Raw genomic sequence first — 138983 nt, 5'->3', positions numbered from 1 at the left:
GGATCAAATTTAGTCCAGTTTTTAAGAATACGTCCCAAAGGTGACTCAGCAGGAATAAAGGGTGTTAGACCCATATCGGATCTTAACCAGGCACAGCGTCTGCCCAAAAGATGTCCCTAGAGGGAGATGGGCCTCTGTAGTGTCTGCAGGGGACCTGAGGTTGCGCTCTAGACTGGGGCGCCGCACCCCCCAGAATAGAGGACCTCTGGAGGCGTGCTCTGTCTGACAGAGGCCTCCTGACACCCAGCCAACAGGTGTTGGGCCTTGGGTGAACAGCCCAAGAGGAGGGAGTGGAAAGTGGTCTCGGGCCAGCCAGGAAGGGAAACTCACTGGTTTTGTGGTTACTCGACTCGTTTGAAGTACCTGGAGATGTTGGTGGATCAGGATGGGTGGTCCTCAAGGGAGAATGGAAAGGAAAAGGGGATCTCACAGCCTGCCTGGATTCGCCCCAGACGAGCTGCCACTGCCGACTGCACCAGGCGTCGGAAGTGAGCAGTCCCAAGGCTAGGGCCAAAGGGCACTGCCACCTGATCGGGCAGGGACTGTCGATCCGTATGGGGCCAGGTTTTACGTCTGAACAGTCTCCTTGGCCAGGGTGCGCCATCCCGGGTCTCCAGGGACCTCAGACCATCCGCGGTGTTGAAGAGAAGAAGAGACCGTACCCTTTAGGGAGACAGCACGTCAGAGTCCCGACCCGGAGGGCTTCCGGTCTCGCTGAGGAGTTGCCCCGATTCAGTAGGCCCAGTAGGCCGATCACTACGTGTTGGAAGACGATCAGAAAAGGCACAGAGAGGAGAGAGAGGCACTCCCCGTAGGGGCCACCAAGACGCCACAGGGTGCAGTGAGGGGGCCGGCAACAAGGGTGGTGAAAGAATTGATTGAGTCAGAAACGAGGGTAGAAAGCGAGGTTTACTGGATACACTGCAGGGGGCGGCGGGTGAGACCAAGAGAGGGTCTGCACCGGGGGGAAAGAATCTGCGCTTCTTCTGTGGTCCCTTCTGGTCCCCCTTGAGTTAATGTTCCATCCATATGGTGGTTAGGGCTGGGCATGTCTAGCAATGTAGACAATCTGGGCAGTCTTCTTGGAATGCCCACTGCCTTCTTTTTTTGTTGTTTTGTTTTGGTTTTGGTTTTATTTATTTATTTATTTAATGGCTGCGTTGGGTCTTCGTTGCTGCGCACGGGCTTTCTCTATTTGCGGCGAGCGGGGGCTACTCTTTGTTGCGGTGCGCGGTCTTCTCATTGCGGTGGCTCCTCTTGCTGCGAAGCACGGGCTCTAGGCGTGTGGGCTTCGGTAATTATGGCTTGTGGGCTCTAGAGCGCGGGCTCAGCAGTTGTGGCGCACTGGGCTTAGTTGCTCTGTGGCATGTGAGATCTTCCCGGGCCAGGGCTCGAACCCATGTCCCCTGCACTGGCAGGCAGATTCTTAACCAGTGTGCCACGAGGGAAGTCCCAATATCTAGGTAATATCTTTGTATGGTGATATATCATAACTAGTCTTATCATGGTGATCATTTTGAAATGTATAGAAATATTGAATAAGTATGTCGTTGTGTAATAGGAACTAGCATAGTGTTGTTGTAGGTCAACTACTTCAAAAAGAAACTCACTTATAGAAAAAGAGATCAGATGTGTGGTTACTGGGGCAGGTGGGAATTGGATGAAAGCAGTCAAAGCGTTCAAACTTCCATTTATAAGATAAATAAGTACTAGGGATGTGATGTACAACATGAGAAATAACACTGCTGTAAGTTATATATGAAAGTTAAAGTAAATCCTGAGTTCTCATCACAAGGAAAAATACTTCTTATTTCTTTAATTTTGTATCTATACAAGATGATGCATGTTCACTAAACTTACTGTGTTAATCATTTCATGATGTATGTAAGTCAAATCATTATGCTATCTACCTTAAATTTATCCAGTTCTATATGTCAGTTTTATCTCAATAAAACTGGAAGAAAAAAAAATAATGGAACGGCTCAAACCAATCCCAAACTTTCTTTTCCCAGTGCCTGCTGTCCGGTCAATTCCTGGCTTCTCCAACCATTCCTTTATATGTTTCATTCATTTCACAAAAATATGAATGCCTACTGTGTTGTTACAAGAGCAGTTGTATCACCTAATCAGCCTGACCCATAAGTTCAGAGGTCTTTTTGAGTGCCAACCTCAGTGTTCTGGGAAAACGGAAGAAGTGATGCAAGTGGTGAACCTAGGTTAGGTGTTTGTGTGTGTGTCTCATTCCAGTGGTCAAGGGCCCCACCCTTCATGACTGTGGGACCAGATTAGAAGACAGAGATGCTTGGTGGAAGCTTGATAGTCTATCAGCCCTCCCCACAACCTGGACCTTATCTTTGTCTGAAATATATGGCATGGTTGTTTGACAGGCATCTTTTTAGTAAAAAGTTATGAACCTCTTGTTAGTTGGGATTATTTTTGCTTTTGATCAAAGAGAAAGGAAGCAGTAAATACTAATTCTAGAATCTAATGCTTTAACAACAAAGCAGGAGTTAGCAGAGGTGGCCCATGCTGCAGAGATCCAACTAAGGGCCGTGAATGGATATAGGTGACCTATATGTATATGGATGTAGGTCAGGGAAGGGAGGAGACTCAGGAATGGGACAAGGGATAGAGTTCAGGTCACAGATGGGTCAAAGGTACCATGACTTAGTGACATAAAAAGGTGAAATTCACAAACAGCTGTAAGGGAAACTAGTGGGACAATTGAGGAATTGCAAATATGGGCAACATATTAGGTAAGAGTAGCCTCTCAGTTGTTAAATTTCTTGACTGATAATCATATCATGACTGTGTAAGAGAACGTCCTTAATCTTAAGAAATACCGTGTAAATATTTAGGCATGTGGGAATATTGAAGTGTAAAGTATCATGATGATACAACTTACTCCCAAATGGTTCAAGGTATAGAAAAAGCATGTGTGACAAAATATCAATATTTGATTAAGTGAAAGGCACATGGGTGTCTGTTGTACTGCTATTCTGTTAACTTTCTATGGATATGAAAAAAATTTTTAATGTGAAATGTCCTTCTTCTTGGCCCCAGTCACTTGGGGTTGGTGGAGTTTCCCAACCTTTTATCCAGATTGTCTGTCCCCCAGACAACAGACACTGCTCTCGAAAGCCCTTATGCCCTTATATCTCCCCACTATCCCTACCCCCTCACGGACCCAACAGCTCTCCTCCAGGGCTCTCACTGTGCTCTATAATCACAGAACAAGTTCACTTCATGGCATTCTTCTATTTAGCTTCCTGTTCCCCAGGAGCCTGAGATGTCCTTGGAGACAGTGACTGGGTAGTTCTCCTTTGCGTTCCTTCTAGCATTCGGCATCATGTGTGGCCTACAGGAAGTACATTACAGGTGTAGGGCGTGTTGTGGAAGTAGTGAGTGAGTGAATGGCTCGTTGGAGGCAGAGAGAAACAGAGATGGTTCGTGGAGTTGTGACAAATGAAGGCAAGTAACCTCCAGGCTGGTTGACAGGGACTGAAATGATCAACATGTAAATGGGTGCAGATTCTTGGTGTTTAAGACTCAAAAATGCGGCCTAAGGGACTTCCCTGGTGGCCCAGTGGTTAAGACTGTGCTTCCACTGCAGGGAGCACAGGTTTGATCCCTGGTCAGGGAGCTAAGACCCTGCATACCGCGGGGTGCAGCCAAAAAAAAAAAAAAAAAGTGTGGCTTGAGTGATGTGTCACCACATGGGAGCTAGAGAAACAATGAAGAGGGTGGACTGAGAGGGGTCAGAGAGGTGAAGAAATCGCGGCAAGACTGAGTTATCAAATTGGGAAACATCAGAGCAGCATGAGATTAAGGAGACCAAGTATAATCACACAGGACTGAAAGCGGGCAGCTTCCTCTTGAACTCTGGATCACACACAGGATCCGTTTACTTACCGTTTACTAACGACTCCTCCAGGCCCAGCGTTTGCCAGGAAGCACAGGGAGAAAAGAACACATAGCACCCGAGCCCTATGCAGGAGGTGCTGCAGATGAGTGTTTAGGGAAGTCCCCTGGGCAGGTTGCAGCATCCTTGGCGTCCGAAAGCAGCTCTCCACCTGGGCCCTGGGCAGGTAGAGACCCGAAACGGGGAGAGTGAACCAGGCACGTGGACTGGAGATCAGTGTGACCCTGGGGAGACAGAGGCCCGGGAGGTGGCCCCCGTGGGCGCCACAGGATCTGTGCCCTGAGAGCCGCCCCTGGAAGGGTCTCCTTGGCTCGCAGGGGGCAGGGGCAGCGCAGCCCCAGGGGCCCTACAGCCCCAGCCCCTGCTTTGTTGTTGCCTTCAGCCTTTTCAGAGGGCGAGGGCTGGGACAGGCGCTGTGTGAGAAGAACGCAGGGTGACCTCAGCCTGACAGGATGAACTCTGCGGAACCTTCTACAAACACGCCCGTCAGCTGGGGAGCTGGCTCCCGCAGAGCTATCAGGTTGTGGGCGGGGCTTGCTTGTTTCGCCCTTTCAGCTCGGGAAGGGACTGAGGGGAACCTCGGTTATCTGTGCTTGTGACACCTGCCAGGTCCCTGCAGGGATTCCTCCTCAGTGACCCATTCACTTGTTCATTCATCTGGTGGTGACTGAGCCCCTGCCTCAAACCAGGAATTTGGGACTTGGCAATACTGCAGTGGACAGACCACAACAAAAGGGTCTCTGCTCTGATGGTGCTTTACGTTCTGCTAGGAGGCGACAGCTCCAAATAAACTCATACTAAATCGCATATGTCAGGTGGTGCTAAGTGCTACAAAGTGGAGCACGGGGGGAAGCAGGGGAAGGGCTTGATGATGGCAGGTGGGGACAGGAGGGGGTGATTTTATTTTCTCTTTAATTTTTTGGCCGTGCCACGCGGCATGTGGGATCTTAGTTCCCCAACCACAGATCAAACCCTTGCCCCCTGCAGTGGAAGCGCATAGTCGTACCCACCGGACCGCCAGAGGAGTCCCAGGAGAGGTGATTTTAGATGGGATGTCCATAGCCCCTGTGAAAACGTCAGCTCTCTGCCTCTGTTAGTGGTGACCAGAGCCTGAGACCTGCCTGGGGAGCTCTGCCTGTCCCTGGAGGCTGTGACAGGAACCATATGCAAGGCTGAGCAGCTGGCCCTCCGCAGCAGACAGAAAGCGCGCAGAGAACGCGCCAGGAGCAGAGCCTGCCCGTGGCCAATGCCCTCACTACCCATCTTCTCCCCTCTCCTTCCTGTGCAGAATCTTGCTCTCCCCCTTTTCTCGCCTTCCGACTCCCCCACTGAGTTCTGCCCCCACCACCCTTCTGAGACTGCTCTGCCCAAACCCACTGATCACTGACAAATCCCATGGACATTTCTCGGCAGCACTGATGCTTTCCCCCTCCCGTTTGAAGCTCTTCTCTCGTTTTCTGGGACATCAACCTCTCCAAGCTCCCTTCCCTCTTCTTTAAAGGCTCCTCTTGCCCTTCAAATGTTAGTGTTTTCTGCGTTCCATACACAGCCTACTTTTTTCGCTCAAATCGTATTCCTGGGGTGACTTGCCCCTCCCAAATCTCTCTGCAGCCCCGATCCCTCTCCCGAGCGCCAGACCCCACCTGTCCAGCTGCCTGCTCTCCTAGAGGAACTGCTCAGAGTGTTCTAACTATTGCCAGGTTGTGAATCCCTTTAGAGAAGGATCTCAAATAATGTATTATTTATTTCCGCAATGCCTGCTGCCCTGCTTGTACCCCATAAGCACTCAAGACACCCCAAATTACTTCAGTCTTGGCCATAGGCCCTGCCATTTGGGGGATTATCTCTAGTTTCTAGCTAGCTATCCTCTCAAAGCCCCATCTCTGGGGGAGTGTAAGCGATGACACTGACACATGGTACTGAGGGATGGCAGAAGACTCATCTGCTTCCTGGGAAAAAGTGGAAAGACTTCGAGACTGTCCCCAGGCAAGGCCCAGCCAGCCTTTGTCAAGAGTCCCCAAAACTGAAGCATTCACGGACACCAGAGAGCAGGCCAAAGGGCACTCTTAGACAGCCGGACAGCCCGACCTGCGCATCCCTGCCCATGGCCACTGCCCAAAGTCACGCTTCAACATCCTCCACCTACACCAGTGTTCATTTCCTCTCTGACCCCTCAGGCTCCTGCTCTCCTCCACGGGCTGCCAAAGCTGATGGAACATAGAACTTGTCGCTTCCCTCCTCCAGGTTAAACGTTAAAGGAATCCCTGCCACCTAGAGAAAAGCCCAAACTCCTGGGCAGAGCTTTCAAGGCCCCCCACTAACCCATCCACCCACATCCCCACGCCCCCTTTGATCACCTGCTCCAGGCTCTCCTAAGCCCGCACCCATCTCTGAATCCCCCTCTTTCTGCTAAGCCACAACTTCCTATATGATGCAATTGCTTGAGAAGCCCAAAGACAGAATGATATTCTGACCCCTATGAAATTCTACCATGCAACTTTTTTAAAACTCCTTGTCAGACAATTCCAAATACATGCTAGCCTTCCGACTTTGTGTCCCATGAAAATTTAGTACACAGCTAAGCTCTCCATCCACGTTACTTAGAGGAATTTTGAGCAAGGTCTGGGACACAGGCCAAGAAATCTCCAGGATGACCCTGATCGATTGTCCTTTGGGTATGATTATTAACTGCTTGAATAATTTAACTCTCCTAATATGTGGCCACCATTCTCTACACTGGCCACAAGCATACTGGGAGACTGATGAAGAACTTGCTGAAGTCAAGCACTCTCCCCATTTCCTGGGCTATCGATCCAGAAACCCAGAAGGGCTAGTCTGATAGGCCCTCTTCTGAATTGTGAACCCATTCTGGTTCCTACCAGTTATTTTGATCAAGCTCAAACGCACTTTAGTAACCTACTCTTCCTACCAGATACTGGAACATATCATAAAGCCACAATCAATAAGTGTGCACAGGCAGATCAATGGAGTAGAACACAAGGTCAAGAAATAGACCCAAATATACACATACAGGAATTTAGAGTGTAGCAAAGGTGGCATTTCAAATCAGGGAAAGGTGGGTTGTTTAATAAATGACATTTGGACAAAACAGTAAAGCCAGATCTGTACCTCATGCCTTACACTATGATAAATTCCAAATGGATGAAGGATTTAAATAGAAAAACTAAAATCATAAAAGAATTAATATTATAAAAGGATGGGATCTTAAAAATACTAGAAAAAGAAGTGAGAATCTTCTAACAATCTCAGAATGGTGAGGGCTTTTTAAAAGTATGACTCAAAAACATAGGAGCTTTAAAAGGCTTATTGATAAATGCAATTAATAAAAATAAAAATGTTCAACTTGGCAAAAACCACTATAAGCAGTCAAAAGACACCCTATTACCTCTGACCTCATCTCCTCTTTTTCAGGCTCCCTGGTCTCCCTGCTTTCCTTCAACACCCCAAGAATGCTCCCACTTCAGGACCTTCTAATTGCTGTGCCCTTGGCCTGGAAAACTCTTCCCCCAGAACCCCATGGTCTTTCTCCCCCCACCAACTCCTTTGGGTCTTTTCTTTTTTTGGGCACAAGACTCGAGGGATCTTAGTTCCCCAACCAGGGATCAAACCCATGCCCTCAGCAGTGAAAGCGCCAAGTCCTAACCACTGGACTCCTTCGGGTCTTTATTTCACTATCACATTCTCAGCAAGACCTTCCTTGACCACCGTACTTAAAATCCGCATGTGCCCGCGCGCGCATGCGCACACACACACACGCAGTAACATGTAGATATATGGGTATTCTCAGTATAATTTTTTCAACTTTTCTTAATGTCTGAAAATTTTCATAATAAAATGTTGAAAAACACCCACACAAACCTATTCCTTTTCCTTGTTTTCCCACTGGACACGTCACCACCACCTAACATACATTTTACGTATTTATCTACCCCACCCCGCTTAAGGGCTGTTCACTGCTCCATCTCCAGTTTGTAAAACAGGTGCCTGTTGCTATACCAATATTAAATTCCTGGTTTTAATATTGTACTATAAACATGTAAGGCTGGGAAAAATGGGGAAGGGGGCTTCGTCACTCCTCTCCCCTCTAGACTTTGCAACCTCCTGTGAATCTATAATTATTTCAAAATATATGTATTGAGAGAGCAGTACCTAGTACATAATTGGTATTCAGTATTTGTCAAATGAATCAACCCCATGACTTACTGAAATTATATGATTTAAGTGATAAAACACTACTACTTGTGTGAAAAAGGGAAGGATTTTCATATTTGCTTGTGTATGCATACATTATCTCTGGAAGAAAATATAAAACTGCTAATACTTGCTGCTCAGGTAAAAAAAGTCTGGGTGACTAGAACGGGGGCAAGAAGACTTTTCAACAAACCTTTTGTACCTCTTGAGTTTTGAACCAAGTGACTATATTATCCATTCAGAATAAAATTTAAATTAGAAAATTTTCTGTTCTGGCATCTTCCTCAGAGTCAATGTCAACTTTACCTATCTACAGCTTCCAGGATTCAGGTTCTTTGCATTTTTGAAAAATCACTATTGCGGGAGTTTTCACACCTATGCACCTTTGTCCTTGTGATCCTTAAGCCCCCTCCACCTAAAAAACAAACAGCTATAAAAGACATTTTTTAAAAAAATAAGGAAATTTGAATACCACACTGCAGCTGACCCTTGAACAATGAGGATTTCAACTGCATGGGTCCACTTATACACCTTTTTTTTCCAGTTCTAAGTCCTACAGTAATACGTGATCTGAGGTTGGTTGAATCCTCAGATGCAGAACCTCGGATGCAGAGGGCCAACTCTGTTTTGACTGCTTAGAGGGTTGGCATCCCTAACCCCCCACGTTGTCCAAGGGTCAACTGTATATAGTTGGTACTATTGAATTACTGTTGCTTTTCTTAGGTTTGTTAGTGGTATTGTGATTATGTAGAAAATGTCCTTCATCTTCATCTTAGCATCGAAATGCTGAAGAGTTTAGAGGTGAGGGGCCATGCTGTCTGAAACTTTTATGTGATCCAACAACAAAAAAATGTGTACAGATATAAATGTATTGATTACAGAGACATATATGCATGTGTAAATACACGTCTAAACGTAGATACAGACATAGTTACAGAGAAAAACTCACATGGCAAAGGTTAATTGGTCAATTCATGGAAGGGTTATTATATACTGTACTGTTCTTTCAACTTTTCTGCAGGTTTAAAATTTTTCAAAATAACAAGTTGAGGGGAAAATTTTTTGACAATTTAAATTTGTACTTTATCTTTGCATAAATGGTATAACCATCCATAATAATTATCTTTTAATTAAATTTTTATTTTATATTGAGGTGTAGTTGATTTACAATGTTGTGTTAGTTTCAGGTATAGAGCAGAGTGGTTCAGTTATATATATATATATATATATATCCATTCTTTTTCAGATTCTTTTCCCATATAGGTTATTACAGAATATTGAGTAGAGTTCCCTGTGCTATACAGTAGGTCCTTGTTGGTTATCTATTTTATATATAGTAGTGTGTGTATGTTAATCCCAACGTCCTAATTTATTCTTCCCCCAGCCACCACCTTTCCCCTTTGGTAACCAAAATCTTGGTTTCGAAGTCTGTGAGTCTGTTTCTCTTTTGTAAATAAGTTCATTTGTATCATCTTCCTAAACTCCACGTGTAAGTGATATATATTTGTCTTTCTCTGTCTGACTTCACTTAGAATGATAATCTCTGGGTCCATCCATGTTGTTGCAAATGGCATTATTTCATTTCTTTTTATGGCTGAGTAATATTCCATTGTATATATGTACCACATCTTCTTTATCCACTCCTCTGTCAATGGACATTTAGGTTGCTTCCATGTCTGGCTATTGTAAATACTGCTGCAGTGAACATTGGAGTGCATGTATCTTTTTTTTTTTTCAATTTTTTGGCAGCACTGGGTCTTTGTTTTGTGCGTGGACTTTCTCTAGGTGTAGCAAACTGGGGCTACTCTTCGTTGCGGTGCACGGGCTTCTCATTGTGGTGGCTTCTCTTCTTGTGGAGCATGGGCTCCAGGTGTGTGGGCTACAGTAGTTGCAGCAAGCGGACTCAGTAGTTGTGGCTCGCAGTCTCTAGAGTGCAGGCTCAGTGGTTGTGGCGCACGGGTTTAGCTGCTCCACAGCATGTGGGATCTTCCCAGACCAGGGATCAAACCCATGTCTCTTGAATTGGCAGGCGGATTCTTAGCCACTGCACCACCAGGGAAGTCCCACATGTATCCTTTTGAATTATGGTTTTCTCCAGATACGTGCCCAAGAGTGGGAATGCTGGATAATATTGTAGTTCTATTTTTAGTTTTTTAAGGAACCCCTCCATACTGTTCTCCATAGTTGTTGTACCAATTTACATTCCCACCAATAGTGTAGGAGGGTTCCCTTTTCTCTGTACCCTCTCCAGCATTTATTGTTTGTAGATTTTTAAAAATTTATTTATTTATTCGGCTGCACCAGGTCTTAGTTGCAGCATGCAGGATCTTCACTGCCGCATGTGGGATCTTTTTAGTTGTGACATGTGAGATCTTTAGTTGTGGCATGTGGGATCTCTTAGTTGCGGCATGTGGGATCTAGTTCCCAAAACCCGAGCCCCCTGCATTGGGAGCATGGACTCTTAACCACTGGACCACCAGGGAAGTCCCTGTTTGTAGATTTTTTGATGATGGCCATTCTGACCGGTGTGAGGTGATGCCTCATTGTAGTTTTGATTTGCATTTCTCTAATAATTAGTGATGTTGAGCATCTTTTCATGTGCCTCTTGGCCATCTGTATGTCTTCTTTGGAAAAACGTCTATTTAGATCCTCTGCCCATTTTTTTTTTTTTTTTTTTTTTTTGGTGGTATGCGGGCCTCTCACTTTTGTGGCCTCTCCCATTGCAGAGCACAGGCTCCGGACACGCAGGCTCAGCGGCCATGGCTCACGGGCGCTGCCGCTCCGTGGCATGTGGGATCCTCCCAGACCGGGGCATGAACCCGTGTCCCCTGCATCAGCAAGCGTACTCTCAACCACTGCGCCACCAGGGAAGCCCCCTCTGCCCATTTTTTGATTGGGTTGTTTGTTTTGTTGTTTTTGTTGTTGTTGTTCTTTTTTATTTTTTCTGATATTGAGCTGCATGAGCTGTTTGAATATTGTGGAGATTAATCTTTTGTTGGTTGCTTTGTTTGCAAATATTTTCTCCCATTCTGTGGGTTGTCTTTTCATTTTGTTTATGGTTTCCTTTGCTGAGCAATAGCTTTTAAGTTTCATTAGCTCCCATTTGTTTATTTTTGTTTTTATTTTCATTACTCTATGAGGTAGATCCAAAAAGATCTTGCTGTGATTCATGTCAAAGAGTGTTCTGCCTCTGTTTTCCTCTAAGGGTTTTACAGTATCTCGTGTTACATTTAGGTCTTTAATCCATTTTGAGTTTATTTTTGTGTATGGTGTTAGAGAATGTTCTAATTTCATTCTTTTACATGTACCTGTCCAGTTTTCCCAGCACCATTTACTGAAGAGACCATCTTTTCTCCATTGTATATTCTTTCCTCCTTTGTCATAGGTTAATTGACCATAGGTGTGTGGGTTTATTTCTGGGCTCTCTATCCTGTTTCATTGATCTATATTTCTGTTTTTGTGCCAGCATCATACTGTCTTGATTACTGTAGTTTTGTAGTATAGTTCGAAGTCAGGGAGCCTGATTTCTCCAGCTCCGTTTTTCTTTCTCAGAATTGCTTTGGCTATTCAAGGTCTTTTGTGTTTCCATACAAATTTTAAAATTTTTGTTCTAGTTCTGTGGAAAATGCCATTGGTAATTTGATAGGGATTGCATTGACTCTGTAGATTGCCTTGGGTGGTATAGTCATTTTGATAATATTGATTCTTCCAATCCAGGAACATAGTATATCCTTCCATCTGTTTGTGTCATCTTTGATTTCTTTCATCAGCATCTTATAGTTTTCAGAGTACAGGTCTTTTGCCTCCTTAGGTAGGTTTATTCCTAGGGATTTTATTCTTTTGGGTGTGATAGTAAATGGGATTGTTTCCTTAATTTCTCTTTCTGATCTTTGATTGCTAGTATATAGAAATGCAACAGATTTCTGTGTATTAATTTTGTATTCTGTAACCTTACCAAATTCATTGATGAGCTCTAGTAGTTTTCTGGTAGCATCTTTAGGATTTTCTATGGATAGTATCATGTCATCTGCAAACAGTGACAGTTTTACTTCTTTTTTTCCAATTTGGATTCCTTTTATCTCTTTATTTCTCCCTGACTGCCATGGCTAGGACTTCCAAAACTATGCTGAATAGAAGTGGCAAGAGTGGACATCCTTGTCTTGTTCCTGATCTTAGAGGAAATGCTTTCAGCTTTTCACCATTGAGTATGATGTTAGCTGTGAGTTTGTCATATATGGCCTTTATTATGTTGAGGTAGGTTCCCTCTATGTCCACTTTCTGGAGAGTTTTTTTTTTTTTTTATCATAAATGGGTGCTGAATTTTGTCAAAAGCTCTTTCTGTATCTACTGAGATGATCGTATGGTTTTTATTCTTCAATTTGTTAATGTGGTGTATCACACTGATTGATTTGTGAATACTGAAAAATCATTGCATCCCTGGGATAAATGCCACTTGATTGTGGTGTATGATCCTTTTAATGTATTGTTGGATTCAGTTTGCCAGTATTTTGTTGAGAATTTTTGCGTCTATGTTCATCAGTGTTATTGGCCTGTACTTTTCTTTTTTTGTGGTATCTTTGGTTTTGGTATCAGGGTGATGGTGGCCTCAGAAAATGAGTTTGGGAGTGTTCATCAGCAATTTTTTGGAATAGTTGCAGAAGGATAGGTGTTAACTCGTCTCTAAATGTTTGATGGAATTCGCCTGTGAAGTCATCTGGTCCTGGACTTTTGCTTGTTGGAAGTTTTTAAATCACAGTTTCAATTTCAGTACATGTGATTGGTCTGTTCATATCTTCTATTTCTTCTTGGTTCAGTCTTGGAAGATTGTACCTTTCTAAGAATTTGTCCATTTCTTCTAGGTTGTCCATTTTACTGGCATATAGTTGCTTGTAGTAGTCTCTTGTGATCCTTTGTATTTCTGTGGTGTCAGTTGTAATTTCTTTTTCATTTCTAATTTTACCGATTTGAGCCCTTTCCCTTTTTTTCTTGATGAGGCTGGGTGAAGGTTTATCAATTTTGTGTATCTTTTCAAAGAACATGTTTTAGTTCCATTGATCTTTTCTATTGTTTTCTTCATCTCTATTTCATTTATTTCTTCTCTGATCTTTATGATTTCTTTCCTTCTACTAACTTTGGGTTTTGTTCTTCTTCCTCTAGTTGCTTTAGGGGTAAGGTTAGGTTGTTTATTTGAGATTTTTCTTGTTTCCTGAGGTAAGATTGTATTGCTATAAACTTCCTTCTTAGAACTGCTTTTGCTATGTTCCAAAGGTTTTGGATCGTTGTGTTTTCGTTTTCATTTGTCTTTAGGTATTTAATTTCCTCTTTGACTTCTGTGGTGATCCACTGGTTGTTTGGTAACATATTGTTCAGCCTCCAAGTGTTTGTGGTTTTTTTGCAGTTTTTTTCTTATAGTTGATTTCTAATCTCATAGCTTTGTGGTCGAAAAGATGCCTGATACAATTTCAATTTTCTTTTATAAGTTTATTTTTGGCTGCGTTGGGTCTTTGTTGCTGCATGCAGGCTTTCTCTAGTTGCGGCAAGCGGGGGCTACTCTTCGTTGTTGTGCACAGGCTTCTCACTGCGGTGGCTTCTCTTGTTGCGGAGCACAGGCTCTAGGCATGCGGGCTTCAGTAGTTGTGGCACGCGGGCTCAGTAGTTGTGGCTTGTGGGCTCCAGAGTGCAGGCTCAGTAGTTGTGGTGCACGGGCTTAGTTGCTCCGTGGCATGTGGGATCTTCCCCGACTAGGGCTCAAACCCGTGTCCCCTGCATTGGCAGGCGGATTCTTAACCACTACACCACCAGGGAAGTCCTATTTCAATTTTCTTAAATGTACTGCAGTTTGCCCTGTGGCCAGCATGTGATCAATCCCAGAGAATGTTCCATGTGCAGTTGAGAAGAATACGTATTCTGCTGCTTTCAGATGGAATGTTCTATAAATATCAATTAAGTCCATCTGGTCTAATGTGTCATTTAAGACCTGTGTTTCCTTATTGATTTTCTGTCTGGATGGTCTGTCCATTGATGTAAGTGGGGTGTTAAAGTCCCCCACTATTACTGTTACTGTCAATTTCTCCTTTTATGGATGTTAGCATTTGCCTTATATATTGAGGTGCTGCTATATTGGGTGCATGTATATTTATGATTGTTATATCTTCTTCTTGGATTGATCCCTTGATCATTATGTAGTGTTCTTCTTTGTCTCTTGTAACAGTCTTTATTTTAAAGTCTATTTTGTCTGATATGAGTATTGCTGCTCAAGCTTTTGACTTCCATTTGCATGAAATATCTTTTTCCATCCCCTCACTTTCAGTCTGTATGTGTCCCTAGATCTGAAGTGGGCCTCTTGTAGACAGCATATACGGGTCTTGTTTTTCTTAATCCATTCAGCCAGTCTATGTCCTTTGGTTGGAGCATTTAATCCATTTACATTTGAGGTAATTATCGATATGTATGTTCTTATTGCCATTTTGTTAATTGTTAGGATTTGGTTTCTAAGTCTTTTTTCTTCCCTTCCTCTTCCATTCTCTTCTCTTGGTATTCGATGACTATCTTTAGAGTTGTGTTTGGATTGCTTTTTCTTTTTTGTGTGTGTTATCTATTGTAGATTTTTTATTTGCAGTTACCATGAGGTTTTGATACAGAAGTCTGTATATATACAGGATTGTTTGAAGTTACCGGTCTCTTAATTTCAAATGCATATCCAGTATCCTGCATTTGTGCTCTCCTCTTTTCAAAATTGCTGTTTTTGATATCATATTTGTGTGTGGATGATTTCCTACCTTTACTATACTCTTGACTTTATGATTTGTAATTTTGTTTCTGATTATGACTTTTCCTTCTCCACCTAGAGAAGTTCCTTTAGCATTTGTTGTAAAGCTGGTTTGGTGGTGCTGAATTCTCTTAGTGTTTGCTTGTCTGTAAAGCTTTTGATTTCTCTGTTGAAACTGAATGAGAGCCTTGCTGGGTCAAGTATTCCTGGTTGTAGGTTTTTCCCTTTCATCGCTAAATATATTGTGCTGTTTCCTTATGGCCTGCAGGGTTTGTGCTGAAAAGTCAGCTGATAACCATATGGGGATTCCCTTGTATGTTATTTGCTGCTTTTTCTTTATTGCTTTTAATATTTTCTCTGTCTTTAGTTTTCGTCAGTTTGATTAATATGCGTCTTGGCATGTTCCTCCTTAGGTTTATTCTGTATGGAACTCTCTGCGCTTCCTGGACGTGAGTGTTTCCTTTCCCATGTTAGGGAAGTTTTCAGCTATCTCTTCAAATATTTTCTCAGGCCCTTTCTCTCTTCTCCTTCTGGGACCCCTATAATGTAAATGTTGGTGCATTTAATGTTGTCCCAGAGGCCTCTTAGACTGTCCTCGTTTCTTTTCATTCTTTTTTCTTTATTCTGTTCTGCAGCAGTGATTTCCACCAATGTCTTCCAACTCACATATTTGTTCTGCCTCATTTATTCTGCTATTGATTCCCTCTAGTGTATTTTTCATTTCAGTTATTGTATTGTTCATCTGTTCTTTAAATCTTCTAGCTCCTTGTTCTTTAAATCTTCTAGCTCCTTGTTAAACATTTCTTGTATCTTCTTGGTCTGTGCTTCCATTCTTTTTCTGAGTTCTTGCATCATCTTTACTCTCATTCTCTGAATTCTTTTTCAGGCAGATTGCCTATCTCCACTTCACTTAGGTGTTCTTCTGGGGTTTTATTTTGTTCCTTCATCTGGAACATATTTCTCTGCTGTCTCATTTTGTCTTTCTGTGTCTGTGATCTCTGTTTCAGGCTGCAGACTTGAAGTTCCTTATCCTTCTGGTGTCTGCCCCTGATGGGTGAGGTTGGTCCAGGGGCTTGTGTAGGATTCCTGGTGGGAGGGACTGGTGCCTGCCCACTAGTGGGTGGAGCTGGATCTTGGCCCTCTGGTGGACAGGGCCATTTCAAGGGGTGTGTTTAGAGGCAGCTGTGTGCTCAGGACGTCTTTAGGCAGCCTGTCTGCTGATGGCTGGGGCTGGCTTCCGACACTGTTGGTTGTTTGGCCTGGGAGCCTGCAGGCTGTTGAGTGGGGCCAGGTCTCCATGCCAAAATGGCAACCTCTGGGAGAGCTCACATCAATGAATATTCCCTGGGGCCTCTGCCACCAGTGTCCTTGCCCACACAGTGAGCCACAGCCAACCCCCACCTCCCCAGGAGACCCTCCAAGACCCGCAGGTAGGTCTGGCCCAGGCTCCTAAGGAGGTCACTGCCTTGCCCTGGGTACCAGTGCATGCGAAACCCTGTGTGTGCCCTCCAAGAATGGAGTCTGTTTCTCCCAGTCCTGTGTAGCTCCTGCACTCAAGGCCCACTGGCCTTCGAAGCCAAATGCTCTAGTGGCTCCTCCTCCTGAGGCCAGACCCCCAGGCTGGGGAGCTTGACATGGGGCTCAGAACCCTCACTCCTGTAAGAGAATCTCTTCAATATAATTATTTTCCAGCTTGTAGGTTGCCCACCTGGTGGGTATGGGATTTGGTATCACGAAAGCACCCCTCCCACCGCCTTGTTGTGGCTTCTTCTTTGTCTTTGGATGTAGATTATCTTTTTTGGTAGGTTCCAGTCTTTTTTGTTGATGATTATTCAGCTGTTAGTGGTGATTTTGGTGTTTTCCTGTGAGGGGGTGAACTCAAGTTCCTACTCCGCCATCTTGTCTCCTCCTTCCAAGGGGGCGGAAAATTTTTTTAAACGCCTACTAATCTTCCAAAAATTGGCACAAATGTCACTTCTCAAAGAGGCCCTTCAGGATACAGGCAGTTGGGAAGTCACCACCCTTTCTGCATTTCCAAGGCACTTTACTCATGTTCACAGACTGAAAAAACCATGAGGCATCTACCTCAAGCCCATAAACCTCAATACCCTCTCACACACACAACTCTGGGTGATGCTCACATGTGCATCCCAACAAGTCCTAGAATATATATAGTCTATAAATGCTTAAAGGGATCAGACACTGGCTGGGAAATGTCCAAATCTCAAGAGTGAGTAGGAAGGCTAGAGGTGAGCTTGTCAAATTCCTGCCAGGGAGGTGCTGGGCGGGGATGTTGCCACTGGAAGGACCAGTCCCAGAATAGAGCTCATCCCCCATATCCACGATGGATGCCCCTATAATTTAAGACACCCAAGTTCCCAGTTCAGAGAAGTCAATGATTAAACGCCTCTGTACTTTATCGTAATTTTCTAAAGTTCCATCACAGTCACTTGGCCTGCTCTTTGAGACCAAGGGGCTGTGTGTATACACAGGTTCACTCACTAGGACACTTAATCCCATAAATTTCCCACATACTCCCACACCTGGATTCCTCACAGAAGCAGGGCTACTTCCTTCTTCTCCTTCTCCTTCTCCAGGCAACCCAGCACACACTTAGCATCAGCAAGAGCACCAGGCAAAAATTCAACACTTTTGACACTGACTTGCTGAGCAACAGGACAGGCTGTTACCCCTGTAAGTCAATGGCTCCTCTTCTGGACGGTGGAGCTAACAGGACAGCCATGGACATGTTTGGGAAACACTATGGGTACAGGACAAGCCCAGCTGGGGACACTGTGGTGGCAAAAGGCAGAAGCAGCAGTCGCTATCCAAGGACATAACTTTATTGGAAATGAAGAGTGAGAGGTGTGGGAGAGGGCTAGGAATCAGGCTCTGTGGCAGGTGGTGGCTTCTCATCATCAGGGGGGCAGTCAATGAAGTCAGCCAGCATGGCAGCTGTGTCATCCTGCTCCTTTGAAGGACAAAGACATCAAATCCAAAACAGTCACACACACACACACACTCACTGAAGAGTGGGTCAGGCTGTGCAAGCAGCCAGCACGTCTCCCCGCCCGGCCCGCTCACCTTTTCCTGGAGAGCTGCTGCCTCTGCCTCTGTCTCCATCTCTTCTGCTGCAGATGCCTCTGGTGGGGTTGGTACCTTGTCACCCCCACCCTCAGCCCCCTCTTCCAGCAGGGTTGGGGGCACAGAGGGCTCCTCTTCAACAAGCTCCTGAGGAGGTGGCACTGCAGGGGGGCTCCCCCCTTCCCTCTCCACCTCCCCCTGGGAGGGGAGCACCTCAGGGGCCAGTGTGGGGGCCGTCTCAGCCCCAGGCCCCTCCTCAGCCCCCGGCTCCTCCACTTCCAGCAGCAGCCCGGGTTCCGGTTCTGGCTGCGGCTGCACCTTGGGGGACGCGGCGGGGGGCAGAGCTGGAGGCAGGCTTGGGGGTGCAGGCCCTCCTTCTTCCACCTCCCCGCCCGCCGGGCCGAACTCCACCTCTTCCACCTCTTCCTCCTCGTCCTCGTCCTCTTCTTCCTCCTCTAACTCACCTTCCTCTTCCTCAAACTCCTCCTCAAACTCTTCTTCCTCTTCCTCCTCCTCCTCAAAATACTCCTCCTCTTCCTCCTCCTCCTCCTCCTCCTCAAAATCCTCCTCATCCTCGTCTTCCTCGTCGTCGTCCTCCTCCTCCTCACTGCTGTTGATGTTAATAACTGTCAAATCTTCTTCTAGGGCTGGGGGTCCTCTGCCACTGGGAGTCCCTTCAGGGACCAGCTGGGGTGGTGGGAGTGCCACAGGGCCAGGAACAGGAGGGGGAGGCGGCGGAGGGAGAGGCCCCGGGGCCGCAGGCAGCTCTTCTGGCTCCTCCTTGGCTGGCACAGGAGGGGAGGCTGTTGGGGGTCCGACCGGGGCTGCAGGCGGGGGTGTGGTACCCGAGGGGGGTAGGGGTGGCAGCCCCTCAGGCACGATCACCACACTGTCATCAGAGTCGCTTTCCAAGGAAATCTCCACATCGGACGCCTCCTCCTTATCATAGTGGACAAAGGCTGGTCTGGGCACCCTTCCCCCGAAAGTCTCATCTGGGGGTATAGTAGGTGGAGGAGTGCCACTAGGGGCAAGGACAGCATCCTCATTTGAGCCTGCCCGGTGGTTCTCAGGGCCAGGAAGGAGCCGGGGGGATACAGACACCAGGCCTGGGACGGAGAGGCCTAAGTGGTTGGCTGTGGCTGGAGGTCCAGGACGTGCCGGGGGCATGGGGCCCACTGAGGGCATGGGGCCCGCTGGGGGCACAGGGCCTGGGGAAGGCATGGGGCCTGCTGAGGGCATGGGGCCCACCGAGGGCATGGGACCCACAGAGGGCATGGGGCCTGGGGGATGAAAAGCTGGAGCCCTGAATGGAGATGGAGCCTCAGGAGGGGGAACTGGGGCAGGGGTGGGGCAGGCAGGGCCCATGGTCTGCAGGGGAGGAACCCGGGGATGGGTCAGAGCTGCACAGGTCACCAGTGCTTCTGAGCAGAAAGCAGAGACCTGAGGAGGGAAAAAAAGGGTGAGCGCGAGCATCAGGGATATGGGCCTTCACGAAACCAGGGAGGGAATGCCAACAAGCATCAGAAACGAGAATCCAGGAACCCACGAGGTGGATTTGGCCACACTCTGCAGTTACCTCAAGGCTGTCTTCTCTCTGGCCCAGGGAGAAGGCCTGCAGGGCACAGGCGAGAGGAGGCGGGCAGCGAGGAGAAGGCGCCAGCAGCAGAGCCAGCAGCAGGCGGTAGAGTTCCCGGCGGCAGCGCGAGCTGGTATACGGGGAGCTGCCTAGGACCTCGCCCTGCTGGACGCCCATGACCAGTGGGAGGACCAGATCATGCAGTCTCTGAAAAGGACAGAGAGCACACCTTGAGACGACACCACGACGAGCCAACCCTTCTCCGGGGCCTACTTCCTGGTGTGAATGAGCCCCCGACAGGTACAGAGCTGTGGCTCCTCCCCACCTCCGTGGGGACCAGGCTCCACTCACCCTGTGAGTCTCCTCCTTGATGAGAGGCCCGCACATGAGGACGGTCCGGCTGAGGCCTGGGGAAGGAGACCAGTATGTCAGAGGTGGGCGGCTAACACGATGACGAGCCAGGGCTTCTGAAGCACATGGCCCCAGCTGAGCACCCCATTCTGCCACGGCCCACCTCAGGCAAGTCACGTAACTCCTTTAAGTTTATTTTCTCAACTATAAGATGGGGATCCTAAACGTATCCCTACTACCTAAGCTGTTGACAACATTATGTAAATGAGACAGATGATGGAGGTACAACATTATAAATGTGCGTTTACGTATTTGGGGAGAGCTGGCACTTCCCTTCACACGGGGGGTGGGGGGCTGGAGGGCAGTGGGGGGCTGGAGGGCAGTGAAATACACGGGACCCAAAAGAAAGTCACTTCTGCGTCCAGATTAGCAACTCAGAAGCAGGAAGCCCCACTGAGCAGCCCGCCTGGGGAGTGTGAGCTCCACAGCCCAGGGATTTCGTCCTCTTCCTGGCCCCGCCCTCTTGTACTAGAACAGCACTTGGCACGTACAGGGGATGCACGAACAAAGATAGCTGAGACCCTGGAGGGGCGGTGTCAATACCAGCACTCCACCTAACAACAGGACCCAAGATTCCACCTGCAGCCCTGGGGGTGGCATAGCTTCGCCACAGGCTCTTAGCTGGGTCTGCATTTTTTCTACACCCTCCACCTCAACGACTGGTTTGGGGCTATCACCCCAGGCCATCCCAGTGCGCCGAGGTGCAGGGCACAGGCCTCACCCACCTCTCAGCGCAGCTGCACACACGTCACTGTTGGCATTGCTGTCCCCTTTCCGGTGGCTGGGCGGGGCCAGAGCCTCCCCCATATCCAGCTTTAGCTTCTTGGGGGCGCTGGGCTTCCCGGTCTGCAAACCCCCATCAGGGCTCCCCCGGGGACTGCGCAGCTGGCAGGGGAGGGGAACATAAATCACACACACCGGCCAACAGGAAGGCAGGACAGTCAGAAGGCAGTGTCTGGTGGTGAGGCTGGTGAGGACAAGGGGTGCAGGATGGGGTCCCGGGACAGGGGCAGAGGCCTCACTCACTTTGAGGGCATCAGCCGGCGGGGAGATGTCACTGAGCAGGTGGGTGAGCAGGGCCTCACCCGAGGCTCCCCCCTGAAGCACTCCTGCCGAGGCCCCACACACCTGCACCCACAGCTCCAGGACAGTGTACACCTTGGTCCGCATAGTGCTGTGGGAGGAGCAGAGGGCAGCTTGTGAAAGGGAGTCGATGTCCCAGCCACCGGCACCCCCGGTCCACCGGCACCCCCTCACCCACCCTCTCCTCTTTATTCTATTCCTAGATGGTCACCTGTAAGGCCTCTCCTGGCCTGGAGAGAGGCTGTCCCTCCCAATGCTCCAGGCATTGAGAACCTGGGGAAGCAGGCGGCTGATCAGGGCCCCAAAGCGCAAGAGCCGGCCTCTACACCTGGGGGCGAAGACAGAACAGTGACCCCTGCTCCTAGCACATCCCAGCCCCTGCACCGCATCCTCCCGACCCCACTCACGCGAGGATGAGTGCAGAGAGCAGGTCCAAGGCTTCCAGGTGGAGGGAGGGCAGCAGCAGCAACCGCAGGGGACCGTCCCCAAGCAAACTCTGCAGAAAAAATTAGCAGAGTAAGGAGTGGGGGAAGAAAGTGAGGCAAAGAAAGAGAAATGGAGGCAGGATACATGCACGTGACTGAATACACGTGTGCACGCAGGTAAGGAACCCACACCCGACCCCAACTCCCCCAACAAGATCTAACTGCCATCCTCCTCAGCAGACCCTGCAAGGAGGATGAGGGAGGGACGGCCGAACCTCGCGGCAGTGATGCAGCTGGCCCCCAGCTCACCCTCCCCTGAGGAAGCATCTGCTACAAGTGCTCCCGCAACACGGGAGCGAATCGGCACTGATGTGCGTGTGCCGGGAGCACGGGAATAACGGCATCTGGAGAGGTAAGGAGCTGGCCAGGGCAACCTCAGGCGACATCACTTCGGGAGCCACAGCCCACACTGCTTGCCCGGCTGCCCTGCATCCTGGGCAAGCGCTGTGAACAGGGCACAAACTCCACTTACGATGTTCTTGGCACTGACGCTGAGGGTCCGGCAGATAAGATCCAGGATTTCCTGCACGGGGACGGACACGGGAGCCCCGAACTCGGAGCTAACGAGAATCAGAGCAGGGAGATCCTCAGCGCGGGGGCCCAGGGCGACTCCACACCCACCCTCAACCTCCCTCCTCATGATGAAGACGACACCCATCTTGGCCCCTCCTGCTCCAGGCCCTCGCTCCCTCCGACACTCACACACCTGAGCATGAGCCCCAGGCAGCGGGCCAGCCCGGAAAACCTCTGCCAAAGCCGGAGAAGGACATGGGCATCACCATCTTCTGAGGGGGAGAGCAGCGTCTCCACCCCAGGGCCTTCGTACTGCATAGGAGCTGGACAGAAACACAACCACCTTCACACGCCAGGTCTGTCTTCCATCCCCTCCTCCTCCATTCTGGTGGAGGACCCACCCATATTCTACTCCCTTTTGCCTAGAACTCAAAGGCCCCGCCTCTCCAGACCAGCCCCCTGCTCCCCTCACCACCATGCCACCGACCACAGCAGCCACAGTCCCTACCCGTGTCCGCCCCCGCATACAGGGCCCCAAGCAGGCTGTGCAGAGAGGTCAGCAGGCTGTGCAGCTCCTGCTCCCAGCTGTCCGTGTGCTTCAGGCCCTGGGAGAAGCCAGCCCCTAGAGAGGGCAGCCGGGAGTAACACTCACAGGCCAACTGCAGAAGACAGGTTGGAACCCTGGTCAGATGGGAATCCAGCCCAGCCACGGAATCCCAACCCCACCAATGCCCAGGAAGACGGAGATCAAAGAGAGCTCTGAGGGAAAACGGAAGGGACTACGGGGCAGAAAGACACAGATGGAGACACGGAGGCAGAAGTCACGACTTGTGTTTACTGCGTATGTTCACAGGGAGGGGAGTGAGACCGTGGTCGAAAAGCAGTAACAGACAGAAAAATAGAGAAAAGAAGCTCCAGCTCAGACCCCAGGCTCTCCATCTCCCTCCTTTCCCTTTACCTGCTGGAGCTGAGGGCTCAAGGCATCCACCCGAGACAGGAAAAATGAGGCCAGCTTGCCCTGGATTAGAGGGAAAGAAAGGGAGAGGCTGGTGAGTCAGCTCCAAGGGCCAGAGACATAGACCCCGCCCATTCCCAGCAGCAGAATCGAGGCCCAGGATCTAAGGCCTTTTTCTTTCCTGCAGACAAGGAAGCACCACACTCTAAGGGGCATCATGCCTGGGTGCAGACATGCTCTCATGGTAGAAAGACACCCTGAATGTCACCTCTTGTCCTTAGCCTCCCTGTTTGAGGCCTGTGTCCCACAGATGACTGGGCCCCCTCCTGCCAATCTTTGCAAAATGACAGTCATCTCCCTCAAGCCAAAGACACAGCACTGAAAAGCAGCTACCTCCACGCCCCAACTCCCTGCCAGCTCAGACAAGAAGCAAGGGTCCAAGCTGGGAGGTGCGGCACTAAACAGAGGTGCGAGGGCAGGACAAGGTGGAGAGAGAAGGAAAGGCTGCCCAGCAGGACTGAGGTAGCACATCTCAGAGCAGCGACCTGTCAGTTAGCCAACAACAGTACTCCGCCTGCTATGTGAAGGCGCCGGCACAGGAGTGTTTAACTGGGGCCCCATTTAGCTGGAGGTAGAATCAAAGGGGCCTGTGAACATGGAAGGGAAATTTTTTAAATCATTTTCACTAACCTGTAAATGAAGTATAATTTTTTTTCCTACTGTATATGTAGACAAAAAGCCACAGTAGTATCAGCAGTACCTCTGACTGTCACCATCAGAAATCACTTATTTTCATTTCACGTTACATATAGTTGTAAAGTTATCTTGAATTATCATTCACGTGCATCACTAATTTGAAACTTAGTTACCAGACCTGCTGCTAGATCCTGTTATTTGACACGTTAGTAAAGCAGCACATCCCACTCTATCACAATTTTTTAAAGTATACATTTCAACAGAATCAGTGTCCCTTGCAACTCCATGTATTTTATAGATTTAAAAACATTCGAAGAGGTCTATGGCACAAAAAGGGTGAGAACACTGAAGTATAACAGGATTTCCACCTTCAGTGGGTGTAAGAGTCGGGAAGACAAATGCATGGAAAACAAAGAGGGAGGGTCAGGAGGGACTGATGCTGAGAGGCAGGACTGAGCTGGGTTGGGGAGAAAAGGGAGGACCCGGATAAGGAGACAGAGGGAGGGACACCATGAGGAGAGCTCCAGGCTCACAAGAGGCCCACGGAGAAGCAGGCCGGCCTTAAATTAAATCCCAGGCTAGCGTGTATGGACTTCATCAGGGGATGGCGGCATCACATGCACAAAGGTAAACTTCCAGAAGACAAGGAAGACAAATCAACAGAGGCACCAGGTACGCAGCAGGGGACTTATGGGAGGAAGCAGGCACGGAGGTCTAGCAGTGTATGGTTCAGAAAGCAGCCCTCCAAGGGCTCCCTGCCATCGCCCTGTGGCAGGAACCACATCTGGTTTCCCACGTTCCACTGCAGGATTCTCACCATGAGACAAGCACTGTTACAGCTGATCCCAGGGTATGAGAAGGCCTAGAACCGTATCCCTCGGGACTTGGAAAGCATTTTCAGGTCCGGTGTGGTAGGGTTCTGCACACTTCAAACCAAAAGCAGCAACCGCCCACAGGTCTCCTGACACCGGCTTCTCCAAGGATGACAGAGAGTCGCCAAAGCCTTATCTACAGGGGCACTCAGCCCTTCTGGCCAACTTACTGCTCACGCTTTCCCTGAGACTGAGTCAAAAAGCTGGGCTGAGGCCACCAAAAGTCTGCTTATGTGACTGCAGTCAAGCAAAGTACAGGGACATGGCTCTGACCACAGGTCTACCCCAAGTGACCTGCAAAGCCAACCAAAGTAACGGCTCACTTGGAACATTTCACTGGAAACGCAAGCACGCGTGCACACACAGTACGTCCTGGGTGTCTCTTAAGCGTGGGGTGAGTCTTCCCACTCATTCCAGGGAACAAATAATCTGTCGAGGAGGAAAGGTAACGCCTCTACAGGACTGACTTCATGGACTCAGAATGCCTGAGAGATCTCATTTGGGAGGGGTCATCCTGAGCTTGGAGACTGCAATTGCCCTGGGAGCTTCCGGGGGATGGAATAGAGAACAGATAGACAGTCCAATTATCAGTTCCTAAGTACTGGTCTGCAAGACATTTCAAGTACAAACTGCCCCCGGGGCCTCCACACAAGACAGAGTCTTATCTGCCATGTAGGCAACAGACAAAGCCAGACTCCTCAACAGAGGGAAGTTCTCCAGATGACACTGTATTCTTAGAGAAATAAGGGCATATGCACCCCGCAACAACATATGAAAGTTTTGTTGTTTGGTTTGGAGAGGGTACTTAAAATGCAGGCCATAACTTCAAAAACTACACGTCTGACAAAAGGCTGTGAGTTAAAGATGAATTCTCCTGACCACCACTCACAACGAAAATTAAGGGGCCCTAGCAGAGGACTCATGGACAGGCTAGTCTGACTACTCAAATCTTGACCCCATAGATAACACTCAATTCTCCCTGCACTTTCCTGGGAGGATGCAGGTAGGTATAGATAACCCCAAGCCAAGCTGAATCAAAGCAGGCGTATGCAGTAAAACCTCACGTACTTTGACCAATGAGGGGTCAGAGACAATGATCTAGCCTGTGCAATTTGAGAAGTTAATTTACAGAGCATTCTAGAAGAAAGTTTAGTTTAGTAAACTAAACTTAGTAAACTTTAGTTAAAAAAAAAAAAAACTTTAATAAAATCCCCAAGTTACTCCAAATGCCTTCTTGACAAAGTCCTGCCCTGCTACCCAAAGATTCTACTACCTGCCCTTAGTGGCAGTCATATGAAAGCAAAGCATCAGCAAGGACGGGACCCACGTTCACTGAGAAATATCACCTGCTCCAGGGCTTTTCAAATACTGCAAGTAACCAGTTACCAAAGTCTCCATAAGTACCACTCCCAGACCACAGCGCACGTGCCCCCAGAGCTCCGCGTCAGGCTCACGATCCTTCCCAAGCCACTAACAACTGATCAGAGCCGGCATCAGTGTGGAAGCCTATCTGTCAATCCTGTCCACGTTCTTAAAAGTGCCTGGGGAGTTTGGTTTGGTGGAAAAAACATGGGCATGAAGGACAAATAGTTCTCACTCTCACCCTGGTTCTACAACTACCAGATACACAGGCTTGTGTTAGTCAAACCCTTCTGGACCCGTTTCCTCCTGTTTAATTCGGTGACACCAGCTCCACAGAATTACTGCAAACTGAGAAGACACACAGCGGAGTGCCTGGCACATAGTGAGTAGCAGTTCTACTAAGTACCAGTTCCCTTTCCCTTTGACTTTCTTAACTTGGTCATAGAACCATGTGAGCTTACTTTCAAGATAACTTGTATGGCAAACTCCCCCTTAATTGGTAATACTGAGTATAGTATTACCAATTACTGTGATTAACCACATGAGTTATACAAAAAAAAATATTAATTTGCCGCTAATTCCAGTTCTCCATAGGTTTGTGCTTCCATCTGAGAAAGGGGGTGCCCAACGGTTTGTCAAGCAATGATGAGTGTATCAAAACAAGAGAGAACATCTAATCGACAGGAGAACACCTGTTTGTTCTTAGGTACTTCTTGGCATTGAATTATTCTGCAAACAATCAATGTACCAATTCCAAAGGCCCTTTAACTGTTACTGCTTTGGCAGAATTTGATAACCATTCATATTTGTTATTTTATCTCCTTGAAAATAAAACGAATTCTTCCACTGACCTCCTTCCTCCCTCACCTGATCCACGTCCACCCTGCCTGTTTGCCCTAATAAGGCTCTGCTGTGCAGCCACCTTTGTACAGCCATGACAGTTCGGGGGACAGGGTGAGAGATTAGTCAGGAAAATAAGGAGAGAGAAGCGCTGGGGAAGCTGATATAGGGAAGTAATAAGTCAGCAAGGCTTCCCAGAGGAAATCATAAGAGCTTTAGGAACAAAGTAAAACAAGATGGTAGAAAAATGGGCAGGGCATTCTAGAGGTGCGGAGAAAGCAGGGCAGAGAGAGGAAAGAGTCCAGGGGTAAGAGCCTGAGCTTTGGCATCAGTTCTTAGGCAAGTTACTTAATTTCGATTTCTTTATCTGTGAGGATTAAATGAGAATGCATTTAAAGCTACGAGGTGGCACAATTAGACCTGTGGAGACAGGAGCTTAGAAATCTCAGCACCGGAATCTGAGGTAAGACGGCTATCAAGGTGTATGTTTGTGGGAAGAGGAGTTCCCATGAACACTTACTTTGAGAGACCCACACGCCCGAGGAAAATAGGTCATACAAGCCTTCATTCCTTCCAGTGCTGAGAGCTCACTCTGTGGGGAAACAGAAAGTAAGGAAGAGGCTGAGGGCCCAACGCCCCAGACCCTATCTCCACCCCACCACGCGCCCCTCAGGGTCCCTTCTTCTTATACTTTTTCTTGGCCCGGACCCCTTCTCACTTCTTCAGTCCTATTCCCCAATCACTTCCCATCACATTCTTTAACCCAATGGGTATCAGTGAGGGCAAGCAATGCAATGGGCCCAGGGGAGGGGACCCGGGCAGGCATCTCACCTCCGGTCTGAGGCCCAGCAGGGAGGTGAGAAGGCCAGGAAGGTGGTTCATGGAGATGTCCCGGAAGAGTGTGGGGAGCTGGGCTGCGTAGCGGAGCAGGTCCCCCAGCACAGCCACGGCCAGCTCCATCGTGGGGGGCGGGTCCTGGGACTAAAGAGCAACAACACCCCATGCTCCCAACCTCACCTTCACGGTCACCGAAAGGAGGAATGAGAGGTATGAAAACATGGGGCTTTCGACAAACACCACAGTTAACGTCAACATTACCATCAAATCTACTAGGGACAGGGGCTTCCCTGGTGGCGCAGTGGTTAAGAATCCGCCTGCCAATGCAGGGGACGTGGGTTCAAGCCCTGGTCCGGGAAGATCCCACATGCCACGGAGCAACTAAGCCTGTGCGCCACAACTACTAGGCCTGCACTCTAGAGCCCGCGCACCACAACTACTGAAGCCCATGCGCCTAGAGCCCATGCTCCGCAGCAAGAGAAGCCACTGCAGTGAGAAGCCCGCGCACTGCGACGAAGAGCAGCCCCTGCTCGCCGCAACTAGAGAAAGCCAGTGCACAGCAACAAAGATCCAATGCAGCCAAAGATAAATAGATTAAAAAAATCCACTAGGGACAGAGCGTATTAGAGATATGGAGCATCCGAAGTAACACATTCATCTACAGACAGGACGTGTGTTCACACTTTAGTACTATGCGCGTCTGGGGGTCCGAGGAATTTGGGGAAAAAAAGGTAACAAAGCCATACTTTAAAGATCTGCCTGACTAGAGCATCTCAAGAGTTTCTTGCTGCTCCCATACTACATTTCCCTGCTAGGAATGGAGAGGAGCACTTCTCAGACCACAAGAAAAGTCTCAGCCAAAACAAAACCGCCCCATCTCGCCAAGCTTGCTTCTGGCTGTCTCAGACCTACCGTGGAATTCACGGAGGAAAAACGGCTTAAATTTATAAAGACGGACTTCTCTAGAAAATTAACATGTATCTAAGGGAAAAGCCTTCAGCACATTACCCCTTGCTAGACCAGACGCCACGTGTCAATGAAACAAACAAGAATGCTTGTTAGGAAGTCCGACTCAGTGGGCCTACCAACCACAAGCAGGCCTCAACACTGTCCAGCAATCCTCCTGCACCTCTCGCCCGTTAACTCCCTCTGCTACTCAGCCCCTCTCCCACCACTGTCACTTCCGTATAACCTAACCTGCAACTTCAGAGAAAGCTGAAGCCCAAAGATGGGCACTCCCTCAGCTTCCCACCACCAAACTGAAAACTCCATCTCCATCCTCATCCCCGCTCTCCTTCCTCCTGTCCCACTAGAGGAGATGCTCCTCCCATCTGAGGACAATCCCTCCTCGGTGCTTTAGATAGTCCCCCCTCCCTTCTTCTCAGAACCTACCCCTGTTAACTGGCCCCCTCTCTCCAATCCCTTTCAAAAGGATTCTTCCTACTGACATTTGTGCATGCTCCAGTCTCTCCCATCCTAGAAGTCCTTCTCCTGAGCCCATACTCCACTTGCCCAATCTCAGCTGTTGCCCAGTTTCTCCCTCTTACCAGCAGAGCCAGACGTCTTGACAGGACTGCCTGCCTTCTCCACTTCCACTCCTTCTGCCACTCACTGCTCATCCCAGGGCAACCTGGCTTCCGTGTCCACTGCTCCACCAAAAACACTTTCACAGTCTCATTACCCTTGAGTTGCTAAATCTGATAAAAAATTTTCAGTTCTTGTCTTATTCCAGCTCAGAAGGGCATAAAGAGAAATGACTCCTCCGTCTTCCCTGAAGTATTTGGATTCCATTCAACCCACCATCCTGGTTATCTCCTTTCTGCTGCTCTGTCTTGTCTGCTTTTTTTTTTTTTTTTTGCGGTTCACGGGCCTCTCACTGTTGTGGCCTCTCCCGTTGCGGAGCATAGGCTCTGGACACGCAGGCTCAGCGGCCATGGCTCACGGGCCCAGCCACTCCGCGGCATGTGGGATCTTCCCGGACCGGGGCACGAGCCCATGTCCCCTGCATCGGCAGGCGGACTCTCAACCACTGCGCCACCAGGGAAGCCCTGTCTTGTCTGCTTTGTAAGCTCATCCTCCTCTACGTGACCACTGACTGTGGAGCGCCTCAAGATCCAGTCTGTATAAGTATTCAACTTGATCATCTGAGCCTCATCCTCAGCTGCAGCTGCCATCTAAATGCTGAGGACTCTTCCTCTTTGTAAAACATATTGACTGAAGCCCCCACCACTGAACCCTCAGGGTTACCCTCTGAGATATCTGGTCACTTCCACGCACACTAGGTCAAGGGTATGCTTCCTGGGGGCCTCTACTGAATGCCCAAGACCATACTCATGTTATTTTCACCACTCCCCTTGGAACCTGGCTGTCTTCCAATGTTCTGATACCTGGGAGTCATCCTGGACACATCCTTTCCCTGACACTATTCCATCATCAGGACCTGTTGTCTATTTTGCCTCTAAATCTCTCTTGAAATCCCTCTTTGCCTCCAAATCTCTCACCTACTTCTCATCATGTCTCCAGCTGCCGCCCTAGTCCAGGCTACCGTGAATGCTCTCCTAGGTTACCCTCAGTACCTTCCTCGTGGTCCTTCTGCTGCCATTCTGGCTCCTTTCTAATCCTGTCTCCACACAGCAGCCAGAGTGGTATTTCCAAATGAAAGTTTGATCATGTCACCACTACCACCTCCTTCCCCCTACTCAAAACCTTCCACGAATTCCCACTGTTCTGAGAATAAAAACCAAACTCCCTAATATGCCTACAACGCCACACACAGCCTGGTCCCCATGCACATACCTCCCCGGTCGCATCTCATTAACCTCAGCCACACCAGCCTGCTTATAATTCTTTACAAATGAGTCAAACTCCTTTCCTCTCAGGACTTTTGCAGGCTTAGAACACTTAGAAAACTCTCAGCCCAGTTCACTCCTACTCATCAGAACAGCCGTCCCTGAACCACTGACCCTGATCACCACCCCAGTCTGGGTCAGGTTCTCTCGTTACATGCTCTCAGAGAACTACATTCTTTACCTCTGGAGCACCTACTGAAGTTTATCTTTTCACACTCATTGTATAATTATTCTCTTTCAGGACTTCCTTGGTTAAGACTCTGCACTCCCAATGCAGGGGGCCCGGGTCCAATCCCTGGTCGGGGAACTAGATCCCACGGGCACGCCGCAACGAAGAGTTCACATGCCGCGACTAAGGAGCCCACGTGCCACAACTAAGGAGCTGGCAAGCTGCAACTAAGACCAGGCGCAACCAAATAAATAAATGAATAGATTTTTAAAATAAAATAAAAAGCACTTAAAAAATAAATATTATTCTCTTCCACTAGAACACAGATCAGCAAACCATGGTCTGTTGGTGCCTGTTTTTGCACAGCCCACAAGCTAAGAATGGTTTTTAAATTTTTAAAGGGTTGGAAAACAAACCAACAAAGAAACACTACGCAATAGAAACCATGGGAATTCCCTTGTGGTCCAGTGGTTAGGACTCCACACTTCCACTGCAGGGGGCACGAGTTTGATCCCTGGTTGGGGAACTAAGATCCCATGTGTGTGAGGCACAGCCAATAAAAAACAGAAACCATATGGGGTTCGTAAAACCTAAGACATTTTACTACCTATAGACACCTAGAAAGTTTCCCAACCCCTGCAAGAGACTCTAAACACCTGAAAGCAGGGTCCAAGTACATCTCTCCACCAGAGCTTAGCACACAACCTGCCATGTGTGCCCAGAACATGCTTGTGGAAGAACTAAGTGGGGATGTCATCAAAGGATGTAAAAGCAGAAAAAAATTTAAATGTTAACAGAGGAAGAGAGGAGTAGGAAAAAAAAACACCTGGGGAATTCCCTGGCAGTCCAGTGGTTAGTATCCTGCGCTTTCACTGCTGAAGGCACGAGTTCAATCCCCGGTTGGGGAACTAAGATCCCACAAGCCACACGGCGTGGCCAAAAAAAAAATTAAAAAAAAATTTGGGGGGACTTCCCTGGTGACGCAGAGTGGTTAAGAATCCGCCTGCCAATGCAGGGGACACGGGTTCAAACCCTGGCCTGGAAAGATCCCACATGTCATGGAGCGACTAGGCCCGTGCACCACAACTACTGAGCCTGAGAGCCACAACTACTGAGCCCGCGTGCTGCAGCTACTGATGCCCACGCCCCTGGGGCCCATGCTCCGCAACAAGAGAAGCCACCACAGTGAGAGGCACGTGCACCGCAACTAAGAGTAGCCCCCACTCGCCTCAACTAGAGAAAAGCCCACACACAGCAACGAAGACTCAATGCAGCCAAAAAAAAAAAAAATCAGTAAGCTATTTAAAAAAATCAAACATCTAGGAAAAGCAGCTTTAGAGATGTCACTCATTAGAAAAGCTAATAAGGATGTGAAACAGCGGTTACAGAGTATGAAAGGTCAGATGAATTAAAATAACCCAGTAGATAAAAATATCAAAACGTGGGCTTCCCCAGTGGCACAGTGGTTGAGAGTCCACCTGCCAATGCAGGGAACATGGGTTCGTGCCCCGGTTCGGGAAGATCCCACATGCCGTGGAGCGGCTGGGCCCGTGAGCCATGGCCGCTGAGCCTGCGCGTCCGGAGCCTGTGCTCCGCAACAGGAGAGGCCACAACAGTGAGAGGCCCGCGTACCGCAAAAAAAAAAAAAATTCAAAACGTTTAAAAGGATGTTTCTATTTGAAGCTCATCCTCCCTGCTAGAAAAAAACTGCTTCTAATTATTCTGTCCGCAGAACTAAATGTCTAAGCCACAAAGATGTACCACATCCAGAATGGAGAATACGGCATGGCTGAGGGAGGGAGGGAGGCAGGGCGGCGGCTGAATCCTTACCTGCAAGACCTGCTGAATACTCCGAAGCCAGGACACACAGTGCTGCTGGAACATCTCTGTGGGGCTCTCCCCCACTAGCAGGGACAGCAGACACAGGCCCTCAAACCTTGTAAGAAAGGTGAGTGACAAGTGAGTGGTGGCTAGACTGCAGAGAAAGCAATTCATCGCCCTTTAATGCTCACTGGCTAGAGAAACACATCACCTCCAGATCCACGGCAGCTTCTAACTCCTGAAATACTTGGAGGACTTGGAGTGAGGTGCGGGCAACAAGGAAAGAAGGGAACAGAAGGTGGGTCACAGAAACCTGGAAGCTGGAATAGGTGGGGTTCAAAGCCAAGTGAACTCATGAAAAGAATCAAATTCTCCACCTTCTTGGGGAATGGAGAAATCTCAGGAATCCGTGGGGTGGTGACAGTGGATGGACAGATATACAGCCCTCTTCCTAAAGAAACATCCCCCTGGAGAAAAAACAGGGTTAAAGACTTACCGAGTTTTGATAGAACCAAGACGTGCATTACTGAGACCCACCAACGCGCCAACAGCTGAAAGGTTCTGGAGGAAAGAAGACAAGGAAGTGAGTTGGGAATAGGATGCTAAAGACACAGGATTTCTCCAAGCGCTTCCCTGCCCCACTGTTTCCGAAGCCTTTTCTGAAGTAACACCTCCTTTGAGGCCAAAAGGCCATTCCTCTAGAGGCCGACAACCTTTTCCCTATTTTCAGTAGGTGACACACACAGCAGCCTGTCCTGTCCCGTGGGCTTTCCTCAAGTTACATCCCACCTGTCCCCTCCCCAACTTCCCACCCAACGAACTAGTGTTACCTAGAAGGCTAGACCGCCCGACTCATCCCAGCTACCAGACTTCAAAGACAGGCTCCTTCCGTTTCCCTAGACAGCACCTAGCGCAGAGGGACATCCCTAAATGCTTGCTGACTGGACACTAAACTCATCTGACCCCTTCTTCCTTCACCCCAAATCCCCCTCCTCCTGTTCCTGGCTCCCTTCGAGCTGCTAATGCCAACATAAACCAAGTCAACCAGAGCTTCCTTCCTGCACATTCTGGCAGCCCTGAAAGAGGTCTCCTCCTCAGCCCTCCCACGAGTAAACTCTCCATGCTTAAATGGCCAGAGTCCTCTGGTGGCCCCTGTATCCCCCTAACTGTACTCATCATTCATTCTTTCAACAAACACATCTTATGCACTGAATCAGATGAAGGAATACAGAGCTGAATAAAATAAATAAGGTCCCTGTTCTCATGAAGGGAAATGTTGATTCACTTAATAAACATTTATTTACCTACTTTATGTGAGACATTGTTTGAGGTGCTAGGGAGCTTATATTCTAGTTAGAGAAGACAGAAAATAAACAAATGACCAAATAAGAAATAGCATGTTGGAGGGTGCTGGGTGCTAAGGGGAAAAATAAACTGAGGAAGGAAAGGAGAGGCTGGAGTAGGGAAGGGAGACAGCACTCTATGTGGAGTGGACACAGGGCCCTCTCTAAGAAGCTAGTTGAGCAGAGGAAAGTGAGAGCAAGGCGTACTGATACGCTCACAAGCACTGTGAATATAAAATGGTGCAGCCACTTGGGAAAACAGCCCAGCAGTTCCTCAAAAGGTTAGAGTTAACCATATGACCTAGCAACACCACTCCTAAGTATATGCCCAAGAAAAATGAAAACACACGTTCTCATAAGAAATCGTATAGGAACATTCACAGCAGCATTACTCATAACAGCCAGAAACTGGAAACAACCCAGATGTCCATCAACCATGAATGGATAAACAAAACACAGTATATCTATACAATGGAATATTACTTGCCATAAAAAGGAATGAAGTTCTGAGACATGGATGAACCTTAAAAACATTATGCTAAGGGAAGGAAGACAGACCCCAAAAGCCACATATTGTATGATTCACTTCTATGAAATCGTCAGAGCAGGCAAACCTATGGAGACAAAAAGTAGCTTAGTGGTTGCCTCCGGCTGAAGAGCAGAGAGGGGTTGGGGGGAAATGGGGAGTGACTACCAATGGGTATAGGGTTTCCTTTGGGAGTGATGAAAATGCTCTAAAATTGATCATGGTGATGGTTGCACAACTCTGCAAATACTAAAAACCATGGAATTGTACACTTTAAATGGGTGAATTGTAAGTATGTGAATTACATCTCAATAAAACTGTTTCAAAAAAAAAAGGCATGCTGGTAACTTTTTGTTGTTCCAGGCAAAGCAGAGAACAAGAGCAAAGGTTGTGAGATGACAGCACACTAGGCGTATCTGAGGAGCAGCAAGGAGGTGAACTGTCACTAGAGGAGACTGAGCGGGAGAGACGAGGCCCCGGGAGCAGGGTGGGACCTTTTGGAGTCATATAGGCAACCGTTGACTTTCACTCTGACTAAGATAAAAGCCATGGGGTAGAGAAGAATTAGGCAGAGAAGGGATATTACTTGACATAATTTATTTTTTAAAACACATCCACAACACCTGAGTTGCCTTGTCCAGAAGGCAGAAGCAGACGCAAGTAGGAGGCTATTTTAAGGATCCAGGAGAGAGACGAGGCAGTGTAAAGAGCGTGGTAAGAGTGGGGATTCAAGCCTCAAGCTGTGGTTATACTCTGAAGTTAGAGCCCACAGGATTTGAAAACACACTGGATATGGGTGGGAGATAAAGAAAAGAGGCAAAGCTAATTCCAAAGTTTTTTGCCTGAGCAACTAGAAAGATGGAGTTGTCACTTACTAGGCAGCAGAATACTGCAGGAGGAGCAGGTTTGGGGGTGAGAATCAGGAGTTCAGTTTCAGGTGTTAAGTCTGGGATGTCTATTTAATGCCAAATAGGCACTGGGTAGCTAAGTCCGGAGTTAGGAGAAATCCTGGTCAGAGTATGGATTTGGGAAGTTGTCAGTCATCAGACTGGATCAGCTCACTGTGGGAGTGAGTGTAAATAGAGGAAGAAAGCAGTACAAGGACTGGGTTCTTGGGCACTCAAACACTGAGAGGTTAGAGAGGAGGAGCCAGTAAAGAAGGCTGCGAAGGAGTGACCAGTATGGTAAGAGGGGAATCAAGAGAGAGTGGTATCCCAGAAGCCAAGTGAAGAAAATTTTGCAAGAAAGGAGTCATCAGCTGTAACAAATACTACAGACAAGTCAAGTAATAGGAGGACCAAAATTTGACCTTTGAACTTGATATCTTCAGTGGTCATTGCTGATCCTCAAGACTTACCAAGTCACCTGGTAAAGCAGTATTTTGGTGAAGTAGTTAGGCTAAAAGCCTAAATGGGATGAGTTCTAAGGGACAACCATCAGGGTAATGATGCGTTCAGGGAAGAATCTTTAATGGACACTAAAAAAAACAGGTGAAAGGGTAACAAGACACAAAATTACATAATCTCCCCACAGGAAAAAACCAAAACTTTATAATGAAGAAACCTGGCAGACATCACTTTAACCCATGATCAAAGTTAACATCACCAGTAATGGGACAAAGAGACATTATGTGCCCCCTGATACAACGTGACAAGAATGTCACACATCATTTCTGCAGTGTTCCTGCCAAAACTGCACAACCTGAACCTAATCATCAGAAAACAGCAGACAAACCAAGCTAAGGGACATCCTATAAAATAACTATCCTGCACTCTTCAAAAATGTCAAGATCGTAAGAAATTTTTCTTTTGCCATCAAGGACACTTTTAGCACAACTGACAAAATTGGAATAAGATCTATAGATTAAATCACTTATGGTACTGATATTGATTTTGAGTTTGATGATGGAATGCAGTTATGTAAGAGAATGTCGTTTTTAAGGAAATGCACGCTGAAGAATTTACAGGCAAAAGGGCATCATGTCTGCAACTTCCCCCTTCATGGACCCAGAAAAAATATGCACAGAGAATGATCAAACAAATATGCATTTAAAATGCTGACATTCAGGGAATCTGGGTGAAGGGTATATTCTTTCAAATTTTCTATAAATTGTAAATCATTTCAAAGTAATATTTTTTTAAAAAGAAGAATGGGAGAAAGTACAAGTGCAAACAACTCTTTTGAGGAGTTTTGCCATAAAGAGAAGCACAGAAATGGGGCAGGAGCTGGAAGGGGGACTTTTTTTAAAGCGGTTTTGAGCTATATGCTGATGAAAATGACCTAAGCGGGAAAAGCTGATGATGAACAAGTGGAGAAGCAATGGACTTGTGTACATGCAGAGGGGACAGATGTCATGTACAAGCAGAGGGCTGGCCTTAGTAGGCGCATGGACCAGCTCACCCCTAGTAATGGGAGGGAAGGCAGAGCATACGAGCACAGACACAGGTAAGCTGGCAGATGTGGTGACGGCAGCCTATGGGAATTCCCATCCCCCAGTTTCTATTTTCTCACTGAAATGGGAAGTGACGTCATCAGTTAAGAGTGAGGATGGAGAGAAGTAATCAGAGGTTGTCTAGGAAAGTGGAAATGTAACAGGATTGCTAGGCAACACTAAGAGTCCACTTGAGAAGATGATAGTCATGAATTTAAAGTGAGACCAGCCAGCCAGGATACATGTATCTCCAGCCATACTGAGCTGTAACAGGTACAGGCACCAAATAAACAGAGTTGGATTTAACACAGACGGGGTGCTGCCGGGCAAGTACAATGAAGGCAGAAGGGTGAGGAAGTGATTATAATGGAATTTAAACAAGGTAAGAAGAGAAGAGAGAACATGACAGATAATAAATAAGTTAATTTATTTCAAATAGTGATAAACGCTAGGAAAGAACCAAAACAGAATAATCTGACAGAAAATGACTGAAATGGGAAGGACCACTGTATTTTAAAACAGCGTGCTCAGGAAAGGCTCCTCTGAAATGGTGGCATGGAAGCTGGGATCTAAACAAGCAGCTCACCTCCCCAGGAGTTTCCCAGCAAAGAGCGAAGGAACTGATGAGCAGTGGCCTCAGCTGCTGCAGAAATGAGATCAGCCTGGGTGGCTGGAGCACAATGAAGACAGGCCAGGAGTCGTGTGAGGGGAGGTCAAGAGGCCAGCATAGGCCGCGCTATGTAAGGCCTGGTGCAATAAGTTAGTGTACGGTTTTAAGCAGGACAATGCTCTAATCTTACTGATATTTTTAAGAAGATCGCTGGGTACTGGTTAGAGAATGGGACAGTACAAAGCCCTAGGGACACAAGGCAGAACAAGACACTCTGTCCTTCAAAGTATGTGCAATTATAAGGGAAATGAGATACAGGAGTTGTTTTAAAATGCTCTGGGGTGGGAGGGACTTCCCTGGGTCGAGTGGTTAAGAATCCACCTTCCAATGCAGGGGACGCAGATTCGATCCCTGGTAGGGGAACTAAGATCCCACAAGCCACGGGGCAACTAAGCCCACATGCCACAACTACAGAGCCCATGCGCTCTGGAACCCGCATGCCACAAACAGAGAGCCCACGTGCCGCAACTACTGAGCCCACATGCCACAACTAGAGAGAAGCCTGTGTACCACAACGAAAGATCCCCTGCGCCGTAAATATGACCCGATGCAGCCATAAATAAATAAATAAAAATAAAGTGCTCCAGGGGCAGGGGAGGTTGGAGGCAAAGTTGGGAAAGTGGGAATGAAACAAGACTGGCAAAATGTTCACTGTTAAATCTGGGTGATAGAGACAGCACGGGCTGGGGTGGGGGTAGTTCAAAATACTATTTTCTCTACTTTTGTGTCATCTGAAATTTTCCAGAAGTTTTTTTTTTTTTTTTTTTTAACTACACACGAAAACAAATCAAAGCCCAGTTGTGTGGGTATGGGGGAAGGAGGTTGAGTGTATATGTACAATGAATAAATAATTTCCATATGGTGTAATAAAGAACAGCTAATCATAGGTGGTTTGGAAAGGTTTCCCAAAGGCAGTGACAAACAAACATTGAGTTGAAAATATTTGGGGGATTGTTGGGGGGGAGTGGGGGGGGCGGGTATGGAGAGGCAGCACAGGGAGAGATTCCAAGCACAAGTGCAAAGGCCCTGAGGCAGGAAAGTTCAGGTGCTTAAGGATTTTAAAAGGCAGCAAACAGGTTAAGGATTTTACAAACAGGATCAGCTGTTATGTGGGAAATGAATTAAAAAGAGCAAGACTGACAGCAAGGAGACCAGCTGCCATAATGCAAGCCAGAAACTGTGAACTGTGCTCAGGTAGTTCCATTTTGGAACTGAGTTTGCAGTACCTGTGGGAAAACAAAGTTGGTGATTAAGGGTAGATGGATGGGCCAATCAATGGATCTCTTTTTCTCTCACGCTCCAGGCCTATTTACTTACCTTCATTTCTCATCTCAGCTAAGCTAGAAATTCTCCGAGGAAAAGGATGATGTCTTACTTATCTACCTAGAGATGAGGAATAGTAGGTAACACATAAGAGATACTCAAAAAATCTTTGTTGAATGAAAATCTACAAGGAAGTGAAGGAAACCCACCACACAGGTCCATGTTCTGAGAACTCAATACAACACAGACAAGTAGAAAAAAATTCAAGGCAAGATATACCCAAAAAATATAGTACAGGCAATTTAAAGGTGTTTCCCACATCACCCTTAGATTCTTTACTCAAAATTCTTCTAAGGGAAGGGAGGGTGGGCAAGGGATGAACTGGGAGTTTGGGGTTAGTAGATATAAACTATATCAAAACATATAGAATGGATAAACAAGGTCCTACTGTATAGCACAGGGAACTGTATTGAATATCCTGGGATAAACTATAATGGAAAAGAATATAAAAAAGAATGTATATATGTGTATAACTGAGTCGCTTTGCTGTACAGCAGAAATTAACACAACACTGTATATCAATTATACTTCAATTTTTAAAAAATGCTTTTAGACATTTAAGAGAAATTAAGCAAGACATTAAGTTCATGTAGCTCGCCTTGAGGGAGGAGGGGAAGACTTGAAAGAGATGATGACGGAAATCACACATTTATAAACAGAAAAGATAATATTTCAGAAATACTTAGGAACCACATGAATCACAGGAGGGGAACTGGGCTGAGATATCAGAGGCACAGTTTTGTCACCCTCAATGAGGACTAATAAATAAATGAGGTCATCTCTAATAAATTTGGGGCTAAGATTACTGAACCACCCAGCAGGTTGTTATAACCCTCTTCCTGGAAGGAAGCATAGAGCTGGGAAGATCCCGGTAACAAATGTTGGACAAGGAAGAACTCATGTACACGGGTCTTGAAGGATGAATAGAATTTGGGGGAGGGTTAGCGGGAAAAGATGGAGCACGGGAGATAATATTAAAGGTGAACCTACTGTAGGTTAGACAGTTATGTCTTCTTAGAATCTGGGTAAGATGATGGGGGTTAAAGCCAGGATGGGGGCAATGGGAAAGACATGGAAAGAAGTGGACAGATCTGAAAGCTACTTAGAGAATAAAATCAAAAGGACTTAACAGACTGCATACGGAGGTGTGTGAGCAAAAAGAAAGTGTTCAGAATGACATCTGGGTTTCTAGCTTGTAGGACTGAATGGAAGTTAGATTCTATTCTGTGTATAATCCAAAGGACTCTTCTAAACCAGTCTACAAAGCGCTGCATGATCTGTTCACTGCCTACTCACCTCATAGCGCCCACTCTCTTCCCCTCCATCTCTGAACCTCAAGCACAATGCCCTTCTTTTCAGTTCCTACCAGAGGACCTTCCCACATGAGCTTTTCGCTGACTGAACCGCCCCTCCTATTTTCTTCCCCTACCCAACTCCTATGATTATCTTTGGGGATCTCAACTTAAACTCCAGTACCTCAAGAAAATTTCTGCAATTTTCCAGATTAGGTTAGAGGTCCCTACTATACAATTCTCGTAGTGTTTTGTAACATTTTGTTCATCGCCATCGCATCTATAACTGGAGCGCCCAGCATTTAGCCCTCAGTAAGAGTTCAGTAAATATTTGTTGAATACATCCATTCACTCAGTCGAAACAATCCCCAAAACAGATACTTCCAGATGAAAAAGAAGCTAAAGATCATACATCTAGTGAATGACGGGGCCTGGGATCGAACCCATTCATGCGTGTCTACCGATAGCCTAGCAGTAGAGAAAACGAGGCCCTTTCTCTTCCGAGTTTCTTCGATTCACGGCTGATAAAGGAGAAATGCGTGAATCTCGTCCAGAGTGATACCTGGATCCGCTTTCTGCCCCCAGCTTTCCTTCCCTCCACCTCTCCACTGCAGCTGCAGTGCATCAAGACCCCGGTGCACAAAAGCTGCGCCAACCTTCCAACAGGGCCGCGGGCCTGCGGGCTACAGACTCACCTGGGCCCCGCCCACCGTCCCATGTAGCCGCAATAGGCACATGAGCCCCGGCAAATGTGGAACCGAGCGGGTTGGGGGGTGCACAGGAGAAACGGTGGACCCAGCTCGCGGCTGTAGCAACCCCGACACGCTCTCCAGCAGAAGCAGGCGGAGACGCGTGCCCGAGTTCACCGCCGAGAGACCCCCGGTCCCGCCGGGAACCCCAGCCGCGGAGCCCGCAGACGGCCCGCTAAGCACAGCTGCCGCCATCTTCCCCTGGGCTCTAGAGTTGGCGTGGCGCGATGACGCAAATACCCCGCGACGGACGCCTCGAGGGGAGGGGCGTGAGGAGGGGGCCTTGGTCCTGCGCTTTGCAGTCCGCTCGCCGGCTGGGAGGGAGCATGCGCGGCGTGGAAGGGCCGGGGCGACGCAGCTGTGGGTGTTTAGTTCCCGGGGTGTCAAGGCCTGGTCGGTGGGCTGGGTCGAGGGCGGGAGGCCGGACCAGTGGCGGTTAAAGAACACGTGGTCAGGACTACAGGCGCCGGAGTCCAAAAGCTAGCCTTTAACGTAGCGTAATCTCAGGACACTTTCGATCTAGGTATCACTGGCCTGGCCTCGTTGTGTGAAATCATAGATATTGTTAACTACATTTACAACGACAGAAATGATACAATACACGTGCCTTGCAAATACAAATTCAAACAATAAAGAGGGCATAAAGTAAAAAGAAACTCCCTCCCCCCCAAGTCCTTCCCCCAGTAATGTGTATACTTTCCTAATATTAGTCTATGCACAAACACATAAATACAAAGTATATTTTACAAGAGCGGGGTCTGTACTTTGCTTTTTTTTTTTTGCAGTACGCGGGCCTCTCACTGCTGTGGCCTCTCTCGCCGCGGACCACAGGCTCCGGACACCCAGGTTCAGCGGCCACGGCCCACGGGCCCAGTCGCTCCGCGGCACGTGGGATTCTCGCGGACCGGGGTAAGAACCCGCGTCCCCCACATCGGCAGGCGGATGCCCAACCACTGCGCCACCAAGGAAGCCCTGTACTTGGCTTTTGTCACTCGATATATATTGTGGGCAACTTTACGCCGTTTTTTAAGCGGCGCGATACAATGAAATGGGCACACCACGAGTTCACAATTCTTTTGCTGAGTACTTCCAGCTGCTCCAGTTTTTTCACTAATACACTTTTTTTTTAAATACAAACACTTTAATGAACATCCTGATACTTCTGTGCATTTTTTGTACACAAAATCTTCATAATTTGAATCTAATAAAATTCAAATCCCAGATTCAAATGCAAGGGTGATCTTTTTTCCTCTTTTATTGCACTTTATCTAATCCTTCTTCAAGTCCTGGCATTCTGCCTCCAAAATATACTACCCAGAAGGGTTCATTTTTTTCTATTTCTCCATCTCCAGTGACACTCTGGGCCAAGTAACCATTCTCTCTCACCTGGCCTCTTATGCTAGCCTCCTGCAGTGGCCTCTTCATTGCTCTCCCTGCTCCCCTTTTGGCCCTTTGTACTCCCTTCTCCACGCAGCAACCAGAGTGGTCTTTTCAGATGGAAGTCAGTTCTTGTCACTCCCTGCTTAAAGCCCTTCAGTGGCTTCCAAATATCATGTGAATGAAATCCCATCTTTTCACCTTGGCCTACTAGAATCCCCACGATCCGACCCATACCCACCTGTGACCTCAACACATACCACATAAGTCACTCTCCCTCTCTTTCCCTATCCTTGAGCCACACTAGCCTACTTTCTGTCCTCTGGCAAGCCCATTCCCACCTCAGTGCCTTGGCACACGCTGCTGCTTCTGCCTGGAGAAACGTTCCTTTGACTCTGTATGACTGACGCCATCTGGCCATCCTCAGAAAGGGCTCCTTTTTAAGAAGTTCCCACTCTCACCCCCATCACCCTCTATCACATTACCCTATTTAATTTTTTTTACAGCTCATCGCACTATCCAAAATTTATTTTCTTACTTATTCACTGACTGTTGTGTTTTTTTGGCTGCGTTGGGTCTTCATTGCTGCGCGTGGGCTTTCTCTAATTGCGGTGAGTGGGGCCTACTCTTCATTGCGGTGCGTGTGCTTCTCACTGCGGTGGCTTCTCTTGTTGCAGAGCACGGGCTCTAGGCACACAGGCTTCAGTAGTTTTGGCTCGCGGGCTCTAGAGCGCAGGCTCAGTAGTTGTGGCACACGGGCCTAGTTGCTCCATGGCATGTGGGATCTTCCTGGACCAGGGCTCAAACCCATGTCCCCTGCATTGGCAGGCGGATTCTTAACCACTGCACCTCCAGGGAAATCCTCACTGACTGTTTCTTCTGTCTAAAATACAGACCCCATGAGAAGGGTCTTGTCATCTTCACTATTTTATCGTCATCCCCTAGAGCAGTAGTACCTGGCACATAAAAAGTGCTCAATAAATATTTGTTGAGTGAATAAATGAATGAGTTTTGGATGTAAGAAAATGCCTGTTTAAATTTTGACAAGAACTAAGCAAAATGCCCTCTAGAAAGTTTGCATCGATTAACACCCCTGCCAACCATGTAGAACAGTGTTCTCTAGTTTATACATCATCCCAAAACTAGGTTTATTTTTTAATTTTGTCAACTGAATAATGAAGAAGAATATCTCCTTCTTTCAATTTCTTTTGTTTCATTAGGGAAATGGAGTAACTTCATATGTTTAGTAGACATTTGTGTTCCTTCTTTATTAATTATTTTTCCATAACTTTTACCCCTTTTTCTATTGGGTTGTTTATCTTATTAATTTGTAGGGACTCTTTGTAGATGAGGGAATGTATTCTTGACTGTTATCTGTGTTGCAAGGTTGCAAGGGATTTTTTCCAATTTGCCTTTTTATTTTGTTATTTTTAAATTTCTTAGCCTTTTTCAAGTAAGGTGCTGTGATTAAGGGCACAGACTCTGGAGCTAGACTGCAGGGTTTAAACACCAGCTTTGCTTCTTGCAAGTTGTGTGAGTCTGCAAGTTACTTAACTGTGCCTCCCCTTCTTTATCTGTGAAGTGGGGATATTGTAGAACATTCACTCATAGGCTTGTGAGGATTAAATGAGTTGATATTTGTAAAATGCTTGGAACAATGTTTGGCACATGGTAGATACTGTACATAAAGTGTAAGCTGTTATTATTTCAAGCCCTGGGGTTTGATATCTTGTGAGGCTTTCCCTAACCTCCAAGGTTATAAAAATATCCTCATGTATTTTCTCCTAATACTTTTATAATTTTATTCTGTGCATTTAGATCTTAAACCATTTAGAATTCATTTTGTTTAAGGTGTGAGAGGTACAACTTTTTTTCCCAAATGGATAGCCAATTGTCCCAACCCTATCTAGTGAATCTGCCATTATTTCTCCATGTGGGTGTGTATCTGGACACTATTCTGTTTCATTGCCACGTTTAGTATGATTGCACCAATAACACTATTTTAATTATCGTAACATAACAAATTATCTGGTAAGACAAATGCCTGCTTCACTCCAATTTTTCAGAATTTTCCTGACTATATGTGAAAGTTGATTCTTTTGATAATGTTTAGAATCCGGTTCCCCCCCAATAAAGTCTCATTATTATTTTGATACAGCATTAAATTTATAGGCAATATGAGAAATGATGTCTTTATAATGATGGTTTTTCCCACTATGATTATATGGTGTATCTCTTTCATTCTTTCCAGCCTTCTTTAATATTCTAAAGTTGTCTTTATATTAGTATTTTTTTTAATACAGTAGCTTTAATGCCATGCAGACCACTACCTTTCAGCTCCAAAATCACTTTAGATATGTAGCAATATAGATCTCATTACCTTCTGGTCATGCCCCTTTGACAAAAGTGATTCATGAGTTTAAAAGAAATGCATGAGCTAAAGCTTGAAAGGTGTGAAGAGTGAGCTTAGAAGGTGGTGGGAGAACTGGGGGTGGGGAAGTAGCAGCTGGTTAGTAAGCCTGTATTTGAACCTTAAAGATGATTTCAGAAACTTGTTGTGCACATTACTTTTTGTTGCACAGAAAAGTGGAGGGAAAAGGGTGAAGTTAGTTCATTTGGGGGAGACAGGGGAGTATGGGGAAAGAGATGGAAGAAAGAGAATACGTTAGCTCCTTAAGTCTAGGAATGTCCATCATCCATCATCCTCCCCCAGTCCGCTCAATTTTGCCCTAAAAATGACTCTTCAGCCTGGCCCCCTTTCTCCCTTCCACTCTATTGTTCATCATCTCTCCTTGACTAGTTTTCATCTACAACAGCTGTGCCCCACTCCCTCCACCCTCCACACTGCCCATAATTATCTTCCTAAAGGAGAAATCTCATCCTTTAGGAAGATTTTAAGCCACCCCTTGGCTTAAAAAAACCACTACTGGATCCATGTGTCCTCCTCCACGAGAGGCCCCTGTCTCACTCCTTTACCTGCTATACAATATCCTTCACCCTCCTGTTCCAGCCATCCTCCTCAGCCTTATCTCTCCTGCCCTCTAACCCCATAGACACCTCAGAACAGGATGTGCCCCTTGCCTTTCTCTCTCTTTGGAAAACCCTTTCTCAACTTCTGCCCACCCTTCAGAAAGATTGTCCTCAAATGTCCCCTCCTCTGGACAGCCTGCACTGCCTCCATCCCTCCCGCAGTCAAGCGCTGGGAGTCACTTTGTCTTCTGAGTCATACCTCTATTATAGCATTCCTAGAATCATAATACCTCTTTATATGTCTCCTCAACCATACAAGGAAGGCAGGGGCCATGTAAATTCATGTCTGGGTCCCCATCTCCTAGCATAGTGATTAGCACAAAATAGGCATGGATGGATGCAGGCGTGCATGAATGGATGTTAGCTTTGATGAACGGATGGAGAAGGGTGGTTAAGAGAAATGAGGAAAAGTAACCCTGCAAAGATCAAAGACAGACACCAGGGGGAGCTGACACACCACAATAAAGAAGCGGGAGGGCGGGCCAAAGACGGCTACAAGCTCTGGGGTGAGCGGGTGAGAGGCGCGCAATAGGCGAGCATCACGCAACTGGAACCGTTCACCCACGTGTGCCTCTCCTCATCCTCCTTCCTAGACTGTGCTTGAGCTCCTGCACCGCCCCCACCACCGCCTTCGCCTCCACCGCCACTGAGAAAGCAAACAAAGGGGAGGGGACCCCTGCAGGGTCCTGGATGCAGGGAACCAATCAGAGGGCTTTAATCTCTTGGAAGGCGGGCGCCTTCGTTTGAGGAGGCCAAATCAGTTCCTAAGCGGGTGCGGAGGGGCGGAGAGATGGGCGGGAAGAGCAGGGTGTAGGGACAGCGCGCGCCAGCGAGGGATGCTTCGGGAAGGGTGGGGCTGGAGTGCTGAGGGGAGCGGGTGGAGCCAATCACCGCGCGTGTCTGTGAAGAGAGGGCGGGCAGCGCCGTGGCGCGCGCGATCCGGGCTGACGCATCTGGCCCCGGTTCCCCAGGATCCGAGGCGGGGGGGGGGAAGGGGGGAGGGGGGAGTGGAGAAAGAGCGGGGGCGCGCGTGCGCAGTGGCGCGGGGAGGAGCAGGGACCTGGCAGCGGGCTAGGAGGCTGCGAGCTAGCCGCGAACCGGGCGGGCGGCGGGCGCGCGCACCATGGGGGAGAAACCCGGGACCAGGTAAGAGAGGTGGGGCCACGCAGCGGGACGTGGGCGGCGGCTCGGGGCGGGTGCCGGGACGGTCCCCAGACAGGAACCCGGGGGAGAGAATCCGGGGGTCGGACTCCTGGGTCCCTAGGGGACAGCTATCCGGGGCCGCACGCCTAGGTCCTCGGGGATGATGAGGGGAACGCATGCCACAGCCCATGCAGAAAGCGAGGGCTGAAGGCGATCAGGAAACCTGCATCTGGGTTCTCGCAGAGATGTGGGGGCCGGACGACTCCAGTACAGGCTGCGATGCAGGGGCGGAGGAGGGCGGAGCAGGTGGCCGGCCCCGAGGGGACGGGTATGGGCAGGCTGGATGCCAGGAGGGGATCCCCCCCCCAGACTCGTTCCGAGCCACTGGAACGCCTCCTGTCCAGTAACCCACAGGCAATCGGGCTGCCCCAACCTGTCCCAAGGCCGGGTGGCTCCGCTTCCAAACTTCTGCCTTCCCCCGGGTTGCTAGGAGCCACAGCTTCATCTTGGTGGAGCAGAGTGCTTGGCGACCCTCCCCGATTCTGGGCCTTACCCCTCTTCCCGGGGGTGAGGGGAAGCTGTGTCTGCCCTGGGCACGCCATCCACTCCCCGGATGTTTTCTGTGCAATCGAGGCTCCTTCCTTCCACTGACACCCCGAGTTCTCTTTTTTGGTCTCTAGCAAAATCCACTTCCTGTTGTGACCCAACACCCCCAAGGGGGCAGTGGGTGAACGCCTGAATCCCTGGAGAGCAGGAGCAAAAGAGGAAAAAGAGTGGGGCTATTTGCTTCTCTCCGGAGAGGATCAGGAATGGGGGCCTGGTTCTGGTCTGTCACTTGTTCTGCAAAACAATTTTACCAGCCCTACCACTCCCCACCCGTAGAGTAGGAAAGCATAGGTTTCTGAGCACTAAGTCAACTGATATTGGAGAGATGATCGGAGGGAGGATTGGTGTCCTGGATTAGGGGTTAAACACAGAGAAAGGGGAAGTTGCTGACTTGAGGGAGGCCCCAGATTTCCGTTATGTGGTTCAGGGAGGGGGACGGATGGACCAAAGGGGGACTGCTGACTTGGCACAATTCCTCCCACCCCCATCAAATTCTGGGCCACAGGAAATGGAGAGAATAGCAGGAAGTGTGAAGGGGCATCTGCTTCTGCTGCCCCCTGCCCCCTCACTGGGTACCTCTCTGGTCATGCCAACCTCGGTATACACACTGCTCCTCCCTAGCCTGCAGAAGGCTGGCTGGGTTAGAATCTAAAGGGCAGGTGCCCTGCAGCTACTTCAGGGCAATTACCCCAGAGCCACACTCCAGTTGTCCAACGGATTGTGGCTGTCCCAACCCTCTGCCAGTACTCCTAATAGGAAGAAACACTAGGACAAAGAGGAAAACCAGAAGCAAAGGGGAGGGAGAGCTGGAGGATGCCACAGCAGTCAGCCCCCAAGTGGGGACAGGAGATAGGGTGCTTATCCTAGCTGCCACCTTACCAATGTTCGCTCTTCTTTATTAGATGGGGATACCTGGGGGCCTCCATACCCTATGCCTCATAGTCTTTGGATAGCTTGGCCTTCTGGGAAGAAGGGGCATGTGAAGTTGTTATAGCAAAAACTGGGGTGGTGGAGTTAGAGGAGGGATGGGCCACTTGGCAGGATTTCAATTTCTGCTACCTGGGGACCCTTCACAGATATCACTACGGAGGCAGAGTGGATTGGGAGGAGTAAGATGGTGCAGCAAAGAATAGGCCCACAGTGGCCAGGACACAGGGGTTGCCAGACACCTCCCTACCCTCCCAGCAATGGGTGGAGTCCAGGCTTTGATTGTTTCAGCAACTGGAAAGTGAATCTCCTTCACTCCAACAAACCTAATGCCAATAACAGAGGCAGGATAGTACAATAGTTTCGTGATGAAGAGCCAGAATACCTGTTTGCACCCAAATTCCACCATTTACTCTCTGTGACCTTACGTAAAATGTTTGACCTCTTCTGTGCCTCAGTCTCCTCACCTGTACAATAGGAACATTAGGATCTCCCATCATTGGGTTGCTAAGAGTGTTAAATGAGATAACACACATGAAATACTTGCAACAGTGCTGAGCATAGACCATTCATCCAATAAATGTTAGCCAGCATCCTCATGTTTGTCTCATGGCTGGTGCTGTGCTGGGGACACCCAAATTAATAAGGCCTCTGCTGTTCACAGTCCATCTGGTGAGATAGATGATACACAGCTAACTGCCCTTGCACGCTATCACACCATAGGTAAAGCATAAACAACATGTGACAGGAATCCCAAAAAAGGGAGTGACCAGAGTCTGGGCTGGACCTGCTTTCTAAAGGAGGTGATATCTGAGCTGGGCCTTGAAAGACAAATAAGCTTTTAAGCTGCTGAGATCAGAGATGGGGACAGTTGGAGGTTAATGGAGAGTAGGGTCACACTTAGGTACTGCCCATAATAGAAACCATTTTAGAGCCATCGCTCTTTCAAGTACTCCAGCTCTTGTGGGAGGTGGAGACCAGAGATGGAAAGAGAGTTAGGCCTTACACAGACACTACTGCAACCTGTCCATTCAGGTTCCCCTGGGGGAGGTCCTCTGGGAAGAGCCTGAGTGGTTCCTCTGGCTACCAGTGGCCACTGCCATGGGAGGAGGGGAACTACGGGGGGTGGGGGGGCATTGACATGGCAACCAGCTTTGAGGGGCTGCCATGCTGGGAGCATTAAGGACCTCTGGTTACCTTTCCTTCTGGGAAGAAGTGGGAACAGGTAGGGCTAGGTAAGGCCCCAAAGCCTCCAGGCAGGAATCTCGGGTGACCTCTGCTTCTCAGGCTGGGAGGGACAAGGTCTTGGCACCGGGGTCCCTGCTGAGTCTGAGGGAGGCAGTGGGGTTTCCCTTTCTGTTTTGTTAGGGTCTTCAAGAAGTCGAGTCCCAACTGCAAGGTGAGTCTCCCACAGTGCTTCTCCCAACCCTCCCTGGGCCCTCACAAGGCCCAGCCTGCCCTAGACAGTCCCCAACCCCAAGCTCCCCACTTCCTGTGACAGCTAAGAGCCAACTTCCTTCCCTCCTGAAGCCCCTTGCCGCAAAGGCCTGAGCCAGCAACAGGGCTGGGTGGGGACAGGCTCAGTTCAGTTTGGGTCCCTAAGTGAGACCAAGGGGGAGGGGCCAGAAGCTCACGCCTGGAGCCCTCTTAGGAGCCAACCCACGGGTGCCAGGGGCTGGGAACAGATAACATCCCCCCAAGCTATGCCTGTTTATCCCAGAAGTCCTTGAGGACATGCAGTGAGGCTCTCTAACTGCTTGCCTAGCGCCAGGTCCTCCTGGACCCACGCACACACAGTGTGCGTTCAGAGGTGCGAAAAGATATTAGGGAGCAGTTAAAAAGCCTCAAGATTGGCTAGTCCGGCAAAGCCCACCACTCTCCTCTTCCAACCCCACTGGGAGGAAACCAGGAGAAACTCCTTCAGATACCCCAGGCTGGGAAGACCAGGGTCAGGGCAGCCACTTCTGAGGGCTCTGAAGCCCTGCCACCCGCCTACCCAATCTTCCCTGTGACCCCTCTGCATCCTCAGCTCACCGTGTACCTGGGCAAGCGGGACTTTGTAGATCACCTGGACAAAGTGGATCCTGTAGGTAAGTGTGCCCAGAAAGTGGCATCATGTGCCCCAAGAGGGGAGGAAGTTCCTGGGCCCAGGAATGGAGGAGAGGCCCTGACAGGAACTGAGCTCATGTGTCCCCTTCCCAGATGGCGTGGTGCTAGTGGACCCTGACTATTTGAAGGACCGCAAAGGTACTGGCCCTGAGTCCAGGGGCCCCAGGGGAGGGAGGGAAAGAGGGAGGTGGGGAAATGAAATGGGCTGGCATTGAGAGGGGCCCTGGGGAGACGGAGGGCCGAGGCGGAAGCCAGGAGTAGGATTCAGGCAGGTTTTATGCTGCTGAGGAAGGAGCAGCTGCTGCTAGGAGGTGAGGGGACTGTGGGAGGGGGGCTCCTGACCACCCTACCTTGCCCACCTTTGCCAGTGTTTGTGACCCTCACCTGTGCCTTCCGCTATGGCCGCGAAGACCTGGATGTGCTGGGCCTGTCCTTCCGCAAGGACCTGTTCATCGCCAACTACCAGGCCTTCCCCCCAACGCCCAACCCGCCCCGGCCCCCCACCCGCCTGCAGGACCGGCTGCTGAGGAAGCTGGGCAAGCATGCCCACCCCTTTTTTTTCACAGTGAGGACACCCCCACCCTCTGCAGAGCAAGGCGTCTGGGACTGTGTTGGGGGTGGGGTGGGGGGGTGAGGCACCTGTTAAGGGCAGGTCTGGGAGAAACAGTGAGGAGGGACCCTAGAACCCCTGCTTCAGGGTCACCCTGCACTCAGGAAGCCCTTGCCTCTTTGCCTCCCCCAGGGCCCCTTCCTTTTTCCTTTCTCTTCTCCAGGAGTCCTCCAACCTCTTAAGTTGAGATTGGGAGGAAGATTCTGGGGCTTTCTGGAAGAACTGAACTCTTTTCTTCTGCCACAGATACCCCAGAACCTGCCCTGCTCCGTCACCCTGCAGCCAGGCCCAGAGGACACAGGGAAGGTACGGGAGGAACAGGGTCCAGCAAGAGCCAGGGGACACACCGGGGGGTGGGAGGAGGCGTCAGGGTGGGACTAAGGATAGGGAAATGTCCCCGATGGCAGTGGGTGTATGGAATGGTCACTGTTCAGTTGCGACACCTCCTGCTCTTGACCTGCACGGCCCTGAGTAGAGGGGCTCATCTTGTGCAGCGAGGACCGAGCCTCTGCTGGGCCGGGCCTCGGGGAGGCAGAGGCGGAAGACCCAGGTCCTACGCTCCTCAGACCATGATGGGGCAAGAGTCCATGGCCAAGACAGGGAAGTGGGAAGGAAGTGAGTGGCGGCAGTGGCAGAGGCCTTGTGTAAGATGTGACCTTTTCTCCCCCTCCCAAGGCCTGTGGGGTAGACTTTGAGATTCGAGCCTTCTGTGCCAAATCACTAGAAGAGAAAAGCCACAAAAGGTGAGAGAAGCAACCTCCCCTCAGGTCTGACCATTCCCTCTGGGTCCCAGGAGCCCCAGGCCCCTGTGGGAGGCGGGAGCCAGTGTCTGGGCATCTGAGGACTGACCCTCTCACCCCTCATCTCTGCCCCCAGGAACTCCGTGCGTCTGGTGATCCGAAAGGTGCAGTTTGCCCCAGAGAAACCCGGCCCCCAGCCTTCGGCTGAAACCACACGCCACTTCCTCATGTCTGACCGGTCCCTCCACCTTGAGGCTTCCCTGGACAAGGAGGTGGGGTGGGGACCCAGCTGCTGCAGACCCGGGGTGGGGAGGGGTGAAGCCACATGTCAGGATGGTGTTTTTAAAGGAGGCCACCTTAGCTGGGGGTGGGCTTGGGTTTAGAGGGAGGAGGCCTAGCAACGTGTGTGTGTGTGTGTGTGTGTGTGTGTGTGTGTGTGTGTGTGTGTGTGTGTCAGGGGGCACACTAATAATGGGACCAGTGAAAAAAGATCCGATTAACCTGACCCCCCTACTCAAAAGCTGTACTACCATGGGGAGCCCCTCAATGTCAATGTCCACGTCACCAACAACTCCACCAAGACTGTCAAGAAGATCAAAGTCTCTGGTAGGACATGGGGGTTGGAAAAGTGTCTTAGGGGAGGGAGTTGCTGCAAATGTGGCCTCAGGCATCAGCTCAGCCCCAGGACATAGCCCAGTGGGGAGACCCGAGGGGCTCAAAGGACTCAGGCTGTCTGTCCCAGGATGACATGGGGGTGGGGGTTACTGCTAGGGGCAGGGTGCGGGTCATCAGAGGGGCCGGGGCCCTTGCCTGGGTCTGGAGTTGGCGGGGGGGCTGCCGGCACTCCATGCGGAGCTGCTTGGCCCTACCCCACCCCACAGTGAGACAGTACGCCGACATCTGCCTCTTCAGCACCGCCCAGTACAAGTGTCCTGTGGCTCAGATCGAACAAGAGTGAGTAGCACAACAGCCCTGGGTCCCAACCTCAGGGGGCAAGAGCAGGCCCAGGGAACGTGAGGTTGGGGGGCAATTCTTCCCGAACTGTCTCCACTTACAAGGGCATGCCCTCCAGCTGAGTGGCTCTGAGCTGCTCATTTTATTGAGCAGGTCGAGCCGAAACCTCCTCCCTGTGACCTGTGCCCAAAGAGGGCAGGGGCTAGTGACCGGGGAGAAGCTGCTGGGGGTGGGAGCTGCCCCCTGACCCCACCTGCGCCCCCAGAGTCTCGCTCTCTTGTCCCCATCCCCCAGTGACCAGGTGTCGCCCAGTTCCACGTTCTGTAAGGTGTACACCATAACCCCCCTGCTCAGCAACAACCGGGAGAAGCGCGGTCTCGCCCTGGACGGGAAGCTCAAGCACGAGGACACCAACCTGGCATCCAGCACCATGTGAGGGGGGGCTGGGGGAGGGGAGTCCTGCAGCACAGGAGGCAGACACTCGTTCCACGCCAGGTGTGTGCCAGGCTCTATCGGTGAACAGAACAGACCCAAAACATCTCTTACATTCTCGGAGACGGAGGCCAGACAGATCAGATAAATGGCAAAATATAAGGCATGTTCAGTCATAGGTGCTGAGGAGAAAAAGCAAGGCAGAGAAAGGAGATATAAAGCCGCGGCGGGGGCGGGGGGGGCGCGTAATCCAGAGGTGAATTCTGAGGAAAGATATAAAGGAAGTAGGTACTGTGGATGCACAGGGGAAGAGGGTACTACAGGCACAAAGACGCGGAGGCAGACGGCCCCGTGTGTCTGAGGCGGCAGGAGGGGCCACAGAGCCACTGCTGGCCTCTGCGGGCCCCGTGCCTCTCGGAACGGCTCCGCCAAGGGTGGGCTGGATTTCACCCACACTGGCGCCTCTGTACACGACCACACACAGCAGGCCTTGAGGCCAGCGTGGGAGCAGGAAGTGAGGTCAGAGGGCTCATGGAGAGCAAGACAGTGCAGGGCTGCTGGGTCACAAGGACTTGGGCTTTTACTGGAGAGAACTGAGAAGATGAGAGGAAGGACGCAGCCGGGTACCTTACACAAGACCAGCCTAGGGCGCAGGGCAATGGGCTCTGGACCAACTCCCCCTCCCACTTGCAGCGTTAAGGAGGGTGCCAACAAGGAGGTGCTGGGAATCCTGGTGTCCTACAGGGTCAAGGTGAAGCTGGTGGTGTCTCGAGGCGGGTGAGTGCTGGGGTGGGGCGGTGGCGCAGGGCTTTCCTCTGGCGCTGCAGTGTCATCTCATCACCGTGCCTCTCTCTCTCCCCAGGGATGTCTCCGTGGAACTGCCTTTTGTTCTTATGCACCCCAAACCCCATGACCACATCACCCTCCCCAGACCCCAGTCAGGTGAGCTTGCCACCCACCCAAGCCCCGCAAGGGAAGGCCTGAAGCAAGGCCAGTGGAGGAAAAAGCCGGTCCTTTCAGCAACCCCCCACCCCCCCACTCTCCTCCTCCCCTCAGCTGCTCCTGAAACAGATGCCCCTGTGGACACCAACCTCATTGAATTTGATACCAAGTAAGAGACTCACCCCCTACCTTCCTAGCTTTGACTCTCTTTGGATAGAGATTCCTGTAACGTTCAAACCTACCCTCTGCCCCTCATTGTTTTTCTCTTGGGGGAGGGATGGTTGAAGCATCCAATCGAGAGGACTTAGCCATGTGAGCTGCCAATTACCTCCCCTTCTCTGTCCCTTCTTGCAAATACCTCCAGCCCCGCGGCTGCCCCAGCACCTCTGTCTCCGGGAGGGGTGTGGGAGGTGGAGAAGGAGGGCTGGAGCCCTCGCCTCACCCCTCCTCTCCACCACCAAGCTATGCCACAGATGACGACATCGTGTTTGAGGACTTTGCCCGGCTTCGGCTGAAGGGGATGAAGGACGAGGACTACGACGACCAGTTCTGCTAGGAAACGGGGCTGGAAGAAGGGCGTGGATGGTGCTGGGAGACGTAGGGGCAGGACCAAGACCCCCACTGTCACCGGGGGGGATCCCAGCCTCTCGTCCTTTCCCCTCCACCCAGCGGCTTCCTCAACCAACCCCTCCCCTCCCTCCCTCCCCTATCCCCCACCAGATACACACTGGACCCATCTCTTGTGGATCGTGGGCATTAATTTTTTGACTACGGCTGTGCTTCCCCAGCCCCCCAGTGGGTGGCAAGCTGGGTTTGTACCTAAATGTTTTGGAGGGGGACACTGAAGAGGACAGTAGGGAAAGGGCGGGGGGAAGAGCTCCCACATTCAACCTCACACCAACACCCCCTCCTGTCACTATCTCTGCCTCCCATTCCTTCAGGATGAGACCCTTTGGGGGGCAAGGCCAGTTCTTTGCTTCTGAGCATAAAGAAGAAAATAAACCTTTTAATAGGCACGAGCCTGTGTGTTTTCTATGCAGCGTTTAAGGAGCACATAGTGTGCGTACCCATGACTGTTAGCTGTGAGTGAGGACACAGTCTCTTCTCTGCACCCACGTGGCACCTGGCCGGCCCATAGGCTGTCAGTAAACGTTTACTGAATGGTTGAGCTGTACCTGAGCTCCAAGGTCAACATGGAAACTTGATTTGGTCAGTCCCAACTCAAAGGTAGAGTTTGGTAAAGCCACAAAGTAAACTCACTCATTTACAGAGGGAATAATAACTCACTTCCCTGCAGACTAGATGTTCTTGGGAGGTGCGCAGGGCAGGCCATTCCCTGTTGCAGCTGACACACACGACTGCATGGTGACCTGTCGTGACCAGGTGTGGTCATTTCCACTGCTCTTTATGGTTGCTCAAGCTGTCCACTCCTGGGGCTGAGCAGCACCACGGCTGCAGGCAGAAGCCACACAACACACATCTCTGTGGAGCCTGGTCCTTACACTGTAACACAGACACCGAGGCTTTGGGCAGCCAAAGGGAGTCATGCTGCTGTGGACAAGTCCAAGAAGATACATCCTACTGCTGCTCCTCTGACATCCATCAGGGACTCCCAGAGGCTTGGCCGAAGCCCCAGGCTAGGCTGGAGGGAGTTAGCAGTACTCCACTGACATCCCTCACCCCACCACCCACTCCCATTCCTGTAGCCCAATGTTTCTCCTTTTTCTCTTAAGGCTCATTCATTCATTCCATGAACAATCTTGATTTAAACCCCTATTATGTGCCAGGCATAGAATAGGGTTGGCAGTGACCGAAGCAAACATTAAATCATTGCAGTATCTGTGCTCCAAAGGAGAAATGCAGGAGCTAGGGAGTTCTGATCTAGGCTAGGGCTGGAAGAAGATTTCACTGGAGGTAGTGACCTTTGAGCAGAGTACTGGAAGATGAGGAGGAGTTCCAGTATCCCAGGCAAAAGTAACACCACGGGGCTTCCCTGGTGGCGCAGTGGTTGAGAGTCTGCCTGCCAATGCAGGGGACACGAGTTCGTGCCCCGGTCCGGGAAGATCCCACATGCCACGGAGCGGCTGGGCCCGTGAGCCACGGCCGCTGATCCTGCGCGTCCAGAGCCTGTGCTCTGCAACGGGAGAGGCCACAACAGTGAGAGGCCCGCGTACCGCAAAAAAAAAAAAAAAAAAAGTAACACCACGTGTGAAGGCAGAAGGGAACAGAGCACATTTCAGAGACTGAAAGAGGCCAGAGGGACTGGGACAGAGACAGCCAGTGGCAAAGTAGTTCCAGATGAGGCTGGTGAGGCAAATGGAGCCACTCATACAGGCCTTTAGTCTATGTTATGGCTCATGACATCTAATTAAATCATGATTTACCCACAGGCTTTAAGTGCTGCCAAAATGCCAATGACCTTGCTTACCTCTCCACAGCAGCAGCCTACCCTGCACGCCCTGGTCTTCTTCATGTGAAGGGACCGTCATCATCCCTCTGACAACCACGAACCTGCTCCTTGACCTCTGAGCTCTTGGCCCGTGGATCTCAAACTTTTTCAGGTGAATCAGAATCCTCTGGGGTACGCGATAAGCACACAGAGTCCCAGGCTTCTACCTTCCCCGATTCTGATTCAGTCGATCCCAGGAAGAATCCATGAATCGGGATTTTGAATTAGCGCACGCTTTGAGAAACAATGCCTTTTTGCTTTTAGCTTTTCACGTTTTTAATGTTTTTAAGTAAAACAAGCACATGGCTTAAAAAAAAAAATCTCAACAGTAAAGAGTGAACAGAAGGCTCCCTCATGCCCCTGATCCCCAGCCTCCCATTTCTCATTCCCAGAGGCGATCATGATTAGCAGTTCCTTGATTACTCTTCCAAAGACATTCTTCAGACACAGTCATATACATATGAACACATTTCCCCCTTATTTTAAATACAGATAGTAGCACACTAGGCACACCCTTCTCCACCTTGCTTTTTTCCCTTAATAATGCAGCTAGGAGAACATTCCTTTAGCAATCCACATAGATCTACCTCATTCTTTTAAAGAGTTGCCTAGAGGCTTCCCTGGTAGCGCAGTGGTTAAGAATCCACCTGCCAATGCAGGAGTCACGGGTTTGAGCCCTGGTCCGGTTAGGTCCCACATGCCGCGGAGCAGCTAAGCCCGTGCACCACAACTACTGAGCCTGCGTGCCACAACTACTGAAGCCTGCGCGCGCCTAGAGCCTGTGCTCCACGACAAGAGAAGCCACCACAATGAGAAGCCCGCACACCGCAATGAAGAGTAGCCCCCGCTCACCGCAACTAGAGGAAGCCTGCACGCAGCAACGAAGACTCAATGCAGCCAAAAATAAATAAATAAAATAAATAGATTTTTAAAAAAGAGTTGCCTAGCTTTCCATTGCCTAGATGTCATTTACTTTTACCAATTTTCTATCGATGGACATGAAGGATGTCCACTCTTGCTAATTCAAACAGTATTACAATAATTATCCTTGAAGATATGTCTTTTTGCACATGCAAAGTGCGTCTGTAGGACAAACTCTTAAAAGTAGAATTGGTGGAGGAATTCCCTGGCAGTCCAGTGGTTAGGACTCCCTGTTTTCACTGCCAAGGCCTCGGGTTCAATCCCTGGCCAGGGAACTAAGATCCCACAAACCACCACGTGGTCAAAAAAAAAAAGTAGAATTGGTGGGTCAAAGAGGGTAAGCATCACTACTGTATATAAAATAGATAACCAACAGGACCTACTGTGTAGCACAGGGAACTACACTCAACATCTTGTAATAACCTATAATGGAAAAGAATCTGAAAAAGTATGTATATATAAAAGTATCCGGCTGGCCAGAAAGGTCGCTTGGGTTTTTCTGTAAGATGTTACAGAGGTCGTTCGGGTTTTTCCACAAGATATTACAGAACATCTTATGTAACATCTTACGGAAAAACCCGGACGACCTTTTTGGCCAACCCAACATATAAATATAAAAGTATACAGGGACTTCCCTGGTGGTCCAGTGGTTAAGACTCCACGCTTCCACTGCAGGGGGCACGGGTTCGATCCCTGGTTGGGGAACTAAGATCCCACAGAGTGTGGCCAAAAAAAAAAAAAAGTATATATGTAAAAAGTATATATATATATATAAAAGTATACATATAACTGAATCACTTTGCTGTACACCTAAAACTAACACAACATTATAAATCGACTATACTTCAATAAAAACTTTTTTAAAAAATGAGAAAAAAAAGGGTGAGCGCCTTTTTCATTACTGCCAATCAAGCAGATGACATGGTATCACCCTAGTTTTAATTTGCATCTCTTTGATCATGAGTGAGGATGAACCCGATTTACTGGGTTGATGTTGTTTTTCTAAAAGTACCCTAAGAACTCTTTATATAGTAAAGCAATTAACCCTTTGTCATTTATTTTGCTCATATTTGTCCCGCTTTGTCTTCTGAATTTGTTCCTAGCTTTTTTTTTCTTTTCTTTTTACTGAGGTAAAATTCATATAACATAAAGTTAACCATTTTATTTATTTTATTTATTTATTTTTGCCGCGTTGGGTCTTCGTTGCTATGCGCGGGCTTCTCGTGGCGGCTTCTCTTGTTGCGGAGCACAGGCTCTAGGTGCACAGGCTTCAGTAGTTGTGGCACAAGGGCTCAGTACTTGCAGCACGTGGGCTCAGTAGTTGTGGTTTATGGGCTCTAGAGCACAGGCTCCATAGTTGTGGCTCACGTGCTTAGTGGCTCCGCAGCACGTGGGATCTTCCCGGACCAGTGTCCCCTGCACTGGCAGGCGGATTCTTAAGCACTGTGCCGCCAGGAAAGTCCCAAGTTAAGCATTTGAAAGTGTAAAATTCGGTGGCACTTAGTTCATGCAAAATGTTGTGCAAGCATCACTTCTAGCTTCAAAGTATTTTGCTTCTGGTATTTTTAATAATTCATAATTTTTATACTTAATATGTAGTCAATTATAATCACTTTGTTTTTAATGACTTCTTGGTTTTTTGTCACCAAGCTCTTGGCCCTTCTGTTTTCTTGCAATTTAACACTTGCTTTTCTTTCCAGACTAAACTTCAGGATCATCACATCAACCACTATCTCATCAGCACCGTCAACTGTTCCTCCTTTCACAAAACCTGCTCTCAAACCCCACTCTTGGCTCTAACCACCACCCCGCCCTTGTCCCCTCCAACACGGGGCTGCCAGAGAAAAATCACACAACCACATATTTACTCATTCATCCAACAAATATTTTTAACGCATCCTAGGTGCCAACACCGTGCTAGGCGCTGGGTATGGATTTGGGCCACTGCAAACCTATGGCCTTTAACCTCAGCTGGGCCCTCAACACCTGATCACCCCCTGTCCCCCTCCACGTCCCTGGTCACCTCCTATTCCTGCTCCCATCCAACTCACTAATTTTCTAAACCTTCCTCACATTCAGAGTGACTTCTCCCGCTCTTCACAGAGATTAGTGTCTGAGGGATGAATGATTTTTAATTCCCACCTCCTACCGACAAGCAAGCACCGACATCGACATCGACACCGTTTCTCCTACACAACCAAGGCTAAGGTGCCGCCTCCAGGTCGAAGCTAATCCCTCCACCTGTGCTCAGATCGCTCCCCCTCCCACCTCCTCTGAGACCTTGATTCATCAAACCGCCCCCATCTCTTCAAACTCTGCCTCTCTCTACTGGTTCTTCCTCCATGGTAAATAGACCCGTGCAAGCCTCTTCCGTTAAAGTAAGAAAGGGAGAGGGGAAGGAAGGCAGGGAGGGAAGGAGGGGAAAAGGGAGGGATAAAGGCAGGAAACCAAAGAAAACACACTCCTCCACACTCAGGGCTCTTTCACAGTCAAGTCTATCTCCTCTCTCGCTTTTCATGTTTATTTAATTTTTATTTTCAAAGTTGTATATCCACATAGTTGAAGGAGTCAGATACAAGGGCTATTACAAGAAAAAGTAAACTCCTTCCCCCTGCAATTTCCTTCCCCTCAGAGGCAATTACTTTCACCTCCGTTCGATGTTTCTTTTGGCATTTACCTCCATCTCTAAACAACATGCTTGTTTTGCTACTTCTTGATTTTTGTTTTAAGCATTGTCTATGGGCTTCCTGCCATGTAAGGTGAAGCCTGAGCGCCCTTTCGCCCCCCTGCCCCGACATGGGAAGCTCTCCCAAGGGAATTCTATCAATCGGGGTTAGATCAACATCCAGGATTTATTGCAAATGTTATCCATAGCTGCGTCACGTGGTCTATTATGATTACCTTTCTCTTCTTGCACAACTGTTTTCCCTGAATAGCTATCATTTTTAAAATTTGCTTATTCTCTGATTTATCACTAATTCTGCTCTATACTCTCCTCCAAAAATCTGGGTATCCTCTCAATTCATTCAAAACAAAACAGATGTTATCTCTTCCATCTCCTTGAAAAATCTCTCTCCAGGAGCCTTCTGACTAGGGTCTAATTCTAGTCACCTCCTGAGAAGGGTACTTGGAAGAGAAACTTGAGACCTTGTACATATCAAAATGTCCTTATTCTATCTTCGTTATTGATAGTTGGGCTGTTGTGAGAGTCTAGATATCCCCTAAAACCTATTCTGCCATGGTGCTAGAACAATAGCTAGCCACCTAGGTAAGGACTGGATTTCCCAGAACCCCGGAGCTGGTAAGACCACATGACTGGGTTTTCTTCAAAGGAATGTGAGTAGAAATTATATGTGCCACTCCCTAGCCAGACCTCCGAGACAGGTGTGCCTCCTCCATATTTACTCTTCTGCCTTCCTGCCAGCTGCAACCCATGGAGGGCAGCAACCCAGTTTTGACATTGCACACAGCAATGTCCCAGAGCAAAGCAGCGTTTCTCAAAGTTTACTGTGCATACAGATCACCTGGAAGGGAAAAGCAGTGTTTCTCAAAGTATACTGTGTATACAGATCCCCTGGGATCTTCAAACACAGATACTGATGCAGTGGGTCTGTGGTGGGGCCTGAGATCCTGCATTTCTAAAAAGCATCTAGGTAATGCCAATGCTGTGGCCTGAAGACCATACTTTTGAGCGTAAGAGCCTAAAGGATGGCAGAGCTGCACTGCTTGCTAGCCTTGGTCTCGGTCTGATTTGTGGAGCACACTGAACTACCCACACCAAACTGTTTTCTGAGAAAAAAGTTAAGTTCTATTTGGTTGAGCCACTGCATTTTTAGCCTTCACCCTACTACAGCTGGAGTACAGAACTCCACATTGGAAATCACTTTCCCCAAAAACGTTGAAGGCGCTGCTCCACTGGTGTGGAGTGTTAGTGTTCAGAGGATCAAGGCCATTCTGATTGCTGGTCTATTTTCTCTCTGGAAGCTTCTGCAAGACCCTTTTCTGTGAGACTAGTGTTCTGATATTTCACGAGGTGCCTTGATGCTGGGCACTTAATGGGTCCTTTTCATCTAGAAACACAAGTCCTTTCTTCCCTTTGTTCTCAGAGAATTTAAGCCCCCTGGACTGATTCTCTAATTTTCTCACATCATCTTTCCTATATGCCATCTTCTTTCTTTTGCTTTACTTGCTGGGAGAGTGCTTCAATTTCTCTTTCAACTCTTTTGCTCAATTTTTCATTCTTTCCCTCATGGTTTTATTTTTCAAGTGTGTTTTCTTGGATTCAATCCTTTATTATAGTATCTCTGACCTAAGCGCGTCAATATTTTTTTTTCCTTAAGTTTTACTCTATGTCATCGAAGGTGGGGTTTTTTGGTTTGTTGGGGTTTTTTCCTGTTTATTTTGGTCTCTGCCTTCCATGTTAGAAAGTTTCTGCAAACATCTAGAAATCTTTTGTCTGCTCATTTTAAGGGTGACATGCTAAGAAGTTGACTAGAAGATCTGTGGACACAGTTGGGACTTATCAACTGTGGGTTTCACTATGGGGTGATCCGGCTAACTGCTCTGCTGGAGAACCCCTGATGTTAATACTCTTAGATCTTTCCTCTGAATAGTCAAATTCCCCAGATGAGAGTCTTCCAGTCTCTGACCTGGAAGGTAAAAGCCTGGTTGCCAGAGTTCTAGAAACCACCATTCAGTAAATAAACTTTCACTCAATCTGTTTTAAATACAGTCATGCCCAGGTGCCCTCCATGCCAAAGACTCTCTGGTTTCCATCTCCAACCAAGAAACCTCCAGCAATCTGATGAGTTGGGGGTGAGTAGCTGCCAGGAGATATGAGGATATAAAGGAGGAGATAGGGGGGCCAAACTACTTCAAATAATCCTCCTAATTTTAGTACTACCTACAGCCCAGCTGTACTGTGATGCCCCTGATTTAAGGGTAAATCAACTTGCTTCTAAGCCAATCAACTATATTTCAATAAAAATTTAAATTAAATTTTAAAAGAGTTGCTTCTAAGGTTTCTTCACTGCTGGCTTAATTACTTCACTGCTAAATCAGTTACCACACACCCTTCTGTCTTGCAGTTTCTATCTAAAGTTTTGCTATTAACTCCTCTCTCTCCTTGACTCCTTTCTAAAATCCCCTTATTGCTATCTTCCTAGGATTTAGTAAAGGAGTGAAGTTAAACGCTAGATCTCTCAAGTTCAACTGAAAGTCTCCACTCGTTTGCTAACTCTGTGCAAACTGGCTTCATTCTCAATCTTCCATAAACTGTCAATATTGATCTTTCCTAAAAGGTACAGCTGGTCAGAATACACTTCTTGAAAATCCTTCAAAGGCTCCCAAATGCTTTCAAAATAAAGTCCAAATTCCTTAGCTTGCAAGCCATTTCCTGATCTGGCTCCCCACTCCAGTCTCCCCAGTCACACCTATCCACCACCACACTGCGTTCACTCCAGTCAAACTGAACCCCTTGCTGGACTTCCAATGTGTAAGCCCCCTCACACCACCATGCGCTTGCCTGTGCCTTCCCCTTTTCCACTCCAAGCTCTCATCCACCTGGTTAAGCCTTCAGATTCAGTTCAAGCAGGATTTCCTCCCAGAATCCTTTCTCTGTGTTCCCAGAGACACACCCTGGGCGTAGCCCTAACGAAACATTTATCCCACTATCACGTGAGAGTCCACCTCACTCACCTTTGTATCCCCAGAGCCAACCACATTAACAGGCGATCAGAGAGGGAAAAGGCTGATAGGAGCCAGCTTCTCGGAATATACTGACAGTCCGTGTTTCAGGGCTCCCATTCAGAGGGAATCGCTAGGGCGAATAAGGTCACACTCACCAAGTCCGGCCTTCCCCAGGCTCCGATAGGTGGCGGAGTGGGATAGGCAAACACAGGGTCCATGGCTGTCCAGTCTGTAATACCCCAGCGCTCCCACCATCATCACCTAGCACCCAGCAGACGCTCACTAAATTCTTGTAGAAGAAATTAAACACAGACCACAAGACAGTGTCGTAAAGGTGGACAGGTTTGAAGGGCGTGAATATTTCGATATTGCCTCTTACCACAGGTGGTCACGCGGTGGTGGCGCAGACCTGGGCATGCGCAGGAGACCCTGGGAGTTGTAGTTCACCAGGTGAACCGAGAAGGCGAGACGGTGCTGAGCATCCCGGGAACTGTAGTGTTAGCTAAGGGGCGCGCTCTGCGCGGGCGCAAACCGACAGCCATTTCCGGGCACTTTTCCGTAGCATTTCGCAAAAGGAGAGAATCCCGGAGTAACGATGGCTACCTACAGCTTGGCGAACGAGCGATTACGCGCCCTGGAAGACATCGAACGGGAAATTGGAGCCATTCTTCAGAATGCAGGTTCGGGATACGACGACCAGAGGAGGAGCGGCAGCGAGAGCGTGAGCTAGACCGACCGTGCGCACATGCGCCGACCGGTGACTGGGAGTGGGGTTGGGAGGGATCCTAAGTGGGTGCAGGGGTGGGTGGGGCTGGCTCTGGGGCGCGGCTATACTGGCAGTCTCCGGAGAGCCCCGCCCACTCTCCACCCCGGCAGGTACAGTGATCTTGGAACTTTCCAAGGAAAAAACCAATGAGCGGCTCCTAGACCGACAGGCAGCCGCTTTCACCGCGTCGGTGCAGCACGTGGAGGCGGAGCTGTCGGCTCAGATCCGCTATCTCACTCAGGTGTGTGTGTGTGTGTTGGAACGTCCTACGCGTGTGTGTGTGTGTGTGTGTGTGTGTCTTGGACCGTGCAACACGCCCAGCTCACTGCCTTAGCCTTAGCCTTAGCCTTCAGGAGTCCCGGGCAGAGCTTTGGTCTCGGGAGCTAAGCAAGACCAGCCCTACCCAGCAGGCCAGTTGACCCTGGCAGGACCCCTCCCTTCCAGGGTAGATTTCCTTTGTCACTGAGTTGCATCACATGAGCCACTGGATGGGGAAGTCCTGGGAGAGGGTGTGTAAACAATATGAAAGCCACAGGATATGCTCTTAGAAACTTGACCAGACCTCAAGGGTATGGAGCCCCAGATGGCTACCTCCTGAGAAAAGGAACAGGATTGGAAGGGTTCTTAGGTCATTATAACAGCAACTACCATTTACTAAACTTTTACAGTGTGCCACTCTGCATTATCTAATCCTATAACAACTCCAGAAAGTAGTTAGTTACTGTCATCCCCATTTTACAGATGAGGTTAACAGAAATTCAGTGATATGCCCTAGGTAATCCAGCTAACCAAGTGGCATAGCAAATTCAGACTCAGGGAAGAAATGAGACAAGAGACCTGATGCCTGGTTGGGGAGATGGGAAAGGGGAAGGGTGCTTCTTTGATCAATCTAAATGTCCTGTAGGTGGCCACAGGGCAGCCCCATGAGGGCTCCAGCTACTCTTCGAGGAAGGACTGTCAGATGGCCCTGAAGCGAGTGGACTATGCTCGTCTCAAGCTCAGTGAGGTGGCTCGAACCTGTGAGCAGATGCTGGAAAACTAGGCCAAGCGGGTGAAAAGCTTGGAAGGAGAGCTCCACCTGCACCCCAGGACAGAACCTGGAGAGCATGGGCTGCCCCGTACATGTGCTGCTGGTCAGAAGCCATGAGGACGAAGGCACAAAAGGTGGGAATGGAGAACCTTAAAGACCAAGCCCATGCCTGGCTGTGCCCTGGCTCCTCTTGCCATGCACTTCACCGAGCGCTGACAAACTCAGGACAGGAGACAGAGACTCAAGACACCCAATCCACTTCCTCAGGTCCCTGCCCCAGGTAGACTTGGACCAATGAAGACACATTTTTGTTCACTGGAAAAGATAAAATGAGAACTAAGGGTTTTGATAATAAAAACAGTAACACTAAAAACAAGGAGCTCAGACTCTCATTGGGGCATATATGGGTGATGTAAGGGGTTGAGGAAGTAAAACCAGGCTGTATGGCAGCTGGTGCGGAGGGAGGGTGGGAAAGTGGAAGAGGGCTGAAGTTGGGGAGGAACACTGCTGTGGTGTGAAGAGACAAGGACAAGGACAGGACACAAGGGACTTGGGACAAGGAGGTTGGCAGGGATTGGGGGATGCGCTGAGGGGGAAGGTGTCAGGTGGCCATCAGCAGAGAAGCTGAAGCCAGGAATCATGGTTAAGGGGGCAAGGGCATGAGACCAATGTCTGCAGAAAGAAGAGTCAATAATTATAAAAATAAGTTTTAATAGTTAAAAAATCCACATACAGAATTTGTACAAGATATCTAGTATAAGAGGTGATTTTAAATTACAACATAGAAAAAAAAAACGGAGGGAACGTCTATAAGAGAGGGCAGTGGCTGGTTAGTTGTGTATTAAACATCGACAAATATGTGGAGAGTGCCTACCACGTGCCAGGGATTGCTCTAGTATATTAACTGCATTTGATACTGAATAAATCATAATCTGCCCTCACAAGCTTCCATTCTTTAAGCATTGGCGTCTGTTGCCACACGCACATAATGAAGGTGCAAATCTGGAAAAGATAAAGAAATTGAGAGATGAGCTCTGAGATCAAGGGAAGTTGGGCGGGGGGAGTGGGGGGCAAGGGGTGATAGCTTGAACTGGGGAATCAGATTCCAAAACATTGACTATAGATCAGGTACACAGTAGGTGCTCAATAAAGATGTGTGAACTGAATCAATAGCTCCCACCTTCCTCCATCGCTTCATCTCCCACTCGTCTGCTCTGGCTGCCATCTTGATGTTGCTCAAGCACTGTCTGGCTTTGAAGGCCATGCACTGGTCCCTGGGCCTATGGTGGCTTCCCTCCCTCCCCATTCTGTAGTCTGGCTGACTCTCCCCTCATTGCCTGTTGTCCGTGGTGCAGGCAGCCTCCACATTTGCCGGCCTGAGAGCTACTGTGGGCAGGATCCCTACCAAGGAGCCTCTGGATCCCTGGAGGAGGGGTTCAGAGGCCCAGTTTACCTGGAGGACACTGCAGTGACTGCTTCCTCCTCTTCTCGCACAGCATGTAGAGCAGGGCTCCAGTGAGGAGGAAAACGATGCCCAAGAGGGACAGCACTGGCACCATGGCTGATGTCCCAGCTGCAGGACCCACATTCTCTCCCAGCTGCCTCTGGTTCCCCCTGGCCCCAGGCCTTGCCCCCAGACGGTGGCCCAAAGTGTAAGTGGTAGTCTCATTGGTGTGGATGAGCTTTTGGTCCAACAAAGTTGCTCCTTCTGGAGGGATGGGCTGCTGGGTAGGCTGCAGGGTGGATGGCAGGTACTTCTGTGAGGGGGTGCCCGTGGCTGAAGGTGTCTTTTCTGTGGGCTCAGGAACCTGGGTGCTGCGGGGAGGTACATGTCCTTGGCGGGCCACACTCCTGGCGTGAGCACGTCCACATTCTGAAGAAGCAAGAAGTGAGGAATCAGGGCTATGAGGGGATAAGCTGAAGAACTAGATAGAGGGAAGGGTAGTGGGTCAAGGAGAACATCAAGGGAACAGCTAAATGCCAGGAAAGAAAGGCAGGGGCAGAGGGGAAACATGGGGAGATGGAAGTGAGCAAACCACAACATGGAACCACTGGGGCGAGCATGCATTCTGAACTGGGAAGTCAGGAGACCTGGGTTGGAACCTGGGCTCTGCTACAGAGTAGCTGTGACCTTGCCCCTTGTCTCTTAACCTCTCTGGGATTCATTTCTTTCAGCTGTAAAGCAAGGATAATTTTAGTACTGAAGGCCAGAGTAGCCAGGAAGAGTAAATGAATAAGGTAGGTCTACGTAGCCAAAGGGCAGTATGGGTACCACCAATGCTACAGAAGACAACTTTAGCTGGGACCTGGAAGAACACTTTGTGTCTTAATGGTTGTGTATTTATTTTAGGAGAGAAATACAACCAGCATATCAAATTTGTGACTTCACAGATGTTCCTGCTTAGGACTAGTTGCCATTAAGTTTTTCAGAAGTGGCTGTGTACATTTAAGATTTATTCGTTTCATTGTTTGTAAATTTTACCTCAAAAGAAAAAAAAAGGTACAATAAAATATAAAACCCTCCTTAATAATATACATGATGAAATGTCTGGGGATAAAGTATAGTCAACCCTGCAACTTACTTGGAAGTGCACCAAAAAATATTAGGCAGGTTGATGAGGAATAGAGGGATGGATAGACAGATGGGCGTGCAATAAAGCAAATATAGTTAAAATGCTGTAGACTCGATATTGTAAAATATAAAATATATATGCTTTATTATGTACACACATAAAATATAAAAATCAAATATTATAGAATCTAGGTGGTGGGATGTTCACTGTACAAATCTTTCAACTTTTATATATGTCTTTAAATTTCCATAATAAATTACTGGAAGATAAAAATAGTGCCTTGATTTCAAGGAAAACATTAAGTAAATGCACAGGTGATAGGATGAATTGGCAAAAATCCTGGAAGTGACGGTGAGTGATTTCTGGTAAACAGGGACTTAAGTGAAAGTACACAGAATAGGAATGTGAGGTGTCAAAGGGGAAAGGGCTGAGGCAAAGAAAAGTGTGAGGTGGAGGTGGCCGAGCCCTGGAGACAGAGCCTGGGGAGGAGGGGGAACGCGCTCACCTTCACGATCAAAGCAGCGCATCAGTTCCTGGACCCACCGGTCACTGCTGCCTCCACACACACTTCCCAAGGGTAGCTGGAGCCTGTAAGGAAGGACGTGGTCTCAGCTGTGTCTCCAATCTCCGCCCCCCTTCTCTCCCCCCACTTTCCCAGCTCTTTCCTCGTTCCAAAGAAGTGAGGTCACTGCCAAGATTCAGCAGTTTCTGCTGGGACTGGGAAATTCCAGGCGGAACAGGGAAACTAAGGTGTGGAGAATTAGGGCACACCTAACCTAATGTTATGGGGACTATAGAAGGGACTAGGGGTCCTCCCAGAAGGAGTTCAAGTTTGACCAGAGAGGGTCCTGGAGGCACCCGGAGGCTCTGCGCTCCCAGGGGTGGGTGAGATTACCTGACGTAGGAAGAGCAACGTTGATAGACTTTCAGGTATTTTCGGAGATGTCCCATGTATTGATCGTTAGGAGGGGAGTGGGAAGAAATTCTTCTATCACAGGGACAACTGCCAGCGATGCTACCTTCATTGCCATCGCCTGAGCGGGACCGAGGTGGTCAGCACAGTTTCCCAGGTTCAGGGGCTCACGCAGCGGTAAACTTAGCCTCCAACCCACAGCCCCACTGCAGCCTCTCCCCTAGACCCGGGGATCTGAGCCCCTCCCACCCCCAGGGCTCAACTCACACATCACACTCCCCAAACACGTCCATAATCACACCTGGGCCCTGGTGTTCCCCAGCCCATCCCCAACCCCAGGCAGCTGGCCCTCCCCCTGCCCCGGCTGCCTTGGGGACCCTGGCTCCCCACTTATTCAACTCAAACCCGCGGCCCCCGTGCCCCCCATCCCCTTCCCCGGATTCGGGGATCTGGGAACCAGCCGGGCCCCTGACGAACCTGGAGGAGTGTGGCACAATAGAAAGAGTAGGAGCAAGAGGATCCGGAGTTCCCAGCTCAGCATCATCTCGGGCCCGCCTCGCCCTGTCTGACTCCCAGACGTGCGCCAGCCGGTTTCTCAATGGCTTTCGCTTCCTTCTCCCGCCACGCCTGAGATTCTGCGGGAGACGGCGGCCGTCGGCACCAAGGCCGGGCCGAGGCGAGGCGCGAGGTGGCGGCGCCTCCCTGTGGGCGCCCTCACCGTCTCGAACCAGTAAGTGCGGTCAGTACCGTTGTAGCCGCGTGATCGCCAGCCTGGGGCGGCGGGGAAACTCCGGGAGGCGGAGCGCCTCTGCCCACGCTCCCGCACCCAGCCCAGTGCCCCGTCGAGGAGGCAGCCAGGAATGTTTGAAGAAGGCGAAAGAAAGCGGAAGAAAGTCCAGGCTGCAGGGCCAGGCGTGGCGGGCGGGCACTGCCCACTAGGCTGATCCGGTTCGGCCCGGGGATGTCAGCCCCGCCCGCCCGCCCTCCGCAGGTCAGTTGGCTGGACCTCCTCCTTCGAGAGGCTTTCACTTTTCGGGCTCGGGTCCGGCGCACTGGGATCCAGTCACATGGCTGGAGTGACCGCGGCAGACGAGTCCGCGCGCCCAGCAGCACACTGACTGCCCTGAGCGCCTCTGCGCCGCGCACGACACAGGGGGCGTGGCAACCCGAGGAGCCGGCGGAGGGCTCGGGCAGCCTGACGTCACGCCCCACCCCGAGGTATTTACCTTCGAAAAGTGGTGGCGGCTGCAGGTACCGGAGTAGCGAACCGGACGGCAGGGGCTAGGTGTACCGGGGCTCACCGCCAAACCTATCCAAGCCGAAGATGCCCTAGCTCCTGTCCCCCTCCTCCCACACCCCACAGACGGATCCAAAACTCTTCCCTCCTCACCAAACCCTTGCCCATAGGATTAGCCCTCTCCCACTTCTATCCTCAACTTAAACCCTACCTTTGAGGGTTTGAGCCTCAAATTTTGAGCCCCAAATACCATCTCCCTCCCGACTACTCATCCTTAACCCTATCACCCACTTTCAAGTCTGGACCCCATTCTCACCCTGAATTCCCATCCTCCGCCCTGAAAACTCCTTCCTCACTCCTAACACTCATCCATAGATTCCACCCTAAGTGACCCTCAAACCCACAATCTCCCCCATTTTATGACCCAGCCCCAAACTCTCCCGAGTACCTCTCTCTCACCCTACATCCCTCCCTCTGCTCAGTCTGGGCCCAGGCCTTGTTTCCCTGAAGACATGGAGTTTGTGTCTGGATACCGGGATGAGTTCCTTGATTTCGTTGCCCTCCTCTTTGGCTGGTTCCGCAAGTTCGTGGCGGAGCGCGGGGCCGTGAGAACCAGCCCGGAGGGTTGCTGGTGGCAGCTGGAGGCTCAGATCAGAAGGCTGCCCCAGGACCGCGCCCTTTGGGTGCTCCACGTCTTGCCCAACCGTAGTGTGGGCATCAGCCTGGGGCAAGGGGCAGAACCAGGCCCTGCACCAGGCCTGGGGGCTGCCCGGCTCCTGGGAGACGAGCCCCCACTCCACCTGCGGGACCTAAGCCCCTATGTCAGCTTTGTCAGCCTGGAGGAAGGGGGAGAGGAGGAGGGCGCAGGCACCGAGAAAGTAGAAACAGAGGCGGATGGGAAGCCAGCCCCTACCAGCAGGGAGTCCCCACGGGAAGCAAACCCCCCACGGGAGGCAGACGGGGCCCAGCAGGAGGCAGGAGGTGGCGAGGTCGGCTGCCAAGAGGACAGAGCGGAGGACAAACCAGGGCCTGAGAGAAGAAAGGGACAGAGAAGTGGTAAGAACCCAGGGCTGGCCCTGCCCTGCCCCCGCCCAGGCATACTCCCCTTCGAAGCCCTCCTCTGCCCCTCAGAATCCAGTTAGGAGTCACAAATGGGTGGCCCTCAGGCCAATCCGGCCTAAAAAGGTGTCTTCATTGATCCACAATGTTCTTTGTTTTTTAAAATTTGAGCCAACATTTAAACATTAAAAGAAAAAACTTCCAGAAGTCTGGAGTTACCCCTCCTCAAGAAAAATGTAAAGTTCCCACAGCAGGCCCACATTTCCACCCCGCAGCAAATGCTGGTTCTGTGTAGCCGCAGTCCCCTTCCGATGAGGCGTGCCCTCTCTCCCTAGTCCCCTTCGCTCAGTCTCCTAGTCCCCGTGGGCATTTGATTTGGTATCCCTGACCCTGACAGTCTTTGCCCCCGACTCTTCCCTTTTTCCCCAGAGGCGGCCCCCCTGCACCTTTCCTGCCTCCTACTGGTGACGGATGAATACGGCACCATCTTGGGCATTGACCTGCTGACGGATGGAGGGCAGGGGAGTGCAGGCAGGGGCTCAGGGACACAGAACCTGGCTCCTCGGGCCTATGCTCTCCTCTGCCACAGCATGGCCTGTCCCATGGGCTCTGGAGACCCCCGAAAGCCCCGAAAGCTTACTGTGGGAGACGCCCAGCTGCATCGGTACAGAAACCTGGTAGAGGGTGGGGAAGCCTGGGGCCCTGGGCTCCTGAGTCCCCCAGCCTGATGCCGTCTCCACCCCCATTCAGGGAGCTGGAGAATCTGGTCCCAAGGCTGAAAGTGAAGCTAACCAAGACCCCGATGCGGACATGGGGTCCCCGGCCCGGCTTCACCTTTGCCTCCCTTCGGGCTCGAAACTGCCATGTTTGTCACAGGCATAGCTTTGAAGTGAAGCTAACCCCCTGGTGAGCAGCCTGCAGAGATGGAGGGAGCGGAAGGAAGACCCCAACAGTCAGGCAAACAGAGAGGAAGCAGGCTGGGGGGGGGCCTGCAGACAGACAGAATGAGGGACAGGGAAACAAGAAGATGACACACACACAAAAAAGCTGTTATAGGCAGAGAGAGTACAAACAGACTGAGTGTGTACAGGCAGTCGCAGGACAGATGGACAGCAGAGAGGGGACCTACAGACACTAACACTGAGTGCCCACCCCTCCCCGTGACCCCAGCCCCCAGTGTGGCGCTGTCTTGTACTGCGGAGAGGCTTGTCTCCAGGCTGACTGGAAGCGATGCCCAGATGATGTGAGCCATCGATTTTGGTGCCCAAGGCTTGCAGCCTTCATGGAGCGGGCCGGAGAACTGGCAACTCTGCCTTTTACCTACACCGCAGGTACCCTAAGAAGGTCAGGATGGGTGGGGGAAAGTGGGACCCGGTCTTTGGAACTGGGGCCCCAGGTGCCTGGGAATAGGGTCCTGGGCTTGAAGGCTAAGTGCCTGGGGCTGGAATCTAGATCCCTGGAATAACAGCTGGGTGCTGGGTATTTGGGGCTGGGGGCTAGACCCCTGGGGCTGGACACAGCATCTCTGGAGCTGAGAACTGAGCGCCCTGGTCCCTGAGAGAACTTATGGGATTCGGGAGTAGGGATTCAAATACTTGCTTCTCAGCTTCACCACTAACTGGTGACCTGAAACAAATCGCTTTACTTCTTAGAGCTATTTCCTCAACTGTGAAATGGGCAGACTAACAAATGTTAAAACGCATGGAATTGTTATATGGGTTCTGTGGGCTATGCTGTAGACACTCAGAAATGTTAATAGTTCTCTGCCTGACTAGAACCAGACTCAGACTCAGGGTCCTGGGGAGAGACTGAGGAGAGCCAAAGTCTGGAATCCTGGCCACCAGGCCCTCAACCCCTCCCCTCATCCTTCTCCAGAGGTGACCAGTGAAACCTTTAACAAGGAGGCCTTCCTGGCCTCACGAGGCCTCACTCGTGGCTACTGGACCCAGCTCAGCATGCTGATTCCAGGCCCTGGCACCCTCGGGCACCCAAGGGGCAGCACGCCATCCCTCAGCGTTCTTCTCAATGGTGCGTGGGGCCTCTCTCCAGGCATAAGTCCCTCAGACTAGAGGGAAGGACGGGAGAGCAAAAAGTTGCCCAGGTCCTAGATAACCCCTCCACATACACACCAAACCTCACCACCACCACCAGGGCATTTCATGCCTCTCCTCAACCCTCAGAAAAGTCACCCCTGCCCAGCCCATCCAGAAGCCCCATCCCTAGGCAGCTCCCCATTCCTCCTGCTGCAGCTCCAGGCCCTCTCTCAGGGAACACAGCTCCTCTGGAAGAAGGAAGAGGCCAGGTGGGGACCTCCCTGACCAGGCTTCTCTTCTTTCATCCTCTCAGGAGATCCCTACCAGCTTCTTCAGGGGGATGGGCCTGCTCTGATGCCTCCTGTGCCCCCAGATCCACCCAGGGGCCTCTTTGGTGAGCTGGAGGGGCCCTGAGGGAGCTAGGGGTAGGGACGGGGACTGGAGGGCCAGCAGACTCGGTGGCTGAGAAAGGGGGCTATTGGACAGGAGAGGTGGGGGTCCAGGCCTGGGGCAAGGTCCCCAGTAACCCACTCTCCTCAGGCTCGTGGCAGGATTACTACACATGGCGGGGCCTCAGCTTGGACTCCCCCATGGCTGTGCTTCTCACCTACCCGCTGACTGTGTACTACGTCATCACCCATCTGGTGCCCCAGTCCTGTAAGGAGGGCGGAGGCAGGGGGAGGAGTGCGTGGAGCAGGAGGGCCGGGGGGCGGGGGTAGGGGACAGGAGGGAGGGGAGGAGGAGACCGTATTCTTAAATGACTAGCTTATCACCCAGTCCCTGAGCTCAACATCCAGAACAAACAGTCACTGAAAATCCACGTGATGGAGGCTGGGAAGGAGTTTGACCTCATCATGGTGTTTTGGGTAAGTCCCTCCAGGCCTGAGGGTTGAGCATTTGGGTGTGGAGGTGGATGCAGGGTGGGAGCCAGATCTGTCCTCTTTGCCCTTCAGGAGCTCTTGGTCTTGCTCCCCCATGTGGCCCTGGAGCTGCAGTTTGTGGGTGACAGCCTGCCCCCTGAGAGTGACCAGCAGAATTTTACCCTGCAGAGGGTGAGGGCTGAGGGGGGTGCCCTGCTCTTTAGCCCTAACCCTCCTGCTGTCCTCCCAGCTGGGCTCTGCCCTTCCGATCCCTGCCTCCTCTCCCCTGTCTTACCTGATGCATCTCCCAGTACCAAAACTTCCACCGGCTTCTCCACCCCACTCCAAACTCCCCAGGATGACCTCGAAGCATCTGTCCGTCCTGGTTCCGGGGTATCAGCACGGCTAAGCTCTGGGACTAAGGAGAAGGGGGGCCGCAGGGACCTGCAGATCAAGGTGTCTGCACGGCCCTACCACCTGCTCCAGGGGCCCAAGCCTGACTTGGTTATCGGTAAGCGCTTGGGGTAGGAGCATGGGGGAGGTGGGAGGAGGCCCTGGGAGCCAGCTTCTCCTTGCTCTCCTTTCCTCCGCAGGATTTAACTCCGGCTTTGGTCTAAAGGACACTTGGCTGAGCTCGCTGCCCCGGTTACAGGTGCGGGATGGGACAAAAGGGACCTTCTCTCACCTCCTGCCCGGTCCCTCCTCCTTTTCTGAAAGTCTCTTCTTCCCCATCATCTGCTCTACAGACCTGGGGTGCGCCAGCGGGTCCTCCTGCCCCGCTCTGTGCCTGCCTCGTGCCTCTCCCCATCCCGGTCCGCCTGGGTCCTCGGGAGGTACGTGGGGTTGGGAGCCTTTCTGAGAGAGTCTGAGGCCCCGCCCCCACCCCAGTCCCTCCGAGTGCCGGCCTTCTTCACCGAGAGCAGCGAGTACGGCTGTGTGATGGACGACCAGACCATGGCGGTGGCCACGGGAGGGGGCACCAGCCCTCCACAGCCCAACCCTTTCCGCTCCCCCTTTCGCCTCAGAGCGGCGGACAACTGTATGCCCTGGTAAGGCCTTCTTGCGCTCTGGCCACGCATCCTGAAAGGTCCACCGCTACCCTCGTCTCTGCGGTCCTGGGACCCTCCTGGCCCAGCCCTACACCCTGCTTTCGCCGCGCGCACTCCCACCACCCCCGCTGGAGGGTCTCGACAACGCCCACACACCCCTCTTTAGATCCAGCTCACAAAAATCTCTCCAACTCCTCGTTTCCCAGCCCCGCCCCCCCCCAACCCCTCAGCAAAAAAAAGCCAGGTTACGCTCGGGCTGGCGGAGCCCTAAGTTTAGCCCCACCCCCTGAAACTCGGAGCCCACAAACTCCGCCCCTTGGGAAAATCCCGGCCTCTTGGCACCGCCCCTGACGGCGCCACGCCCCCCTCAGGTACTGCAACGCCTTCATCTTCCACCTGGTCTACAAGCCTCCGCAAGGGAGCTGGGCCCGCCCGGTGCCAGGGCCCGCGCCTCCCGCCCCAACTCCTACCGCTCCTCCCGCCCCCGCCCGTAGGCGCCGAGGAGAAAAGAAACCTGGGCGGAGGGCCCGCCGGCGGAGGTGAGGGCGGAGAGGTAGAAGTCCACCCCCTCCCCTAACACGCCTCAGAAAGGAACACGAAACCGGCGAGGCCGAGGGGGGAGGCCAGTTGGCGGAACACGAAAGGTAATTAAACTTACTTGTTTGAAACCACTGAGTCAAACGCTCATAACTGGGTCCTTAAATGGAAAGAGGATTAAAGGATTTACGGATGACATTTTCTTCCATCTTTCTTCAGTTCCTCGAAAGCTGTCCCCTCTGGGATTCTGCCCTCCTGGGTAATCCCAAACTTCTTCTAATGTGTGTGTTGACAAGGCATTTTCCGGCCCCAGTAACAGGCAGGGACCGGATCCGAGTCAAGCAAGACCAAGAAACAGAAAGTGGCTTCTCTCTGGGGGGGAGAGGGGACGGGGGCGGGGGCAGGGGAGGCATGCAACCTCCTAGGGGCACTCACAACCTTGGTTTAGAGTCAGTGAAAGACCCCAGCCACCCAACTGTCCAAGTTAGAAACTTCATGGCCATCCCTGACTCCACCTTCTCTCATCCTTCACGGCCCATAAAGAACCAGCTCCAGCTGAGTCAGGCTGCTGGTCACTCAACATCCAGCAGTATGTCCAGTCCCACTGCAAATGCCACCATATCTCGTGTTCCTTCCAAAACAGACATTCAAAACATTACTCCCTGCTTAAATCCCCTCAGTGAACTTTCCTCTACTTTTAAAATCCCTGTGAGTGTGGGCCAGTCTTGATGACTCTTATCACAAAGTATAGAAAGGGAAAAATAGTGGAGAAACCTGGCAGACACCACCTGCACCAAGTGACTAGTTTTACAAGAAATGAGAAGTCACGTTGACGTCATGCTCCCTGACATGATGCAATAAGGCCACATCCCCTCTGTAGTATTATTCCCCCAAATCCATAACTTTAGACTAATCATGAGAACACACCAGACAAAACCAATCTGTGGGACAGTCTACAAAACCCCTGACTGCTATTCTTCAAAAGCATCAAAGTCACGAAAAGCAAAGAAAGACCAAGAAACGGTGACAGATTGGAAGAGACTTAAGGAGACATGACAACTAAATACGATGCAGTATCCTGGTTTGGACCCTGGAACAGAAAAAAAAAAATTAATGGAAAAACTGGAGAAATCCAAATAAAGTTTTCAGTTTAGCTAATGGTATTGTATCAATGCTAATTTCTTAGTTTTGATAAACACGCTGTGGTTATAGAAGAAGTAATAAGGAAGATGTGTGAGGAGTATTTGGGAACACTCTACTGTCTTTGCACCCCACCTATAAATCTAAAATTATTTCAAAAAAAAAGTTTAAAATTTCAGACTCTTTAGTATGGCTTGTAAGTTGCTTCTCTTTCTGTCATCCTCTTTTATTATAACTATCTTATTATCAAAGTTTCCAAATATACACAAAAGCCCAGAAGATTCAGCATAATGAATCTCTATGTGCCCATCACCCAGCTTCAACAATTATCAACATTTTTCAAATTTTATTATTACTCCCTGTGATAATGTGATAATATAAGAAATATATATATTTGGTCTGCGTGCCCCATTTCTGGCACAAGAGCTTCTATAATCTGAGTGACAGAGGTGAGAGGAGCATCTTTTGTTATTCATAATAAGCCGCTTTCAACCATACCTAAGTTTAATAAGGTAACTCTAGGTGGGCCCTTATTTAACTTCAGGATGGAAGTTAGATACTAGAGGAACCAACCGCATGATTAGAGAGGGCTGAAACGTTCAGCCCCACCCCTTACTCTCCAAGGGAGAGGAGCGAGGCTGGAGATTAAGTTAATCACCAAGCAACCTGCATAAAAATCCCTAAACGATGGGCTTCAGAGAGCTTCTGGGTTAATGAACACACTGAGGTACTGAGGCTGGCACACGTGGAGAGAACATGGAAGCTCCAGGCTACCCCCTCTTCCCTCACCACACCTTGCCCTATACCTCTTTTCCGTTTTGCAGTTCCTTTACAACAAACCAGTAATAATTAGTAAACTGTTTTCCTGAGTTCTGTGAGCCATTTTAGCAAATTATTGAACCTGAGAAGGAGATCACAGGAAGCCTCAGTTTATAGTCAGTTGGTCAGAGGGCCCAGGGCTTGCAATTAGCATCTGAAGTGGGGGCAGTCTTTTAGGACTGAGCCCTTAACCTGTGGCAGTCTGTGCTCACTCTGGGCCGGGCTTAATGACTCTTAACACAAAGTATAGAAAGGGAAAAATTCCGTGTCTGGAGTGATTGAATTGGGACTTCCCTGGTGGCGCAGTGGTAAAGAATCTGCCTGCCAACACAGGGCACACAGGTTCAATCCCTGGTCTGGGAAGATCCCACATGCCGTCGAGCAACTAAGCCTGTGCACCACAACTACTGAGCCTGCGCTCTAGAGCCCACGTGCTGCAACAACTGAGCCCGTGTGCTGCAACTATTGAAGCCCACGTGCCTAGAGCCCGTGGTACGTAAAAAGAGAAGCCACTGCAATGAGAAGCCCATGCACTGCAACGAAGAGTAGCCCCTGCTCACCACAACTAGAGAAAGCCTGTGTGCAGCAACGAAGACCCAACGCAGCCAAAATAAATAAATAAATACATACATACCCTATTTAAAAAATAAAAAAGAATTGATTGAATTGTAGGACACCCAGTTGGTGTCAGGGTAGTTGGAGAATTGGTTGGTGTGAGAGAACAAACAAAAACAAAACACCTATTTGGTGTCAAAAGTGCTATTAGTAAAAGCAGCTAATAGTTGGTGTCAGAAGTGAGATTAGCTAGACTGGCCCTAGCTCACAGAAATATGTGGTTTGAGAGGAGAAAGGATAAAAAGATGGGAGATGCAGAACCTTTGATTCCTGGGTGGCCACGTGGTCACCCATGGCATGGAGCAGCAGCTGTGCTGCACTCAGTTACTAAAGGTAAAAGTAACAAATGGAATTTAAAATTGGATTCAACTCCCAGGAAGTTGTTTCACTAGATGCATAAGGAAATGCAAACCAATAAGAAAAAAAGTGAAATATACAATCCCTTGGTAATTATTTGTAATAGCTAAAATGAAATTTAAAAAGAGTTCTGGTTTGGACTTTGGTGGTAGACTAAGCTTGGGTTTGAGTCAGTCTGAGTTTTGGCCATCAGCCTCAAAGCTATCCAGTAAATAATTAGGCTGGGACAACAGAAAGTACCTCTAAGGCCTCTGCTCACCAAGAAGGTAGTCAGCATGGGGGGAAGGCAAAAACCAAGGATCTACTGAAACCAGGAACATAGTTGTGAAGGAGTTGCTTCATTTTGTAGATTGGTATCATCAGCTTCCTGAAGGACCTTTACTAAAATGGATTGTGAGAGTGACTAATTTAGGGGCAGTATCTTTGTTTATAAGTGCTCAGGATAGAACAGCATGTTTGGGTTGATACAGGACCCACAGTTCACTATTAAACAATCATAGATGGCTGTACGCCAACCAGACACACAGGAGGTTATTCCTGAGGAATAATCCTAAAGCTATCCAGGACCCACCAAAAGTCACCTCATTAACATAAACTCAGGTATAGTCAAAGGGGCCTGTTATGTATAACAAAAGACACTCCTCTCACCTCTTATCACTCAGGAAATTCCAAGGGTTTTCCACAATTTTGAGCCAAGAATCTGGGATGAAGACCAAAATATGTATTTCTTACATCACAATATCACACACCCCCAGCTGTTTCCCAGAGTGTTTTAAGGCACACCCCAGACATCAGTTAGCTCACTTGTATGCATCTATAACTAATGAAGGCTTTTAAAAAATGTAACCACCATGCCATTATCATACCCAATAAAATTAACAATTATTCTTTAATATCTTATCATAATACCCAGTTCATATTCAAGTTTCTTTTCTTTTCTTTTCTTTTTGTGGTACGTGGGCCTCTCACTGTTGTGGCCTCTCCCGTTGTGGAGCACAGGCTCCGGACACGCAGGCTCAGCGGCCATGGCTCACGGGCCCAGCCGCTCCGCGGCATGTGGGATCTTCCCGGACCGGGTCACGAACCCGTGTCCCCTGCATCGGCAGGCGGACTCTCAACCACTGCGCCACCAGGGAAGCCCTCATATTTCTTGAATTATCTCAGAAATGGCTTTTACAGTTGGTTTGTTACAATCAAGAAATGAATAAGATCTACACATGGCTTTCGGTTGTTATCTCTCAAGTTTTTTTGTTGTTTTTCTATAACAGACCTCCTTCCCTTTTTTATTTTCAGTCCACTGATTCAATGAGAAACTAAATCACTTGTGCTGTAGAATGTTCTTCATTCTGGATCTGGCTGATTATTTCCTCTGGGTGTTTTTTTAATCTATATTCTTTAGTTCTATAATCTGGCAGTTAGATCTAGATGACAAACAAGGCCCTTTTAATGTGGCCGCTGCCAACCTCCACAGGCTGATCTCATCCTGCTTCCTGCCCCCTCCCTACCCTCGAGCCAGGGGCTCTAAATGAAGACACCACACTCTCTCAGTGTGGAACTTCCCTGTTTTCTTGCACAATTTAATTCCTTCTCAGCCTAAAGCTCACTTCCTTAGGAAGGGAGGCCTTCCTTGACCCCAGATGAGGGTAGACACCCCCTGATAATACCTTGTAAATCCCCTACAGCCATAAAAGGGCAGCCTAGGTCCCTGGTGGATTGAGGGGAAAGAGAACTTTTCCCCACTCCCTTGGCCAGAAAAATAACCTCTCCCTAAGTTCCTGCCATCTCCTACATGAAAGCATATTGTTATCTCCGAGCGGCGGGATTACTAAGGATTTGTTTATTCATTTTGTTTTGCTGTCCTGCTCATTTTTCTTCCGTGAACACACAGTACTTTTGTAATCAAAACGTTTAATTTACAAATTTGCCCACCTTAATAATTCACTTACTAAATACTGATTGAATGCACACACGGCTTTGTGTTAGAGATGCAGTGGGGGAAAAATAACAAGAGAATGGTCCCTGCTTCCATGAAATTTACAAGGATCCCTTACCCCCATCACTCTCTATCACATTACTCTTTTATTTTCTTTGAGCACGTATCACAGTTATTTTACTATGTCATTCATTTATTTATGTTTATTACCCCTCCTCCTCTAATACATACTAAAAAGTGAATTCCATGAAAGGGGAGACCTTGTCTGTCTGATTATAACTATGCCCCAGCACAGTGCCTGGGATGTAATAGCCACTCGGCATTTACTAAAGGAATCTTTTTTTTTTTTTCCGGCTGCGCGGCTTGAGGGATCTTAGTTCCCTGACCAGAGATTGAACCCCGGCCCATGGCAATGAAAGCACCGAGTCCTAACCACTGGACAGCCAGGGAATTCCCTAAAGGACTTTTAGAAACCTATTCCTGCTATACTGGAGGGAAAATGGACTGTGAGAGGGCAAGACTTGAGACGGATCAGCTAGGAGTTTTTGGTAGCAATACAGGCAAGAGCTGATGGTGCCTTGATGCTGGAGAGAAACAGGTTAAATCCTAGGGCTAATGAGGAGGTAGAAATAACAGATGGTGAGCAATTCTATTGGAACAAAGGGAGGGCAGAGAAGGAGCTGAACGTTCCCAGCCAGGACAACCAGATGGAAGGAAGTGCCGTGTGCTCACAGTGGGGACACAGGAAGAGAAGGGATGGAGTTAGAGCGGTTGGAAGGGGTGGGAGAGAAAGGTAATGAACTCAGGGTGGGACTTGTTAAGTTTGAAATGCTCATGGGACCTCGCGGTAGAGATTCTGGTAGGCAATTGACATGTGAGATGGAACTCACACAACTAGGAGAGTGGATGAGGACCCTAGAAAGAAGAAGGGGCCTTCAAAACGGAATGCTGGTGGAGGTAAGGATGGTCAGAGGAAGAGGAGGCAACTAGGGGAGGGAGAAGTGCTGAGAGCACTGGAAAACCAGGAGGGTTCAGAAACAAAGAAAGGGTGCTCAGCTGTGCCAGACACTGCTTAGGCCAGGTCAGATCAAGGGGAAGAAATGTCCCCTGTACTTCACAACAAAGACAAGAGAGTATTCAACAGAGTGGTGGTGGCAGCCTTGAGAGGGCGGAGAGTGACAGGGAGGCGAATTGGAGGCAACAATTGGGCAACTTAGAGAATACAGAAGACCCTAAAAAGAAAATTCAAATGGCCCTCAATCCCAACACCCAGAGATAACCACCTTCGACATTTTGGTGTGTTTACAGTCTCTTTTATCAAAATGTACATATTTTTACAAACTTTAATCACACTGTACATCATGCTAACTAGCTTGCTCTTTTAATAAAACAATATGTTATGAACAGCTTTTGGGGACTTCCCTGGTGGCGCAGTGGTTAAGAATCCGCCTGCCAATGCAGGGGGCACGGGTTCGAGCCCGGGTCCGGGAAGATCCCACATGCCACGGAGCAACTAAGCCCGTGCGCCACAACTACTGAGCCTGCGCTCTGGAGCCCACGAGCCACAACTACTGAGCCCTCACGCCACAACTACTGAAGCCTGCGTGCCTAGAGCCCATGCTCTGCAACAAGAGAAGCCACCGCAATGAGAAGCCTGCGCACCGTAACAAAGAGTAGCCCCCGCTCGCTGCAACTAGAGAAAGCCTGCGCGCAGCAACGAAGACACAACGCAGCCAAAAATAATAAATAAATAAATGTATAATATGTTATGAACAGCTTTTTATGTCATTAGACAGTCTCTTTGTCTCATCTGTCTATACAGATGGCTGTATATTAGTTTACTTTATGAATGTGACATGGCCTAGTGGGACATTTAGGCAGTTCCTAATTTTTCTCTATTATAAAGGAAAGAGGAAGTAGAAAGTGTCCCAGCTGGGAACCAAAGCAGGGCCCAAGACTGTCTGGGCCTCCCTGGTGGGCGGGGAGTTGATATGCCTGAGACACTTCGCATGGAGTTTCCGGCCAAGGAAGGAGGTAGGCAGTTTGCAGGGACCGAGGTAGAAGCGTAGGATGAAGAAGACAACATGGGCCTGTGTGGGGTGCTAGTCCCAGCCCAGCCTCGTGGACACAGATCTGAGGCCTAGAAGACAGGAACCACAGACAGGAGCCAAAGAGCTGCTGTAAAGCCGAGGGGCATGAAGAGAACAGCACAGCACCTAGAGCCCAGGAAGCAAAGTCATAACGCTTTCACTGTCAACACGCCAGGAGTCCACACTGGCCAACATACCCGTCGTCACCTTGACTTATCCCCACATGACTCTGTTCATCCCCTCTTGGGTTCAATCTCCTACCTCCTCCCTTTCCTGCTCCAGATCCTCTCATTGGACCCGCTGGGATTTAAGGTCAACAAGATGCCCCAAATCATCCACCTCTTCTCTGGGTTTTCCCTTTGCCTTCTTGCTCTCAGAAACTTGGTGCTCCTCCAAAGCCACTACCCCCTTGCAACCCTTTGAAGAAATACTTTTTTCTCCCACATTCCACAAATTCTGAGATGAGGCAGTTGTCTTTCTTACCGTATGTTTTTGCTTCCAAAAAATTTCTCCTCCCTCCAAAACCCCAGCCTCTTTGAAGCACATGCCAGGAGACTGGACCAGCCATTACCCTTCCTGTGGCAATCATCTTGTGACATCTACCGGCTTCATCAAGGGCTTGAGCATTTGGCTTATGTTTACTTCTCCATCTTTAATCATGTCTTCATTTGTGTAACTAAGACATCCACTGAGATAATCCATCCAACAGCCCAACCTCTCAGCTCCTTGCCCTCTTCTCTTCCACCCCTCCTCAGCCACACGCTCCTCCAATGGCCAAACCCTAGAGCCCTGTCATTACCAGTAACTGCACCTCTTCCAACCTTCTGATTCCCAGCACCCCACTACTATCCATCCTTCTAGTCCCCTCTCTGATATCCTCAGTTCAACAATCCTTCAACCTTTCAGATTCTTTAGTCCACATTTTCACTGTCCGTCACCCTCTTCACATCTTCACATCCCACTTCACCCAGTTTAGGTCCATGATTATAATGATTCCTTCGCACACACTCTTAATGCTCTTGTCCCACCATTTTCCTTGCAAAACTGCAAGAAGGATCAAACCAAACTCCACCAACAGTGAGACTTTCCCTGAGCAACTGAGCATGGCTGGGGATAAACAAGTGGGCTCACAGATCTCACTTTGAATGTGTAACAACAAATCACAAGTGGGCTCTTAGCACACCCAACCATCCTATGATTTCTCTACTCCATACTCTCTTCTCTCTGAAATTCCCCTTCTTGCCTCAAATGGCAACACTGCACGGCCCTATCCTCAGAACTTCCTCATCTTTCCACCAGTGCTTCTTATGACATCTATTCCCTGCAATTTCCGTTTTTCTGGTCATTCATGTTAAATGCATTCCTCAAATGTCTGGTCATCCTTTCTTCTCCATTCACATCCCAACCACTCCAATGAAGAGTACCCTTGCTCAGATAATGCCAAGCCCAATGGTCAGTATTCACGCTCTTAGCAGCACTTTAACAGAGCTGTTAAATGCACTCACTCTTCGAAGCACTGTGTTGGCCTCCGGGACCAGCACACTCTCCTGCTTTTCCTCCCCCTTTGCTAGGGTATCCTTGTGCTGGTTCCTCCTCCTCCAGCCTCTCTGTCTGTCCTCTACTCTCCTTTCTCCCTTGCCCTCCGCACCTGTCTTCCCCGTGCTTCCTCGTGTTTATTTTGTTTTTAATATTTATTTATAAAATGTATATATATTTATTTATTTATTTGGCTGCGCCCGGTCTTAGTTGCGGCATGCGGGATCTTTCGTTGCGGCATACAAACTCTTAGTTGCGGCATGTGGGATCTAGTTCCCTGACCAGGGATTGAACCTGGGCCCCCTGCATTGGGAACATGGAGTCTTAGCCACTGGACCACCAGGGAAGTCCCTTTTTTTAAGTATTTATTTTTGGCCACGCCATGCAGCACGCAGGATTTTAGTTCCCCGACCAGGGATCGAACCCATGCCCCCTGCAGTGGAAGTGCAGAGTCTTAAACACTGGACCACCAGGGAAGTGCCTGCTGTGCCCATTCTTTGCAGGCCAAGCCCGTTTTCCCAGGGCCTTTGCCCTTACTGTTGCCTTCGCTGGAACACTCCCACTCCCTTCCTGAAGGTCACTGCCTCAGAGAGACCTTCCCTGACCTCGCTAACTAAAATAGCCTGTCAGTCTACCTCCTTATCTTGTTTCCTTTCTCTTCACAACACGTATTTGTCCCTGAAGTTGCCTATGTATTGCTGACTTGTTTATTTCTGCCTCTCCCCAACTGAATCCCCAGCATATTGAACAATATCTGGTACACAGGAAGTACTCAATAAACCTTTGTCATATGAAAGAAAGAAAAGGAGAGGCAAGAAAGAGACAAAGAACAGGTAAGCAAAAAGCCTGAGAGAACAGGTTTCTGTTAAAGCCAGCTTAAATCACCGGCTCCTCCCCTCTGCATATCCCATCAATCATGTTGACGGTGGCACAGCAATTACAAGCACAAGAGTCTGCCAGGCATGAGTACAAGTCCCAGTTTGACTGGTGTCAGCTGTGTGGTTTTAAGCAAGTTACTTAATCTCTCTGAGCCACATACCCCGCTTCGGCAAATTTTTATGAGTGCCTATTTACAACAGAGGCATTACGCCATATCTGTTGTGAGGATTATGTAAGATAATTTATGAAATGTCTCTGATACCAATCATAAGTGCTAATCGTAAGTACTCGGTAATCTGGTGTCATTTACACCCATTCTTCAAGTTTTGCCATGATACATTCTCATCTGTTTATAATCATCTGTGTTTGCAATTCAGATTTTCTCAGTGATCAAAGAATTATTTAGGACGGTTTTGGTGGGGTTTTTGTTGTTTTGTTTTGGGCCATGCCACACAGCATGCGGGATCTTAGTTCCCCGACCAAGGATTGAACCCGTGCACCCTGCAGTGGAAGCGTGGAGTCTTTTTTTTTTTTTGGCTGGGTTGGGTCTTCATTGCTGCGTTCGGGCTGCTCATTGCGGTGGCTTCTCTTGCTGCGGACCACGGGCTCTAGGCCCGCGGGCTTCAGTAGCTGCTGCACGCAGGCTCAGTAGTTGGGGCGCACGGGCTTAATTGCTCCGAGGCATGTGGGATCCTCCCAGACCAGGAATTGAACCCGTGTCCCCTGCACTGGCAGGCAGATTCTTAACCACTGCGCCACCAGGGAAGCCCGGAAGCGTGGAGTCAACCACTGGACCACCGGGGAAGTCCCAGGACTGTTTGCGGGTGTTTTCTTTTTTTTCTTTTTCTTTTTTTTTTTACGGTACGTGGGCCTCTCACTGTTGTGGCCTCTCCCGTTGCGGAGCACAGGCTCCGGACGCGCAGGCTCAGCGGCCATGGCTCACGGGCCCAGCCGCTCTGCGGCATGTGGGATCTTCCCGGACCAGGGCACGAACCCGTGTCCCCTGCATCGGCAGGCGGACTCTCAACCACTGCGCCACCAGGGAAGCCCTATTTGGGGGTTTTTTAACGGTTGGACTTTTTTACTTAAACATTTGTCAATTTCTGGTTTATTGCATTGTGGTTGGAGAAGGTGGCCAATACAATTTCAAGTTTGGGGTTATCTGGTATTTCCTTCAAAACTTCATATTTTATCAATATTTATAAATGTTTCATTGACATTGAAAAATGTGTGTTCTCCGTTTATGAGATACAAGGTTCAAGAAATACCATTTGAAGGCAAGCTCCAGGATGGACACTTTATCTATTGCTGTATTCCTGGTATCCCGCAAAGGGCATGGTACACATCAGACACATTCAATAAATATTTGCTGAATGAGTGGCTGATTAATCAATCACCTATTATCATTTAGATTCTCAATACCTTTGTACCTTTGTTTATTTTTTCTTACTTCATCTGCCAAAGACTGCTGTGTTATGTCACAGTTTCTCTCCACTATTATCTTTTCTAGTCTATATAGCTATATAGATATATAGAGAGTTTCCCAGGGTATTTCTAAGTATTTGGACTTTATATATTTCAATACAATATGATTTCGTGCCTAAAGGTTTATGGCTGTTATAGAATCATTGTAAATATACCCTATATCAATATAAAATTAACACTTAACAAAACATCTATACCATATGGTTTAATTTTATTATGCATTTATTATTTGGAATAAGCAAAACATAATAATAAAATTCAAAATGTGCAATAGTACCTTTTCATAAAAGTGAAAAGTAATTTCCCTTTCCCTCTGGTCTCCCATTGCCCTGTTTCCCTCCCCTGAGGCAACTACTGTTAACAGAATTTTGCTGACTAGCCGAATTTGGAAACATTAATTTTTTTCATAGAGGAGTTTAAAATAGTTACATGAATTGTTTTGATCCATATAGTTGGTATAATTAGTGATCTTATTTTATGTTTTCTCTTTCTTATGCCTCCTTGATGCTTTATATTCTGTTATATGGATTACATTTTCTTTGTTTTTATCTTCTCTGGAGGTTTGGAGGCATATATCTCATTTTTTATTTCTCTAATGTTTTCCTTTAACATTTCCAAAAGTATTCTTAACTTGTATTTCTTGACTTGAAGTCAAGAATAAAATAACATGGGAATTCCCTGGCGGTCCAGTGGTTAGGACTCCGTGCTTCCACTGAAAGGCGCACGGGGTTCGATCCCTGGTTGGGGAACTAAGATACCGTATGCCGTGTGGCATGGCCAAAAAAAAAAAAAAAAAAAAGGAGTAAAATAACATGCTATGAGTCTCCCCAGTTAAATCAAGAAGTTAAGCATATCTGTTTCCTCCCCTCCTCAGATAATGTTGATAAACTGGGAGTTACAGATAGAGATTGTTATTATTGTTCTAATCTTGCTCTGTGGTTGTAAGGGAGACTTACCCATCTGTTAAGGGTTCAATTGTATCTCCCCAAAATTCATATGTTGAAGTATTAATCCCCAGTACCTCAGAATGTGACTGTATTTGGAGACAGGGTCTTTAAAGAGGTAATAAAGTCAAAAAGAGATCATTACAGTGGGTCCTAATCCAATATGACGGATGTCCTTATAAAAAGAGGAAATCTGGACACCAACGTGTAAAGAAGAAAGATCATGTGAAGACACAGGGAGATGGCCGCCATCTACAAGCCAAACAAAGGGGCCGCAGAAGAAACCAATCCTACTAATGCCTTGATCTCAGACTTCTGACCTCCTGAAACTGTGAGAAATAAATGTCTGCTCTTTAAGTCACCCAGTCCCTGGTACTTCGTTATGGCAGCCTTAGCAAATGAATACATCACCCAAAATAACTCAAGGAAAAAGGGGATCATGGGCAAGCCCCCTCTCATGGTTCCACACAGTGTCTCTAATGACCCTCTAGAGAGAAACCTATAGAGGGGGATGGAGCACGATGTATTCCCGGCTGCCCTGCCCTCTGTGGGCATCTCTTCCTTAACACTCAGTGGTCCCTGATGAGGATGCAGTGACTGATGCCTCTTGGATGACATTGACCAGGAAGTGACCCTCCCCTGCTCAGGATTCTGCCTTGCTAGCTTCCCATTATAAGGAGGTAAACAATATTTACTGCAACATTTGGATATCTTCCTCTGGAGGGAACGAGGAGAGAGACACCAGGCATGGAACTCCTGCTCTAGTGAACTTCTCCCTTGCCCCACACCCGAGATTGTGTCTCACTGGCAGATAACTCATTTCCAATGCTCTACCTCTTTCCACGATTCTCTCCCAGTCCCTGCTGAGTTGATGCCCTTTTCTCAGGAAACACCACCCCTTTCTTCCTATGGAAAGAATCTATCCCCCAAACCTTCTTGGGCCTTGTAAACGTTATAGCCAAATGCATTTTTCCTGGTGTCTGAGTGCCTACTCACCACAAACATACAGTGGAGGGCGACTGTGGGTGCGTGGGTGCAGCGAGCTCAGTCTCCAGGGGTCTCAGCTGGGAGAGGGAAGAGAAGAGAAATGCTGAAGGGTTGTATCTGCAGGGTGTCTACACCCTGAATTCAAACACTCCACCCCATCTGATGAATATTTCCCTTCTGAAGACTCCATCTGGTCCTCACCTGGCTGATAACACTGGCTTCACCAAGCTAAGAGAGCATTCACCCTCCACCCTACCCAGGTTACATTACGAAACATTCTCAGCCGAAATTCATAGGGTCCTCTGAACAGCATCACTCTTATGCCTGGGTCTCCCTCCATACCTCTCACTCCCATGGTTTTGACTTCCCCACTTCAGGGGAAAAAACCCACTACCCATTCAATTGCCCAAACCCCAAATTTAGGAACCATCTTTGGTTTCCTTCTTTTTTTTCATCACCTCCACATTCAACTCATCCGGAATCCAGTTCTCTCCCTATGCATCCCCCTGGTCCACACCTACGTCATTTCTCACCTGGGTTACTGTGATAGCCTCCTCACATTGGTCCCCCTGCTTCCACTCTTCCCCCCCTCCACCAATACAATCCATTTGCCAGGCATCACCAAAATGATCTTTTAAAAATTAAATAAAATCATGTCACTCCTTGCTTAAAACCCTCCAAAGCCTTCTAGACTCCCCAGAAGGTCCTACATGATCTAGCTCCTGCCTACCTCTCTCATCTTGCCTGTCTCCTCCTCTCGGACCCCTCTGCCCCATCCTAATCACTGATCTCTTTCTGGTTCCTTAATACGACTCTTCTCCCCCAGAGCCTTTGCCTCTTCCCTCAACCAGAATGTGCTTTGCCTCCAGCTCATCACATGGCTGTCTCCTCCCGTCCCTCAGGCCTCCTCCGAGAGGCTCCCCTCTCTGAGCGGAAGCAACAGAGCATTATGGTCAGGAGCACAGACCCTGGAGCCAAACTGCCAGGATTCCAATGCAGGCTCTTCCAGTTTCCTGATCTGAAAAACGGGCATGAGGATAACCATTCCACTTCCTCATAGGTTTGTTATGAGAATTACAGGAGTTAATACATGTTAAATACTTAGACTGGCATACAGGTGAGACAGTATTATGATGTCAGTTGTTATTATTATTATATCCTGCAGGCCCACTGCTAACATTTGTAAGGCCCAGGACAGCAGCACAAATGAAGGCACACGTACTGTAAGTCTAAATATTTTATTGTATGTGGGACTTCCCTGGCGGTCCAGTGGTTAAGACTCTGCGCTTCCAATGCAGGGGGCATGAGTTCAAACCCTGGCTGGAGAACTAAGACCCCACGTGCCGCGCGGCCCCCAAAAAACAAAAACAAATAAGACAAAAAAAATAAATAGTTTATTGTATAAATCAAGCTATGCTCAAGGTCAGGCCCATATTCACCCCATTGGCCTGCTCACCTCCTCATAATCCAGAGGCTAAAGGAACCAAATTCTTCCCAGACCAGGGCTGCTGCCTGCAAGCCTGAGGGTTAGCCCAGCACGGGTGGGCAGAGTGAGCAGAGCTGCTCTGGGCCCAGATGCCTACATGGTGGACCGAGACCCACCAAGACACACAACAGCAGACTCAGCCTCCCATCCACTCCAACTGGCCCACTGCTCTCTCGTAATTCCCATTCGCTCAGTTGCTTACCACACTTGCAAAACCCTTCTCAAAGGCCGAAAGGGAGGGAAAGGGGCCTCGTGTTTCAGTATTTGTGATACACCGGGCACCCTGCAGCCTTGCCACCAGAGTGCAGTCCTCGGGAACAGAAGCCTCGGCATCACCCGGGCGCGTGTTAGAAATGCAGACTCTCTGGTCCCCTCCCAGCCCTGCTGAGTCAAAATCTGCATTTTAACAAGATCCCCTGGAGATCTGCATAAAGTTAAGCAGAGAGCCAGGTAGGGGCCCCTCTTGCCCAGGTCTCAGTGTGGTTCTGGTTCCCTAACCACAAGAGCTAGAGTAGCCACTGGCCCAAGTCACTCCCCATCACATCACATTGTTGATTTCCTTCACAAAACTTAGTATAGTCTCTAATTTCTAGTTTACTGCCTGTTTCCCAAAGTGTAATATAAGCTACAGGGAGGGACCTTGTCTGTCAAGTGTTTAGTGCTGGATTCACTGGGTCCAGAACTGGGCCTACACAGAGAATTCCACTGACTCTAAGACATCTTCAATTGTAATACACACTATTATTTTATGTACCACTAAGAAAAAAATGCTGCCTGGTAAATTATAGCACAATGCTTTCTAAGCCCTTAAAATATGTATTGTATGCTAATTAAAAGTTATTTTAGGCCCTTCAAAAAAAAATCATCCTGGTGCATACATGAAAAGAAAATTGTAAGTAAAATAAATTGGTTAAAATATTCACAAAGTTTCTTCCGAGTCCGACTCTTCTGATTCATTTTCTGACTGACCTCTGTGCCATTAAGGGCACTGGTGATGCAGCATTTCTCAAGACTGATCCCCTACTGTCACTGAGATTTTCTCCCAAACTGCTGGTGCTTTCCTGTTTTACCTCACGGTAAATCATGTGGTAAATCAACACCTTCACTCACGTCCAATTTTTGCCCCACTCCTTTGTTTCCATGACTTTCTTAATATATCATTAGGGTTTTTTAAATTAATTTATTTATTTATCTTTTGTCTGCATCTCATGGCATGCAGAATCTTAGTTCCCCAGCCAGGGATCGAACCGTGCCCCTTGCAGTGGAAGCGCAGAGTCTTAACCACTGTACCACCAGGGAAGTCCCTATCATTAGTTTTTTTGTCTCAATTTTAAAACACAATGTAATCTTTTTGGAGACTTTTCAAAATTGAAATATAATTGACATATAACATTGTATATATTTTAAGTGTACCATGTAATGATTTGTACACATACATGTATATACATATATATGTATGTGTCACTGAGTCACTTTGCTGTACAGAACAAATTAACACAACATTGTAACATTTTTTTAAATTTATTTACTTATTTTTGGTTGCGTTGGGTCTTCGCTGCCGCACACAGGCTTTCTCTAGTATTGTCGAGCAGGGGCTACGCTTCGTTGCGGTGCGCAGGCTTCTCATTGCTGTGGTTTCTCTTTGTTGCAGAGCACAGGCTCTAGGAGTGCGGGCTTCGGTAGTTGTGGCACGCGGGCTCAGTAGTTGTGGCTCGCGGGCTCTAGAGCACAGGCTCTGTAGTTGTGGAGCACAGGCTTAGGTGCTCCGTGGCATGTGGGATCTTCCCAGACCAGGGCTCGAACCCGTGTCCCCTGCATTGGCAGGCAGACTCCTAACCACTGCATCACCAGGGAAGTCCCAACACAATACTGTAAATCAATTATACTTCAATAAAATTTCTAAAACAAGATCTACTCTCTTAGCTTGGACACTTTTTAAAAAAATAGACTATATTTTTTTAGAGTAGTTTAGGGTCACAGCAAAAGTGAACAGAAAGTACAGAGCGTTCCACGTACCTACTGCCCCCACATGTGCAGTCTCCCCCACTATCAACATCCCCCATCAAAGTGGTACACTGGTAACAATCAATGAAGCTACATTGACGTATCATTACCACCCGAAGTCCATAGTTTAAATTAATTAATTAATTTTTAGAAAACAACATTGTTTATATAGGGTTCACTCTTGGTGTTGTACATTCTATGGGTTTTGACAAATGTATAATGATATAGATCCACCATTATAGTATCATATAGGATAATTTCACAGTCCTAAAAACCCTCTGAGCTCTGCCTACTCATCTCTCCCCATCCCCCAACCCTTGGCAACCACTGACCTTTTTACTGTCTCTAGAGTTTTGCCTTTTCCAGAATGTCATATAGTTGGAATCACATAGTGTGTAGCCTTTTCAGATTGGTCCTTTCACTTAGAAATATGCATTTAAGTTTCCTCTATGTTTTTCATGACTTGAGAGCTTATTTCTTTTAATGTTGAACAATATTCTATTGTCTGGATGTACCACAGTTGATTTAGCCATTCACCTACTGAAGGACATCTTGGTTGCTTCCAAGTTTTGGCAATCACGAATAAAGCTGCTATAAACATCCATGTGCAGGTTTTTGTGGGGACATAAGTTTTTCAAATCATTTGGGTAAATACCTAGAAGCATGAGTCCTAGGTCTTATGGTAAAAGTATGTTTAGTTTTATGACACTGCCGAACTTTCTTCCAAAGTGCCTGTATCATTTTGCATCCCCACTAGCAATGAATGAGAATTCCTGTTGCTCCATGTCTTCATCAGCCTTTGATGTTGTCAGTGTTTTGAATTTTGGCCATACTAATAGGTGTGTCGTGGTATCTCATTATTGTAGGGAAATGACATATGATGTTGAGCATCTTTTCATGTGTTTACCGTTTATATATCTTCTTTGATGAGGTGTCTATTCAAGTCTTTTGCCCAATTTTTATATCAGGTGGCTCTTTTTTCTTCTTGTTCAGTTTTAAGAGTTCTTTGTATGTTTTGAATAACAATCCTTTATCAGATATGTCTTTTACAAATATTTTCTCCCAATCTGCAACGTGTCTTCTTATTCTCTTGACAGTGTCTTTCACAGAGCAGAAGTTTTTAATTTCAATGAAGTCCAGGACTTCCCTGGCGGTCCAGTGGTTAAGAGTTCATGCTTCTACTGCAGGGGGCATGGGTTCGATCCCTGGTCAAGGAACAAGGATCCCACATGCCATGCGGTGTGGTCAAAAAATAAAAATTACAATTAGTAAAAATTATTTAATTAAAATCAATGAAGTTCAGCTTATCAATTATTTCTTTCATGGATCACGCACAGAAGTTGGTTCTGCCTTTGGACATTTTAATTACCTGAACCAATAAATGCTCTTTTTGTTTCAGTAGAGTTGAGTTTCTGTGTCCTGATATGTTTCCTTAAAATGGACTCTAGTCATGGCCAGCAATAAATGATTGACATCTTTACATTTGTTAATATAATTTTTAGAATTTACACTATATATTTTCTCTTCAAAAGGATTTTTTGAAACATATTCAGTGTCGTAACTGGGTTTATAAAAATTATTTACAGGGGCTTCCCTGGTGGCGCAGTAGTTGAGAGTCTGTCTGCCGATGCAGGGACACGGGTTCGTGCCCCGGTCCGGGAGGATACCATATGCTGCGGAGCAGCTGGGCCCGTGAGCCATGGCCGCTGAGCCTGCGCGTCCGGAGCCTGTGCTCCGCAACGGGAGAGGCCGCAACAGTGAGAGGCCCGCGTACCGCCAAAAAAAAAAAAAAAAAAAAAAAAATTATTTACAGTCATGCCAAGATTTCCCCATTTTGGGAGTTTTTATTTCACTTCATCTCTTGGTGAGTTAAAATATCTTAAAAAAAAAAAAAAAGGAGAAGAAGGAGACATAGTGGTATTTCCAAACCCAAACATTCTCAGAAATGCAGTTCTCTTGCCCGTCACACGCAAGAGGAAACTTGCGTACACATACAATAACTGACTCATAGCTTCTGTCATGACTACGGGCATTGCTCCTTTGTCTTCTGGGCATTTAGTGTTACAGAGATGTCTCAAGACCGACTTTTGTTCCTTTCTAGGAAGCCTTTTAACTTTGCTGAGCTGTATTCTTTAACTCACATATTTAGTCAGGATGGATCTGGGTTCAGTTCATTTTTAATACTTCACCTGGGATACAGTACGCCCTCCAGCCCACTAACTCAAGTGGAGCCGCGCCCTGGGGAAGCCTTCTCCCAGTACAGATTTGTAACCTGTGACGTCACTCCCACCAGCTCTGTTCTTATCTTTGGGAGCAGCTGGTTTCCTTATCTTCTCTTGTGCTGTTTTAATCGCTGGTCCTTTTTTTCTAATCTTTTGGTCCTTTTCCTGTGCATCTCGTTCAAGTTTGTCCTCTGTTTCCCTCTCCCACTTTGCCCCACTTTCAGTTCTGTTCTTTAGTGCTTCTCACGTGGACTTTAGCTCTCTTTGTGCATTTTTTGAGTTTTCATGCAATTCTCCTTCTTCAAACACGCACTGGTGCCTTTTCATCTCAGTCTTTCGTTCCTTAAAGAACTCTACTCCTCCTTCTAGTGAAACCCTTCCTGAAAATTCCTTCCAAATCCTACAGTAAATATTTCTCAAGAGTTCTGTTTCTTTCTTTCAGTCTTCAGGACGATGTGCCCTTTCTCTTGTTTTGATAAAGTTTTTCAGAATCCCTATAATGTTTTTAACATTATTATTCCGTGCATACGGAGTTGTACAAAATGTAATAGAAATGAATACACACTACCCCCTACACACAACTTTTCTTTTTTTCTCTTTATTTACCCTGAAAAGCAGAACCATCTCTCAGACTCATGACTGATGAACTTGTAGTGAATATGCGGCTTCTCTTGGCCCTACTCCCTGTCCATCAGGACAACGGCTGAATCCCCGCTCCAGGCTTAAGTGGGAAGACCGGCGACATGAGCGTCACAGCCGCTCTAGCGGTTCAACGTCACTTCTGGCGACTCAGCAGAACCACACGTCCTCTGCCTCACCTCGGACCCAGGTGCCCCACCTCTACTCCCCAGGGCTTGTGCTTCTTTCTCCTGCACTGTTTCTGAATACCTGTTCTCTACACAATTCTCTTCCTATGGCTTCTGCTTATTTATGGATTCAGTTGCCTTGTGGCTTTTGCTCACTCCCTGCTTTCATACTTCTCTCAGTTCCCTCTCATGACTCTCAGGTTGGGGCCATCCTTCCCTCTGATGACTCTCAGGTTGTCTTCAGTCAACTTTCCCAAGAATGAAGATCCAATTCATTGATCAGTCATCATTCAGTAAGGGTACCTCTCTCTGTTGGGCAGAGTTCTTACCTCAAGCAACCACACAGGTCTCTGGTTTCATGTCTGCTTTTGGGTTGGCTACTCCTTCTTGGATCAATCAGCTGTGGCTTAGATAATGGGGTCTGTGTCAGTCAGCTATTGCTGTGGAACAAAAAAATCCCACGAAGTCTTAGTGGCCTACAAATATCAGCATTTATTTCACTCATACATTGGTTTCACTCAACATTGGTTGAGTGAAACCAATGGTACTGGCACAAAAACAGAAATATAGATCAATGGAACAGGATAGAAAGCCCAGAGATAAACCCACACACATCTGGTCACCTTATCTTTGACAAAGGAGGCAAGAATATACAATGGAGAAAAGACAGCCTCTTCAATAGGTGGTGCTGGGAAAAATGGACAGATACGTGTAAAAGGATGAAATTAGAACACACCCTAACACCATACACAAAAATAAACTCAAAATGGATTAAAAGACCTAAATGTCAGGGCAGACACTATAAAACTCTTAGACGAAAACATAGGCAGAAGACTCTATGACATAAATCACAGCAAGATCCTTTTTGACCCACCTCCTAGAGTAAGGGAAATAAAAACAAAAATAAACAAATGGGACCTAATGAAACTTAAAAGCTTCTGCACAGCAAAGGAAACCATAAACAAGACGAAAAGAGAACCCTCAGAATGGGAGAAAATATTTTCAAATGAAGCAACTGACAAAGGATTAATCTCCAAAATATACAAGCAGCTCACGCAGCTCGATATCACAAAAACAAACAACCCAATCCAAAAATGGGCAGAAGACCTAAATTGACATTTCTCCAAAGAAGACATACATATGGGCAACAAATACATGAAAAGATGGTCAACATCACTAATCATTAGAGAAATGCAAATCAAAACCACAATGAGGCATCACCTCACACTGGTCAGAATGGCCATCATCAAAAAATCTAGAAACAATAAATGCTGGAAAGGGTGTGGAGAAAAGGGAACCCTCCTGCACTGTTGGTGGGAATGTAAATTGATACAGCCACTATGGAGAACAGAATCGAGGTTCCTTAAAAAACTAAAAATAGAACTACCATATGACCCAGCAATCCCACTACTGGGCATATACCCTGAGAAAACCATAATTCAAAAAGACACATGCACCCCCATGTTCATTGCAGCACTATTTACAATAGCCAGGTCACGGAAGCAACCTAAATGTCCATCGACAGATGAATGGATAAAGAAGATGTGGCACATATATACAATGGAATATTACTCAGCCATAAAAAGGAACGAAATTGAGTTATTTGTAGTGAGGTGGATGGGCCTAGAGTCTGTCATACAGAGTGAAGTAAGTCAGAAAGAGAAAAACAAATACCGTATGCTAATGCATATATATGGAATTTTACAAAGCGGTACTGATGAACCCAGTGGCAGGGCAGGAAAAAAGATGCAGATGTAGAGAACGGACTTGAGGGCACAGGGTGGGGGAAGGGGAAGCTGGGATGAAGTGAGAGTAGCATTGACATATATACACTACCAAATGTAAAATGGATGGCTAGTGGGAAGCATAAGGAGATCAGCTCCATGCTTTGTGATGACCTAGAGGGGTGGGATAGGGAGGGTAGGAGGGAGGAGATATGGGGATAATGGGGATATATGTATACATATAGCTGATTCACTTTGTTGTACAGCAGAAACGAACACAACATTGTAAAGCATTTATACTCCAATAAAGATGTGAAAAAAAAATGCTGTTGTGTGCAGCTCAAAACAGAGGGAGGTTTAAAAAAAACAACAAAAAAAGACTCTTTACCCTGCAGTTGACAGAAACACAACTCAAACTGGTTCACATAATCAAAAGTTTCCAAGGACTGATAAGGCTTCAGGCATAGCTGGATCTACACGTTCAAATGATGTCATCAAGGCTTAGTCTTGTGAATTCCTTAGCAGTCCAGTGGTTAGGACTCTGCGCTTCCACTGCCAAGGGCCCAGCTTCAATTCCTGGTCAGGGAACTAAGATCCCAAAAGTGGGGGGAGGGGGGCGCGGGGCGGGGGGGGGGACTTAGTCTCTCTCCATCTCTTGACTGGTCTTTCCTCTGGATTTTCTTCACTCTCCAGCAGGCAGGTGACGATATGCCACCAGCAACTGCAGCAGCGCAACAAAAACAGGAATTCTTTGACCTCAGATTGCCAATAAGAACCAGAAGTTGGTTCCCATGGGACTGGCTTGGACCACGTGGCCACTGCTGAATCAAACATGGAGGCCAGGGGGATGGATGCTTTAATCAATGAGACCTCAGTGGTGGTCTCAACAGGAAGATGGTTCAATAAACAGACATTAACAAGAAGAAACAAAAGGATAATGAACCTCCACCACCATCTTTAGTTTCTTTCCAGGAGGAACTCTCCCTATGGGACTAATAGGGCATCATACACTGGCTTAGTGTGTCCTCGGTTACAAAATGTTTCTCACCCTCACCTTGACTCTTTTTTTTTTTTGGCCACCCCACGCGGCTTGCAGGATCTTAGTTCCCCAACCAGGGATCGAACCCAGGCCGCAGGCAGTGAGGGGTGCTGAGTCCTATTCACTGGACCGCCAGGGAACTCCCTAACCCATTTAATCCTCACCACCTGCCCGCGAGCCAAGGGCATACCTTGGCTGTATACCCTTTGTAGAGATGAGGCAACTGAGACAGAGACATTAAGGGGCTTGGCTAAGTCACAAAGCAGGTAAGGAGCAGACCGAGGTTCTGTGGAGAGGTGTGTGCAGAAAAAGAGGAAACACACTGAGCCCAGGCAACGTCCTCTGTGTGTCAAGCTCCCCCACCTCCTCCACCACATCCTCCCCATTTGCCTGCGTCTCTGCTGCGGCCCCGTGTCTCCTGCCTCTGTCCCTTATCATCAGCTACTGCCAGCTTCACCACACCTCCTCCTCGACCTTTGCTCCGGGCTTGTTTTTCCCTCTGGACCGGGGAACCTCGGGCTCACTTTCAATTGCTGCCTGTCCTTTCCAACAGCCTCAGCATGTGCACGGGAAAGTGCGCCCGCTTCGTGGGGCTCTCCCTCATCCCCCTCTCCCTGATCTGCATTGTGGCCAACGCCCTCCTGCTAGTGCCCAACGGTCAGATCACCTGGACCAAGGACCACCTCAGCTTGCAAGTCTGGCTCATGGCTGGCTTCATCGGCGGGGGCCTGATGGTGAGAGGGCTGGCCAGGGCACACGGGCCAGGGGGCTGGGTGCCACTCTCCGCGGTCCTGAACAGGAGGGAGAGGGAGTGAGGGAAAAGGATGGCTGCCCGGGAAGGGATGGCAGGGATGGCGGTAGCTTGCGGGGGAACCGGAGCCTGCCCAGGCTGTCCCCAAACACTGAGCACTCTGTAGGGGAGGTTCTCAGCCCCAGGGTCCTGAGCTGAATGTCTGAGGGGGATGAGAAGGAAGGAGCCTTACTGCTCGAAACTCTTCCCTTCTGGGTAGGGAGTATGTCCTACCAGCCCCTCGCCATCCCCACTGCTGAGCAGATGCTGGAAACACCTCATTACAGGGGTTGAGGCAGAAGGAACAGCTCGTTCCATGGGAGGTTATCAGGTTAAGACAATAATGGGCTTGGTGCGGGTGTGGTTTACAGTGACAGTATCTGGAGCCAGGGAGCGATGTCGCAGATCAGTCTTTCTACCTATCAACTCAGTGTCACTTCCCCCATTTCCATGTCCCTTCACTCTCCACCCAGGTTTCTGGATGCCCACTGTGCGCTGGGCAATAAGGATAAACTCAGAACTCGGGTCAGTACGGTGGAGAAGGGGTCCCCGTGGCTTCCTGGAGACTAGGATCTGTCAGGAGAAGTTGGGGAAGGGGAGACACAGACTTCCTGGACTTTCTAACCCCCATTCGCCACCCCCCTCCCCACTCAGGGAACTTTTTTGTTGTTTTGTTTGTTCGTGCACCGCGTGGCATGCAAGTTCTTGGTTCCCCCACAAGGGACTGAAACCGTGCCCACTGGCTTAACCGCTGGACCGCCAGGGAAGTCCCTAGGGGAACTTTTTGGAAGGTCAAGCGATTTAACATCTTTATGACGTGAAGATAAAAGATCTACCCGGCACGGTTCCCCACTTTTCAGGATGGCTGACTGATGAAATTCTCAGGGGGATGCCTCACCTTTGTCTCTTTCACTGGCCACAAGTCTGTTAGCTAATGGGGACACCTCTTCTCCTTTACCCAACAATCCCCTCTTACCCATCCAGGTCTTTCCTCCTACTTCCCCCACCCATGGATTTATGGCTGTTGGACTCCACGCCATACCTCTGACCTCAACCCTCTCTGAGACGTCACACTCCTCCCAACCCCACCCTCTCCGCCGCTGTCACATCACACCCCTCCTCCAGCCCAAACCACCACCACCTCCCCACGATCTTACTTGCCTGCTTCTGGGGAGACCCCCAAGGATGTCCCCCCAACATGTTCATTCCCAGCTTCCCTCCGGCCTCCATGCTCTCAGCCACCCTGGAGAAGGTTCTCAAGTGTATTCACAGTTACTGCTATACCACAGGGACACAGGCGAGGGCCCTGCACTCCCTGAAGCAGGTGTTTCTGCTGGAGAGACACACAGTATCAAGGAAGCAAAAATGTACGCCCCACAGGAGGAAGGGCTGCCTGTTTCATTGGCTGCTGTGTGCCAGGCGCCTAGGCCTGGATTAACAGGCACTGGATTAATAGCGAATGAACAAAGTAAACAGACGAGTGAGATGATCTCAGATAAAAGTAGGGACCATCAAGAAAACAAAGCAGGATGCTGTGTAAAGAGCTCCTGAGGCAAGGCGGGGCGGGGGGGGGGCACTTTTTATAGCATTTTCAAGGAAGGCCTTGATGAGGTGACTTCTGAACTGAGACCCAAAAGACAAAAAGAAGGAATCAGCATGACAGACAGGTGAGTACAAAGTGTAAGGCAGGAATAGGCCTGCACATCTCAGGGCTGGAGAGGCTGCCAATCGGAGGAGGGCAGAGGCCAGAGCACCTACACCCTTGAAAGGCACAGTGAGGAATTTGAATTTTATTATAAGTGCACAGAAAACTATTGAAGGACTTTTTACCTTTTTAGAAAGTCATACAGACAAATGCCCAGATCCTTAATATATAGCTCAGTGAATTTTTATAAAGGGAACACACCCATGTTCTGGGCACTCAGATCAAGATGTGGGTCATTACAAGAACCCCAGACATGCCTCCCACCAGGCCCTACCCCACACCGACAAGGGCCTCACTATCCTGACTTCTATCCCAGAGGTTAGTTTTGTCTGGTTAGCACTTTATATAAATGGAATCATACAGAGTGGACACTTTTGTTCTGGTTTATCGAGGTCAACATTATGTTTGTAAGTTTCATCCATATTGTTACACAGTGCTGTAGTTTACTATTTCTAATATTTACACAATTATTTCCATTGTGTAAGTATTACTACAATTTATTTAAACATTCTACTGTTGATGGACATTTGGATAGTTCCCAACTCGGGTTTATTCTAAATAATGCTCTATAAACATTCCTGTAAATGTCTTTAGGTGAATGTACGTTTGCATTTCTGTTGGATAGATACCTAGGAGTAAAACTGCTGATTCTTAAGGTATGCAAATGTTCAGTGCTAACAGATATTACCAAAGAGTTGTCTGAAGTACTTATGCCAATTGTATTCCCACCAGCAAAGGATGAGAGTTCTAGTTGCTCCATATCCCGTTGGATATGGCTGGCTGCTGGGTGGTGAGTAAACAGTAGGAGGTCAGCACTGTGTGCAGAAAGACCAGACTGAGGTCACTACAGTTGTCCAGGGGAGATGATAGTGGCTTAGATGAGGCCAGTGGCCATGGAGATGGAGAAAATTAAACAGACTCGAGCTATAAACTCAGTGCTTCCTCCTGCCTTTTCAATTACCCTTCTCTTTTCAATGAGACGAGATAGCAGAGAGCAAGACAGACGAGTTCAGACAACAAAAGGAAACACTTTGGCTAGCAAAGTAAAGATCAGGGACTTCCCTGGTGGTCCAGTGGCTAAGACTCCGTGCTCCCAATGCAGGGGGCCCGGGTTCCATCCCTGGTCGGGGAACTAAGATCCCACATGCCGCAACTAAAGATCCCGCATGCTGCAACTAAGATCTGGTGCAGCCAAATAAATAAGTAAATATTTTTTTAAAAATCACAAACAGGGCTTCGCTGGTGGCACAGTGGTTAAGAATCCGCCTGCCAATGCAGGGGACACAATGCAGGGTTTGATCCCTGGTCTGGGAAGATCCCACATGCTGCAGAACAACTAAGCCCTGTGCGCTACAACTACTGAGCCTGTGCTCTAGAGCCCGTGAGCCACAACTACTGAGCCCGTGTGCTGCAAGTACTGAAGCCCACGTGCCTAGAGCCCGTGCTCCACAACAAGAGAAGCCACCGCAGTAAGAAGCCCGCACACCTCAACAAAGAGTAGCCCCCACTCGTGGCAACTAGAGAAACCCTGTGCGCAGGAACAAAGACCCAACACAGCCAAATATAAATAAATAAATTTATATTAAAAAAACACAAACAGAGAGGTCGTTTGAAATTGGTAAATCCAAATTCCAGGTGTCTTTGGATCCAGGAGCTTCTGAGTAAGTGATGTAAACAGAAAGGCTAAGCAAGGGGGCCAGCATTGGCCCTAGACCTGCCATGAGACATGGAAGAGGGAAGAGTGTCTGGTGGAAAGTTCATTCAACTCTGCAGGTGTTTCTGTAAGGTTGCTGTGGATGATATAATGGAACTAAAACTCTCAGCCCCTCCTTTGGAGAAGATCAAAATGCCACCTTGTTGGTGTGTGCCAGACAAGGAAGACAGGGAGGCACAGATCCAGAGAGCTGTGGAATTCCAGAGATGGGAAGACAGGCAAAGAACCTGGTCTGGTGCAACAAAGTTAAGGCTGGAGCCAAAAGTGAGATGCCTCGAACGCCTTCCTGGAGTTCAGTCTTGATAGGCTACTCTTTGAGGAGACCCTAAAGGATTGGATCGGGAAAAGACCAGTTGAAAGCTAAGTTTAATCTGGCGGTAGCAATGTAGCATGGAATGTGAGTTGGCACAGGGCAAGAGACACAAAAATCTAGTAGGGAGGCTGAGCACATCCTTCTCATGGGAGGTGATTGGGGATTGACCGTGGGGAAGAAAAAAGGACTGACAGATTCAAGAGCCATTGAAGGAAAAGTCCCAAAGACTTGAGGTCTGGCTAGGTGTGAAGGATTCAAGTTTTTAGGCTGGGGTGACCTGCAGGATATTTCCACTGATGGAAACAAGAAAGCCAAAGGGAGATGAATTGGGGGGAACAAATTGTGAGATTAGTATGAGGCTGGATGAACTTAAGCTAAAACCAAGACATTCAAACAAACATACCCTTCAGGCAGTTAGATTTGAATTTGGAGGCATCAATTTAGGAGACAACAATTGTTAGAGGAAGCAGCTGATGCCCTGGAAGGGGATGGGCTCTCTGAGGAGGGCCACGGGAGAAAGAAAGACAAAGAGGGTCAAGGCTGTATCTTGGGGACTCCTACTCTTCCCATCAGAGTCTTACATGCTCCTCCACCCTCCATCATAACCCCAGTTCACCAGGCATTCCAACACCACTATTCCTTCCTGCCGCTGAGGGACTCTATAGTTATTGACCATTTACTCTGAGCAAGTCTTGACATCAAGGCAACCTGTTATTTCATTAAATCCTGAGAACAGCCCATTTTACAGAAGACAAAACTGAGACCCAGAGAGATGAATCAATTCACGGAGTGTGAAGTGAGCACAAGGTTGGCATTAAACCCAGGACTCCTGACTCCCATTCAGTTGGGCACCTACTGTATGCTGAGATTTATGGGGGATATAATGATATTGCGCCCTATCCTCCTGGAGGCTACAATCTGGACAGAGATAAGTAGGCACATAAATATAGATAAATTTAAAGCAGAGCCCCACAGTGCTCCAGGAGAAGTAGAGATAAGATCTCCCTATAGTCCAAATGGCTGAAGGCATCACAGGAAGCTTACCTCGTCACAATACGGGGTAAGTGCTGATCCAAGGTGGGGACCTGGATGACTCGCTATCACATCGACTCTGATCCCACAGGTACTGTGTCCAGGAATTTCCGCCGTCCGGGCAGGGGGCAAAGGCTGTTGTGGTGCAGGCTGCTGTGGGAATCGCTGCAGGGTAAGATGCAAATTAAGACGGCACTCAGCATACGTCTTTGAATCTGTCTTCGAAGAATCACACCTAAAGCCCTCCACAGAATTCCCAGCTTCACGAGGTCCTCTGCAGAGTCCTAGGCTCCATCTTACCGCTCCCTCGCACCCGCACATCTTAGGCTTCAGTGGGCCTGACCGGAGGGAACTACAATCCCCATGAACCTCCGCGGCCAGTGGCTCCTAGAATTAGCCGAACTCCAAGCCCTGGAGTTTGACGGGAAATGTATTTTTAACGAGACTGGCTAGAGCTCGGTAACAAAGCGGGGGGCGGGGGGAACTAGGCGCGCTTTGCCCACGAGTGGGGCGGGGACGGCCCAACTCACCTCTCCTCGCACTCTGTATCCAGATGCTGCGATCGGTCTTCTGCTCGGCGTTCGGGATGCTTGGTGCCATCTACTGCCTCTCGGTATCAGGAGCCGGGCTCCGAATTGGACCGCGATGCTTAATGCACGGCTCCTGGGACTACCACTTCCAACACACCGCGTAAGGCTCAGCCTGTATTCGCGCCCCCGCCCCCATTCTCTGCTACTGCCCACCTGCCTTTCCCACGTGGACCGAGAAACCTAGGTGGGATTCGGCTTCGAGACAGCTTCCTCCACGTGGGCCGAACGAGTCCTTTGCATATCCCCCTCGGCGCCTGCGCGGGGCGGGGAGCCCCGAGGGGGGCGCGCTCCTCGTGACCTCCTTCTCTCACGTGACCCTGCCCCGCCCGCAGAGGCTCCTATCTGCTCAACCGCACTCAGTGGAGCTCGTGCGCGCAGCCTCCACGTGTGGTCTATTGGAATGTGACACTCTTCTCGCTGCTGGTGGCCGCCTCGTGCCTGGAGATTTTGCTGTGTGGGGTGCAGCTGGTGAACGCGTCCATTGGTGTCTTCTGCGGCGATTGTCGGAAGAAGGAGGTGGGACTGTGTGGGATGGAGCTGTCGAGGAAATCTATTTGCTACATGACTAAGTCCTCACTTTTTTTCCGCAGGGCGCCCCTCACTGAGGCTCCACGGACCTGGTCCGTCGCTCCTGGACACCCGCCTGCCCCCCCCCCCGCCCTGGAATAAACTATTTAGAGCTCTCTTCCGCGTCTCAGATTGTGCCCTTTACAAGGAGTGTCCGAAGGTTTCCATATACACCGTGGCTTGGGGCTCTCGTGTTTGGGACCCTTGCACCCCGCTTGTTATTTCCTTAATAAATAGTTATTGAACTATTAGTGCACTGGAAATACTGTGTAAACGAGACAGGCAAGTTCTGTGCTCTTAAAGAATTTAACATTCCAGGGGTAGAAGATGGGCAATTTTTAAAAGAGGCAATAGATTATTTTAATTGGTGATAAGCACTTTTTAAAAACACGGAGAAAAAAAAAACACGGAGGTAGTGGGATAGATATTGAGTGATGGATGGACTTTTTTAATAAGATAAAGTCCAAGAAAGAGAAATTGGAGCTGAAATCTGGTGGATGGGCTAACCATCTGGACAGTTGGGGGATTCCAGGCAGAGAGGGCAGCAAGGACGAAGACCCTCAATGGGACTCAGTATACAGAAAAGCCACTGTTTGAGTTTTGGCGCAGCGGGGAAGGAAAACTATGGAAAGGACATCTTAGTCTCCTAAGTTCTAGAAAATGAAACCTTAAGACGATATAGCATTGTCACCTCCTAATTTGGTAGAAATTTCTTGATCTGGGGTCACTGGTGGTTCAGAAAGGAAACAACCTGGTCTCTTAATGGGGACGATGTGTCTGCAGAGGCTCACAGAAAGGCAGGGACTTCCTTAACTTGTACGCAAAATTGTGTTTAAGTGTGTCTTTTCTGAACTATGGGTCGGTAACTTTCAGTAGCTTGCCATGGACTCCTGAAACCAAATCCTAATTGGGCCTGGCCCAATGCTAGGTTAGGAGGAAGATGGGGCTACGCAGTTTCCCACCCCTAAAACAAGAGAGACCAAAGCCAAGACAGAGAAGCTTTAATAGCGGAGGTGGGACTAGGCTTGGGCTGGGAGAGGGCGGCGATGGTGTCAACTGCGGCAGCAGAAAAAGCGCGCGTCGTTAACAGCGGTGTCATCGCGGAGGCCTCCAGGCCGCTCGATCTTGGTCTGCAAGCCGCACACTCCTTTAGGGCAAGGCTCACTCCAGTTTCCAAAGTCTCCCCAGGACAGACCGGGCCCCTGCAGCTCCGTGCTGTCGGAGCAGCGGAAGCGCACGTTGTTCGCAGCCGTGTTGTCCCCGGGGGTCACGGGTGCCTCCACGCGAAGCGAGAAAGCCACCAGGAAGCCGCCGCCGGGACACCACAGCGGCTCACTCCACGCGCCCCACCTGCGAGGAAAGCAGAGACGCGCGGTCTCCGCGGGCGCCCTCACCCACCTCCAGCCGGACCCAGGCCTCGGGGCTTCCCAGTCAGGTGCTCCAGTCACTTGACCTCCACCGAGGTGCGGAGCTGGGAGTCTCCCACCCGCTTCCCAGGTCTAAACCTCCCCACAGCGCTGGAGAAACCTGCCTATCGGTAGGGGATGCGTGTAATGGAGAGTAAGGGGCATACCCCGACCCTAGGGGATCCCCGGCCCCTGCCCCCCACCTTCCAGACTGGGACTCCACCACGTGCGTGTTGAGCTCCGCATTCCCGCGCGCGCAGTGCAGCCGGATTCTGTTCAGAGCCGTGTCGTCGCCAGGAATGCCTTGGGGGGGCTCCACCTGGGCGGCGGAGGACGAGTCAGAAGACTGCCATCCTCTGCTTGGGGTCCCCACCGAGACCTAGGCCTGAGCCCCTACCTTGAGTGAGAACCCGCTGGCGAAGAATCCGTCAGGACACATCTCTGGCCAGGCCCAGTCGCCCCAGGGCCCCCCGTTGGTCACCTCGATGACCAATGTGTAGCCGCTGGACGCATCTGCTCTTGCACGCCCGAAGCACGTCGCCCACAGCAGCAGAAGCAGCTTGGCTCCCGCGCCCCGCTCCATCCCGCAGCCTCTGTGAGCGCAGGCCCTTTGTGCAGGTGTATACCACCTTTGCCCTAAGAGGGCTCCGACTGTGGAAGGGCCACCTGGATTAAGTGACACTCAAAACTAATCCGTTCCGGAAGCCTACAAACTTGTTTCTCAGCTCAGGGAGACTGACGCTCCCAGCGCCAGAGGAGGAGGGTTTAAATAACCACCAACCTACCGAACGTTTACAGACTATAGGCCACGAATCGTGGTTAGCGTTTTGCTGGCATGTTTTATTTAATCCACACAACAATTTTAGGAGGTGAGAATTACCATTCCTATTCTGCCAGTGAGGGAACTAGGGCTGCGAAATTGCAAGCGACTTGCCTAAGGTCACAGTCAGCAAGCCAGGGAACATTCCAGCACTAGGAAATGGGGAACCCACGGCTAGGGATGGAAGTGATGGTTCCAGAATCCCACTGGACAGGGACCCCAGGGAACTCCAGGATGTGAGGGAGCATCGGAGTGAGACAGGGCAAGAATCCATGAACTGTGGGAGCTGGGAAGCATCTTGTGAGTGATTGGGGCCCGACTCCTTGAGAATCTGGGACATTCCTTCCCCTCAAAAGAAAATGTACACAGAGACAGGAACAGTTTTAAAAAGTTTATGGACAGGGAACTGAGAACAGGAGACGACGCTATTTCTTTCATCTCTTCCTGTAGCCTTTCCCTCCATGTTTTTCCCCCTGTGACCACCAGGGGGACTCCTAATTAAAAACAAAAAATTGTTGTGGGGAGTACCACCCCTGATTTGCCTGCCCTTCATACACATTCCTTTGTCTATTCAATATTACTTATTTAGAAATAATGTGTTTGGGCCCAGGCAATATTCTAAATGCTAAATAGAGCAGCCACCAAGAAAAGGCCCCTGTCTTCATCAGAGCTCACATTCCAGTGGGGGAGACAGATGATAAATTCTCCAATGGACCCTGAGCTCTGTGAAGGCACATTTGTCTTCATGGGGCCTAGTACAGGGCCTGGCATGTGGAGGTAGTTAATAAAGGTTGGTTTGATGAATGATTGAGGAATCAATTTGGAGATTAAAAAAAGTAAACTACAAAAATGTAAAAGGTGACAGCCTAAACTATATAATTGAGACCTCAGGCATCCAGATTAAGATAAGGTCCCCTGGGCTTCCCTGGTGGCACAGTGGTTGAGAATCCGCCTGCCAATGCAGGGGACACGGGTTCGAGCCCTGGTCCGGGAAGATCCCACATGCCGCGGAGCAACTAAGCCCGTGCGCCACAACTACTGAGCCTGCGCTCTAGAGCCCGCGAGCCACAACTGCTGAGCCCTCGTGCCACAACTACTGTAGCCCGCGCGCCTAGAGCCCGTGCTCCACAACAAGAGAAGCCACCACAATGAGAAGCCCGCGCACCGCAACAAAGAGTAGCACCGGCTCACCGCAACGAGAGAAAGCCCGCACGCAGCAACGAAGACCCAACGCCGCCAAAAAATAAATAAATTTATAAAATAAAAAATAATAATAAGATAAGGTCCCCTGGGGACAGGATAGAGAATTTAGAAGAGGGTGTTCTCTGAATCCCAGGTGCCCCATGCTTGAACTTAAAAGGTAAGATTTATGGAGCAGCTGTAGTAAGCTTTTCCATTTACAGTGTTTGCACATACGATATCAGTTAATCCTCACATGAAGCCTGCAAAAGAACATATTATCCTCAATGTACAGTGGAGGGAACTCAGGCCCAGAGTCAACTTAGGGTCCACCATTGCTCAGTGGGGGAACTGGTTCTGACCTCAGCCTCTCCTCACAATAACCAGCCTTCCTCTTACTACAACCTGGCTTTACAGGGAAGGGAAATGTAGCGACGTGTCACTGCTACCGAATCCCCCAAATCCTCTTCATTGATTCCCTCTCTCCTCAGATGCTGCCCTCTGGGGCAAAGGGCACAGGGGAGAGGGACTTAGTAGGTTAATTATTAACCCTTTGCGCCTCAGGCACTGCGGCTTCTCTCCCCTCCTGGAGGCGAAGGGACAAGGCCTGGCGAGGGGCTGGTGGGGGGCGGTGGTCCCTGCAGCAGCCATGCGGGTCCCTCGGCGCTGCTTGCGCAGTGCGATTCCTCTTGCTGTCTTCACGCTACTGCTTGTTTGTCTCTGGGCTTGGGGCCTCCGTGAGTACCCCTTCCCTCACCTGCTCTGGGAGGAACCGGGGAATCCAGGCCCTTGAGACCTAAGGTCTCTCCTCAAGCCCTCGTTGTTCTGTTTCACTTCCCTCAGGTGCCCTCTCAGGCTGCAGATCTGGGGCCCAGTCCTGCATTGCCAGGGAACCGCCTCCTTTCCAGGTATGCTCCCGGAAGGGCTGGGACTGGGAGCGCCAGGTAGGACCCTGAGCAGGGGGAAGTGCGCCAGGCTGAGGATCCGATGAAGGGCAGGCCCTCCTCCTCCTCTCCCTTCTCCCGTCAGAAGCTGAGAATACAGCAAGAGGGACACCATCTAGATTTTAGGAATAATCTCTTCAGAGCCCAACTGGGCTGCTTGGCGAACCCAGCAAGCTAGGGCTTCTGCTCCCACTCTGTTCCCCTCCTATCTCACCCCCAGGTCCGGCAACAGTCGGGACCCTTGGAGGCCCCGGAACGGGAAGAGCCTCAGTGTCTGGGCCCTCAGGGGATGCTGGGCCGCATGATGAGGCCGTTCCGCGCCAGTCTGAACCCGGAAAGGGATGTGGAGTTGTCGCAGTACCTGGCAGGATGGAGGGAGCTAGTCCGGTGAGTGGTCTCTCCCCCAACCCCATCCAGTCCCCGCCTCTTTGTGGCTCCATCGCCCTCTCTCAAACCTTCCTACCCTTCCCACCATCACACACAGGTTCCTAATTCCCCTCGGCTCCATCTTCGCCTTCGCCACAAGCGAGGCCTCCGCCAAAGTGACAGCCCTCGAGGCTCTGGTGCACGGCCCAGAGGCCGCGCACTACACGTCGCTGGCGACCATGGTGGCGTGGGAGCGGCCCGGGATCGCCCCACGACTCTCGGCCGGGTGCCCGGGCTCAATGACGATGCTCTTGCTGCACCGTGCGCTACGCTGGTCCCAGCTCTGCCTCCACCGGGTGGCTACCGGGATGCTCGGAGGCCCGGACGCTGGCGCTCAGTGCAGCGACGCCTACGGCACGGCCCTGGCTCCGCACCACCCCTGGTTCGTCCGTCAGGCCGCTCACCTCGCATTCCTCGCCTTCCCGAGTCGCGGCCGCTTGCTCAAGCTGGCGTGTCCGGGTTCCAAAGAGGCGGAGGCGCGGTACGCGCTGGTCCGGGCCGCGGCCACCCTAGAGGACGTCTACAACCGTACTCAGGGCTTGTTGGCCGACGGCGGCCTGCTCGAGCTGGCCTGACGCCTACTGGCCGGAGGAAGGAAGCGCCCTGGGGAGGGGTCGGTGCAGCTCCAGGTTGAGCCCTTGGCCCCGCCTCCCGGTGCCGGGGGCGTGGTCTCCATATACCCCGCTTCCTTGGTGACGTCACCCCCCCCGGAGGCTCACCTTTATAGGGGTGGGTTTTTTAGACCCTGCCTCTATCCGCAATCTCCGGGAGAAGGGAGGAGCTGTGGGGAATAAAAAGTATTCTTTGGGGCTTCCCTGGTGGCAGTGGTTGAGAATTCGCCTGCCAATGCAGGGGACCCGGGTTTGAGCCCTGGTCCGACAGATCCCACATGCAGCGGAGCAACTAAGCCCGTGAGCCACAACTACTGAGCCTGTGCTCTAGAGCAGCGAACCACAACTACTGAGCCCACAGGCCTAGAGCCCTTGCTCGGCAACAAGAGAAGCCACCGCAGTGAGAAGCCTGCACGGCAAGGAAGAGTAGCCCCTGCTCGCCGCAAGTAGAGAAAAGCCCGTGCACAGCAACGAAGACCCAACGCAGCCTAAAATAAATAAATAAATAAATAAATTTATTTTAAAAAAAGTATTCTTTGGTAGCCGTCGATTTAGGGCGTTTTGTGTGATGACAGCAGGCGCTTAAGGGAAACAGGAAAAAATAGATGTGGGAAGATGTGTCATCCCTGTTTCCGGCCGCCGAGAGACTCACGCTACCCCTGGCCTATGTCAACCACTCCTACAGCTTCAGTTGCCAACTACATGCCAAGTCTCCAGACCAGACCTGTCCCCTGAGCTGCAGCCCCCATAAAGCGAACTCTTTCCTGGACACCTCCACAGACACCACAAATGCAACACATCCAACACGAATCCAGTCACCTCCTCCCAGAACTGCACCTCTTCTTGTGTTTCCTATCTCAATAAATGACACCCTTTCCTGTCAACTACCCAAGGCTAAAACCTGTGCGTCTTGCCTCTCACCAAGCAGGTGCTCAGCTCAGTAATGTATGTTTATTAAATGACTCCACTCCCACAATAGTAAAGTTACACACTGATAATTCCCAAATTATAACTCCAACCCACTTTCCCCTGGACTCCAGAATACTATATATCACTTCCTTATTCCACATCTCCACTTGGATTTCAACTAGAGATAGCAAACTTAACAAGTCCAAAACTGAGCTTCCAATATTCTCTCCTCCCAAAATACTCCACAGTCCTCGCTAGCTCAGCAAACGACAATTCCATTCTTCCAAGTCCTTAAGCCAAAATCCTTGCAGTCATCCTGACTCTTTGGTTTCTCTTTCATCGTACCCACCTCCAAGCAGTCAGAGTCTATTTCTCACTATCTCCACTGCTACCAACCTTGTCAAGTCAACTTCATCTATCACCTGGATTATTGCAATAGCCTCCTAATTGTTTCTCTCTTCCATACTTTGCGTCCCTACAGTGTATTTTCAATAGAGCAGCCAAAGTGATCTTTAAAATATAAAGCATATCATGTCACTTCCCTGCTCAAAACTTTCCAATGGCTTCCTATTGCAGGAAATTTTCTGGATCATATTTTCAGTTGAGAATGATGAAAAGCTTCTCAAAGGCCCTATGTGATCTGATTGCACTAGCCAAACTGACCTCGTCAATATTCATTGAATATGTCAGGCATGATCCTGCCTCATGACTTTGCACTTGATCTTCCCTCTGTCCAGAATGCTTTTCCCCAAAATATACAAATGACTTCCCTCCTTCCTTCTGGTCTTTATTTAAATGTCTCTCCAGTGAGACCTTCCCTGATTATTCTTTCTAAAATTTCAACACACACACACACACACACACACACACATCTTCCTATCTCCCTTCTTTGCTTTTTCTTCTTAATATGATTCACTATTTAACATGCTGTATATTGCACTTACTTTTTTGTCTCCCTTAATACATGTAAGTTCCATGGGGCTAGGAATTTCTGTCTACTTTGTTCCCTGATGTACTTCCAGTGCCTCAAACTGTGCCTGGCACCCAGTAGACATTCAACAGCTTTTGTTGAATGAATGTATGAGCACTAAAAATAGTTCAGATGGCTGGAGACAAGAGTGTCAAAAAGAAAAGAGGCGATGGCACAACAAAGTAAATGTACTTCATGCTACTGAATTGTACACCAAAAATGGTTAAAATGCTAAATTTTATGTTATTTATATTTTATTACAATAAAAAATTTAGAAGTAAATAAGAGATGTGATTCCAGACAGGTGGGCAGGAGTGAGTACATGAAGGGCCTTATAAACTATGTTACAGAGACAGGACTTTATCTTGAGAGTTAATTTTAAGTGGGGGATGGTCTGGATCATATTTCCAATTCAAAACACCAGCTCCAGGGATTCTCTGGTGGTCCGGTGGTTAAGAATCCATCTTGCAATGCAGGGGACGCTGGTTCAATCCCTGGTCAGCGAACTAAGATCCCACATGCCGCGGGGCAACTAAACCCAAGTGCTGCAACTACAGAGCCCACCCGCCACAACTAATGAGCCCCTGTGCTCTGGAATCCATGCATTCTGGAGCCTGCACACCACAATTAGAGAGAAGACCACACACCACAACGAAAGATCCTGCGTGACACAACTAAGACCCTACGTGGCAAATAAATAAATACTTAAAAAAAAAAAAAAACCACCAGCTCCAGCTGCAGTATGTAGAAATAGTATGGCAGGTTCATAGGAGGACTACTCCACACAGTAACAGCAAAATACACATTCTTCTCAAGCGCACATGCAACATTCTCCAGGATGGACCATAGGGTAGGCCACAAAAAAGTCTCAATTAATTTAAAAAGGTTGAACTCACAAAATATTCTCCAACTAAACTGGAGTGAAATTAGAAATCAATAGCAAAAGGGAATTTAGAAAATTCACAAGTATGTGAATTTTCCTAACCAACCACTGGGTCAAAGAAGAAATCACAGGGAAAATATTTTGAGGTTAGTGAAAATGAAAACAAAACATACCAAAACTTGGGATACAGCATAAGCAGTGCTCAGAAGGAAATGTGTAGCTATGAATGCCTATATTAAAAATGAAGAAAGATCTCAAATCAACAGCTTAACCTTCTACCTTAATAAACTAGAAAAAGAAAAGCAGGGAATTCCCTGGCAGTCCAGTGGTTAGGACTCCCCGCTTCCACTGCATGGGGCCTGGGTTCAGTCCTTGCTTGGGGAACTAAGATCCTGCAAGCCACGTGTCACAGCTGAAAAGAAAAAAGAAAAGAAAAGAAAAAGGAGAGCAAACTAAATCTAAAGAAAGGAGAAGGAAGGAAATAATAAAGATTAGGGTATAAACAAATGAAATAGAAAACAGAAAAACAATAGAATCAACTAAAACAAAAGTTGGCTCTTTGAAAAGACCACTAAGATTGACGAACCTTTAGCTAGACTGACCAAGAAAAAGAGAGAGAAGACTCAAATTACTAAAATCAAAAATGAAAGAGGGGATGCTGTGGAGCAACTAAGCCCATGCACCACAACTACTGAGCCTGCACTCTAGAGCCTGTGAGCCACAACTACTGAGACTGTGTGCTGCCACTACTGAAGCCTGTGTGCCTAGAGCCTGTGCTCCACAACAAGAGAAGCCATCGCAATGAGAAGCCCGCACACCACAATGAAGAGTAGCCCCCGCTCGCCACAACTAGAGAAAGCACGCACGCAGCAATGAAGACCCAATGCAGCCAAAAAAAAAAAAGAGTTTATAGAAGAAAATACAAAAGAGTATTAAAAAAAAAAAATGAGGGACTTCTCTGGTAGCGCAGTGGTTAAGAATCCGCCAGCCAATGCAGGGGACACAGGTTCGAGCCCTGGTCCAGGAAGATCCCACATGCCGCAGATCAACTAGGCCTGAGTGCCACAACTACTGAGCCTGCGCTGTAGAGCCTGCAAGCCACAACTACTGAGCCTGCATGCCACGACTACTGCAGCCTGCGTGTCTACAGCCTGTGCTCCGCAACAAACAAAAGCCGCTGCAATGAGAAGCCTGCACACCACAACGAAGAGTAGCCCCCGCTCGCCACAACTAGAGAAAGCCCGCGCACAGCAACAAAGACCCAACACAGCCAATAAATAAATAAATTAAAAAAAAAAAAAAAGAAGAAAGAAAGAGCGGGTGTTCCCTGATGGCTTAGTGGTTAGGATTCCAGGCTTTCACTTCTGTGGCCCGGGTTCAATCCCTGGTCAGGAACTGAGATCCTGCAAAAAAAAAAAAAAAGAGGAAACATTACTAACGATCTTACAGAAATAAAAAGTATTATAAGGAAATACTGTAAACAACTGTAGGCCAATAAAGTAGATAACCTAAATGAAATGGACAAATTCCTAAAAAGACACACACTACCAAACCTGACTCAAGAATAAATACAAAATCTGGGACTTCCCTGGTGGCGCAGTGATTAAGAATCTGCCTGCCAATGCAGGGGACACAGGTTTGAGCCCTGGTCTGGGAAGATCCCACATGGAAGATCCCACATGTCGCGGAGCAACTAAGCTGCAACTAAGAAAAAGCCCATACGCAGCAATGAAAACCCAATGCAGCCGAAAATAAATAAATTAATTAACTTTAAAAAAAAGAAAAGAAAGTGAGAAGACAGTCCATGGAATGGGAGAAAATATTTGCAAATTGTATGTCTGATAAAGGTGTAGTATGTAGAATATAAAAAGAACAATTAGGATTATGGGATTAACAGATGCAAACTACTATACATAAAATAGATAAACAACAATGATTTACTGTATAGCACAGGGAGCTATACTCATATATCTTGTAATAGCCTATAATGGAAATATATATATATATATATATATCTTAATCACTTTGCTATACACCTGAAACTAACACAATATTGTAAATCAACTATACTTCAATTTTTTAAAAAGTTTGATGTTGGGAGTTCCCTAGTGACCGAGTGGTTAGGATTCTGGCCTTTCACTGCAGGGGCCTGGGGTTTAGTCCCTGGTGGGGGAACTAGGATCCCACAAGCCACGCGATGCGGCAAAAGAAAAAAAAAGAAAAGAAAAAGTTTGATGCTTTGCTCGTGAAGGGGAAAAAAAAAACCCGCATAACTCAACAATAAAAAGATAACCCAATTTTAAAACAGGCAAAGGACTTAAATAGGTATTTTTCAAAAGAAGATATACAAATGGTCAATCAGCGCATGAAAATATGTTCAATGTCACTCATCACAGGGAAAAGCAAAAACAACAACAACAACCCCACAAGATATCACTTCACACCCACTAGGATGGGTAAAATTAAAAATGCACCACAAGAATTAGGAAGTGGAGAAATCGGAATTCTCATTCATGGCTGGTGAGGATGTAAAACGAGGCAGCTGCTGTGGAAAAGCTGTCAGTTCCTTAAAATGTTAAACAAAAATTTACTAAATGACCTAACAATTTCACTCCTAGTATATACGCCTAAGTATATACCTAAGAGAAATGAAAACATAGTGCGGTCATTCTAAATCGGAGACGCTCAAATCTATCCTGAAGCCTCTTTGAATCGCAACTCCGATCAGTCCCGCGTATACCGATAGGAACGTAGTTTTTCCAGACGGTTTGGATCTGTTTGTTGTTTGGGTTTTTTTGTTTGTTTGTTTCTTGTTTCTTTGCCACCCACGCTGCCATCAAGCTCTCACGGTCGCAAAGAAGGTTCACTACACATTTCTTTTCCTTTCTGCCGTCAACCGTGGCGCAGCTTCGCCCCCAGAAGGCCTCAGAGCACGACTAAAGAGGGTGACGGAGCGCTTTACGACAGTTGCTTTGTGGCCGTACCGGAGGAGGAAGATGGCGGCCACCTTAGTAGCTGCTCGGGGAGCGCGGCCAGCACCAGCCTGGGGGCCTGAGGCCATTACCCCCGACTGGGAAAACCGAGAAGTCTCAACAGGGGTAAGGAAGGACTCGGGGTTCACGAGATGTGCACAAGGATTGAAGCGATGGAAAGATAAGGCTGGAGTGGGTTGGGAGAACTGGAGGGGCGGGGAAGAGAGGTGGTCTGTGTGATGCTGTCAGGCAGGGGAGGGGTATCCTAAGGACGCAGGAGTGGTGTGGGAGGAGGTGGAAGGTAGGCTGAAGCGTGGAATTCTGGAATCTTGCAGGACGAAAGCTTAAGGTCAGGGTGGGCCTTTGGGAACTTGAAGATTGAATTTTTGGTATTCTGCGGGTTATTGAGAACCCCATGAGATTTGACGATGTGTTGGTGGCGCACGACTTTTCTTATACTCTAGGGACTGGATAGACGGATCATTAAGGTTTGTGTATGCTGGAGAATATGGAGAGGCCCAGACTCACCCCTTTCTCCTCTTTCTCCAGACCACTATCATGGCCGTGCAATTTGAAGGGGGCGTGGTTCTAGGAGCCGACTCCAGAACAACCACTGGGTGAGCTCAGGACAGATATGTGAAAGGTCTTCTTCCCGTCTTTCCCTTCCTTCCTTCCTTGCCTGCCAGCCCATCCTTACTCTCCATAGACTACTGTGGGAAGGGAGGTTTCGCCCCTCCCGGGAGATAAGGATTTGTTCCAGCATCTACTGCTTCGTAGTTCTCTTCACCTTTTGGTGAACTTCTTGCAAAAGTTTGTTCTCCAGCCTGCTTCAGTTTAGATGAGAACTAACAGGAAATACTGGAATTCCTGTTGAGGGACTGGATGGTAAAAGATGAAAGTGGGAGACAAGTGGGGTCCTTCCCTCACTATTCTGCTATCCTGCAGGTCGTACATCGCCAATCGAGTGACTGACAAGCTGACCCCTATTCACGACCGTATTTTTTGCTGCCGCTCAGGCTCAGCAGCTGATACCCAGGCAGTAGCTGACGCAGTCACTTATCAGCTTGGTTTCCACAGGTACTTGTGGGCATTGGGGGAGCAAGTATCTGAAAGGAGTTGGGACCTGAGGAGCGGAATAGTCTGACTTCCAGGTCCTGACACTGCCTTCCCTATGACTCCCTTCACCCTCTAGCATCGAGCTGAATGAGCCTCCGCTGGTACACACGGCAGCCAGCCTCTTTAAGGAGATGTGTTACCGATACCGAGAAGACCTGATGGCAGGAATCATCATTGCGGGCTGGGACCCCCAAGAAGGGGGGCAGGTCAGATACCACCACCCCGAGAACATTGGAACCATGCCTTTCATTCTCTCCCCACCGCAGGCATTTTCTAGTTCTCTTTCCAGTCTCTACATCACTTACTATTAACTTTTCACATACCAGTTCCGCAGTGGACAGGCGAACATATGTGTGTTGTGGGGAGGGTACAAATGGTGACACTCTTCTCCTCCCTCCATCTGGCAGGTGTATTCGGTACCCATGGGGGGTATGATGGTAAGACAGTCCTTTGCCATCGGGGGCTCCGGGAGTTCCTATATCTATGGCTATGTCGATGCTACCTACCGGGAGGGCATGACCAAGGAAGAATGTCTGCAATTCACTGCCAATGGTGAGAACTGTGGCTTCTGGGTCTGTGAGCATAAATCCCCATACTCGAGCCAGGTCAGCGTTCCTCTTTCCTTGCCACGATCCCAGCATCTGACTCCAATCCCAACTCTCTTCTTTTCTCCACAGCTCTCGCTTTGGCCATGGAGCGGGATGGCTCCAGCGGAGGGGTGATCCGCCTGGCAGCCATTGCGGAATCAGGGGTAGAGCGGCAGGTACTTTTGGGAGACCAGATTCCCAAATTCACCATTGCCACTTTACCACATCCCTGAATCCTAGGATTCTAAGATACAACAAGAGACATCCCATACTGATGACAAAATTCAATAAATAGTTTGTCAGTGAGAACCTGTGTGCTTTGGGGTTCTTTTCTTAACCTCAAGCCTGAACTTCTCTGGCCCATTTCTGTTTGTATAAACCACTGCCCTGAGGGAGCTGGAGAGGACCCTTCTCCAGGCCATCATGCCCCACACTTTCGTTACCATATCCAGGTCTCTGTGACACTAGTGTGGTTGGTGTAGGGGCTCCCAGCAAATGACCCACTCCCCTCCCTGTTTAAGCCTAAGGGGGAACTCAGAATTCTGAGAGAGACTGGAGTCACCTCCCCTCAGCCTGCCTCCTGCCTCCTGGGAGGCTACTGGCCCTAAAGTCAGAAGGACTCCACATGTCCGACCCAGGTTCACAGTCCCCTCTCTTCACAGTCACCTCTGTCACCTCATCTTGTCAGAAGCAGCAGTGTGACTTCTTTGGCTTTTGGGAGGAAGTTGGACCTTGGTGCACATGGAGTTTAAGTTTGACCTTGAGTGGGAGAGGGCGGCCACTGGGAGTGCTGTGGGTTGGCTCCAGAAGCCACCATTCCCATGGGGAGGTGATGGGAAGTTACCTTTCAGCCCCCCGGATGAGAAACTGAGAGCTGGCTCTGGCCCCTGCAAGACGGTCCCCACTCCAGCCAAGTGCTCATTGACAGTGACCAACAGTCTTGCCCTAATCTACATTTCTCCAGTCTATGGATAAGGGAACTGTGGAAGCCACATTTGAAAACCTGGTTCTAGAATATAATCCTACCCTGGAGGATTTCGGGGGGTACAGAGGAGGCTTCCTAAGGAGTTGGTGAGGTCCTGAATTACGTGAAGAAGGATCTCTCACCCCAAATGTGTGTCTCAAAAGAACCAATGCAGAACTTTTGATTTTCTGCAAAACCTGTTCTCCCGGTCCTCCCTGTCTCAAGGCATCTTTGATTCCTCTTTCCCTTGTACTCCAAAATCCTGAGAACTCTACATCCCTCAACAGAAAGGCCTTTCCTGGCCACTTGAATTTTAAGAAACACCACCCTCCTCCACCCTGCTCTCACATTACCTGTTTAATTTTCTTCGTAGCAGTACTTACCACTGTCTCCTATTACCATGCTTATTTATTTATTGTCTGCCTCCCCTACCAGAAAGCAGATTCAGTGAGAAGAGAGAATTCCTTGTGCTTGATTCACTGATATATTTTCAATGCCTGGCAGGGAGTGGACATTTGATAGTCATTGAACGAATACGCTCCCTAGCCCCATCTGCTGTCCTGCCTACCCCGCACCCGCTCCAAACTGCTCTCACCACACTCAACTCTGAAGCTTGATTTCAGCAAACCTACCTCCTGCTAGGCACACCTGGGCGCTGCATGAGATCAGCTGCCTCCTGTTCCCCAATCCTGCGTCCTCACTCCCACCTCATGCTGCACTTCCCACCTCAGCCCCATAACATCCCTGGTGTCGTGGTCCCCATCTCCTCTCCAAAACATGCACATACACACAGCACTTGGCAATTCTCAGTGTATTTAATAAGAAGGTCATGAGGGATCTGAGGGAGCTGGACACTGGGATGACTGAGAAGGCGGGGGAAGGAAGGTTGCCAAGGCCTCCTGGAAGTTCAACCCTTGGTTGTCCCCTTCAAATGGTGGAGTCGTTGGCCGATGCTATGTCATGCAGCTGGTGGCGGAAGGAGAGACGGGCTTTCCTGCTGAAGTAGGCGCCAGACCCCAGGGACCCTCCCTCAGCCACGATGGAGGCTACAGCTGGGCTGGGATCTGGATCTGGGGGGGCAGCAGCTGGATCCAGGCCTAAAAGGGAGATTGGAGGGGGAAGAAAGGAGTTGTGTGTCAGGAGGAGGAAAGAGGCCAGGGAACCTAGGGGGTGAGTGTCGCTAGCATCAGCAGGGAGAGGAGAAGGGACGTTGGCAGCAGGGCTGGCTTCCCTGGCCCGTGACCTATGCACTGGACACGGGGCCACACTCAGAAGGGCCCCCATGCTTGGTGTAATGCTCTGCTGTCACTGTCTTGAAATTCTTAATAATTTTTTTAATAAGGGGGTCCCACTTCTCCATTTCGCACTGGGCCCTGCAAAGTGTTTAGCCAATCCTTTGGCGAAGTGATAAATCCACCTCCCGCCCAGGGGGCAGATTATCCTTTTCCCTTCCCTGATTTGAGCATTTATCTTTCTCCCCAGTGCAGTTTGTCTGTCTGCCTGGCAGCCCACCTTTTCCTCTGTCTCCCCCGTACCTGCTCCTCTTTCAGTCCCCCGCTGTCTCCGGCACCCACACCATGGGAAACACCATGCCCCCTTCAGATCCATCTCAATAATGGACGAGACTGGGATGCAGACAATGGCCAGGAGCACCCTAGGAGGGGTGTGGTTTCCAAGCCCCTCCACTGTGGGCAAAACTACCACTTAGCCTCAGACCGCCTGGTGATTACAGGCGCCAGGAGATGGAAGGGGGAGAAGAGGGAGGAGGGAAGGGGTGGGGGATCCCCCACTCAAACGCCTATCCTTTTGTACCCCCTTAATTTTGGGGTCGTCTCTGATCCCCATGGAGAAGCAGGAGGAGACTAGGAGGGGAGGCATGGTAGAGACAGACACACAAGTGCCGGCACAGACAGACGCAGTGAAAATTCATCGTAGCAATGCCAGACGACAAGGGTGCCAGGCTGGACCCTGCTGGAGATTCATTTGTATTTTATTTTATTTTTTGTTAATATTTATTTATTTATTTATTTGGCTGTGCCGGGTCTTAGTTGCGCCATGTGGGATCTTCGTTTCCGCGTGCGGGATCTTTTAGTTGCGACCTGTGGGATCTAGTTCTCTGACCAGGGATTGAACCCGGGCCCTCTGCATGGGGAGTGCAGAGTCTTAGCCACTGGACCACCAGGGAAGTCCCTCATTTATATTTTAGAATGAGATTCATTTGTATTTAGAATGCCCAAGATGTAAAAAATTTAAAGAATAGTTTATTTTTTTAGAACAAGAAACTTTACTAGTTAGGGAAATGTTATGTTCTCAAATGGTCCAGTAGCTCTCGACCCCTTTTATGAAAATAGTTGTAATTGATTAATTATGCTGTGCCAGGTAGATTCTAGGGACTTTTACGTTATCTCACTTGATCGTGTCAATGATTTGTGTGTGTGTGTGTGTGTGTGTGGCCACGCCGTGCAGCATGTGGGGTATTAGTTCCCGGACAGGGACTGAATCCATGCCCCCTGCATTGGGAGTCTGAACCACTGGACCACCAGGGAAGTCCCTTTTTCTTTTTAACGTCAATGATCTTTTGAAGTAAGTGTTATTATTATGCTGATCTCAGAGATGAGGAATCAGAGGCACTGGGAGATTAGGTAGCTTGCCCAAGGTCACACAGGCAGTTATCAGAAGAGCAGTACTTTCCCTCACCCTCTTCAGTCTGACCCCAGAGTCCACTCTGTTAACTGCCACACTGAGCTTCCCAAGCATGTTCCTGACAGGTATTGCCCTCGGCCAGGTTTAAGGCAGCCAGAGCCCGGGCTGGGAGCCTCAAGTCCACAGTATGCTAACCAAGGACTCTAAATGCCCTCCAAGAGCTATATTATCATTCCCTAAGGGTATCATGATGTGCGAAAGGTTGGAAAGCACTGCTGACTATGCTGCCTGACTGAAATCTGTTATTTTATTTTATTTCTTTTTAAATTTAATTTTTATTTTATATTGGAAAATCTGTTTTTTAAATTAACTTTATGGAAGTAAAAATTTACATACAATTTAATGCACACATCTTAGTGTACAGGTCTATGAGTTTTGACAAGTGCATACACCCATGTAATCACCACCCGAATCAAGATATGGGACATCTCCATCACCAAGTTCCCTGTGTGGCCTTTACTCTCCCTCTTTTTCCCCACTCCCTGCCACAGGCAACTACTGATCTGATTTCCATCACTATAGATTGGTTTTTCTGTTCCAGAACTTTATATTAATGGAATCATATAGTACTACTCTTTTGTGTACGCTTCTTTCAGCATAATGGTTTTGAAATTCACCCGTGTTGTATGTATTAACAGTTTGTATTTTTTGTAATAACAACTTTATTGAGAAATAATTCATGCACCATAAAATTCACCCTTTAAAGTCTACAATTCAGTGGTTTTTCACTATATTCACAGAGGTGTGCAACCATCTCAGCTAATGTTATAACCTTCTCATCACCCTCAAGAGAAACCCTGTACCCATTAGCAGTCACTCCCCTGTCCTTCTCCCCAGCTACTGTCCCAGCTATGGTCTCTTTGGATTTACTTATTCTGGACATTTCATAGCAATGGAATCATATGATATGTGGTCCTTTGTGTCTGGCTTCTTTCGCTTAGCATAATGTTTCAAGGTCCATCCCTGTTGTAGCATGTATCAGTACATCATTCCTTTTTATGGCTGAATAATATTCCATGGTAGGGATACACCACATTTTGTTTATCTATTCATTACTTGATGGACATTTTGGCTTGTGTCTACTTTTTCGCTATTTGAATAATACTACTGTGGACATTCATGTACAAGTTTTTGTGAGGGCATACATTTTCAGTTCTTTTTGGCATATACTTAGGAGTGGAATTGCTGGGCCACATGGTAACTCTACGCTTAACATTTTGAAACTGTTTCCGAGGTGGCTGTACCATTTTACACTGTATTCATTTTTATTGCTGAGTAATAGTCTACAGGCCACAAATTAATCAAAATAAAAACCTCTGCTTTTCAAAAGGCACCGTTATTTTATTTATTTATTTATTTTGGCCATGCTGAGTGGCTGGGCCCCAGCAGTGAAAGAGCCAAGTCCTACTGGACCAACAGGGAATTCCCAAAAGGCACCATTATTTTAAAAAAACAAGGCACATTCTGGGTGAAAATATTTGCAATACATATATCTGATGAAGGATTTGTATCCAAAATATATAAAAAACTCTTACAAATCAATAATAAGACAAATAACATGGTTTTTTAAAAAATTAGTGAAAGAATTGAACACTTAAAAAGAGATATAAAAATGGTCAATAAGCACATGAAACATGGTCAACATCATTAGTCATCAGAGAAATGCAAATAAAACTATGATGATATACTATTTTACACTTATTAGCATGGCTAACACTAAAAAGATAGACAATATCAAACATTGGCCATGCTGCAGAACAAATGGAATTATCATACATAGATTTTGGAAATGTAAAACACAACAACCATTTTGGAAAACAGTTTGGCAGTTCCTTTTACCCCCTATCTTAAAATATTTCACTTATTTAAAAAGTGCTTTTTCAGAGTTGGAGGAATCAGGCTCCCTGACTTCAAACTATACCACAAAGCTACAGTAATCAAGACAGTATGGTACTGGCACAAAAACAGAAATATAGACCAATGATACAGGATAGAGTGCCCAGAGATAAACCCACACACATATGGGCACCTAATTTATGACAAAGGAGGCAAGAACATACAATGGACAAAAGACAGCCTCTTCAATAAGTGGTTCTGGGAAAACTGGACAGCTACATGTAAAAGAATGAAATTAGAACACTACCTAACACCATACACAAAAATAAACTGCAAATGGATTAAAGGCTTAAATGTAAGACCAGACACTATAAAACTCTTAGAGGAAAACATAGGAAAAACCCTGTTTGACATAAATCACAGCAAGATCTTTTTTGACCCACCTCCTAGAGTAACGGAAATAAAAACAAAAATAAACAAATGGGACTTAATTCAACTTCAAAGCTTTTGCACGGCAAAGGAAACCATAAACAAGACAAAAAGACGACCCTCAGAATGGGAGAAAATATTTGCAAATGAAACAACAGACAAAGGATTAATCTCCAAAATATACAAAGAGCTCATGTGACTCAATATCAAAAAAACAAATAATCCAGTTAAAAAATGGGCGGAAGACCTAAATAGACATTTCACCAAAGAAGACATACAGGTGGCCAAGAGGCACATGAAAAGATGCTCAACATCACTAATTATTAGAGAAATGTAAATCAAAACTACAATGAGGTATCACCTCACACCGGTCAGAACGGTCATTATCAAAAAATCTAGAAACAATAAATGCTGCAAAGGGTGTGGTGAAAAGGAAACCTTCCTGCACTGTTGGTGGGAATGTAAATTGATACAACCACTATGGAAAACAGTATGGAGGTTCCTTAAAAAACTAAAAATAGAACTACTGTATGACCCAGCAATCCCACTACTGGGCATATACCCTGAGAAAAACGTAATTCAAAAAGAGACAATGTACCACAATGTTCATTGCAGCACTATTTACAATAGCCAGGGCATGGAACCAACCTAGATGTCCACTGACAGATGAATGGATAAAGAAGATGTGGCACATATATACAATGGAATATTACTCAGCCAAAAAAGGAAAGAAATTGAGTTATTTGTAGTGAGGTGGATGGACCTAGCGTCTGTCATACAGAGTGAAGTAAGTCAGAAAGAGAAAAACAAATACCATATGCTAATGCATATATATGGAATCTTAAAAAAAAAATGGCACTGATGAACCTAGTTGCAGGGCAGGAATAAAGAGGTAGACATAGAGAATGGACTTGAGGACTTGGGGTGGGAGGGTGAAGCTGGGGCGAAGTGAGAGTAGAATCGACATATATACACTACCGAATGTAGAATAGTTGCCTGGTGGGAAGCAGCAGCATAGCACAGGGAGATCGGCTCAGTGCTTTGCCATGACCTAGAGGGGTGGGATAGGGAAGATGGGAGGGAGGCTCAAGAGGGAGGGGATATGGGGACATGTGTACGCATGTGGCTGATTCACTTTGTTGTGCAACAGAAACTAACAGTATTGTGAAGCAATTATAGTCCAGTGAAGATCTATTGTTTAAAAAGTGCTTTTTAATGACCATTTTAAAATAGGCTTTATTTGTCACTTTCTTCACCCTGCCTCTATATAAATGTGTGCAATTAGAGATCAAACAAGTTTGGCTAGTTTCTTAAAAAGTTAAAACGATGGAGCAACTCCACTCCTAGCTATTTACCCAAGAGAAACGAAAATATACTGCTACACAAAGACTTACCCAGGAATGTTTGTAGGAGCTTTATTCGCAGCAGGCAAAAACTAGAAACCACCCAAATGTCCATGAAGAAATATCCATCAGCCCACTCTTCCATCTAGAAGAGATAAAGAAATCTACTTTAAAAAAAAATGAAATATTTTGTCTATTAGAACCTGAAATTCTTCCTGTTTCCCCTTAGACTGTTAGTTTCAGAAGCGCAAGTCCCGTGATAGTTTTGTTCACTACTGTATGCTCAGAGTCTGGCGCGGAGCAAGTGCGCAGTAAGTAGTGAATGAATGAAAGGATGCAAGCTTGCGTACGTTAATGAATTTGTGGCCACCAGCCCTCGGGCCTTCCGTCATTCCTTCCATCTACAAATGCCAATGCGGTTCTCAGCCGGCCCGGGAAGGGGACACAGCCAGGTCCCTGCCGCGGAGGCGCGTCCCGCCTGGGGCCCTGGCGGGATCGGTGGCCGGAGAGGCCCCGGGGGGGCCGGCGTCCGAGCGGAGGAGGGTGCGCAGGGCCGAGGGCCCACAGGGAGGAGCGGGCCTGCACGGACCGACGGCGCGGGACAGACTGACAGCCCGGCAGACGGCGCCGCACCGATGCACGGGGAGGGAAGCGCCGTCCCGCAGAGCCGAGGGCGGCCGCAGCGCCCAGGCCGCACGCAGGACTGCAAGGACAGGCCGAGGGCGGCGGGGGCGGGACAGGACCGACGAGAATCCGGAGGAGGTGAGGCCGGGGGCCGTCCCGCCCCCAAGGGCAGGCCCTGAGCGCCCGCCCCGCCCTGGCCCTCTGGGTTGTGGGCTCCCGCTCTGACTCTGCTGCGCTGCCTCCGGCTCGGCTGCCCGGGTGAGGGGGCCGGGGATGGGGCGCCGCGGAGGTGCCGGGCCCAGGAAATCGGGCGGGGACGGGAATGAGCTTGGGCTGCGGGTCCTCCTGACTCAGCCTCATGCTCAGATTTCGGGGTTTCCCTCCCGGGCGGGGAACGCATAACTTCCTCATTCCCGCCTGGACCCCTTCTTCCAGCTGGCTTGGCCTGGCTGGAGCCCCGGTGGCTCGGGACCCCTGGCAACCCCCGGGGCCCCTCCCCTGGCTTCTGCTCTGCCCCACTTCGGGGCCATCCGGGCCTGGCCGGGTGTTCCTCGGCACCCTGGTTACGGGACGGGAGGCGGGACTCAGGCATTCTGGATGCAGGAAGGATCGAGATAGGGGATGGAGATTAGAGGCGGGTTGGCAGGACGTTGCAGACCGATGAGCCATAATCAGAGAGACGGGGAGTCAGCGGGAGCCAGGTGGGGGGTAGCGGGGGAACCTGTGGGAGATGGAAGACCGTGGGGTGCGATGGGGGGCAGGGTTCTGCAAAGCAGGTCACCTTCCTGAGGCCTCCCCATATTCCTAGGATGGCGGCGACCTCCGAGAGCCTCTTCCCCTCTGGGGGTGACCTGGACTCCAGACAGTTACAGATGGAGCCCGATGAGGTGGACACTCTGAAGGAGGGAGAGGACTCAGGTACACAGGGAGGACGCCTTCAGGGAGAGGAGGAGGAGGGGGCTTAGACCTCCTGGAGTCCACATTCTTCCACTTTCTCTCCTGTCAGCTGACCGGATGCACCCCTTTCTGGCCATCTACGACCTCCAGCCTCTGAAAATTCACCCCTTGGTGTTTGCCCCTGGGGTTCCCGTCATAGCCCAGGTGGTGGGCACTGAAAGATACACCAGTGGATCCAAGGTGGCTGGGCTGGCACCAGGGAGGGGGCTAAGGGGAGGGCTGGCCAGAGTGGGGGCTGCCACCCAACCAGGGGACATCCATTCAGTCAGTTCCTCACTCCCCCAGGTGGGCACCTGCACTCTGTATTCTGTCCGCTTGACTCACGGTGACTTTACTTGGACAACCAAGAAGAAGTTCCGTCATTTCCAGGAATTGCATCGGGACCTCCTGAGACACAAAGTCTTGATGAGTCTGCTCCCTCTGGCTCGGTGAGGGGGACAAGACTGCCTCCTGTGAAGGGCAGGTGCCCCCTCACCGCGGGGCAGCATGGGATGTCACGGCCCCAGCCCCCATTGCTGCTTTCCGTCTGTCTCATCCCCAGACCACAGCCTTTCCTCCCCCAGCTGCTTTCCTCCCCCAACTCTGGCCACTGGGCCTGCTCCTCTGACCCCGGTTACCAGGAAACCTTCCCTGCTCAGCTCTCCCTGTCCATGGTTCTGGGCCAGTATCTCAGCAGGGCTGGATGCCCAAAGTACCCTTGGCAGCCTCCCACCTTTTTCTGTCTCCATCCTCAGGGTAAGGGGCATTCCTTCTGCCAGCCCCTCGCCTCCTCCAAGACCCCACCTCCAGTGCTTCAGGAACCTAGGCACCCATCCTCCCATCCTCCTATTGACCCTCCCTCATCACTTCCACAGCTTTGCCGTTGCTTCTTCTCCAGCCCAAGAGGCAAACAACAGACAGATGCCCTCTCTACCCCGGGCAAGTCCTGAGGGCTCCGCCAGACATGCATCCAGCAAACAGGTGGGACCGGACACCAGGTCCTCTGGGAAGGTGTTTGGGTGCAAATGGTTCTGGTCCCATCTGTCTCTCCCTTTTTCCCGTCCCTACTTCAGAAATACCTGGAGGATTACCTCAACCGCCTCCTGACCATGTCTTTCTACCGCAACTACCATGCCATGGTAAGGTCAAGAGGTTGGTGCCAGGTCTCTTGAGATGGAGCAGGGGGCAGAGGACCAGGGTCGGTAGAGTCTGAGGGGCTGAAAATAAGCGTCTCTCCTCTGGGCCTTTTTCTTCCTCTGCAGACAGAGTTTCTGGAAGTCAGTCAGCTGTCCTTTATCCCAGACCTTGGATGCAAAGGACTGTGAGTGTCTGACACCCCTCACCCGCCATCTGCCAACATCTGGATCTCTCCCTGGCTGAGAATAGGGAAAGAGCAGTGCACAGCGGGCTGGAGGTCTGGATCCCTCATCCAGCCTCATCCAACATCTCTTCCTGGTTTTTCCCACAGGGAGGGGGTGATCCGGAAGCGCTCAGGTGGCCACCGTGTTCCTGGCCTCACCTGCTGTGGCCGAGACCAAGTTTGTTATCGCTGGTCCAAGCGGTGAGGCCTGAGCAGAGCCGCTGGGCAGTGGGTGGGGGTGAGGAAGGAGATGCCAGGGGCATGGAGGAATGGTCAGAGCCCTTCCACTCCAGGTGGCTGGTGGTGAAGGACTCCTTCCTGCTGTACATGTGCCTCGAGACCGGCACCATCACATTTGTTCAGCTCTTCGACCCTGGCTTCGAGGTACAGGTGGGGAAAAGGAGCACAGAGGCACGGTACGGGGTCCGGATCGACACCTCCCACAGGTAAGGCCTCCCTGGTGTGGACAGACACCTGGTGAGTGAAGAGCCAGCCTGGGACCCTAAGAGGAGTTACGTGGAAGAGACCATGGAAGAAAGGAAGGCGTTCCCACCTCCCTGGAGCCGGCCATGATTTGGAACCAGAGAACTGTTCTAGTCAGATGCTTGGGGCTGCTCTTAGAGGCTGGGCGCAGAGAAAGAGAGTTGAGTATAAGCCTGGGGGAAGGACTTTTGGTGCAAAAGATAGGGCACTGCATTCATCCATTTATTCATTCAACAAACTTAAGGGACTTCCCTGGTGGTCCAGTGGTTAAGATGCCATGCTTCCACTGCAAGGGGAGCAGGTTTGATCCCTGGTCATGGAACTAAGATCCCACATGCAGTGCAGCATGGCCAAAAAAAACCCCAAAAAAACAAACTTAAGTGGCTGGCACGATACCAGGCGCCAAGGACCCAACTGTGAATAAGGCAGATACACTCCCTGTCCCTGTGAAGTCAAGTAGGGACTAAGGGAAGAGGTGGGAAAGAGGTGATAGCTAACGGGGAGGTTTCTGGGCCAGGCCAGAGGTGTGGAGGGTGAGGATTGTGGTCCACCCATTGTTCCCGTCCAGGTCCTTGATTCTCAAGTGCAGCAGCTACCGGCAGGCACGGTGGTGGGCCCAGGAGATCACTGAGCTGGCCCATGGCCCGGGCAGAGACTTTGTACAGCTGCACCGGCACGAAAGCTATGCTCCACCTCGGCCTGGGACCCTGGCCCGGTGGTGAGACACTGACATCCTTTCTGAAATCGTCAGTGGCCTTTCCGACCTCCTTGGTTTCTCTGAGTCCTTGATCCTCTTTATCTCCTCTGACCCCTTCTGACCTCAATAAACTCCCCCTTTGACTTCTCAAATTTCCCTGACCCCTTGACCTGTTTAATCATGCTGATCCCTCTGATTTCCCTCTGATCTTTCTGAACCCCAAACTGGGTAATCTCTGACCCCGACCTCTCCGACATCCTGTGACCTTTTTAACCTCCTTTCACCACACTGACCCTCTCTGTTCTCAGTGATCTAAAATGTCTCTGATTTATTCGTCCAGTTAATAAACATTTTCTGAGCACCCACTATGTGCCAGGTCCAGTGGCAGGGATAAGACTCAGTAGGTGATTCAGTCCCGAAACAATGGGAGTTTGCCACGCTGGTGGTAGGTATAGGGTACCAAGCACAGAGGAGGGGCATCTGCCCCAGCATAGGATGTCAGGACTGGCTTCTAGAAGGCAGTAACCCTGAGGTTAACCTTAGCAAGATAAAGAAAATGGAGAAGGGCAGTCCGTGCGGAGAAGCTAGAAATAGCCCATCGAGTTTGGGAACCACAAAGACCGACCATTGTTGCAGCGTGAGGAGCAGTGGTCAGTAAAGAGTCTGGGGGTCGCAGGGTCTGATCAGTGCCTCTCCCACTAAGCTGAGGGGGTTAACCTTTATCATAGGCAGAGAGGAGTCATGGAAAGAATTTTTCTTGGAGGTGGTGTTGAGATTTTTTTAATTGGAGTATAATTGCTTTACAATGTTGTGTTAGTTTCTGCTGTACAACAAAGTGAATCAGCTATACGTATACATATAACCCCATATCCCCTCCCTGTTGAGCCTCCCTCCCACCCTCCCTACAGGGAGATCAGCTCAATGCTTTGTGACGACCTAGAGGGGTGGGATAGAGATTTATTAATTTATTTATTTATTTTAAAAATTTATTTATTATTTATTTTTGGCTGTGTTGGGTCTTCGTTGCTGGCTAGCACTTTCTCTAGTCGCAGCAAGCAGGGGCTACTCTTCGTTGCGGTGCGCAGGCTTCACATTGCGGTGGCTTCTGTTGTTGCGGAGCACGGACTCTAGACGCACAGGCTTCAGTAGTTGTGGCACACAGGCTCAGTAGTTGTGGCTCGCGGGCTCTAGAGCACAGGCTCCGTAGTTGTGGCGCACGGGCTTAGTTGCTCTGCGGCATGTGGGATCTTCCCGGACCAGGGCTCGAACCCGTGTCCCCTGAATAGGCAGGAGGATTCCCAGCCACTGCGCCACCAGGGAAGCCTGAGATTTATTTTTTAACATAAGAACTGATCATAGCTAATACTTATGTAGCACTTAGTGTGTGCCAGAAACCATTCTGAGTGTTTTATGTTTATGAACTTACAACAGCCCCGTGAAGCAGGTACAGTTGTTATATCCACTTTACAGGTGAGAAAACTGAGGCAAGGAGAAGTTAAGTAACTTGTCAATGTCACACACCTTGTAAACAGTGGAACCAGGATTCAAATCCAGCTAGTCTGGGTCAAGACCCTGCTCTTCACCATCAAACAGGACTGTTAGTTATTAAAAGTCTAACAATACGGAAACATATTAAGTAAAAAAATTAAAGTTCACTGCACAAGCCTTTACCCCCTGGCCCTTAGTTCTTCTCTACACCCCCTCCCCCAAATCCCATTTTTCTCCCCAGAAGTAATCCTGGTGATAGTTTGATATTTATCCTCCCAGATCTTTTCCTGCATATTTTCATGTGCTTAGCATATATGTTACTTTTTGTTTTAATGTAAATGAGATCATGCACTCTCTGTTTTATTTTTTTCACTTAACACGTATCAGAGATTAGGCATTTACATTATTTCCCACTTTCAGTCTTATAAACGATACTACAATGAACATAATCTTTGGTTAAGCACTTAATAGGATGTCTTCCTAGATATAGAATTACGAAGTGCATTTAATGGTATCGGGGGTATGTGGATTTAATATTCTGATAGGTAATACCAAACTGTCCTCTAAAAAAGCTATAAAACCAATGTATATTCTCACAAACTATGAGAATACTCACTTCCCCATATGCTAATATTGAATGTAACCTGCAATTTTATTTTTTGCCAATCTAGTGAATTTAAAAATTGTTATTCATTTTAATATCAATTTCCTTGTTTAGTGGTGAAGTTGAACATCTTTTCATCTATGATTGGCCATTTTTTTTTGGCCGTGCCGTGCAGCTTGTGGGACCCTGTTCCCCAACCAGGGGCCAAACCCGTGCCCTCTGCAGTGAAAGCACTTTTCTTTGTTCAGTTGGCCTATATGTCTTTTTTTTTTTTTTTTTTTGCGGTACGCGGGCCTCTCACTGTTGTGGCCTCTCCCGTTGCGGAGCACAGGCTCCGGACGCGCAGGCTCAGCGGCCATGGCCCACGGGCCCAGCCACTCCGCGGCATGTGGGCTCCTCCCAGACCAGGGCACGAACCCGTGTCCCCTGCATCGGCAGGCCGACCCTCAACCACTGTGCCACCAGGGAAGCCCCCTGTATGTCTTTTTGTTATTGATATGTTGGAACTCTTTATATGTGATGTATTAATCTTCCCAATCTTCAGTCATTTTCTTTGGTTTGTTGTGTCTTTTGTAGTTTGTAATTTTATTTAGCTCGTACTGGCAAATTTATCCCACTTTGATATATCTGCTACTGTCTGACCTCTCTGATCTCTCTTGGTCTTTGACCCTGCTGTCACCTCTGACCCATGACTGTCCTCCGGTCTTCACTCTCCAGAGCTTTCTGGCTTCTGACTCCCCTGACCTCCTTGGCTTGGCCTCCCCCCAGGTTTGTGAATGGGGCAGGTTACTTTGCTGCTGCAGCTGATGCCATCCTGCGAGCTCAAGAGGAGATTTTCATCACAGACTGGTGGTAAGTGGGGAAAAAGCCTGAGCAGGAAGCGGTAGGATAGGGCCTGCAACACATCAGCTTATGGGTCAGAAAAGGAGTGGAAGGGGAGGAGTGACTGTTGTCGGGAGCTTAGCTTGCCCTTACCCGCTGCCCTGAATCCCAGGTTGAGTCCTGAGATTTACCTGAAGCGTCCGGCCCATTCAGATGACTGGAGACTGGACATTATGCTCAAGAAGAAGGCGGTGAGGAGAGTGGTTGGGCCAGAGGGGAAGCATGGTGGCGGGGTGGCCTGTGGGTGGAGATTGGTTAGAAGGGACTGTAGCATGGGGGAAGGCAGGGAATCTGAAACTTGAGGAGGAGGAAATATGCCCATCCTGGCTCAGTGTCTGGCAAACATCGCTGCCTCCCCTTCCCTAAGGAGAACTGACACCTCCCTGTTCTTGCCCTTCCTCTACCTGGTATAGACTTTCCTCCCAGTATCCATTACACTCTGTTGTGTTACTGCAGGGTGGACATGTCTGTCTCTCTCCCTGGGCTGATTAATATCACTAGTTCCAATACAAGGCATAGTGTCTGCTATGTTGGGAGCCTCCATAGATGTTGATGGGTGGGAGGAAAGATATGTGGGTGATGGAGAGTGGGTGGGCGAATGGATGGGTAGATGATGGAAAGGGAGATAGATAGAAGGACGTGAGGTTGGGAAGGTGGATCAGTAGGAGAGTGGGTAGGTAGATGGATGAATGATAGATGGTAGATAAGGGGATGAGTAAATTTTGGGGAAAATGGGTGGATAGATAATGCTGGCTAGGTGGGTAGATGTGTGGATGGGTGAGCAGATAGATGATATTCAATCTGGGTTTGCTGTAAGCATCAAAGCAGGGTGTAAGTGGCAGAGCTTTGAGGATCTCCACGCAGGGAGGAGGAATATACAGGAATCCTGAGCATGGGGAAGGGTTTGGGGGGCTGGGAAGGGGGAGGAATATACAGGAATCCTGAGCATGGGGAAGGGTTTGGGAGGGTGGGAAGGGGAGGAATATACAGGAATCCTGAGCATGGGGAAGGGTTTGGGAGGGTGGGAAGGGGTCCTTCCGAGAGAGGCATTAGGATCTGATTCCCTCACTGACCACCAGGAGGAGGGTGTCCGGGTGTCCGTACTGCTGTTTAAGGAAGTGGAGTTGGCCTTGGCCATCAACAGTGGCTATAGCAAGAAGGTTCTAATGCTACTGCATCCCAACATAAAGGTGACTCTCAGGCCTCAGAGACCCCTTCCCTGCAGCCCTCCTCACCACACTTTCCCATCCCCGCAACCCTCCCTTTTCCTGAACATCTCATCCTTCCGTCTTTCCATTCTCTCCCCCAACGCCTCCTCTTTCTTCTCCCACCTAAGCTCACTCTCCTGAACTCCCCCATACCTGCTCCAGGTGATGCGCCACCCAGACCACATGACTCTGTGGGCCCATCATGAGAAGCTCCTGGTGGTGGACCAAGCAGTGGCCTTCTTGGGGGGGCTGGACCTCGCCTATGGCCGCTGGGATGACCTGCACTACAGACTGACTGACCTTCGGGACTCCTCTGAGTCAGCTGCCCCCCAGGTAACCCCCCAAGGCCTTCCTGAGCTCCCCCAAACTCAGCTAACCTAAATCCACACCCCTTCCCGGCTCCAGCCTTCCCCTCCAGTCATTCCAAGCCCGCACTCAGGGTTCCTCGGCCTTTCTGGGACCCCAAGAACCTGCTTTGAATATACTATGACCCGGTCCCCTCCCCATGTCCGTTACCCACCCCTCCCCCCATTCCTCTAGGGATTTCAAATGCATCTGAAGGGGAGGACCGGGGAATCAAACTCTCTCTGCTTCATTCTTACTCTGTGTGTCTCTCTGTCTCCCAATCTCCCAGTGCTCCTTTCTTCTCTTTGGCCTGGCTCCTTACAGCCCCATGACCTCTCCTTGCCCCTGGCTTGGGTGTGTTCCCCCTACAGCCTCCCACCTCATGCTCAGACCCTCCAGCTACACCAGACCTCTCTCACAACCAACTCTTCTGGCTGGGCAAGGACTACAGCAATCTTATCACTAAGGACTGGGTCCAGCTGGATCGGCCTTTTGAGGGTAGGGGGTCCCCTTCCTCCAAAGGCGGTGAGAGCGGGGAGCAGGGGTAGAAGGCAGGGCTGGGACTGCGGGTGGGATGAACTGGGTCAAGGGTAATGCACCCTCCTCCTCTCTGCCCCAAGTGTCCCCAAGAGACCATCCCTGACCTCTCCCCTGACTCTCCTGGGACCCCCAGATTTCATTGACAGGGAGACCACACCCCGGATGCCATGGCGGGACGTCGGGGTGGTGGTCCATGGTTCACCCGCCAGGGACCTTGCCCGGCATTTCATCCAGCGCTGGAATTTCACCAAGGTGCTCGATCCCTCCCATGAGGCTGGAGGGCGGGAGGGAGCCTGGGGCAGCTCGTCACCTCCCTCTGACTCTGCCATCCCTCTTCCTCAGACCACCAAGGCCAAGTACAAGATACCCAGGTACCCCTACCTGCTGCCCAAGTCCACCAGCACCGCAAACCAGCTCCCTTTCATGCTCCCGGGAGTGCAGTGCGCCACCGTGCAGGTGAGGCTCCGACTTCAGCCTGCCCTCGCCTCCCTCCCTTCAGCCCAATGCCCCGGCCCACTCTCCCTGACCTGAGAGCCCCCGCCAGACCCCTCCTCTCCCGGGCTCAGGAGCCACATCATATTCGCCGTCCCCCCCCCCAGGTCTTGCGGTCAGTGGACCGCTGGTCAGCGGGGACCTTGGAGAACTCCATCCTCAATGCCTACCTGCACACCATCAGGGAGAGCCAGCACTTCCTCTACATTGAGGTCTGACCGGGATGAGGGTGGGGCAGAGAACGGAGGGGACATCCCAGGGGAGAGACTTAGGATGTCAGTGGCATCAATCGTTGAGGACTGGCATAACTGGGCCTGGAGAAATGCAGAAGCCTGGGGCCAGGGCCTGGAGCCTGGGGCTGGGGACGGCAGCGGGGAGCTGAGGGCAGGGGCTGGGGCCGGACTGCTGATGTCTCTCATTGGTCCCTGCCCCAGAATCAATTCTTCATTAGCTGCTCAGATGGGCGGACGGTGCTGAACAAGGTGGGCGATGAGATTGTGGACAGAATCTTGAAGGCCCACAAGTAAGATAGACCAGCCAGAGTGTGAAGATTGTGGGCGTGGTTTAAGCCCAACTGGATGGGTGGGGCTTGGGGGAGAGGTCACACCTCTGACTCCACCCCTCCCCAGACAGGGGCAGTGCTTCCGAGTCTACATGCTTTTGCCCCTGCTCCCGGGGTTCGAGGGCGACATCTCCACAGGTGGTGGTAACTCCATCCAGGCCATTCTGCACTTCACTTACAGGTGACCCCCGCCCCCCCTCAGCCAAACTCTACCTCTCCATGGCCCCATCCTACCTATGCCTCCATCCTGACTCCGTCCTGATCCCTTCTTGCTAGACTTTTGAGGTCCACCTCTCTCCTGACATCCCCCATCTCCTCCCCAGTCTCCACTTCCCTCACCCATTCTCTTCCCTCAGGACGCTGTGTCGTGGGGAATATTCAATTCTACATCGCCTCAAAGCAGCCAGTGAGTGCTGGGAGCTGGGGGTTCAAGCCCTGGACCCCCGGAGAGGGGGCAACTGAGGGACTGGAGCCCCAGGGATGGAGGGAAGGAGGCTATCACTCCTGCATGCTTCTGGGGCTACTGCCTGAGCCCGCAGGTGGCCTTACACTGCAGAGAGAAGTATATAGACCAGGGCTTCTGAAGTGAGGAGGTAGATGGGACAGGGCTCTGTCTGCACATGGAGAGTACCTCTCCTCACTCCCCTTCCCCCCATCTCTTACTCACAGTGGGGACAGCGTGGCGGGACTATATTTCCATCTGTGGGCTTCGCACACACGGAGAGCTGGGTAGGCACCCGGTCTCAGAACTCATCTACATCCACAGCAAGATGCTCATTGCAGATGACCGGACGGTCATCATTGGTCAGTGCTGGATCTCGGCCCCCGGCAACGAGAGGAGGGTGGGGAGAAGCGGAGCAGGGCCCAGCCAGGGGCAACGGGATGGAGGTGGGTGGTGGAGAGTGCAGCTGAGGCCCAACTGGGGATGGAGGCCAAAGAAGGCGTGTTGCCCCCAGGCTGGTTCTTGGGTAGAGGTGATGGGGTCTCCTGGGCTCAGGAGGACGCAGTGTGTCCCGCACCACCCACCAGGCTCCGCAAACATCAATGATCGGAGTTTACTGGGGAAGCGGGACAGTGAGCTGGCTGTGCTGATCGAGGACACGGAGATGGAGGCATCCCTCATGAATGGTGTGGAATATGAGGCGGGCAGGTTTGCCTTGAGTTTGCGGAAACACTGCTTCAGGTAGAGCCGGGGTGGGGTGCTACAGCGTGGTGGGAGAGGTGGAAAGGGGGAGGGTCTGCCTTTTGAGCAAGTGTGAGGATAGCTTAGAGGTAGTACTGGATTTCCCAAGAGGCAGACTCATCCAGCTTAAGGTACCGGCAAAGCAGGGATACCGAAAAAATGAGAAACAAATATTTCAAAAGTAATTTGGTGTATCTTTTAAAGCATTAAAGTAGTCGCCAAAGTAGAGACAAATTAAAGCTCTGTTGGACTCGTTTACGCTTATTGTACTGTTTAACATTGCTTCTATTTTGAAATACCTGGGTAGGCACATTATAATTTTCTGGTATTCAGGCTTTCAAAGGATCTTAATCTGGCCCTGCTGGCACCCCTTTCTCCCGCAGCGTGATTCTCGGGGCAGATGCCCGGCCGGACCTGGATCTCCGAGACCCTGTCTGTGATGACTTCTTCCAGTCGTGGCAAGACACAGCTGAGAGCAATGCCAATATCTATGAGCAGGTGGGCAACGGGGGTGGGCAGGGGTGCTGGCAGGGGGAAGTTCATGGATTATCCTGTCTAGGGTGGGATAGAGAGGAGCCCCCGCACAGCCATCCTCATAAGAGGATGAGGGTCTGGGGACATCATGGGATTCAGTGGCTCAGGGTCAGTGTAGAGGGATATGGTGGGCATGAGGGCGTCTAGCCTAGTTGGGCTTGGACTCTTGGGCAGTCTCCCCAAGCCTTATTGGCTTCCATGCCTCTCGCCCACAGATCTTCCGCTGCCTGCCGTCCAACGCCATTCGCTCCCTGCGGGCACTCCGGGAGTATGTGGCCGTGGAGCCGCTGGCCACGGTCAGCCCTCCCTTGGCCCGGTCTGAACTCACCCAGGTCCAGGGCCACCTGGTCCACTTCCCCCTCAAGTTCCTGGAGGATGAGTCTTTGCTGCCCCCCCTGGGGAGCAAGGAGGGCGTGATACCCCTAGAAGTGTGGACATAGCTGCGGCTCCAGCCCGGGAGAGGTCACCAGCCGCTGGGCTCTACCTCATCTGGCTCCCTGCCCCCTCACCCTGAGCAGCGAGGGCAGTGCCTTTGAGACCTGGGGGAGGCAGCCATCCCCGGAGGGAACTAGAGAAGTCACAGAGGACCCTTTCTTGAGAAGTAGCCAAAGAGGACACTCTCAAGCCCGGGCTGGGGAGGCAGGAGAGGGTCCAGAGAAGTTCATCCTCCTCGCTGCCCAGTTCAAACCACTGCTACAAAGGAGAAGCAAAACACCTGCCAGGATGCCTGGGGCCAGCCTCCTACTCCAGGAGGACCAGATTCTGCCCTAGGCCTTCCCATCTCTCCCTTCCTCTTCCTGCCCTTGAACGCCCTCCCTGCCCCAGGGCCTTTCCCGGTTCATTACTGCCAAGGTGGAGGGAAGGATGCAGCCGCTTCCGGCTTCAGTGCCCATGGTGGGGAGGGGACGGGGGGGGTGGGGGGATGCACACTAACCGCCCCCACCAGCTGATGACAGGCACTAACTCTGTATCAGTTCAATAAGCGTTTCATAAATAAAAGCCTAGAAAAGGTCCTTGCCTCCTCCTGGGCTGAACTGAGTGCTTGTCTCAGCTGCCCCCCCCAGGCCTACACACAGCAGCACAGGCCCCTTCATCCTCTCTCCACACCACTGGTTTCTTCTTTCTGTGACTTCAGCTCCGCTCCGCTCGTCTGTGGCTTCGGGAGCTCCGTCAGTAGGTGCTGGGAAGACCAGGTGTTCACACAGGGATGCCTGGGTAAAAGAAGGGCGGGGTCAAACCAGGACTCCTGGAGGACAGTGGAGCTGATGGTGCAGCTTCAGGTGAGGGAGGCGCCCAAAGAAGGGCCCAGAGGGGCTGCCTCTTGTTCCTCAAGTGACTGCAAGGGGAGAGGCTTAGCGAAGCCCCTGGGAGTGGATAAGGGTATAAGGCTTGAGGTCAGGAAGAACTGGGCCCAAATCCTGGACTTGTCACTTACTACCTTGGTGACCTTCTCAAGTCACATCACTTCTCTGGGCCTCGGTGATCCCAACTGGGAAATGGGAATAATACTTAATAACTGGCTTGCTGTAAAGATTCAGTCATTGACTTAGATACTTATTGAGTACCTGCTCTTTGCCAGACACCATTCTAAACTCACAGCAGTGAATACAACAAAGTCCCCACCCTCGTGGGACAGGCACGTATGTCCTGGAGCTTCAGTGTCCAGTACAGTAGCCACCAGCCACATTTGGCTATTTACATTTAAATTAATTACAATTACAAATAGGTAAAGATTTAGTTCCTCACTCGCAGCAGCCATGTTTCAAGTGCTCAGGAGCCACTCGTGTCTAGCATATTGGACGGTGCAGGTACAGACCATTTCCGTCATTGCACAGAGTTCTATTGCTCCAGAGGGAAGAGAGAAAATAGATGGTGTAGTCTACAAGAGAATGTAGTTCACACTGGACTGAGGAGGGTTACCTCCCACGGCAGGTGGGGAGAAAAGGATAAGATAACAGGGGTATACAGAGAGCTCTTTGAGTGAATTGGTGACTTTTATTTCTTAAGCTGGGTGGTGGGATATGAACTTTATATATTTTTTCCATATCTTTTTGTATATCTGAAATATTTTGCAATTAGAAAAAAGTTTAGTGCAGTCCTGGATCTTGCCCTTTGTTCCCCCAGCCTCACTCCCCAATCTCCGAATTGACCACAGGAGCAGGAAGAAACAGAGGGGAATAGAGTGAGCAGTTTAGGAGGACTTCCTGGAGGAGGGGTGTGCTTGTGGATGATGGCGTGGAGAGAGGGGATACTGTGGCCTTGCTCCCATCCTCTCCTTTGAGTCCAGCGCCCCCCCCCCACCCCCGTTCCTCTGAAGAAGCCACTTCCACACAAGAAATTCCCCCTCCCATGTAGAGCCAGTCCCCAGGTACTAATTGGCATTCTGCTAATTAGCCTCGTTGTCAGCACGCAGGGCCTTTTTCCCTAGGGGACCATTACCTCATTAACTGCAGAGTAGAGTGGAGGCAGCAGCTGCCCCAGGGCTGGGCCAGGGGGAGGTGGGCTTCTGCTTCATACTGTCTGCTGGTCTATCTGCTCCCCACTCATTGGTCCTGGAGTTTCTTGAATGGAGGCCCGCACAGTGTAGTGAAAAAAAGCAGTGGGCCTGCAATCAGAAGAGTTGCCTCTAGACCCAGGGTGAAGAGAATGAATCCAGCCTCCCAAGGTGGGTGGGAGGCCCTGAGGGTGATTGGGTCTGTGCAAAATGTCCAACCCCCAGGGATCCAAAATTTGTCTTATTTTTATCTATTTATTTGTTTTTGGCTGCATTGGGTCTTCCCCGCTGTGCGCGGGCCTCCTCCAGCTGCAGTGCGCAGGTTTCCCATCGCGGTGGCCTCTCCCATTGCGGAGCACGGGCCCCAGAGCGCAGGAACCCGTGTCCCCCGAACTGGCAGGCGGATTCCCAACCACTGCGCCACCAGGGAAGCCCTAAAATTTGTCTTATTTTTAATAGTTTTAACTTTTCTTGATGCCTGATCCAGGGCTTCCTCTACCACATTGTCTCTTTTAAAGTTATTATGGACAATTTCATATAGACATAAAAGTAGAGAATAGACTGATGAAACCTCAGGTACCCACACATCAATACTCCAGCTTCAATAATTATCAGCACAGGGCCAATCTTGTTTCTCTATCCTCCCCACCCCCCAGGTTAGACTGCCTCTTGAGGTTTGGGTGGCCATCTGTCCTACCTCTGTGATCTTAATTTGCTCATTCTTTGATTCAGTATGTCTTTATTAAACACTGCCTGAGTCAGGCATTGGTAAATTTACTGAGGACCTTGAATATACCAAGTGCTTCACATACCTAATTTTATTTTATCCTAACCTTCCTGTTATTATCTGTTTTACAGATGATAGAATTGAACCTGAGAGATTAATGATTTGCACAAAGCA

The 138983-nt window shown here is 49.2% G+C and overlaps 11 protein-coding genes across 18 annotated transcripts; 7 read left to right on the top strand and 4 right to left on the bottom strand.

The window, feature by feature from the left end:
* Positions 1 to 17768: 17768 nt before the first annotated feature.
* Positions 17769 to 54999, bottom strand: PELP1 (proline, glutamate and leucine rich protein 1; the record flags this gene model as incomplete). 4 transcript variants are annotated; one of them, XM_082861135.1, is made up of 18 exons in its annotated part: positions 17769 to 17874; positions 17988 to 18046; positions 18452 to 19427; positions 19564 to 19770; positions 19915 to 19970; positions 20700 to 20859; positions 21001 to 21148; positions 21269 to 21385; positions 21465 to 21553; positions 22015 to 22102; positions 22249 to 22378; positions 22564 to 22714; positions 23014 to 23073; positions 27301 to 27372; positions 27612 to 27761; positions 32466 to 32571; positions 32953 to 33017; positions 40737 to 40985. In XM_082861135.1, the coding sequence occupies 18 exons, from the start codon at positions 40983 to 40985 to the stop codon at positions 17782 to 17784; spliced, it is 2976 nt and encodes a 991-aa protein (XP_082717261.1). In that variant the 3' UTR covers positions 17769 to 17781. The 4 variants fall into 4 exon arrangements, with proteins under 4 accessions (XP_082717261.1, XP_082717263.1, XP_082717260.1 ...); XM_082861137.1 differs by lacking the exon at positions 40737 to 40985 and adding an exon at positions 54948 to 54999 and having other exon boundaries at positions 17988 to 19427; XM_082861134.1 differs by having other exon boundaries at positions 17988 to 19427.
* Positions 46253 to 54653, top strand: ARRB2 (arrestin beta 2). 3 transcript variants are annotated; one of them, XM_082860644.1, is made up of 15 exons: positions 46253 to 46343; positions 49242 to 49272; positions 49903 to 49963; positions 50076 to 50120; positions 50393 to 50547; positions 50839 to 50898; positions 51268 to 51335; positions 51469 to 51604; positions 51854 to 51938; positions 52214 to 52286; positions 52581 to 52718; positions 53412 to 53495; positions 53581 to 53660; positions 53739 to 53829; positions 54123 to 54653. In XM_082860644.1, exons 1-15 carry the CDS (start codon positions 46321 to 46323, stop codon positions 54214 to 54216), a joined length of 1224 nt encoding a protein of 407 aa, XP_082716770.1. In that variant the 5' UTR covers positions 46253 to 46320; the 3' UTR covers positions 54217 to 54653. The 3 variants fall into 3 exon arrangements, with proteins under 3 accessions (XP_082716770.1, XP_082716769.1, XP_082716768.1); XM_082860643.1 differs by having other exon boundaries at positions 50351 to 50547; positions 53775 to 53829; XM_082860642.1 differs by having other exon boundaries at positions 50351 to 50547.
* An 8276-nt stretch (positions 55000 to 63275) lies between the features above and the next one.
* Positions 63276 to 64867, top strand: MED11 (mediator complex subunit 11). The gene is made up of 3 exons (XM_082861154.1): positions 63276 to 63398; positions 63595 to 63725; positions 64389 to 64867. Exons 1-3 carry the CDS (start codon positions 63314 to 63316, stop codon positions 64524 to 64526), a joined length of 354 nt encoding a protein of 117 aa, XP_082717280.1. The 5' UTR covers positions 63276 to 63313; the 3' UTR covers positions 64527 to 64867.
* Positions 64868 to 65214: 347 nt separating this feature from the next.
* On the bottom strand, positions 65215 to 69010 carry CXCL16 (C-X-C motif chemokine ligand 16). Its single transcript, XM_082860134.1, has 5 exons — positions 68478 to 69010; positions 67983 to 68121; positions 67593 to 67675; positions 65968 to 66387; positions 65215 to 65516 (listed from the first exon to the last, which is right to left on the bottom strand). Exons 1-5 carry the CDS (start codon positions 68542 to 68544, stop codon positions 65470 to 65472), a joined length of 756 nt encoding a protein of 251 aa, XP_082716260.1. The 5' UTR covers positions 68545 to 69010; the 3' UTR covers positions 65215 to 65469.
* Positions 69011 to 69731: 721 nt separating this feature from the next.
* Positions 69732 to 74781, top strand: ZMYND15 (zinc finger MYND-type containing 15; the record flags this gene model as incomplete). Its single annotated transcript, XM_082860003.1, has 13 exons — positions 69732 to 70293; positions 70726 to 70960; positions 71047 to 71202; positions 71467 to 71627; positions 72172 to 72324; positions 72643 to 72723; positions 72870 to 72986; positions 73107 to 73195; positions 73283 to 73381; positions 73547 to 73700; positions 73783 to 73841; positions 74078 to 74238; positions 74610 to 74781. The coding sequence occupies exons 1-13, from the start codon at positions 69750 to 69752 to the stop codon at positions 74779 to 74781; spliced, it is 2181 nt and encodes a 726-aa protein (XP_082716129.1). The 5' UTR covers positions 69732 to 69749.
* A 22604-nt stretch (positions 74782 to 97385) lies between these two features.
* Positions 97386 to 103761, top strand: TM4SF5 (transmembrane 4 L six family member 5). The gene is made up of 5 exons (XM_082860368.1): positions 97386 to 97575; positions 102487 to 102567; positions 102949 to 103085; positions 103318 to 103501; positions 103576 to 103761. Exons 1-5 carry the CDS (start codon positions 97402 to 97404, stop codon positions 103588 to 103590), a joined length of 591 nt encoding a protein of 196 aa, XP_082716494.1. The 5' UTR covers positions 97386 to 97401; the 3' UTR covers positions 103591 to 103761.
* A 787-nt stretch (positions 103762 to 104548) lies between these two features.
* VMO1 (vitelline membrane outer layer 1 homolog) lies at positions 104549 to 105541 on the bottom strand (the record flags this gene model as incomplete). Its single annotated transcript, XM_082860307.1, has 3 exons — positions 104549 to 104902; positions 105162 to 105277; positions 105356 to 105541. 3 exons carry the CDS (start codon positions 105539 to 105541, stop codon positions 104605 to 104607), a joined length of 600 nt encoding a protein of 199 aa, XP_082716433.1. The 3' UTR covers positions 104549 to 104604.
* A 1864-nt stretch (positions 105542 to 107405) lies between these two features.
* Positions 107406 to 109421, top strand: GLTPD2 (glycolipid transfer protein domain containing 2). Its single transcript, XM_082860306.1, has 4 exons — positions 107406 to 107694; positions 107801 to 107865; positions 108122 to 108288; positions 108386 to 109421. The coding sequence occupies exons 1-4, from the start codon at positions 107607 to 107609 to the stop codon at positions 108900 to 108902; spliced, it is 837 nt and encodes a 278-aa protein (XP_082716432.1). The 5' UTR covers positions 107406 to 107606; the 3' UTR covers positions 108903 to 109421.
* A 5268-nt stretch (positions 109422 to 114689) lies between these two features.
* PSMB6 (proteasome 20S subunit beta 6) lies at positions 114690 to 116658 on the top strand. Its single transcript, XM_082859865.1, has 6 exons — positions 114690 to 114798; positions 115222 to 115289; positions 115618 to 115749; positions 115865 to 115994; positions 116196 to 116340; positions 116466 to 116658. The coding sequence occupies exons 1-6, from the start codon at positions 114697 to 114699 to the stop codon at positions 116606 to 116608; spliced, it is 720 nt and encodes a 239-aa protein (XP_082715991.1). The 5' UTR covers positions 114690 to 114696; the 3' UTR covers positions 116609 to 116658.
* Positions 116659 to 118176: 1518 nt separating this feature from the next.
* On the bottom strand, positions 118177 to 118947 carry LOC309976251 (uncharacterized protein C17orf114; the record flags this gene model as incomplete). The annotated part of the gene is made up of 2 exons (XM_082861830.1): positions 118177 to 118436; positions 118875 to 118947. The coding sequence occupies 2 exons, from the start codon at positions 118945 to 118947 to the stop codon at positions 118267 to 118269; spliced, it is 243 nt and encodes an 80-aa protein (XP_082717956.1). The 3' UTR covers positions 118177 to 118266.
* Positions 118948 to 125068: 6121 nt separating this feature from the next.
* Positions 125069 to 136599, top strand: PLD2 (phospholipase D2; the record flags this gene model as incomplete). Of its 3 annotated transcripts, none has more annotated exons than XM_082861140.1 (24): positions 125069 to 125192; positions 125281 to 125411; positions 125517 to 125659; positions 126086 to 126191; positions 126284 to 126349; positions 126473 to 126531; positions 126679 to 126771; positions 126864 to 127016; positions 127622 to 127771; positions 130611 to 130694; positions 130837 to 130915; positions 131804 to 131914; positions 132095 to 132265; positions 132649 to 132775; positions 132951 to 133069; positions 133160 to 133273; positions 133417 to 133521; positions 133744 to 133832; positions 133939 to 134052; positions 134228 to 134277; positions 134541 to 134675; positions 134901 to 135054; positions 135438 to 135552; positions 135804 to 136599. In XM_082861140.1, the coding sequence occupies 24 exons, from the start codon at positions 125084 to 125086 to the stop codon at positions 136026 to 136028; spliced, it is 2802 nt and encodes a 933-aa protein (XP_082717266.1). In that variant the 3' UTR covers positions 136029 to 136599. The 3 variants fall into 3 exon arrangements, with proteins under 3 accessions (XP_082717266.1, XP_082717265.1, XP_082717264.1); XM_082861139.1 differs by having other exon boundaries at positions 125084 to 125192; positions 134901 to 135021; XM_082861138.1 differs by having other exon boundaries at positions 125084 to 125192; positions 134195 to 134277.
* Between the last annotated feature and the right edge of the window lie 2384 nt (positions 136600 to 138983).

Source organism: Leucopleurus acutus (genome assembly GCF_964270905.1).
Source record: "Leucopleurus acutus genome assembly, chromosome: 19".
In the NCBI taxonomy this organism is placed as follows: Eukaryota; Metazoa; Chordata; class Mammalia; order Artiodactyla; family Delphinidae; genus Leucopleurus; species Leucopleurus acutus.
Note: the sequence above shows the minus strand (reverse complement) of the source record. Positions and strands in the feature narration are given on the sequence as shown.

Bases quoted from the DNA above. Each gene is read 5' to 3' on its own strand.
- TM4SF5 (XM_082860368.1), top strand. From the start codon at position 97,402: ATGTGCACGGGAAAGTGCGCCCGCTTCGTGGGGCTCTCCCTCATCCCC. The intron at 97,576-102,486 runs GTGAGAGGGCTG...CTGATCCCACAG, and splicing joins TCATCGGCGGGGGCCTGATG to GTACTGTGTCCAGGAATTTC. The intron at 103,086-103,317 runs GTAAGGCTCAGC...CCCCGCCCGCAG, and splicing joins TACCACTTCCAACACACCGC to AGGCTCCTATCTGCTCAACC.
- GLTPD2 (XM_082860306.1), top strand. From the start codon at position 107,607: ATGCGGGTCCCTCGGCGCTGCTTGCGCAGTGCGATTCCTCTTGCTGTC. The intron at 107,695-107,800 runs GTGAGTACCCCT...CACTTCCCTCAG, and splicing joins TCTCTGGGCTTGGGGCCTCC to GTGCCCTCTCAGGCTGCAGA. The intron at 108,289-108,385 runs GTGAGTGGTCTC...CATCACACACAG, and splicing joins GGATGGAGGGAGCTAGTCCG to GTTCCTAATTCCCCTCGGCT.
- ARRB2 (XM_082860642.1), top strand. From the start codon at position 46,321: ATGGGGGAGAAACCCGGGACCAG. The intron at 50,121-50,350 runs GTACTGGCCCTG...CACCTTTGCCAG, and splicing joins CTATTTGAAGGACCGCAAAG to TGTTTGTGACCCTCACCTGT. The intron at 50,899-51,267 runs GTACGGGAGGAA...CCCCCTCCCAAG, and splicing joins GCCCAGAGGACACAGGGAAG to GCCTGTGGGGTAGACTTTGA.
- CXCL16 (XM_082860134.1), bottom strand. From the start codon at position 68,544: ATGATGCTGAGCTGGGAACTCCGGATCCTCTTGCTCCTACTCTTTCTA. The intron at 67,676-67,982 runs GTAATCTCACCC...CCTTCCTTACAG, and splicing joins CGTTGCTCTTCCTACGTCAG to GCTCCAGCTACCCTTGGGAA. The intron at 65,517-65,967 runs GTAAACTGGGCC...TATCTTTTCCAG, and splicing joins GTCACTGCAGTGTCCTCCAG to ATTTGCACCTTCATTATGTG.
- MED11 (XM_082861154.1), top strand. From the start codon at position 63,314: ATGGCTACCTACAGCTTGGCGAACGAGCGATTACGCGCCCTGGAAGAC. The intron at 63,399-63,594 runs GTTCGGGATACG...CCACCCCGGCAG, and splicing joins AGCCATTCTTCAGAATGCAG to GTACAGTGATCTTGGAACTT. The intron at 63,726-64,388 runs GTGTGTGTGTGT...AATGTCCTGTAG, and splicing joins AGATCCGCTATCTCACTCAG to GTGGCCACAGGGCAGCCCCA.
- PSMB6 (XM_082859865.1), top strand. From the start codon at position 114,697: ATGGCGGCCACCTTAGTAGCTGCTCGGGGAGCGCGGCCAGCACCAGCC. The intron at 115,290-115,617 runs GTGAGCTCAGGA...GCTATCCTGCAG, and splicing joins GACTCCAGAACAACCACTGG to GTCGTACATCGCCAATCGAG. The intron at 115,995-116,195 runs GTCAGATACCAC...TCCATCTGGCAG, and splicing joins ACCCCCAAGAAGGGGGGCAG to GTGTATTCGGTACCCATGGG.